Source organism: Eutrigla gurnardus, assembly GCF_963514095.1.
Source record: "Eutrigla gurnardus genome assembly, chromosome: 5".
In the NCBI taxonomy this organism is placed as follows: Eukaryota; Metazoa; Chordata; class Actinopteri; order Perciformes; family Triglidae; genus Eutrigla; species Eutrigla gurnardus.
In genome coordinates, this window is record NC_139919.1 from 25,056,172 (window position 1) to 25,178,067 (window position 121,896).

Consider the following 121,896-nt stretch of genomic DNA (forward strand, 5'->3'; position numbering starts at 1 on the left):
ATAAATCTGAAATTCATTGAAAAGAAATGACATCGCTCAGTATTACCTCAAATTAAGTCATGCTACGTGAGGGCGGATATACCCAAAGTGTAGCCAACCTTGGCTTAAATATATCGTTGGCTTTATAGGGATGAATATTAAGCAAGAACTGACTTTTGTGCCCAGAGACCGGGGGGCTGCTTTAGAGTAAGAGGAAATAAAGTCGCTGACAGACACAGTGAAAGATCTGAGAACACAGAAGCAAATTCCAAGGGACTGTGATATCCAGGGAATGTTAAAAAGGGGGAAACGGTGTTACCATGAAGGACAGTCCACTGATAACAGTATTCTGGGCTGTGCACAGGTTACTTCCGTTATTATTATCATTGCTACTTTTGGTTCTTGCTAAGGGTAGAGGTGGAGGGCGACAGCGGTTAGAGGAGGGTATGAATGGTGTTCTGTCGCTCCGTCTCCAGTTCACCAGGAGAGCAGCTCTCAATCTGAAAAAGGGCCAAAGCAATATCTCCAACAGCTGAACCCGAGTCCATTAACACATATTCTTCCAACATACAGAAGCGTATAGGCCTGCATATATCAGATCAGCCATAGCATGAATTATATACACCATCCATAGTCTCTGTGACGTGTTTGTGTCTGATCGTATTTTCAGGAATACGGACTGCTGACTGGGGGAAATACAAACCTCACAATAAGGCTCACGTTTTAATATGTTGGCATGCTAAAACGCCAAATGTCACCTGTCTGACGTCAGCTATAAAAATGCATACAATGTGTGATGATGGCAGGACATTGTGTTAAAAACCACAATTACAGTAGTCACATTGATATTATACACATCCAGGTATTTTTTGATGATGCTTTTGTCATGAAATCTCCTTCTTTAACGTGAACATGTCTGAAAGCAGGTAATCAAAAGTAGACAATGAAGCGGACGTGCATCACTTAAACCATTATAACTTGAATGTGATAACGGTTCAATCACAGCGATTGAAAGCCATGGAGCTCCAAAGTGATGGTTTTATTTTGTTCAAAGACCGTGCTTTAATTACTTTACGGGTCAGTGCTTGAAGATTGACTTGGCTTTCAGCGTGTTCGAGAGGCTGCACCTGGTAAACTATCGCTGCATAAAGCCGATGCAATTTCAGAACACAATAGTGATGGCCAAGTAATGTTTCACAAGTCCAATTCAAGTCTCAACTTTCTCGAGTCTCTTATAATAATGAGAGTTGGCCGGCAAGGTGATGAGGGGAGATTTGGTGTCAAAGCAAGAAATAAAAGGGTAGCGGGGAGCATCTGGAGGTGACACCTCTAATATACACACGAGGGACGAGACAATATAGGATTTTAATGCGGATCGGGATAAAAAAAAACACACAATAAGCTTATCCTGGTGAATTTCCATTATTGGGATAATCGTAAATATCATCAAGAGTGATTTGAAAAAGCTGTCTAGCTCACTTTCATGGTAGATACGTCAAAAATAGAGCCTGGTTTATAAAATACAGGATAAAAAAACATTTTATTCATCCTTTATTTATGCAGGAAGACTTTGACTTATCATATTAAGATTTAAGAGTATTTGTTTTTCACAAAAAAAGGATGCGTGTCTTCTGTGACACAATAAAGATATTTATTTCTCAACAAAATAAAAAGCGACAGTATGTTTAAGAGCCATTTCTACGGCTCTGCAGAGAGTAAGAGAAGGTTGTGAGCTAATCTTTCGAACGTTCAAACCAAATTCCTCACTGTACAGAAGCTAGACTCTTGAAATGCCGTTTCAGCTCGACTTTAAGTAAGCTCTACTTAAATATTGAAGGTCATCGGCAAATATCTTTTCTTCTAAAAATGTCCGTTGTAAACCGTAATGCTGGTGGGAAAACCCTAACCCTACGTAAAGGTTGTCCTATCAGACCAACAGTCCATAACCCAAAGTTGAAAAGCTTTTTCATGAAAAATTACTAAAATGGTTAATCAATTATCTAGTTGCTGATTATTTTCTAGAGTTCTAGAGTGGAAGTCAATGTGTAGACCCGAGCCCTTCAAAAAGGAACTTGACTCAAACGTGGAAGTCGCTGCAAAAGGAAAATCCATAGTTTAAATCACATATCAAAGTTAGATGCTTATCCCATGCCCTGGGTTGAGTGGCTGTTGTGATAAAGAAGCCAAGTCTTTCAAGTAAAACCCTTCATTCAGCAAACTGCAATTTAAATAAACCCTCCTAGCCACTGTCCAGAGACAAACTTTAATCAGCCGCCTTCATGCTTTTGATTATTACATTGCAACTCTCTCACCACCTACCCATTTCCACACAAACACACACACACACTTTCAGCGAGATTGTAGCCTGTTGATTCACAGAAGATATGATGCAATTTCCTGCACCATGCCTCGACGTGTTTCTAAAGATACAGCTATGAAACTGGGCCTAGCCAGCTCTGCAACTAGTGCCACGGCACCACTCTGTACATGCCTGCCCTGGCATGTTGATAACACTGTAGAAAAACCAGATAAGGCAAAACCCTGGGACCCTAAGTTTTATCACTGGGACCCATTTCAATTTAAATTCAATCAGATTTGCAAAGCATTTTCTGTTTCAAATGAAGGTATTATGAAAAGGCAAGAAAAGCTCCTGCAGGAGGAGCTGATGAATATATATGACTTTTATGCCTGCTAATTCCTAAAAATATAATTGACCACTTTTGCATGGTTTATTTTTGTAAAAGGAGACCGATTCCACTGGGCGGCACACAAGGGCTTGCAGCTGAACACTCCTCCCCCCCCACTGCCAGTCCTCCACCCCACTGAGGCTTAATACTCATTCTTACAGGAACACTGCGGCTCTTAGTGCCCTACCAGCCAGGCCAGGGTGGGGGTGCACTGCAGCACAGAAGGCTCCCTTCAACAATAGTGACTCAGATTTCCCTCTAATATCTTCGAGGAAGGACGAAGGTTTTGTTTCAGGCTTTTTCTCTTTGACATTGGACAGTCTATACAACTCTGTGGTATTGTAACGAAGTGAATAATTCTTTGACAGCTGACTTAAATAATTATTTTTACGATCGATATATCAGATTTTAGAGTATTTCTAGCTTTAAAGACCGTTGGATAGAGTATTTATGCTCTCATTTTAAGAAATATCCAAACATGCATGCTGCTATACGGCCACTATTCCATTCCATAACTACCAGCCTTGTGTGCTTATCCATCTGTGCACGTCAACACAGGTACCTGGATTTACACATTTATCTGTCTGTCTCTGCAATCACAACAAAATCACATTGCCTCTTCTTGGAGACAGAAAGTTGTCCATGCTGTTTGCTGCTGAAAAAGGTCTTCCAGCTTGGAGGTTAATCTGGGATTTGTGCGGCTGTATGAATCAGCATTAAGCCTCTGACATTGACATAATAGTGAGGTTGCGTTCTCAGACACAGTTTAACAGAGTAATGGAGATCTCATTGCTGATGTCCGTGAAGCCAGTCTGGAGGAGGCCAGATTGCTGCAGTGCTCAGTCTACTGTGCTCATCAGTCCTACTATCAGGCTGGGCTGAGCTGACCCCCCCATCCGATATCAACCAGACCTACATCTCCCTCACCCTGACCCTCTACCATCACCTCAATAATGGGGAGAGGAAGGGAGCTCACTTCTCCCTTAAAAGTGAAAAAAGATAGAAAATATATGAGTCATTTTAGGTTTAGGTCACTAATGCCATATTATTTCCTGAAAAAAGAATTAGGAATATTGTAGATCACAATCTCCAGTCACAGCAAATACATTGCAAAGTGATTTACTCAGCAATAAACACCAAACAGACAATTCATCTTTGTATTGCAATGCGTAGAAGTTCTCCTTTCTCCGTTTTTTAATTTACCATCTCCACCGCTGAAAAGACTTCCTGTAGCAAAAGAAATATGTGTTTAATCATAGACGATATAGCCCAACTGTATGTATTTGAAAGAAACTCCACTTAAAATGATTAACAGATGACTGGGAATGTCTCTCTAGGTGAGAGAGCTCAAACTCAGAGTTAATGCTGAGGTGGTCCGGGGGGGTAATGCTACTGTATGTGGGAGGTGCAGCAATTTTCATTTCCAGAATCAATTTAGTCAGCACTGTGGAGGGGATCATGAACTCGTGGACAATTATCCCACTGATGACAAGAAGAGTCCAATCATGGCTCCGTAATGGTGTTCTGTTTTCACTCTCTGTGAAAAGCCTCAAAATAAAAGCTATAATCACTCTCGCACAATTGCAGCCTCGCACCTCGTTTCCCTGAATGGTCTCCTAAATGTACCATGGAGGTTAAACTGGACATCTACCCTCTTTTTGTTTTTATTTGTCATATGCGTGAAAGGAATGTGGATAATTTCCAACGCATTAACAGGCTCGAATCAAACCCTAGACACAAGTGTGTACTCTCTAGAATCCAACTGAACGACGACAGAAACACACGCTCTTTTCATCAACGTAGACAGCATCTTATATAAAAACAGGGTCGATGTCGCAGTGGTATGCCATGTGGGAACCGACATGATGAATTTTCTATTCCCCTCCAACAACATCTTTCATAATTAAGTAGAAAATGTGTACTTATTGCTGTAATGTGTAGGTTTTAAACAAATACTTCATTATTAAGTGTTACATATATAATATGTAATTGCTTTGGAGTGTGTGATAGTCAGGTTATAATGAGGTAAACCAGATCGCTTGCTGATCACTTTGTTAAGACAGTTATGAGCCAACAAATAAAAATGGCCATTACCGCTGGTAGTGTTGTGTTTTATTGCAGCCAAACTGGGTCCATTGTTTGCACGTATCCCACACATATGTCTGTATTTATCTGTTTTGGCTCCTCATTATTCTATGTTTATTACCTGCATTTTGTTGTTATTGGAGAAAAGCTGATGTTTTTGTGATGTTTGATTGTTTTGTGCTGTTCTGTATAAACAATTCAAAGTAATAATTCCTCACAGGTACTCTAATTTGTTTATCTTCATATTAATTCTTCTGTCTTTAGTCTGTTAGCTCTCATGAGTCCCCCTGTCTCAAACACCCACAGCCCATCATAGCACCATCCATAATACCAATAATACCATCATTACGGTGGTGTCGACCATGTGCTGTAATCAAATGTAATTAAGTAACTATGAGGAATGTTTAACTGGTTATGTAACAGTCCCAGTTTAATACTGATGCCTCTTTATGACCCATCATAAAAAGGACCATCATTGAGAAGATTAACGCTCGTCATCGGCGCCACGGGATTTGATTTTGGGCGAAATCAGACAAAAATCATGAAAAGAAACTCTTTATGCTCCGATGTCAGGGAGTGACCAGCGGCCTTCGACCTGCAGTCGGAGCTCCGGCGGGAGGTGGGGAGCCGCTGGGAGCTGACACCAAACTGCTGGAGCTCCAGGTCATATTGGCAGGGAGGTGGGAGGCTACAGGAACTAGAACCAGGGCCACATGGGGGACTGTCGGACCCCGTTGCGGTAAAAATAGATGTTTTCTAAAGGGACTCTGTTGCTCGGAAACACTAGGTTCCACAAGGACCACCAACATCAACAAAAACACAAATTTAATCAAAAGAACATCTACCTTTGACAAAATAATGCTGCTTTCTAATATATTAAAATGCATTCCATCCAAAACCAACCATAAAAATCCAACAACCCTCTCGACCAAGAGATCCAAAAGAGACAGCCAATACGAATGAATCATAAAAGTAAAATCTGATAAAAAAAAAAATGAATTAATAAAAAAAAAACAGAAAAAAAGAGTCACTTTGGAACATTTTGTAGACCAGTGGACATCTGTTATGAAGTTTGTGAAATCCGATAGCCAATGCCCCTAGCTTTAATTAGCTCACAACACTGGGCATGAACATTACACCAATTATCTTTCTTCAGCCATCCACAGGGAGGTAATGTTACCCATTGCAGGTTCTCCATAGGGGACACTTGGGCAGCTGCACATCTAATTACACCTATGGGGAGAATCTCTTGGATACATTATGGTCCAATTTATGCTCATACCAGGCAATTAACAGCCCATATTTGCCAATGGCAATGACTGAGCATTTAGAGTTATTAAAAATATACACAACGTACATGTGTCATGCTTGGAAACGTATTCTGTGGTGAGTTATACCTTCTATAGTGTGCCGTCTGTAGAGAAGTCACTGATGCATACGAGACTTAACCTCCTCTCAACCTTGTACTGCGTTTGTAGTGTTTAATTGCATGAATATTTCAACAGTTACTGCAAGTCCTTTCACATGTTGTATCAGCAAGATCGCAAGTTTTGAGATACACACTTGAATAATTCATTTTAAAATGCACAATTTTGTGTAATCCTGTCGGTTTCACGCAGGGCTTGGATATCGGGAAGCCCGTAAGACAAATCGATGGGAGTTTCCTGTATTAATATCTCCCGTTATCCCAATTCTTTGAATAAAAGTGGATCGCTGTCTTTGTTTTTCTTTGTAAAACGTGAATCAACCCGAGACAAACTACTTCAGTGAGTAGGCCACGCATACATATTCACTCGCAAAAGGTCAGTAGAAGATCCGTCTATTAGACTCGTTTCCAAATTGCCTATTTGGCCCAAACAACAACATGAAAAATATTTCACATTTCCATACCGCACATGTAAAGTTGTGAGTTGAAATGTGAGCTTCAGATTAGACCTATGCACTTATTTCAATATTTTTCCATTCAAAGTAATCAGAGATTAAATTTTCAAAAAGGTCAGATGGAATAACACAGCCAACGGCAAAATCGAGGCACACCGTTTCAGGAGCGTGCACGTTCAATAATGTATGAATGCATGCCGTTTCATTAAAAATCTAGCCCAATTCAGCGATGTCTTTGATGAATATCCCATTACTGAGAAAACCCTTTTATGCAAATAAAATGTCAGTGTTTTTGACGTTTTTTTGGCCAGAATTCAGAGTGAAATGATTCAATGCCCATTTCTTTTTTTTTTCAGCCGGGCAGCTTCGAGTCAGCCAGCTCCAAGAAAAAGAGCTCCGGAGCTGTTTCAGCATTACTGATGATTATTCTATGTTTTGTCATGCAAGATTTGGAGAGTCACTAATTTATGATAAAGCCTATGAATAATATAGGTCTGTTTTTCTTTGATATAATAGATTACTGTCGAACTGCAAATCAGCAAGTGATAGTCTTTGTGCATTCTGGACATTTAATTTGTTTCTTACTTGAGTGTGCTATGAGATATGCCCCTACTACTCCTTCATGAAACATTTCCCAGTGTACTTTAGGTTCGATGGGTTGTCAGTTTATCCATATGGATGAGCCTATATTTTTTTATTTAGCCTTTCAGCTGCCATGTTTGGATGGATGCAAACAACAGCCTCTGGAAACTCAAGAATACAAAATGAGAACGCTTCGACACATGCCTTGTCAAGAGATGATGCTTTTTAATATTTTCCCCAGTTTCCTGGTGACCTCCTACACTTTAGATTACTGACAGGTCCACTTGGTATTTCTAGATTTTGAGCGAGGGCAGGTTTAAAAGGCCTCGACCATAGGTCATCCCTTGGATAGAGGGTCATGGTCTCACCTGCTTCACCCCGCCGCTTGGCAGCTCCCTCTTTCATGAATGTACTGCAGTATTTTTATATCCCTGTCTTGGGCGCATTGTAGATGACAGCGGAGTCACTGGCACTTACATGTTTGTTTCTAAAGCAGGGACACTGAATAAAAAGAAGTAGATGCAGATGCTGTAAATATTAAACGTAAATACAAACATAATACAGCAGATGTTACTGATCAATTTAAATGTAGTATTTTTGCTCAAAAACACAGAGACATTAACCTCAAGTACATCCAAGTAACTTTCTTGATTGTTCACAACATGCAAATGAAAATGCAAGCTATGCAATATACCTGATTGCTTCATGGTCAATTAGGGCTTAGGGGGATGCAGATGAAATCAATGTTGTTCTTCCGGCGGATTTAATGAAGAATTGTTAGGAACTGTCCAACATCTCCCACCATTACAAACTTTAGGGCTTGTGTGGGAGTCTGTGTGTAAATAAAAGAGGGCAATAATAAGCTCCCTAGTCCTGATAATTGCAGTCAATTTAGCTATGAGTAGATGTGAGAGTGAATGGAGCTGGTGTTATCTACATGGGACCAGCCTGTGATAGTAACGCAGAGTCCCAGGGTCCTGGGAGACTAATAACACAGTAGGATTACTGAGCGCTCACTCTGCTTGCACCAAGGACATTTGCCAATAACAACTTTATCTGCCTCCTCCATGCGCCTTGGGTTCTGGCATTTGTAACTGCTGGAAATTAAGAATCTCTTTGTTTTGTCTCCAAGCTGGGGATTGTTGACTGGGGCTGTAATCAAGACAAAAAAAAAAAAAAAAAAAGATTCTTTCAAAAAACGTTTTGATAAAACCTTGAGCAATTTCATCATGTCACTGTCACACTGCCACATCCTTATCAGTTGATTAATCAGGGAGAGTTGTCTGCTAAAGACAACCAATTGAGGGTTTGGAAGGATTTTCTGTGTGTTTTCATAAGAAGACCACAGTCCTCAGCCTTCACCGGGATGACATAATTACACAACCTATTAAGCCATTAATGGGGGCTGACAAAGTTCTACAAATTTTGGATTTGCATATATTTTGCAAAGCTATTTTAACCTACATCATTTCCTTGTTTGTGTCAGTCTCATTACCATTCCACGTCTTCAAAATATTCCCTTATTATCTGTAGTACATGGTTATGATGTGATGTGAATACATTTTATAATTTAATAAATCAACAAAGCCTCAAATTTGAGGTGAAACAATCAGTTGACTACTGGACAGAAAATTCACCAGCTACAATTTTGATCATCTGTTAAATCATTCGAGTCATTTCCCAAGCAAAATCTTACATTTTACATACTAGCCGAGTGTAAGTAAATCTATTATACACATGATATATTTTTGGGGGTTTTGGATGATTGGAATTTGCTGCCATTTTTCACACAACATGCCGTCTCAACCCTCCACTTCCTGCTTCTCAGGATCCATATTGCATACCGCTGCCAAAGAGCTAATGCCATCTCTTTACCTCTCACAACGGAGGTAAAAATGCAGATCGTCCCCCCCTTTAATTTGTGCCATTGCACCACACTGCACGTTAAGAATAATGTTGGCCTTCTTCCCTGAAATGGGCCAGATGCTCCTGACATTGCTGCACCGTAGGGAACACCTGACATTAGCACAGTGCACTTCAGGGCTGTGTTTAATATGGAGAGGAGCCCTTTTCTCTTTCTGCAGACAGACCTCTCGTTGGTGTGTCTCATCGTCGAACTAGCTTGAAGAGATGAATTCAAACACTGACCCCCATCCAGTAGCGAGCGCGCACACGCCTGTGGTGATGAAGTAAAGCACAGACGAAAATGTTTTGAGATGCTGTCAGTTGAGTTTAAATTTGTTTAAACACATTCGTCTCTCGTGTGTCAATTGGTGGTGTAGAGTTCAAACGGTGTACTCAGCCTCGTTCCTCCTGGGCTAGGCAAAGTTCACAACAAAATTACTGCCTAGGGCTCCTCTTCTCGAGCTGGGAGGTATCAAAAGGGATCTCTATGGATAGTTCTCATTTAGTTTCTATAGACAATATAGATGCTGTTGCACCATGTTTGCAACACGCACTAGCCAATCAGAGGCAGAGTAGGGTGGGTCTTCCTGGAATGCAGGTGGGTGGGGGGGTCAGACAACGGCTGTGAAAGAGAGTCATTTGTCATCAAATTTGAGGGCTTTCATGTGTCATTGTTTTAGCTATCACATACCTACGGTGGCATGATTGTCATCCCTGTTCTAGTCCATAGTCTAACCTGTCAAACATTTAGGAATAACAGCAGACAGACAGACACAGACACAGACACACAGACACAGACACACACAGACACACACAGACACACACAGACACACACAGACACACACACAGACACACACACAGACACACAGACACACACACACACACACACACACACAGACACACACACACAGACACAGACACAGACACAGACACACACACACACACGAAATATAGGTCTTTAAAAAAATGAAAAGACTGCACAGCTGCCATGAATGACTGTAAGGCTACCCTAGATGTGAGCTTAGTGCGTGGTTAGGCTGCCTTGTCTGAATAAGATTCTTCCAATTATAGTGACACGCACTGTCTAAAAGATGATACCAACCTGAGTCTATGCCACTGAATAAAGTGTTGGTTCATACAGTAATGTAGCTATTCTTTGTCTCACACTGAACAGAGAGTAGAGGGTTTTTTGTCATGTCGGCTATGAAACTGCTGTGCACAGGTTACATAGTCTAGGGGCATTTATTACACCGCAGGCCACTTCCAGCAGTAAATAAATACCAGTGCATCAAAGTGCATACCACTTCATATGTATAATATAAATGTTTGTACCTGCTTCAAACACAACCTGTCACCTCATAACAGGCTGGTCTACTTAAAGAGGCCAGAATCTATTACTCACTGCAACCTTCCAACTTGCTCAAACATTAGCAATTAAAAACAGACAGCATGTGGGTTCAGACTAGCAGAACAAGTGCAGTTAGCAAAGGGAACAAGGCTGAATGCTAGACGGAGAGGGGCTGCCGTAAAGTGAAAAGCACTGTACAGACGTCTTACATAACAAACATAAAAGCGTTGCATGAAAGAAACATTGTATGAAGGCATGCGATGAAGAAACACAGAGATGTTGGTTGTGAGTGGCTTGCCCAGTCTTGGAGCTGATGAGCGCCTGAATAGTGGAGCTCGGTGGTTATTTCAGTGCTTGTTCCCATCGGGGATGGGTCTTAGCAACATGCCACAGGACATTATTTCATGCATCACTGAGCTGCCTTGAAACTAATGCAGCCAGTTCTTGATTTTTTTTTTTTCTCCGGCTTCTTCAGAGTTTTTATAGAATATTTAGATACTGTGTCGCTCAATCCGTGTAACCTCAATGTACCTTAACCCCCTCATATTAAAAGAAGTTTCTAAACTTATATTGGAGATTTTTGTTATTCGTTCGTGGTAAAAAAAAAACACAGCTCTGGAGACTTATTTTCCACTTGCTGCACAATGTGAATACAAAGACGATATGAATTAGCATTTTACAAGTCCTGGTGAATGCCATTACAACTGTGGAAAACAATAGATCCCTAACAATGGTTTCAGCACAGTAGCTGCACATAAAACTATGTTGAGACCTGCAATTTGCGTTTGCAATTGCATGCTGCCTTGTCCAGTCTTGATTACTCCATATGAGCCTGCCTAAAACGTGGCGCACTGAATAAATACCAGGGCTGCAAATTGTACAGTTATTTATTCTGTGAACTGTGGTCATTATGTTATTGTCACAATGTTCTTTATCTTGACAATACTCATTAGCTCCGTCCTGATCCACAAAGAAAATCAGTGTGCTCTGCTTGTGTGCATCCATCACTGCAACCTTCTAATATGGGAGCAACCAATAAACTGGTAAACCCAGTGTGACATCACAAGACAAACACATTGTGAAGGTTAAATGGTTTTAAAGTTAAAAACGTCACCGAATGTTGCGACGATTCTATCTGTAGTTGTGTAGTTATTTCAGTACAAGTACATGAACAGAATATCTTACCAGAAATGAGATACTGGTATTGGAGCATGCTTCGTTCTAAATGTTTCACTTTTGCTTTGTCAGGGTAATGTATAGTGTTCATTTGCATACAACACAATTTAATGATTAGGAAATGAAAGATAAGCAAAACCTTGGCATTCATAGTTCTAATTATAGTAAAAACTTAACTAATATAGTTCTAATGCTCAGAGGCTGCAGAGGAAGTAAACAGCTCATCATTTCCTCTGTAATATCTATTTAGCAACATTACTTTTGGATGCATCATGCTTTTCCGTGTCATAGTAGCACATAACAGAACTGTGGCTGTAGTATCTGTAATATCAATTAACACGTACCTCCATTTTTTTTTATAACTGGTCTAATTTGACGATCCAGCCTTTGCTGACACATTTCTTCAGCTTTGCAACAGTATAACTTGCATATTCTTCTGTTTTCAAGAGCTAAAAATATACAGGAAGAAATAAAAAAATGCTACGCTTGTAAAAAAAAAAAAAGAAAAAAACTATTTTAGATAGTGTACATTTTGTGCCGTGTTCTTGGAGATGAACCAAGGCTACTGCTTTGCTCCAGGTAATCTAACACTACTTGCATGTAAGTGGGTTTCAAAACAGATATTCAAACAGTTATTCATCACAAACAGAGATACCACATTTATAGGAGAAAAAACTCATATATTTCAGCAGCCCCTTGTGCTCTATTGTGATGCAACTATTGCCCCGAGTGTGGAAGATAGTGTTTCCTTTAAATGTTAATCATTGGGCCAACATAATTAGCCGCTGGTCCAGTGTAACACCCCGTGTCAAATGAAGAGCCGGACTTTCCAGTGGAGAGTGATTGCACTTGAAAGTCTGGAAGATTACCACACATAAGCATGGCCTCAGACGAAATTTCCCGGTTGGGAAAACTTGATATTTGCTATGCAATTGCCTTGAAGGTTTTGAAGATTTAGTAGAGAAAGTTGTGATTGTTGGCCAGAACATCTACAGAGAGGTTTGTGTAAAACTCCACTCGCATACTGTGGACTTATATGAATTCATAACGGCGATTCACAGCCGTGCTATGTGTCTCAACGAGGCTCAGGGAAAAAGAGGTTTGATGAAGTTTTAAATCTCGATGCCCTCACTTGTTTTGTAATTCAGTGGAGTGGAAACATCAGCAGATAATGACATTAAAATGAAATAAGACTGTCCCCATTTCTGTCCTCGTCATTTTCTTCACTAGACATTTGTTCAGACCCTTGAGGTTTCAAATCTCCCAAGGCCTCCTTCGTTAAATTAATTGTTAAGACTCAAGCCTGCTCTCTCTCTCATGATAAAAGGAATTAGACTGTCAAACGGCAATATCCATTTGCAGCATCTCCCTGTATCGATCGCTTTTGAATTTTGTTTCGAGACACCGCGACACATTGTGCCTCAGACTGAAAAAAGCAAACTGTGTCTGGTTCATCTAGGATACATACAGCAACTTCAGACACATTGACATCTCTGCACAATACTTATGTTTCTCTGAGTAAATCAAAGACAGGTAGAAAAGAAATAGATTTTGTTTGACCACGGTAAAGGGCTTTAAACCAATGGGAGGATTAAGGCACACAACTGTGATGTGATCCATGAGTTGCATTCGCAAGCCAGTTGACTGTAAGTAATGCAGAACCTCGTGACCTGGGTCCAAATAGCTGTCTGGCATAAATATTGATAAAAGAGGCTGGCGCTTCCACAGGCTGACAGAGTTTAAAGGCAGGACAAGCCAGACAAAGAGAAGTGGACAGCTATGTGGAGGAATATACAAGTGCCACACACACAAACACACTACACTGCAAGTCCAACAAGATAAAAAGCACTTCAATTAGCACAGGAAATATTGATTGCTATGCTTTACTTCATGTGCACATTGAAAAACAGGGCACGCAGAGCACCAAATACATATAGGGAAGAAGGGCCGGATACCTTCTCTGGCATCTAGATTTCTTCAAAACAACCGTTGATACACAGCATGCATCTTGTTGGTTATATATATATAACCAATAATCCACCAGTTAATTCTTATTAATCTGAAATCTGCTTCTCATGGGTCTGACATTGATCATCACAAGACTATGATTTACATGCATTCCATGTTCACCACATTTCGCCCCGTATGCTTTTTCTGCGACTATTTTTGCAACACAATTATTAATGTGACAGCGGCGTTTACATGTGTCAGCATAAATTATTGACATTTGTACAAGCTCAGCTATAAATAGTGTCGCGAAAGAGGGTTTGCGCCTTTATCCATTTGACAGCCTTTCTATCGTTGTCACCGGCCACTCTTGAGTTTTTACATTACAATAGTAAATGGGCATCCGGACAAGAAAGTGCTTCTCCCATTCTTCGTCTGTTAGGCAGTTCGCCTGTGTTACTTTCATAAATCTCCAGTTAACTGTAGGCAAACAAAACTTAAATTCAACTCATCTTGTACATACTTTTTTACAAAATTAGCATAGCAGTGGGAAAAATAATCGACCTAAAAATGAATGGCCAATGATATGCTTATGAAACATTAAACATTAAAACATTAAATATTCACCTGTGAAGTCTTACATGGCTTATTCCTTTGGCCACAGTTCATTAACACATTTGAAGCGCTTCTTACCAAAATTAGCTACTTTATTTAAATTACCAAATTTAAATTACATTTCTTTTAATCAAAAATGTCTATCTGCCTCAAAACATAGTACTGGTCAGGCTTTACTTGGCATTTTCAAATTAATCACGATAGAAGATATAAAGTGATTGAAATGTGCAAAAGGAAAAATAACCCCACAGGAATTTTGTGTCGGGCACATAATTCTTTAAAAGGCAATAAACACTCAATAGTAACAAAACAACAAAAAAATCTCCTCCCTCTCCTTCATTGGAAAATCTAAATGAATAGAAATGTGATAATGCTTCAAGTTAGTACACTTAATTCTTGACCACATAGGCTTCCAAAGTATCACTATTCAACGTAATAATAATATAAAACAATGAGTATTCAAATGCAAAATAAACAAAAATGATCCTGCGACAAACTCGCCTATCAATGATTATATAATTTGCTTCTCTTCCTTTCTGGTTCACTCTACTTCTTTCCACTGCTTTTGCCTCCCACTCCCTTCTGCAGCCTTGTTGAGTGAAGTCAGTCAAAGCCTGGGGATCTAAGGAAATCCAAACAGATTAGAGGGTAAGAAGGACCTCAGAGATCCTAACTTTTTATCCTCTCCAAGGTGATAAATGTCAGCCTTGGTTTTATCCGCCACAGATATACATTACAAAGGGGGTATTCCATTAGACACGTTTCATCCACTGAGATTCATTTGTAATGGTGAACGTATTTGAGATATTTATCACAACTACTATTGGTTATCAAAACGGATTACGCAGGCTTTCTTCCCAAAAAATGTTAACAAGCTCCATCATTTTCCCTGGAATACAATTACGGATCTACCGGTGAGGATGGATGCTGAATCAGTGGCTGCACTGACGGGCTGTGGGGAAGAGCTGCATGTTGTAATGGTTTACCATTCCTCAGTGTCGCTATGAATGAGAGAGCATGCCATTAGCGCCACAGGCTGCCCCCAAGTCGGTGTCTTCAATAATGATCCAATCAATGCGAACACAGGATTCGGGACTCGAGCACAAAAAAAACAATGAATTGTAAGCATTAATGATGTCCATCCGAGGCTCTCAAGACAACAAGTGGGCTGTACGTTTTCACCCTGTGAATATCTACGGGACCCTTGATCACACAGTATATTTCAGAAGAGTGTGATGCGATGTAAGATGCCTGTCTGCACCCATAAAAATAAGAGCTTGTTTGGGTATTAGTAATACTAAAAAGGAATTCGGCATTGCAGCGTTAATATCGTTGAGCACAACGGTACCATCTTCTATTGAGAGTCCCAAACAGAAGCAGAAATCTAAACACACGTGTCCGTGCACTCCTTTCCCATTAGGTAGAGAAAGAGTTTGAGGATAGGTGTTTGAAACTCCCCCACTTCCAAGAACAGATTCCAATTATAGATCAGGGCTGTGCCCGTCTCAGTCTTCTTTCCTTCAGATCATACTCGGGAGTGCATGCATTTTCTCCCCCAGCAAAACAAACACAAAAAAACCCATTCACATTCTAAACTGCTGGCGGGGAGGACAGCAGCCGCCAGAGCGAGCAGGAGAGCGAAGGACTATTTGAAATCATGTCAGCATGTTCTAGTTGGAAGATAGTCTTACCCAGAGCTCCCTGGCATAGGAAGGAGAGGCCCACTGCAAAGATGCAGCTTCAAAGTGAATAACTGTAAGAAACTACCATCTGTTTACTCCAACGTATGAATTCAGCGCTTCAAAAAGAAAGGAGAAAAAAAAGCTTATTTTAAGAGCAGGATGTTGTACGCTTTGATGTAGATAACATGCTTATAATGCTGAGTTATATATAGATATTTTGCCCTGAATGGACAGGGCTTCACTGCAAACGAACAGAAAATGCAGGATAACAGACTTTTATTATAATTATTATCTGGCTTATTCCTACATACTCCCTGTACAAAATCCACAGGCCATCTTTGTTACACAGCGTTGCTGTATTACTGCAGCAAGCATATTTAATAGGGAATAAAGTGCATGCTGTCTATCTGGGGTAATGAATGGATTCTCACTGGAACAACCTTCTCTTCTCCCTTTTAATTGATCAATCAGTTTGTAAACACATCAGATCTGTGTCACCTCTCACTGGTCGGCACCGGACACCAAATACCACTGTCCTTGCAGGTCACAGGAGAACACAGAATCTAACGTCATCCGCCTGTAAAGCAAAGTTGCAACTAACGATCGTGTCCGTTATGGATTCAGTTAATGAAACGATTCACGTGGGACGGGAAAAAACTGTGAGCGGTGGTAAAAAAATAACCATCTCATGATGCCAAACCTCAAGGTGACATCATTTCACACGCTATCTTCCAGATGAGATGGGACCTATACGCTCGTTTGACAACATACAAATCAGAAAAAGGCAGCCGTGCTCTTGACAAGCTTGACAGACTGTCATAATTGGTGGCGGTACAATTTCTGTCAATAGACCAATCGAATTGACTAATTGTTTCAGCACAAGTGTCAATGGCAGCTTGCCACTGACACTTTGCACCACGATAACACATTAGCCAGGGGTTAAGCGTCAACCTCAGAACAAATCTAATGATGGGGTGGCATTTATGCATCATTAGGGATGCCAAATGCCTTAAAACCTCAAAGAAGAAGAAGAAGAAGAAGAAGAAGAAGAAGAAGAAGAAGAAGAAGGCACCAACTTCTGTTGAACTTAAAGCAGCAACCAAACTTCTACAAGGCAATCAAAAGGGAAGCAACACCAAAATCCCAACAAGCAACTGAATACACATCAAGCACAAAACACACCACATGACGCAGGGCTTCTTACAGTAGCATCATTATGGCAACATAATGCTGAGTCATGCAAAGTGGCGTGGGACAGGAGCACGTGCACGCAGTGTACAAAATAATTTATGGTGCGACATATAGCCAGATGTAGCCTATAAAGATAAAGATGTACTCACCATAAAAATTTATGAGAGGTGGAAAGAGTGTCGATGTTGAGTCGTTCCCGGAGAACATCCTTCCGCTGGCGAATGTTTCTCTCCAAAGTCAGCAGCACTTTCTTGGTTTTTCTCCCCACTTTGAGAAGTTCGGCTCCAGAACATTCTGACGTCTATCCATTAACACGCAGCCGACGTCACCAACACATCCTGCACACTCATTTACCTCAATGTACAGTCTGAGGAGGGGGACCCCGCTGGAGAGAACCGGCTCCAGGAAGGTGCGGAGGAGCGGACGGTGGACCTGACCCGACGCCGGCCGCTAACACGTTAGCTTCGTTCGCATCGGCCTCCTCGGCGCTACACTTCCGCGCGTGTTGCCCTCGCTTCGCCCGCAAACGCCAGTTTCCTCGGCAGCTGCCGCCTTTTAACTCACCACTGTTACAGACCAGTGGTCGCAGGAACTTTTAAAAATGGCGAACTGATGTCTGAGTTTTTATATAAACTAGCATTGCCAATGTGGGCGCGCGGCGAATCCACTTCCTGTTTTAATTAACATACCGCACAATCAGAGGCTCCGCTTTGGCGCCCCCTACCCTCAAATATATTTATTACATTTATCTATACACCTTACACGTGATTTTATGAATTAATTTGAGTGCTATTTTTTCAACATTATTTGGTAGATTAATTACTTTTAGGTGTTTTTGGGTGACTGTGATTTAAGTGCAGAAATGTAGTATGCACAGATTTTTTTATAAAAAGGGGGGGAAAAGGGAAATTCTGAGTGAGATGTTGCTTTTAGGTCCCCTTCAGTGTAGGGAACTGATATAAAACATAATTAATGCTTGGATGAAGGACTTGCTAATAAAGTAAACATGGTGCACTGTCCTGTGCTTCACATATGTTTAAAAGCTAATGTAATATGGCTAAATATTGTCTAAGAGTACATCAAAAGCCATGTTGAGTACAATTGAAAAAGTAGTGTTTTTATAGGTGACAACACGTCAGCTAAGATCCCTAAACAACATGGCGCCACGGGGTGAGCTTCCCACAGGGCACATGTCTGTTTGCATTACTTGATTATTACACTCCACCTTTAAGCATATAACGTGGGAAGTCTTTCATTGGAAATCGATATATTATTCACTCAAGTAATTAACTTTGAAAATAGGAAAAATCAACATTGATAGATAAAGCTGCATGAATTTGAGACTTAAGGGCTTTCGATCGCAAAATATTTCAAGAAGTGTCAAGCAAACAATAATACTAAATACAGCAGTATATTTCATGGGGTGCGAGAAACTCAAACGAAGTACACCGTTCGTCTCTCTGAATTAATAGGCATTAAATTGCGGATCTCCCCTAGTGATGCCAGCAGCTCAGTGCCAGTGCAGCACCTCGGCTATGACTAATGGCTCTTTTCTAGTGGCAACAGCCTAAAGGCTTTGAGCATGTACTAGCAATTCATGGCAACCCTATGGAAAATGTCAAGAAAAGACCACACTGTACTGTATAATGTGGTAGTAGCAAAGATGTTTCTCTGTATCTGGCAAAGAAAAAAAGAATCAAGCTCCCTGCAAAATCACACAAATACAATAAAGTGTCTCACGGTAATATTCACATATGTCCTTGAATTGCCGAGGGTGATTCAACCTCCGCACATTGTGAAACACATTTTCATTATTTCACAGAAGCAGGCTATAGGCTACAGTGTGATGTATAACCTAAAATGTGCTGGGGAATGCTCATAGCTGCTTAATTTATAAATAGTGCAGAAATAGGCCGCAGCAGGGGGGTGACTTGCAATAACTGTGGCCACCTTAGAAATCGAAATAAGTGTCAGTCAGTAGAGGATGGATGTTAAGAGGGTGACGTTATTGAAATGCCAAGGTTTTAAATACAACAACAAAAAAGACAGATAAAATAAACTATTGAATGGAAAATTAATGGTAATATTGAGAGGCTACAATACATCAACAGTCTTTTAATCTGGCGGCCACTGTGAGGCGCTGTTGCACCATCCTATCGGGTACGCACGGTTTCAGGTGGCGGGCTAAATAAAGTACAGGTTTATGAATCAGTGGTGGAAACGGGCTACGGAATCGACATTTTACCATAAGAAGCAAACGATAAAGTGGACAACTACAACAACGCTGACGAGGATGGCGGAGGGAAACTCGGCGTAGCCATGGAAACAGCCTTAGCCGATGCTAGCTAGCAGCTAGCACCGCTACTTCCGGTAGCCCAAGCCGCTAGCTTAACTGCCGCGTCTCGTTTTCCAAGTTTGGGATCATGTAACATGATCCAACATGGGATGAGATGTGTTCTTCTGCACCGAAAGACAAAGAGCCAACACCTGGTTGAAGGTAAGACAACTCACTATGTTACTGTGTGTGTTAATGTGCACTGTTAAATGGGGAGGGCAACAGTTCCTGCTTCAATGCTTTGCTAAATAGCAAGCAGTTGGCAGCACTCTGTGTCAACGTGCCAGCATGATTTGCTGCTTCTAAAATATAACCTGGTTGTTGTTTTGTTTGTTTTTTAATGAAAAAAAACCACATAAATAAATATCTATAAAAATGAACATAAACATAATATACAATGAGTCACACCCCTATTTATTTCTTACCAATAACTATTTTTTTTAAGATAAATTAGTTTAATAATTTGATACATGAAATATATTGTAAATTAATAGTTATACTTGCATTCTCTTCATGTTAGAGTAATAGTGTACTGACTTGTATACTCTATGTTGCGAATGGAGGAATCAGAGCTTCCAATCCTAGATTTGAGTCACGATTCAGTCAACAAACTGTTGTAGAAAAAGTTTACATTTGGAGAAAGGAAACATGGAAAGCAGGCAGTAAAACCATGGTGTTTTCCTGAACCAGGTATGACTAAATTACCATTTCCAATAATATCGTCGGGTCTTATACAGCGAAGTGAAGTTGAATCAAACTTAACTGTTAATCCGAGGCAAAGTAAAGTAGAGTAAAGTGTGACTTGCAGGTGCCAGTTAGTGTAAATCAGGGTGGATTAAGGTGGCAGATTGAGAATACAGAACTTTAAAGGTTTTATCAGAGAACGTTGGCCACATATGGTGACTGATTAGTGTGCATTGAGCAAGTTGTTGTTTATCATCTCTGAGAGATGGAAACTGCAAGATTTAGAGAGTGAAATACATTAGAGAGGCTGTATGTTTTTCTCCAAATGTGTGTCTCACAAATACAGTTGTGTGTGAAAGACGACTTCACATAGACATCACAATTTTACATTGCTGCAGTATTGAATAACAGTTTTATATGTTATTATACAATTATATGGTTTAATACATGTAGTTATTTGGGTTTCAAGGGGTTTTCTACGTACTTGCATTGTTGAGGAAAGCTGTATATAGTCTCAAAGTATTTCTGTGTGCTCAGTATGACCATGATCTTTTCACAATTTGGCCATGGAGCACAAGATGTTAAAGTCAGACATTTTCTAGCTTTTTGCATTCTGCCACAATTCTTTTCAGTGTCAATTATACCTTTTTTTTATTACAACCACCTTAAAGGTCAAGGCTGACGACTATTTGAAGAATGCGCTATTTAGATTTCTCTGTCTGTGACTCGATGACTCACACTGTATGCAGGCGGAGGAAAAGAACCTATAGAAAGCCAATGAAACGCCAGAAGTTGAGACAATGAAGCCCCTTTTAGTTAAGTTTGCAGTACTGAAAGCAGTGAAACTGATCGTATAATAAAATAAACTATCACTTTGGTGGAGTTGTGCTGTCATTATCTGAGGCAGGCGGCTCATGCTACATCTCACTCCTGCTATTGTACTTACAGTAGAAGGCATTGACGTGTGCCAGTTGAAATGCATTGTTTGCTGCTCCAGCCCCTCATCTCTAATTATAAAATGCCAAACTTCATTCTGCCTCGTTCTCTTTCTTGTAGGTCGACAGCTAGGTTGTTCACGCTTCATAGCACTTCCCCCTCTCAAGCTATTTCCCCCTTAGCCTAACCTAATATTGACTGGAATAGGAAATTCAAAGCTGCTGTAAACATTCAAATGTCTGGCAAGCCCACTTCCAATTTCACAGATACAGGCATGGGAGTTATTATGGAAAAACCAACCGCAATCTTGCTGTGCATTTAGGAGAAAAAGACAATGCTGTTTTGCTTTCTGTGCAAGGCCTCTGCAACAAAGGCAACATTTTATGTGGAGAGCTGAATCAAAATATCTCTTCGGTTTGTGTTTTCTCAATAACACACCGTTTTCCAGGTTAATACACTGCCTCTGCGGGAAGTTTGTTGAAAACGATGATAATAATTGGCATTTAAGGAGCCAATGTTTACCTCTAAGGCTTATCTCAGCCGGGGTCAACGCCATGCCTCGCTGCATCTTGAGTGATTCTGTACCAGCAGGCCTTGGAGAGGTCAGGAAAACCATGTCAATGTGTCTCTCAGTTTAATTCTATTAAGCACAGGTTCAAGCTCCAAATTAAAATGCAAATTACCTCCGTAATAAAAGCAAGCGAGGGTACAGGCAGAGATAAGGTACATCCTTCCCTTTCATTGCCGGGCGCTTATGAAGTACAAACCTCTTTTTAATGTAAAACTTAATTTAATTCTGAAGAACAAAGTGTCTCCAAACGCATTGTCTCACAACAGGTTCTGTCCAACTTGTGTCATGTTTGAAAAAGAAAAGGAATGATGGCTTCAAAGCGTGTATTGTTTTTGGAAACTACTTGGACAGTTTCTATGCAATTGTTTTGTTAGAATGGGGATTCAGCTGCTTCTTTGATTCAGAGTGTCTATCTGTCATTAGGAATTATGTAACAACTAGATCCAACTCATTTATTCTAAATATCCTTAAAAAACAAATGACCTAACACTAAGGGTAACCTGATGAGTTTAGCCCAGCTTCGTTGCTGCTTTCTGACAAGCCAGCTCACAATAATGATGCGCAATAGTAGAAGCAATGGTGCTAATGTAAAAAACGGATTAGTCAAACTCTTAAGCGCTGCAGTGGATACGGTCTGTCTATTTGTGAATGCATCCCATGTTTAGTTGTCAAAATGTGAGCAGTCTTCCCTCAGCGGTGTGTTGCCTCTTGGCTCCCTGCAGAGCTCTCAGCGAGAGCACTGTACCTTCTGGACACATGTTACCAAGTATACGAGGTGAATGTCAGCATCAAGGAGATAACAGCTTGACGTCTCGCTGGTCTGTTATCACCGCGCAACGCTCCAGAGCAGCACAGCTGCAGGAGCAGAAGTCTTATCAATCCCAGCGTTAAGGTGAGAGAGCAGCAGAAGGACGAGGCTTGAAAACCTTAGCATGAGCCCTTCAGGCATCCCCCAGCGACACCCTCTGACTCCCCGCACGCACGCAGATAGTCGCATAGCTAATATTCAAAAAGGCCCGACCTTTGCATTCCTATAAGGAGAAAAAAAGAGGGGGGGAAACAGTGTCATAATCCGAGCTCTTTAGTCATCCAAGGACGATTAGCATGGTGCCCTACGACAAAAAAGGTGACGCAGACTCTTTGACGGCTCAGTGCATACAAATTAGGGGCTTTTATGGTGGTAGACCAACTGTACACCGCAATTATAGGTCACCTCGAATCTCTGGGCTGAAAATAAATAAGGTAATTAAAAACAGAGAAGAAACCCTGCCCCGCATTAACAACACAGACAGTGATGCAGACTGAAGTTTTTAATAAATGGCTTTTTGATAGCATCACCTTACGTAAGACAGCATTGTGTATAATTCACAGTCACAGTCGGTTGTTAAAAAAAATATCCAGTATAGGTGCACTGAAACATGCGGGCCATTTAAAATTGATATATTTTGTTTTATGAATGAACATCTGTTAAACACCCTCAGGCCATTCTTCACCTTTCTCGTGGATACATTACTTTGGCTGAGCTGTAAACAATGTGAAATAGATAAGTCCTGTACTCTTTGCCGGCATCAAGGCCATGTGTACTAGCAATGGTTGCCCGCCACACCCTGACATTGAGCAACCAAGTGCTGCAATGCCTCCATAGGGCTCTGTGTGTAATGTAAAGTGATGTAACCGTAAATACCCAGTGTCATTTTCGGGGAAGAGGGAATGCAAACATTACGTGTGAAGGTTTATCTTCCATCAGAGATTTTAGCTTGAAATGCTAGCCTTGAGCAGAAATGAGACTTTTCTAGTAACCTTAACGTATTTCGAATGCCGCGTTCATTTTTTTTTTAAATTTCCATTTTCAAACTCTATATCCTCAGCTCCAACCCATGTGACATCACTTGAAACGGCCTTTCAAGAGCATTTATTCTATCTTATTTTCTAAGTGAAACAGGATAGAACATTATGTTGGCAGGAATTTATTTGATTTAGCTCTGTTCAGAGCTGAAGATTTGAAATTGGTTGGTACCAGCTGATGTAAGCGCGCGTCATATTTGCTAGGAAGAAAAAAATATCTTAGATTTTGATATAAAAATAGGAAGAAATTTAAAAAAAAATTAATTATTTTTGGCACGTATTGTCAAACAGTATGACCGGGGCTGTGATGTCAAAGGGTAGAAAAACGTTATTGATTTAAGCTTTTCAAACTTTAAAGCAGTTCATCAGATTTGACACGACCTCCTCTAGCTACAAAAAGCATTCCCAACACCAGTAAATGTGCTGGTGGGGGGTCCCTTTTAAGTGGTTAGATGATTCCTTTAGTGTCCCGATAATAGTATTTCCCAAATTAACCAGATGGAACAAATATGGTAACTGTAACACGGTAAAAGATTTAATCCTTTTAGCTTCATTAAAATAAGTGGAAAAATTGACTATCATATTAGAAACTTCAGTAATTTCTTATAACAAAAAAAAAAAATAGAACTAGTTTGAAATTGGATTGGAGGGGAAGTAATTTCTCTGATAACATATTTCCCCTTAAGGGATGGTTTGTTGAGAATTCGGATGTTTAAAATGATTAGAGTGATCTAAATTACCTCCACGTTTTTCTGAATGAAATCACGCTCTTTGCCGTGGCGTTAACCTTACCGCCCCACGACCTTTTGTTCATTTCCCAGCATTCATTATGAAAGGCTTGGGGAAGTGCTTGCTCGTGGGGTTCTGGTGTTACATAAGTGACTGTGCAGACATTGAGGCCGAGCCAAAAATTAATCGGCACGATTAATTACGAGAGCCATATGGTCAGCCGTGTCTCTGTGCCATTTCCAGTTAGACTGCTTGGGAGGCACTGAGAGGCCTGCTGACATTTGCACAAAGTCCCTGAATCCAACAGGATCTCTCTCTCTCTCTCTCTCTCTCTCTCTCGCTCTCGCACACACACACACACACACACACACACACATAGATGCACAGTTATGCTCACAAATATAGCATTGTACAGGTCAGGGGAGGTCAGCTACACTTTTTTTAACGCATCACCAATATTGCTATTTTCCATTGTTTTCTAATTTTCAGCAACATTCATTCATCATTCAGCCATGAAAGCATGCAATGTCGAATGCAATATTTAAAACCTCGCTGAGCACCCAGACAGAGACAAGTCATTAGAGACCAGACTTCAAAAGAGGTCACATTTTGTGTTCCTCTCCTCCATCCAGCCACTGTGTTTGGGTATGTATGGGGGGGGGGGATGGAAATTGAAGTCAATAACACCAGAGAAGATTCAAGAGCTTACTTAATCAAAATGACAGGAGATTGTACACCGTTAAAAAACGACAAAGCAGTGGATGGCACCAACACTCTCCTCAGAAATTAGATGGATATTGTCCCACCTGCCAGCGGCTGGATGAGTCACGGCAGACACTGGTTACATGGTGAGTGTACTTTATGCACACAAGCCGTATTAATCATGCATACATAGCCATGGGGAGCGTATGGAGTTTTAAGCTGAACTCGGTATCTTCCTGCTGATAAACACTTTGCTTGGCCAGAGGTGCAACATGTCGGGAATTCAGAATAATCATAAGCTGCCAAGTTGTTCAAGTAGCATCGAGGATGCTTGTGACTGTGCGTTAGTGTTGCATAATGGTTGCAGATTTGATGAATACCAATCAGTAAGAGTATGATGTCTGCGGTGGTGTTTATCCAGAAGCACTTTTTATGATTAACTAAATGAAAGCTTTTTTTAGCACGCAAGGAAGACTTTGTAATAATTAAAAATGTATGCGTTAAGGTTAAATGTGATGATGGCGATGTCAATTTATACTTGGCGATATATCCCATTTTATGGCTGAGGTACACAAATCCACAATAATAATTATAATAAATATAGGTGTCATTATTGTTTTCACAGCCGCTGCTATTTTATTCTAATTGTGAGGAAGCCTGCCAGGCTTCGAGTCAATGAGTGATGACATTGTTGAGTGTTGGCTCTCATTCATCAGCTAGTTATCATGAAGCACTCAACAGTCAAATTCATGAGGCCTACATGGTCAATAACTGTTCACGTGAACCTTAAATCTTCACTGATAACTTTAACATTCATGCTCACACTTTAACTGTTGTTACCTTTAGGTTTTTGCACTTTTAGAAATCATCGTTATTTGGAATACATCAACAAATTCTGACCCATTTTATTTCTGTCATTATGTTTTTGTATCTTCAGTAGGTTTTTATGAAATCTAGCACTGTATAGTATAGCTTTACTTTTTGAACGTGATTTTATTGTGCAAAAGATGGATGCAAATTAGAACCATTTTATATAATGGATAAAACTCAACCAAACATATTTCAACCTAGCTGAACAACTGTTGACGATTTTAGCAGTAAAATGTTAGACGGCGTCCTCCACCACCATCATTCAAACACAAACGGAGAAAGTTTGAGGCAAAGGGAGTTTAATTGCCCCACTAGTGCTGTGGAGACTTGGAGAATCTAGGACGAGGAGCACTGAAGCTTTTCTGGAGGCTTACGGTCGGCACCACGCGAAGATGCTTCATGTTAGTTTTTCCTTTTAATGAACCTTTGTGTGCTTTGGATCGTAACAACGAGCTGAGATCAAATGCTTGAGGGAAGTTTAGGTGTTTTACTGACATACATACATCTATAATATATACCTACACCCTTGGTAGAGGATTTGCCAAAGAGATACTGTCATCATCATGCTGTGGTTGTACTGGGCAGCTTGCAGGTGTGAGTGCTGTCTGACTGCTGGAACAAAAGCAACCCCATCTCCGGCCAGCATGTTTTAGAAGATGCTGCGTCCAATGCAACATTTTGTCCTCACGTATTTCTGCAGTGTCTGCGTATGGTAACCATTATACCACATTTTTCATTGATAGCATATTCAAGTATTAGATTAACTGTTTTCTAGTTGTGATGCCCGTCTTGGGAATGTTTTGAGTGGTTTGATCATCTGAATCGTCTCTAGGCTGATGCCATAAGGAAAAAAAAAAAGAAAGCAGAATCTAACTGAGGTCAAGTCATTAATCTGTTTTTTTAAATCCCAGCATTTCCTCATGAATTCCTTGGATATTCATACCTATATGTCTTACTCATACATACATTACATTAATCACATCTTACATTAATAGTGTATTGCTTATGCTCAAGACATTATTGCACACACACACACACACACACACCCACACCCATGTTTATCTACAATGTGGTTAAATAAATGTTAATTTTCAGTATGGAGCGACCTCCTGCCCCCACAGCTCACAAGGTTAAACAGACGCTGAACCCATGTCATAACTCAATTAGTTGTGAGAGGAAGCGGTGGCTTAATATAAAATCAATGCATGAATGTCACGTATCAAATTAATTCATCACCAAAGATGAAATAATAGAAGGGGGAGGGGGAGGGGGAGGGGGGAGGGGGAGGGGGGTCCCTGTAAATAATCCGGTGTGGTCATTCTGATTGCAGTACTGGTGTGTTGGTCCATACTTGCTACCACTCCTTGTGTCAGCTAGCTGCGGAAAATAGTCAAACCAGATGAGGACTTGTCAGACCAGATCCAAATATGCTTGATTTTCAGTGCAGTGATTGACAACAGCTCCTAATGCCCTAGGCTGCTCTGTGTTCCTACCATTTCCAGAGAGATAGGATTGAATGACGGCTTTTCTCTCTCTTCAACAGCATTTTACTTATTAATCACATTGAGAGTATGAACCGTGAAATGAAAGCCATCCCGCTAAACTACTCTGGCCTTGACTAAATAAATGGTCCTCCAAGGGAAATAACTTTGCACAGGATTGGTTTGGTGGCAATATTTTTCCGAGACTATGTAAAATACCCTAAATATGCTGTAAATCAAACACCGACATAAAAATTAAACAAGCTTCTTCTTTTGCACTGAAAAACTTTAGATTACTGGATATAATTTACAAACTAACTCAAATAATCAAGATGTATTTTTGAACCTGGTGAAAGTGAAAAGGCAGTGCTTCCTGCGTCACCACTGTAGAAGATCAGACTGTAGAGGAAGAGTATTTTCTGTTTAGTCCAAGCTACATTTTATGATAATGATCAATGCAAAAGCAACCGACAGAAGTAACAGTATATGCACAATGTGGAATTCATATCACAGCAGCTTAGCCCAACTACCTTTTGACAACCACATTTTTCACAACAATGTAAATACGGTGTGGCTAATACTGAGCAGTGCTTGGCATCGGCTTCGCCACGCTACATGAAAATGAAGTCAGTTGCATCTTTTGATTCATTTAAATGAGCTCAATGAACTGTGAGAAATGTTAATTTTCTTCACGGGGGCCCTTTGTGTCCCGCCTCCCCGAGGACATGGCGACAATACATTGCCAAAGTTGGACCAACTTGTACTTGGTTCAAATTCAAAAGTGATGTCTCTCTCTAGGCATGCAGCGGAGCTTGTCCTTATTTTAGGTGAGCTTCGCTTCAGTGGTCTTACGTGGTGCTTTGAGTCCGTTGAACACATGGTGATACTCGGGGACTAACAATAGAAATATGTGCTCTTTTATTTAACAATTAGTTACACATGCTGCCTAATTGGGGTGCTTTGAAGTCAAACAGGTTTAAAACATTTCAGATATGTACCTGAAATGCAGCAGTATGTTCTTTAATCACATCTAATAAAATAATGATATTGACTGTAATGGAAAATATATTGTAATACAATGGAAATTGGCTTTATTTAGGCTTTCCTCCCACTCTATACTCATATGCAATATGGTAGTTAAACAGAGGATCAAAGACTTATTTTCTGACATAAGATACAAAGTACCACACTCACCCCCAGTTATTCATAGACATTGTTATGCGCAAAGTGTTTAAGCTGTGATTATAAACTATGCATGTTCTTGATCAACTCTGACATCTATAATTATCATTATATAATCCATCAAAGAAAATGTGACTCTTCTAAGACCTTTCATCATCACTTCAAAGAAATCTTGTCAACCATATTTGATATGTCTTCCACTTTTATCTGATGGCTCCGATTGTAAGAGCCTTTAAAGCTACGCAGAACTCACTTGAGTGATAATGACACTACTCCTCATTTATGCTTCTTCTCTCAGCACAGTCCCCTGTCAAACCTGTTGTTTTAATCAAATAAAACCCAGAATATCACCCTAAAATACAGTGCAGTAGTTCAAGCTGCAAGGTGCGACATAAAAGGGTTGAGGGTGAACACAAGCATTTATTTTACTGATGAATCTTGTTAGTTACAGTGATCGATGGTCATAATTTCTGTGCCATTAATGTTAAAATGATACGATTATAGTCTTATCAGAAAATGTGTTTTGGCCACTAATTTGATTCATTGGACAAAAAGAAGGGACACGTTTAGTATCATGAAGCATTTTCCTGTACTATCCCACCATCGGGGCTGGTGACTAAATGAATATGACCGGTGCTCTTTTCCTACAGGGCATCACATGTCCCACTTGCACACAGGAGAATCTGATGCAAACCAATGCTGCAGCCAGGGGAGGGAGAGAGAGAGAGGAAGAGAGAGGGAGGGAGGGACGGAGAGAAAGATATTTCGGTATTTGAAAATAACCAAACCTGAACTGGACCCGAGCTGAAGCCGCGTGCAACAGAAACCTGATTCTGTGTCAGGGCACATCTGGCTGAGGTCGGGTACCAGATCTCTCTTTATTATTAGTGTTGTGACAATGGCATTAAAGGTCAGCAAGTTTGGCCCTATGTATGCCAAGTATGGCCATGTGGTCGTCTAGCACAATTACCTCAACAGACAAAGCTATATTATAGAACACATCTGGGGGATAACATGTAGTGGCTATCATATTTGTAACATTTTGGACTGCACATATGGCGTCAAGTGACAAATGATATCGTGCTTTTATAATAATAATGGTTTTAAACAGTGTAGTCGTGAAATCGTACATAACTCGTAGAAATCATGAGGTCACTATGCTTATAACTGCGTTGTCTTACATCTTGAACTCTCTAAAAGTGGTCACAATCAATCTGTATTTTCACCACATATTCTCAAAGCAAAACAGCTCTGTGCATCAGCACTTCCACCGCACCAAAACAGCTGGACATAATTGTAAGTCATTAATTTTTGTTGAGGACAGTTTCCTTTTTAATGGAAAAAAGACAAATGACCTCTCTCCGTCTGTGAGAATGGTAATTGAGATTTATACCTTAAGGTAACTTTGAGTGCAGCAGTGTTGATGAATGTACATCAGAAAGCAATTCAGGGGGCCGTTATGAAAGTCTTAGGTTTGTGCTCTTTCACACTCCTGACGCTGGAGATGAGAGCGGGTGCATGCGGTGCGGTCTTTGACAAGGCAGGGCATTGATGAAGGAAACAGCAGGGGCCACACACTCTACGTCCCATCTCCATGGTGCAACATATTAAACTCTCATTTACTGACAAAAGACATTCAGCCCTGCTGTTAGTCACACTGGTGCTACAACAAGTAGTGGCAGAATGAGAGATGGCCTCTCTTTGTCTTAATCACCGTTCAACATATCGGCTCTCCAATTTAAGCTTTTTTTCTGGCTTGAAACCTAAAAATGTATCGGAAACTCCTCCGATACAGCCTACGGTGCTGGATCGGTATCGGCGAGCATGTGTCATTCTCTAACTGATATGTACATTCAGTGTTGTACATGTGTAAACTAGTAGCACACACTCTCGTGCAGCCTCATTTTCCCCCCTGACAATGCTGCATTGTGGACAAAAAAATCTGAGTTGAAATCGGCAGTAGGAGAGTTAGTTAGTTAGCTGTTAGCATCCAGTCTGTGGCTAAATAACGGCACTCACGGCTAACTGAGTTCTCACAGTAATATACACATATCAGAGAGAGAAATGACCCATTTAACTTTCTAAAGCTAGCTCTAAGCAGCGTATGAAGCATAATTAAATCTACTAATGCCAGCAGATGTTTAAATAACAATACGATCATGTACATCCAAATCATTTGAATTGTAATGACAACTGTAGATTACAATAACAAGGTAAAACGATAACATTTTGAACAGTTGAAATCATTTTGTTGGGATGGTGGTGAAAAAAAAATGTCTGTGTATGTTTGATACATGTAGAGGAATCTCCATCAAAAGTGACCAGCAGGATGGTACAGTGTGCTGGATTCGCTCCACGCATTTTGATCCCTCTTGATAGAGGTGCTATTTTCCATTTGAAACAGGAATTAGAGAGAGAATCCTTTTAACAGAGCAGCCTACATTCTTACAGTATGGTAAGTGGTTTAAAAGCTGTGGACAGGAATAATAATAAAAAAAAAAAAAAATCTGTTTGATGGCTGTTTTTTTTTTATTTTTAAACACATATAAACACCCTAATCTGCTGTTACTTCCGCTGTAAACAGAAGTGTTCGAGGCAGCTTTGTCAATGGAAGCATTATCATTTTATGACGCTGCTTCCATCACTGATCAAAATACCATATGGTATTTTCGAAGCTTAGTTTTGTTATCAACGTTGTCAAAAAGACCTATTCTACAGACCTTTTTCCTTCCATATTTTAACAGATGCACATCACATACTGTCGATAGTATTCTTGTCAGAAACCTGCTAGCTTCCGCCGGAGGGCTCCAGGTGTGTTCCTCTTTATTCCACCACAGAGTGAATGTACAATGTAAAGATAAGGAATTGAATAGAAAACTGTGTAAGGATGGTCTGATTTTTTCATCTTTTAAAAATACATTAGCCATCCTTACAATGCATAGATCTAGATCTTTCTATTATTTTAGAAGTTGCTGGTTTGTGCTGTGTATAAAACTGTCTGATTGTTGACTAAGTCGTACAATTACTTAAGCATAATGAATACTATAACTCATACTGTGTACTGTAATGGTTTTTGTTTTACTCAAGGGGCACAATGTCTTTATTTTCCAGACACTCATACGGCGGAGGGGCAGTGCAGGAAAACTACAGGTACTGATTATGCAGCAGAAATAGGCATGTGATGATATGCAACTTTGATATAAGGATTATTAAAATAAGTGTGATTCACGATAAGAAAATTGAATATATTTACTTCATGTGCTGACATGGGATGTAAATGGTTATAAAACTTTTACTTTTGCATTCAGCGACATTATCAAAGTATGTTTCCACAGAATCTCAAGGAAGCTATCGGCTTGTTTTTTCACATTTAATTACATTCTATTTATAACAACGTTAAATAGGCTCATGTAAAACAATATCCACGTCGTCACACCTACCACACATAAGCTCCCATATGTCCAGTTTGTGAGCAGCAAACGCTGAGTTGTTGGATGACGCATTGGTCTCTCTACGTTAATCAAGACTGCAGTTGAAGTGTTGCAATTCTCTCAAGGTTCATAAACTCCAGGAAACCTTTTACTTTCTTTGGGAAATCTTATCTAGCACTACGTGTAACCACTGAAGGGTATTTTAACACAGAACAACAGCATGCAAAAAATATTATGTATAAATAGTTCTGTTATATGGGCTCTGAGATCACAATTGCAGCATAAATGAGGAAAACTAAGAAAACAAAAAGTCACAACAACAAAATGCTGCTTCTTTTGTTGCTTGTTGACCACTCATACACAGCACAGAGGAGACTCTGATCATTCAATCTTATCTGTCTGCGCGCAGGCTGACGTCTGCAAGGTCTCTAATTCTGCAGAATAGTGCGAAAGCAGTATTTTAAGACTGCCTTGATTCAGCTGAGTGCAATATTTTCTACAACACGGACCAGAAACCTTTACAGAAACCTTTTTGTGGAGACATTTGTTTCTGCAAGATAAACACACACAATGGTGAAGTTCAACAATAAGCGGCACCGGTTTCCTCACTATGCCAAATGACTGCTTGTGCCTAATCAGGGAGGAAAGGAGTAGTCAAAGAAGAAAAAAAAAAACATAATGAAAAAAAATACAGACATCGAAGGACAAAGCAGCCAGAAAGTGAAGACAATTTTAACACAGACTTCTCAGCTAATGATAATGGAAAAGTTTGCCCACAGGTCCTTCAAACATCACAAAACATTGATCAAACTGCCCCTTTCCTCACTAAGGCCTAATATATTTATATAGCAGAGCATATTATAACACGAGACGAGTAGGAATAGTGATGAGGTTGTCTTTATTGCAAAAAAATGAAATGTGATTTCAACATTTCCTTGACTCAAAGCCCAGTGTATTCTGTATTCCAGGCCGGACTGCCTCTCCATTATTGCCTTGTCTTTAATCGTGCACCTTGTTCACTGCAGCTTTGGGTGACAAACCCAAACAGAACATTACACACTGAGGAGTGTTGCAGGACGAGGGATGGTGCTCAGGGAGTGAAGGCTGTTCGCCGCAGACACGCTCATGTCAATGAACTGCGATATCTTAAAGACGCGAGGCCCAAACGGACACAGTTTAAAGGGTGTGAAACCTCGGGAGGGAAGCCGGGCCTGATGGTGAGTGTGCTACACTGCCAAACGTCCTTCACAGGTTCATGTAAAATTCATAGACATGGATCTTTGTCATGGAAAGAGCAGAAGTTTAAATTAGCCTGTTTACTCCATGAAAATGCTTGCAATTATGTAAGCAGACAATTCATTTTGACCTGCCCTCAATAAATAAGTAGTACAGCAGATAACTGTCTTATTGAAGATAATATTTATACTGTATATGTTTTCTAATTTGTGGTTATTTAAATAAAAACTGTTGCCTGTGGGATCAATATCAGCTTAGAACTGCAGTTTTGTTTTGGGCTATATAATTTAACAAGAAAAACCTTAGGGAAAAAAATAACAGCTCACTTATAGGAAAAACCTAATTGGCAAAAAGATTAGGAAAATTGCCACCCCTGCAAAACAAGTCTGTCCATTTTTTTTTTTTTTTTTTGTGACAAAGCCCTCTAGTGGCTGTACTTACTGTGACGGGAGCAAAGGAGGAAGACAACGTAGGGTAGATTGTGTAGGCAGGAAGATGCAGACTTTGTGAGTTTTGTGCCGGACGCCATTTAGAAAGAATATAAATAGCCTTTTATATGTGAGATTGCTTGTCAGCAATGAAAGAGTTGTTCACATGGATTTCCTGTTGTGATTGATAATACATATTTGGAATTACAACTGATAAATATTTAAATAAACTGTAAATTGTTAAGAATAGAATTGTGTGTGGGTGGTGAATGAGTCTTAAATTTTAAATCACTTCTTAAAACACACTTTTATAGACTGGCTTTTATGTGATGTTGCCCGTTTTAACTTTTTCATTTCTTAAATTGTATTTATTTGAATTGTATTTGTTTATTTATATTTTATTCTACTGTGTTTTTCTTCTCCTGCTCTGCTGATTTGTTGTATTTGTGTCTAGACCCATATGGCACTTTGTAAACTGCTTTTTTAAAGGTGCTTTATAAATAAAGTTATTATTGTCAATTAATTTGTTTTGGCATTGATAACATGTTGGTTTTGCATTGAACTTATACCTCTTGTCTTTCACATTGAGACAAGTTTTCATAATGAGCTGTCATTTCAAGAAAATAGCATGTTTACATCGTGAACAATTTTTCTTATCGGAGAGAAATGAGCCGTCTTCATTTATAGAAACATAATTGGTGTACTAATTAGTAGGATACAGTAGTTGTAGCATGCCAGTTGTTTCAGCCCACATAGCCGGGTCAATCGAGCTCAGTAGATCACGATTTGTGTCAAACCGACGTTGTTAAAGTGAAGCTGGGTACATCTGTGGATACAACATTTATGATAATGTACCTGAACAAAACAAAACTGGACCGTTCTTCGGATGGCAATATGCTATTCTTAAGTAAGTACAAAGCTCAGAACTGTTTATTTAAAACATGACTAATGAGGGTGTTTAAAAAAGCAACAATTTGTCTTTTTTCCTCACAAACTGTGCACCTACTAAACCTACATACCTTAAATCTGGTAATTATTATATATACTATATTTCCGTGGACGGGCGGCTTTCATCATAGAGTTTGTATTAACTTAGTTCTGTTAAATAATGGCTGTGTTGCAGGCCTGTGTAGAAATAAATAATTTCAGAGTACACTGGCGTGTTGACTCTGACTTTAGAGCTCAGTGGAAATCCCATTACCAATTATTGTAGCTGCCTGACAACTTGCCACATGAGAGCAGAGCCTTTCATTATAATGCGGGTTCATTTTTAAGACAAAACATTCTGAAGCAACAACTAGATGCGGCGCCAACTATTTCTCCAAATTATATTACTCATTAGCTTGGAGAAGCAAGAACCGTGTAAACAGCAGCAACATTTCAACAGCAAATAGAAACACATCTGTGATACTGCGTCGGTTGGGTTTGTTGGGAGTCGTTGCTATGGAGATGATGCAGCCTCTCAACCGCTGACAGCTCTGAAGTAGCTTTTTGTGTAAAAGGGCGAATAAAACACTCAAGCACTTTTCTAGGTAGTTTACTTGACTATACTTTATGTTTATTTGAGAGGAACTCCACATTTGTAAGTCTAGCTTGGATACATTACATACAAAACGCACGATCAGCTTACAAAATGTGATGCAGCGATGTAGTTTAAACTGATATTTGAACTGAGATTAATCATATTGACTGGATGCAAAGACGGCCGAGGTTGACATCGGTGCCCGTGATTTATTTCTGCCCGGACCAAAACCTAGTGAGTCAGAGATCCCCAAAGGACATCTGTGAATCTGTTAAACGAAAGCACATAACATGTTGGTTACTGAGGCGTGAGTCTTCACTGGCCTCAAGGTTTGATTCGATCAACATTCGCCTGTGAACGCGCAGTCATTCTCGATGCATCTCAATCTATCGCAACTTTCAGCGTATTCATCAATTAATACAAGCAGTCGGATCAATGTGGTCGTGCTTTCAAAAATCATTACAAACGTTACAAAAAAACAGAACATGAATCCTTCTGTGGTGCATCAGCTAATATTAGTAGCGAGAGCAACAAGCTAGTGGACCGCCGAGTGCTGCATCTATTGCTTACAGGCTCAGGCTTTCTCCTGATGCATTCATGAATAAAACACTGTAAAAGTGTGTGATCCAGTTATGCCTTTAATAATTTGTAAATACAGATATATTGGCTGTGCCACTTTCTTTCCCGAGCCTTGGTGCAGAAATGACCCTTTTTACAGCAGACATTTTGACTTGTCATAGAAGCTGTTGTGTTGAAAATACCATTAAGAACGGTGTCCCTGTAAGTGGTGACAGAAAGGCAGCACGCACAATACCAGGACCCTGGAACTGAAGCAGCTAATCATTTGGTCATTTACACCTGTGCTTTTCCTACGGTGACATGTCAAGAAAATGTATGGTCGTCTGAAAGGCAGCCATCAGTGGTCTTTGGGTTTGTTTCTTTCAAGTGTAAATTATCATTTAAATTGATATATGTAATCATAATGCATGTTATGTCATACATCTGTCTGAAAGGGATTGTTTTAAAGAGACGCGGTCACGATTCAGTCGTCTGTATTCTTTTATGGCAGCAGTGATCTGATGGATTGTTTTACTGCAGAGTGGGAACAAACCTGAAAAAAACCCCATCTCCATTATGAAGTGGAAAACTTATCATGTAAGGCAAGATAAATATTGAAACGCCGAGGAGGAAAAGACTGCACATTTGGAGCAAATCCTTGTTTATTTCTCCAGAAAAGTTACTGAAACGCGTAAACACGCCTTTCCTGAGCACAGCTACTGTTCACTCAGCCTGCAGGCTTCCCGATGTCTCTCGACAAATTCCGAAGCTGAGCAAGAACCGTCTGCTTTCAGTTTCAGGACATTTTCCGCAGGCAGGTGCCCACTCTGAGGTTGCAGCAGCAGCAGCCTCGATGGTGCTCAGGGCCAATGCATGGGCAGATTATATAACAGTCTCAATACTGTACAGCGAGGCACATGAAGTCTCTCGCTGGTGGTGTCTGTTTACCCGTTGACGTAGATACAGCAGGATGACTAACAAAGCCGGACGAACTAAAACTCGCAACAGTTCAGAAGAAGCACGAATGCCTGCAGCGCATGCAGGAATGTGATGTTAAACATATGTGATTATCGCCAGTCAGAGGCTGAATTTAAAGAATTGTAAAATGACGGACCAATCTCACGTTTGCGATAGACGGCTGCAGGTCAAGGCCATCGCTAAAAGCGTCTCGCACTTTATTACCGATCAGTGCTTCTGCAGAATAGTGTTTTTTTGTCATAGCATCCCTGCCACACACACAAAATACACACAGGTAAACACACATAACCTCTGCTCCAGTGCTCCAAATAGTCAGCCACCAGCAGCGTGCAAGGTGACAAATGAATACTGTCACTTGGCGAAACACCTACTTGCACTTTTATTGCAGTTATGCACTGTTGTGCAGTGTTTTGTTTTTGTTAGTTTTTTTCTTGTTTGAGTGAAATGCTGAACACATCCCACTTTGCTTGTTCTTCCTCACACACAACCCTATCCTTCTTCTGAATCCTCACACAAGAAAAGATAAAAACACAAACTTGGCCTTAAGCCCCCAAGGAATGGCTTTATTTTGGATTACTATTGGATAATAGCAGGATCATGTATCACCGGTTTCTGAGCGTGAACACTACAATAATGGAAGACATTTGACTAGATAGAGCAGTGGTTGAATAAACCTGTAACCCAGTGTCCTTCACGCCACCCAGTTTTGCACGTCTATCTCAGGGCCATTAGGGGAGTCAGCGAGAGAGCGAGTGTCACTCTGCATTAGTCCACCGGTCTCGTACGTCCATTCCATTCTGTCTGATAGGATACAGTCTTATATCATAACCCACTGTGTCAAATCTAGACTCACATAGGCTGCACCGAGCATTATCACCCCCCCTGCACTGATACTAATCACGCTAATGCATTCTTTTATGCAAAGGCTAGGACATAATGTCGTGGTGAAATTATCTACACGATGTCCGTACAGTGTTGCTCATGTCCAGACAGCGACATGAGCCCTGCTTCTGGAAATCACGGTTTATCTGAAATTGAGCGGAAGCTGCACAGGCACAAGAGGTCTAGCGCTCCTCATGATTGCCCAAGAGAGAGGGAGAGAGAGAGAGAGAGCCCCCATGAAAATATACCAATTTGCTGTAATGATTCTGTGTGTCAGTTAGAGTGGAAGCCTCGCAGGTCATGATTAGTGGGGTTTGTTTGTGTCCATGGAGAGGACACAAGGGCACAATGTTACACGTGATGAGATTTTTTTTTTACTCATTTTGTCAAGAACTAACGTTTAATATGAGAGCAATCAGCTGAACACACCTCTTGAACCTGCCACCTCACTGCATCATGGGGGTGTTTTATCAGTGATGTGACTATTATGGAAGATCTTAGCGCTCCGATTAGAGCCTGTGGAGCTGGAGGAGTGATATGCAGTATCTTGAAGCCGGGGATTTAGTGCTACCGATATTAAAAAAGGACACCCAGGTTCAATAGAGGTCAACACAGAGAGACATTTATCGCACAGTACCTGTTTTGTTACGAAAATGCTCTTTATGTGTCTTAGATATGCACTTGATGGCTATTTTTTTTAAAGGGCTTTTAGGTTGAGGACCAACAGAAAGTCAATCAACACAATATCTTTTGACCGAATACCACTATTGATATTGAGGAAACTTACATCTGAACTTTTTATTCCTTTATAACTTTTAAAAAATGCTTATGGAGTATCTACTCTTACGACTACCCCGTGCACACAGCTTCAAAGTGTGTTGAAATCCAAAGCTTGACAGGCCTGCGGTGGCCAGTTACGCTTAATAAGCTATGAACGGACAGTTGCTGCGTCGGGGAGGGCTTCAGTAAGTTATGGACCTCTGCACCTTAGTCACGATCACTTCCAGAAAAAACAGTTTCATCCAATTGAAATTCTAAAAATGATATGTAAATATGTGGCTTATATTACTGTATTCCTCCTTCTACTTTATCTTCAATAGGGCTTGCTATCTCTGTTTCATCTAAAGTGCTTCTATGTGATGATCTAATATTTGTGAGACGTGTCTCTTTCCAGTAATTAGCTGATTTGTGTTTTTTTTCTCTCTCTTTGAGAAGAAATTATTTGATGAGCTTGACCTTTTGAGGGAGCTTAACCTTTTAAAATGTCAGGTGAAAAGGTTTTAAAAATAAGTGTGCCATATTCTCAGAAAAATCCTGTTTTTAGGGAGCTCATGATGACCTATGGAAGAGTGGCAAAAAAGAAGGTCTGACAGTGATGAATCTTACAGCTCGGAGCAATTTGTTATAGTTCAGATATGTTCTTGGAAACCCCTTATAAAGCAGAACTCGCACTGAGCCGGACTGACCTGTCTGTAGGCTTGTGTAGCATCCACCTGTCTGACTTATTAAGAACTAGGGAGTTTTGTCATATCAGAGCTAGGCTCTCTAGGGTGTTTTATTCGTGCATAATAAACAAAAAGGTGGGTGTACTAGATGGGCGATAGAGGACAACGTATAACTATCCCCCTGTGTGACAGGGCCATTTGTTGGCTCTGAGGCAGATCAATCCAACTCTATCTTCTCTGGATTTCCTCTGCCTTTGTTGTCACCACTCAAGCTGTCTTTAATAATCATCAGCTTGCATGTCAAATAAATGAGCTGTTTTATTGCCAGTGTTGCCGCAGCCCCACCGCTGGTCAAAATAAATGGAAATGAATAAGGGTTATTTTGCAAGGACATGCATACATGCCGAGCGAACGTGGCCGAGCAATAAAGGCTCCTGTCAGAGTGAATTGGATCACACGGATGACACATCTGGTGCACTTTACCTCGAGAAGAAAAAGAGAAAATATGTAAAAATTTAATGTGTCTAAGAGGAATACGGTGTTCGGGAGAAGCGACGTGAGATATGCGATAAACTGCAGGATGTCGTCAATGTCCCAGACGCAGGATGTTAAAAATAAAACGGAAATCGTGTCAAAAGTCTTGTTTGAGCACGGTGAATGTTAAGATCATTATTTCAGTTTTTATCAAAGGTCTATTACTAGTTTTTTCATTATTTAATATATTTAATTTTTAATACCAGTTCAATATCGCTCATTTTATTAAAAGGAATCCTGAACCACAGCATGCATGGTAGCAGACCATGACAGCATGGTTAGCAATTATATTTCAAGTCATATCCTTAATCTTTATGAACAGTGGAAGTGACTAAAGTGCTTATAGAATTGACCCCTCCAGCTGTCAGGTGTTTACTGTATGTTGAAGACCTAGAGTAGAGCATCTGCGTCTCCTCTGCTGGCATCGGTAAATAATGCACTCCTGTGCATCTGCAGCGCTGCTAAATATATAATCCGCCCAACACCGTTCACACTACGCTGTTCAAACCTGCCACAATACGTTGCCACTGACTTTTATTCGCTCCTTTTAAAACGCTTTGTGGACAGTTTGTTTTGTGTTTTGTCAATAGGACTATTATCATCAGCATCACCGCTCTTTAATATCACCCTCGGCTGATCTATCTTTACATAAACTCTTAATGCAAAGGATAAAGTGACTTGCACTGTGAAACATTTGCGACGGGTACTAGTGATACGATAATGCACAGCGCGGATGCTTTATGGCTATGTTTGCTGTTTTGCCTGTCACTGTGCATTTTCTTACTTCTTCCACACTGTTATATCTCCTATGACTCACCGCTGATGGAAACCTCTCCGAGATGGCTCTTTCACCACAACATTTTTTTGTTTACAAAGTCACATAAGCGTGCAGAAATGGCGTTGAAGGTCTGCAGGTGATGTTTATAGGGCGGGGGTGGCCTTGCATGTGTCCTAATATAATTATAGCAATAGTTTTCTGCCGAAGTGAGCAAACACCGAAGCGTGTCCGCATCCCAACGCCACCCGCCGCTGCCGCTGACAGCACACTACATGAGAATATGCAAATGTCCATCAAAAGGGGGACAATGTCCAATACACTTCATCCACCAAGGTGATTGGGTGATTTGTATGTGAAAATGCTTCCTTTCCGTGTGTGTGCGGACGGGCTGCGTGGCCTTAGCCTTGTCGAGCACTCGTCGGTATCCTACATGAGAAATGTTTGCCGTTGAAACTTCTGTTCAGTCGGGCAAAAAGGAGAAAGTGGCTTCTTTTCAAATTGCCGTGCTAAACTATTCTGTTGAGAGCATCGCATTAGCTAGATTACGGTTTTATCTGTCAAATGAATGCGCAGAAATAGCTGACATAACATTATGTTGCAAATCCAATTTGGTATTGATTGACAGTGCGAGATTCACCAAGCCCGTGTTATGGCTCCCTGCACTATTAGAGCGTATTGCGGTGTTATTTACATTGGAAAGAGGGGCCATTTGCTGGGAGTAATTAGTTAAGCTCCCCTGACTTTGGAAATTTAATTGCAGGTACAGTAGAACCGGCTAACAATGGGATAACTGAAGCATTACGGTCTGCTAGGGACTAACAAACAGCAGGAGCCTCCCTGCCGACTGACGGCACTGGAACACACATGCAGACCCAAACATAAACATAACAACGAGAACATATACGCTTGCACACACGTACACTTTTTTTTTTTTTTTTTTTGTAAAAGCATCCTGACCTCTTGATGCTTTGATCCATTAATGGCATGCAATATTCATACTCCTATCTACTGAATGTTTCATTATAACTGGAGAGATGTGCAGTGCATTATTAAGAAGTATGGCGCACACTATCTACAGCATGTTTATCATTTATCATGTGCTGTTGGCTCAGTGTGTCGCTACTTTGAAATGCTTGACCTTGAATGCTGCTTTACCGCATCCCTGTATGTTGGAAATCAAAGCATAAGGGACTACCGTTGGCTTAATATCATACACCGAACGCGCCTGAATCCTGTATGTGTGTTATATAAAGATAAATATTTTCCTTGCTTTACTAATATGCCTGTGGTTATATCATTTGTCACACTTTATGAACATGTGCATTCAGTGTTGCCCATCATGTTCGCCGTTCAGCAGCCTACACAAAAACCTTATGTAACGGTGTCGTTAAATCACCTTAAACTGCAGTATTTACTCACAGGGCATATCTTTCATACATTCTCATATGTAAGATTGATTTATTAGCAGGTTTATCTTAGCACCCATAATAGCTGGAACATCAATCACAGGAGCAGTGCTGTTAACGTGACACAGTGGACACTGTTAATTATTTAAAAGGATCACTGACTAATAATGGTATTTTGCCTCACCTTTCCCATTATCTGTAGCAACCAGTTTGTTTTCCTCTCAATTAGGCACGCAGGCACTGAGCAACACCCATCTCCTATTACTGGGACATGGCAACAGAGGCCATGGGGGAAGGGAAAATAACAGGCTGCTGTTGTTGTTATCACTGCTGCTGCTGCTGAGGGATTGTTTTTAGCATTTTCTTGGCTGCATTTCATTTCTTTATTCATTCCACCGTAACGTGCCTCTGCTATTAAACCTTTGTCACTCCCTTTTGCAGGTCTAAAATGACTGGGTCACTGAAACTCAACCTGAGCCGGGGCCATGATGTGGTTGGCTTTTTTTCCCCCCATATACCTCTGTGCTGAGCAGATGACATTAATCTGGGGAGAAAAAAAACAAGCCTGGGATATAATGAAGGCATCTGAAATCCAGCCAGTTTGTAGGCAATTGGAATTGCACATGTTCCTTTGGCCTTAGCTATTAGGCAGCTTGGTGCTATTTGTACTTGGAAAATGGTTGGACATTTACATTATCAGACATGTCTTTTAATAACCGCATGCAGGATATGAGATGCGATCCTGTTAGCTGTTAGACTAATATGCTGCATGGTCCACTGCAGTGGCAACATTAGGGCTGCAAAGAATATGTATTGCATATTTGTTATTGATTAAGCATTCGAAGCAATCAAAATGCCCAGTACGAAATGCTCTCATATAAATATAGATTTTTACCCAAATCCCCAAAGAAGCTATGTTTTCCTTTTTGCTTGACTGAACAGAACCCAACACTCAAATGCAACATTTCTCATGTAATTAATTCAAAATGTTGTCAAAAGGAAATCAGCAATCCCTCCCAGCTGAGAAGCTTAACCTAGCCTCTTATTGTTTTAAAGAAACACAGTTGTTTATTTAACATCAAAGTGCAAGGTTTTGGATGAAACTAACAGCTAAAATAATGCTTCTAGCATCAAAGCTAAGCATTTTTTCCTGTCTAGTTTTTGCATCTGTGACCTCAGCATTCAACAATCTGTCATCGCAATAGTGTCTCTAACTTTTCTGACTTCTCTTCTCATGTAAACATTACTCCACTATAGGGCTGTTCGATTAATCGATTTTAAATCGTAATCGCGATTATGTATTTAGAACGATGTTAAAACGTGAAACTCGTAAAATCGATTTTTCACACACCTCTACCTCCTTCATGGGTTACATTATTATTTAGCATGCAAAGACCCAGTTTAGTTTAATTAGAAAATGTCTTGTTTTATTTAATTGGAAATATAACTTACTGTATGTTTGCAAGTGCTGATTTGCTGATTTTTTTCTTATATTTTTTCAAACTTTATTTATTTTACAAAAAGAGTTTTGCACTTTATTCATTCATTTTTTGTTTAATAAGAGCAAATTGCATTTAAAGCCCAATGGGGGAAATGTTCAATAAAAAAGCAGCATATTTGAAATAATTTCTTTGCCTTTTGTCATTTCACAAAATAATCGTAATCGTAATCGAAAATCGGATTTTGAGAGAACAAAATCGAGATTTTATTTTTAGGCAAAATCGAACAGCCCTACTCCACTATATATTTATATATATATGTAAGTGTCATGTGCTGCTGTTTGAATGCTTTGAATATTGCATTTAGCACCCGTTATCATTTTATATTTTAGTTTGAATATGAAAAACACATACAAATTTAAATCTCCAATCCAATTAATTTGATTCCATCCAAATTGGCAACTTATTTAAAAATCACTTTTTCTTGCATAATCAGGAGATTGTAATTATAAAAACATCAAAACATCTGAGATGAAATCATTAACCCTACCAACCTTGCACCAATGTTGTTCAGCAGCAACGACACACAAATTGTGCGAAGTAGGCATTGAGTACTAGCCAATCAGAGGCAGAGCAGGGCGGGGCTTCTTGGAATGTGTTGTGGGGGGAAAACAATCCAACTACTGTAAATAGCCAACTGCCAATTGGCTGTGAAAGAGGTTATTTGGCATATGTATGAGAAGGCACTTCAATATTCTTAAAACACTCTCTTGCCCACGTATTGCTCGGTGAAGCTAATGGTTGTCTATCCTTCTCTAGACCGTAAAACCTTCTGACCTTCCCACCCAAATGCACCGATGGCACCGATTTCGCTTGTGCACATATCTTGTGTTTAAAGCGCGAGGTACCCTTCTGCGTGCAGACGGCCTTGCTCCATGTAGCCCAAACCTCATGTGGTGAAGATGTCTTCTCGCCACGCTGCGCTGACTGCTGGCCGCGTGGATCCCCCTGCAAAGCCAGAGGCAAGAGAGTGAAATGTGTCAGCCTGTGCAGCTGATAACACCGCCTCTGTCACACTCGGGCCAAAGAGTGTTTGCCGGGGAGCCAAAGCGCATGATGGGTTTGTGACGCAACACGCAGCGGCATTCAAATAGTGAAAACTGGGGTTGATGCTTTTTCCCCCCCTCATCCCTTGAAGTATGTCACGTCATTTGTTGTATGCCACATGATGCGTTTCCATATTTCCTCACGGGGAGTTCACAGATGTTCCTCCCTCACCTTCCTTTTACATCAGTGTTCTGCAACTTGACATACATTGATTTTCCCTCTGGAGATTTTTTTTTTTTTTACACACTTTGTTAACCAAATGTGATTTTCACTGTGTGTTTGCACAGAATGTTTTATTCAACTAGATGTGTTGTTTCTTTACATCTGTGTGACACTATACCACAATGGCAAGTGCTTCGTATCTCCTTAGGCCATTGCTTTCCCAGAGTCTCTTTCATGGGAAAAGAGGCACTGACAGAATAAAGAAGAGCTCCTTGAGAGCAGAGTCTCTTATCAGCCTCCAACATCTGGCCAAGACTGATAGGCTCTTGGAATAGCTCTCCAAATATCATTGAGTTTGAGCTGCATAATGCTTGTTTAACTGCATCCTTCGTACAATACTAATTCACCCGCTCTAAATATGTGTCTTTCACCAGCGCAACCCATTTCTATGATTACTGAATTTAGTTTCTCAGCAGGGTAGGATTGATGTGAGGCAGTGCACTAAATGATTGGAAAAGACGGATTTGGAAGTTGAAGTCGTGTGCGAGCAAAGGAACTGAAATATGTGACGAGTCCTGATCGTACAGATGAATATTGAATTGTCACGCTATTAAGTGTTTAAATGATGAGCAAAAATGTCATACAGGCCCAGTTTTGAACAGTATGACATGCAGGACCAAAATGTTTTGAATAATGACGTTCTTATCTCTACACAACACGCTTTGTTCCCTTGTAATCATGAAATAAAGATAAAAAGATGAGGATTCCGATGTGGTCAACGGCCTCTAATCTCACTTTATTGTGATTGTGACTAGAACTTTTCAGCCGCTTACAGCTGCACATTTCTGTAATAGTGTTATCTGCTGATGTGTTACTTATTTGTTTTCATTCATCATCCCCCCCCCATTTATAAAGGCCAATTCCTTCATGTAGCCCAGAACCTGCTGTGGCAATGCCCACTGCTCTCCGAAGGAGGGTGTAGATGGCCATGTGCTTCCTCCAGATATACATGGAGCCACCAGCTGCTTCTTTTCACCTTTCAGCGAGGAGCTTTGGGAGGATGCAGCACATGCAGAGGTTCGAAGAAATCCCCTGCAGATCTTAATGCAACACCACACTAGACGTCCCACCCAACCAGTAGGAGTCACCAATGTGGCTACGAGGAACGTTGCCAGTCGGGTTTTATGGAGCTGGAAAGACTGGAGCCACGGATTATAGCTGAGCGCTGCAGTGGTGGGCGAATGTTTTTGCGCTCTGCCCACCAATGTTGCATTTAAGCATGGACGTTTTGCTTCCCTTGGATTCACAACACTATTGTTTGATTGACACCTCTGTATCTGGTGACTGGCCAGTTTGCGCTTGAAATATACTTTTGCTGAATTTAATGAAGTCAAAGCTTGTTGTGACTCTTGGACTAGAACTGGGACAAAATATTTTTCTCCATTTTTTGCTTTTTTTAAAATTGAGAAATACTGGATACTTTCACTTTCTTAGGCCACTAAAGATTGTTTTTTTTATATATATTTAACAGTCAGAGAGAGACAGGAAACAAGACGACCTTGCAGTTGTGCGATATGTGCTGTTTACTCTCGTTAATCTCAAATATCTATGTCCATACTGGCCTTGGTATGAGTCACAAGCCATAAAGGTTGGAAACCCCTTGCTGTGGCACAAAGTCCCTTCCACCCACTGAGTATGGATGATAATGCATGTTTTTATCACATGACCACAAGAAGAAGGTTTGTATGACATCATTATTATGTGATCACAAGAAAAATACAGGCTTGTTCTGTCAATATGACATCATATTTATACAGTAAAAATAATTGTTTTTTAAAAATCCATGTTCTAGTTTCTAACTTATTTTCTTGTGTTCCCCCCGAGAAGCAAAGATGATGATTTCACTCTGTTGTTTGGAAGAGAAGGCAGGGAGCAAATGAATAATTCTTCCTGGTGAGGCTTGCAGTACTCAGAGCTATAGCTTGTGTATCATCATCATCACCATCATCATCATCATCATCACCATCATCATCATGAGATAAAAGGCAACATCTTTTCATCTATTTCACATCTTTTCCACATTGCCTTGCTCGAGTAACACTCCTGTGATGGTTTTTCAAACCCAGAAAGGCATGTCATATAATTATTTGTTTTCATATAGATCATATCTGTGAATTTCCACTCATGTGGAAATAAATTGAATTCCTGCTGAGGTTGAGCTGAGGGGATAATGCGGCGTGGCCAAAATGTCCTAATTGCAAATAATTCAGCACAATCATCACCACTTAATATCAATTACATCAAGGTCTTATCTCGAATGCCCCCCCCCCCCCCCCCCCCCCCCCCATGTGGAACAACGCTGCTCCTTTTCGGGATTTGTTTGAAAAACAGCATGATTAACTCGATTCACGCAGAATCAATTTAACGGCTGCTTTGGTATGCCGTCAATGAATCGTGCTATACAAACATCTTAGCAAGCCTACCATCACAAGTGGCCTCTTGTTATTCACTAAAACAACCACCACCGTTGCAGATGCAGGTGTGGCGTGATGAGAGCTCGTGGATATAGCCGCGGGTCACAGTTTGACATTGGTCATTATGACTTCAGCCACTGAGGTCAGGCCACCGACGTCCTGCTACACTGACACCGAGGCTGTGGAGACCAGAGAATCAATGTGATGTCATCCCAGATTCATCCCCTGAGAGCCGGTGAATCAAGATCAACTCTCCTTGGAAACCCCCCTCTCCCCCACACTCTGATGTCTAGGTCATACTATATCATTACTTGATTGAACGATTAACACCACGCTTTCGAACACATGTTCCCAGCTACACTCGTGTTATTCAACTTAATGTGAAAAATGATCCTACGCATCGACTTGAAGACGATGTGTTGTCATGCATTCCTGTATGTTTTGATCATTGAGGCTTGATCATCATTGTAGCAGCATTACCGCTAAAAAGTTTAACACGTGACACATTCTGTCACGTGTTAAAAGGCACTCATTGCATTGCAGTATCAATAGCTGAAGCCTTCTGCAATGCAATTAGAAACTCAATTTTCAAAGCGCTTTGCCGAGGGAGATAAATGGGCCAGTGATCCCTTAATTGTTCTCTCATAGGCAGAATCACAGGAATGGTAGATATTCCAATGGAGGCGATAGAGACTCAAACCTGGAGTAAATAAAAATACAACGTGCAAAGAAGGCTAACACGTTTTTTTCACTCACTTTCTGGCATTTCATGATCCTTTTCAGCACCATAGACAGTTCTGTTGGCTTTATGTCGCCACATCCCTCTGCCCTCACGTGTGTGTGCGCGCGTGCGTGTGCGCGCGTGTGTCCGGGGCATTATGTGTGTTTAACTTTCCCACCTATAATAACTTATTTCTTTACCTCTTCCTAACCCTAAAATGCCATTGCTAAGCCGCACGGATAGAGTGAGATTGCAGAAGTAATGGAAAAAGATACAACATGGGCACAACACCCTCCCTCCCCTCCCGGAGAGAGACATGCAGCAGCTGGACGTGGCCGGGCTATCCGGAATCATTGGCCACCTGAGATTGCAGTGTTTCTATTGATTCGGCGAACATAATATTGACAAGTGCAGATTTTATTCCAAGGCGTCGTAATCTGGTGGGTTGAGGTTTTTTTTTCTTTTCTTAATTTAACGTCAGTTTCAAGTTTGACCAACATTGGCCCGCCGCAACGGGTCCAATCGGAGTTCAGATCAGCTCCCCCCACCCCCCACCAGCCCTCCCCTCCTCTCTCTCTCTCTCTCTCTCTCTCTCTCTCTCTCTCTCTCTCTCTCTCCCCCCTCTCTCTCTCTTAGTTGCAAAAAAATGCTCTGCAGCTGGGCTGCACCTCAATGAACCTAATTGGTGCACTGTGAGCGACCATCATCTATCCACCGGATTTCCATCGCGCCCGGCTCCCATCCAGAACATATGAATTTGCTTAGACAGAGCCTTTTGAGGAGTTGAACAGATAGGTCGGAGAAAATGGCACAGCGAGTGGTTTTCTTTCTACTGTGGCTCTTTGACAGATCGTTCGCAGGATTCCCCAATCAGATTAATATCGGTAAGTGTCTTTGTTGTGTTGTGTTGTGGGGGGAGAGAAATAAGGGGCTGCTGGTTGTGGTTCGTATACCGGAGCAAGGTTGCACATTTTCTATACCGGGGAGAATTGTGCACGGAGCGCGAAGCTCTGCGCAATGAGACGAACTTGATTCTACGTGTACGCTGCGACCTCAAAGGCGCTGATTCTGTAGAAAAAAAACTGTACGTTAAAGCTGGTGTTGTTTGGCTCGTTTTGAATGGTTGGCTACACATGTAGCACGTAATAAAGCAGGAAGACGGTCAGTTCCGTCGCTCGATGGTGAAGAGTTGCAGACAGGCGCGCTGGTCAGAAATGCATGATAGTTATTCCTTCAAATACAAGTCAGACACAATTCTGTCACAGCGGGACGTTCAGAGTGAAATAAACGAGGTCCAACAATGACGAGACTTAAAAAAAATAATAAAAAAGCATTGTGTGATGTTGATTTTCTCCCTGCCCATCTCTTTAAGGGGGACTGTTCATGCGTTCCACGGTGCAGGAGCACAGCGCGTTCAGGTTCGCCGTGCAACTCTACAACACCAACCAAAACACCACTGAAAAGCCTTTCCACCTCAACTACAACGTCGACAACCTGGAGTCGTCCAACAGCTTTTCGGTCACCCATGCGTGTGAGTGTGCTTCTATTTCAGTCATGTCCAGATTCTCAAACCCACTTATGTCCACAGCGGAGAGGAGAGCGGAGTGGAAATCATTTGTGTCAAACTCGTCCATATGGAGCTCTGTATGGGCTACATCTCAATCCAGGGGAAGGCAGTTCAAGTTCATCCCGCCTCACTCTGGGTCATAAAGTCTCAACGGGGATGTGCAAATACAGATTTGCCTTACGTACACAGTGTTCCTCCCCATATGTATCCTACATAATTTTTATCTGGGTTCACAATATGCACACGTCCTTTTTCCCCGTATACTGACAGTATTTGTGGTTGGAAACCTCATTCACAGCATGTGTGTGTGTGGAGTTTTACAGTGGTGATATATTACTTATAATACACTAATTCCACATTGTAATATAAGTTCCTTTTGGCAACATACTGTATACATGCCGGCCTCAAGAATGCAGCCAATTACACGAACCCTGTGTCAAGGACTCAGTGCTGCAGGAGCGCTGGTGTTGTGGAACAAAATTGGATGTGTATTTTATAACGTGACAAGTGTTTTTCATCACATAAATGATTCACTATTCAAGAAGAAAAGGATATAAAGTGAACACTTTATTTTCCCTCTCTGTGGGTTTTATGTGGTTGTCGTCCATCCCATGGTGCAACTGGTGCAGTGGCTGAGTCCTTTTTTTTTCTTCTTTTTTTTCCTACGCCCCCGTCGGCTGTGGTTTCTTGAAATCAGCTGAAACAAGGGTGATATAAGGGGCAGAAATTGAGACGAGAGTGTCATTTTGTGATGTCATTTGACACAATGAGTCGAGTTTGGCTGAACGGGACGAATTTGGAGACACGACTCTGTCTGGCTGGTGCGGTCGAGTCCCCCTAACCCCTGTGTGGCACGGTCATAATGGCCCCTCTGACTCGCCATGTGCCGGAACATCTCCTCCTGCGGCGTCCTCTGACTTCCCCCTGTGTTACAGAGCATCTCCCCCAGCATTGCAGAGTCAGCTCATTAGCACCCAGCCCTCATAGCACCTCACCGTGCTGTCATTGGGTGAAAGGGGGTGGGGGGGAGAGAAAAAAATCCATAGCTCCACAACCAACGCCAGCAAATGAGTTGGGCTCAGACCTGCAGAGGAGGTGGGCCTGAGCAGCCGGGAAGATAAAGCAGAGCATCATATCACAGGCAGCAGGAGCTGCAAGTGCCCTAACGAAGGCATCCATAAGAAACAATAAGCAAATGAGAGTGAATAAATAATAGATAGTGCCGTGCAATTTCACGCATGTTGAAGAGGAAAGGAAGCATGGTAGAAAAAAGGCTTGATATCAGAATCTAATTAAATTCAGGGGCAGACAGAGCTTTAGTGAGAGGAAGGGGCTCCTGTGGGAGCCGTGGCCCCGTTTCTGGTTTTCTTGCTGCCACGTCTTAGCGTCTCTCCGTCAAGAGCTCTGTCTCAGGACTGCCTTGAACTTGAGATGCGAGAGAAAAGCGACGAGCTTTTAATGATGCAATAAAACCGACGCTGACAAAGAAACGTTTCGGTCAGTGTTCGCGAAAATGGCAGTGCGATTGTCAAATTTCATTATCATATTTGGAGCTGTTCTCTTGCTTTGATGTGCGTATTAATAATATGCTCTGCTTGAATTTCCTCTGAAAGTGTTGAATGTTTAGACTGCTACATTATACAAAGGAGATGTTTTATTATTAACACACTAAAAGCCCTCTCCTTACTGTAATTGTTAAATAATCAGCAAACCGAGCAAAGACGGTACTTAAAACGGTCTGATGTGCCATTCTCTTTCTAGTCTGACTCGTGTAAAGTTTGATCTGCTACTTTTTTCAAGGTAGTGCCCCGAGACTCTCGTCAAGCTGAGCTCGCAAACCACCGACAGCTCATGCTGAGCTCACAACAGTCCATAAGCACCTCAGATTGTCTCTACCAATATAGCGAGGAAAATAGAGATGACGGTTATTAGATATCACTTATGTGCTGACTTCCAGGCCTTTGAGGCTTGCCTCTAGTGAGTGAAGACCCTCCGTTTTTTTCCCTGACTTTCATATTCGTCAGCATTCGTTTGTCCTGCATGTTGTCACAATTATTTAGTGGACATTCAGATTTCCTTTGTCATCAATAATCCCCCAGTGGTCGACTCAGACCTTTGTCAGCAGCACATTTATTTTGTGATCAGGCATGCTTTTCTTGTGTTTTTATTATTTTTTTTTTTCAAAAGTGACATTTATGCCGGTTTGGGGAGAAAATCTATTTCGAGGCAAGCTTCATTGCTTTGATCAAGATGAGTTCTGGCTGCCTAAGGCCCTGCAGAGTGGTTGAAATGACAGCATTTGTTTTGTCTTGTCCGGACTCCTTTTTTTCTTGAAGCTGATCTTCTTCCCTCCTTGCTCTGAGACAGATACTGCCATGGCCCTCTTCTCTGACTCATCATGTAGATCACCCCCCCTTCCTCATTTGCTGTACATCCTTTTAAAAGTAATATAATAGAGGCAGGGGAACAAGAGGCTGTGCACACAGTGATTCCAATTAAACTTGCCGGTGTTTATTTTGCTTTTTAGAAACAAAATATGGAAATCCTTAGGTGCGATGAAGGCACAGTCTTGTGTCAGAGCCATTTCTTTCAAGTCAGTTTAAAAACCCTATGCTATTAATTGAATTAGTGGCCGGCAGCAAAACAATGTGTGGCTTCAGTAATCCTTAAGGCTTGGCTTTGTACTGCGGAGGCATGATGTGTGCCTCGGTGGCAACACTGTTGTTGCTTTGAAGTGACATCAGAAATGGTGAAATATGTAATTACCAGTGCCGGGTCCATAATAGCTGTGGAAACTAGGAGTCAGGTGCGCTCACAGAGTAGACAGGGGTAGTTCAAAGCAACGGGTGCCAGTTTGAAGAAAGCAGAGTAGACAGCATTAATGTTCCTGATGGTCACGGCTCGCCAACTTAATGACACCGCCATCCTTTTCTCTACTGTTTACCCTTCTTCTTCCTCCTTTTACCTGAGGCGAAAGAAAACATCAAGCCCCCTCCCGCCTCTCCTCGCCATGCTATTTATTAGATTACTCGCCTTGATTCCTGTTAAAGGCAGATTTTGTAATGCTTGGCTTTTGAATCTCATCTCCCTATTCCCCATTCCTCATTCTGTTAATGGTCTGTGTTCCCTCTGCCAGCCTTTTTTGCATGTGCCTACCCCTCTTTTATCGAATCCACCAGGTCCTTAAACCCTGGCAGTAGCAGATGCTACTCTGGCTGCACAGTTCAGCCACCGTCTCCCACCGCTATTAGCTACTGTAGGCCAAACTGCTTTGTTCCAAGAGCGTGGAGGAAAAACAGATAAATCAAAGAGTCACTGGGATTTGCGTTTGTCATTTCGCAAATGGAAGAGAGAGAAAAGCAGAATGACTATGAAGTGCATCTTAATGTAAATAGAGACGAGATGAGGTTAAAGGTACAGTTTGACATTATGAAAGATATGCTTATTTGCTTTCTTACTGAAGGTTAGTTGAGGTAATTAAGACCACTCATGCCTGTATGGTAAATATGAAGCCAGCATCCTGTTAGCCTAGCGCAACGACTGGGAACGGCTAATCTGGTAGCTTGAAAGGCAACAACATCTGCCTACCATCACATCTAAAACTCACTCATTAATGTTGTATCTCATTTCTTTAATTCATACAGGGGTATAAAAGCTATTTTACAGATTATGTTATGTTATGTATGAGTTGCGGGGGAATCTAAGACTCCAGGAAGTTACAAAAGCAGTGAATTGTTGTTTATACACTTTGGTATTTGGTTAAACAAACAAAGGGGTTTAGAGGTGATGGTGGTAGGTGTATTTTATTATCTTTGACGGAGCCATGCTGTTTCCAGCCTTTATGCTAAGCTAAGCTAACCTGCTGCTGGCTTTAGCTTCATATTTACAGATCTGAGGGAGTGATATCGATCTTGTCTTCTAACTCTTGGCAAGAAAGAGGATAAGTGTATTTTCCAAAATGAACTATTCCTTTAACGGTGGTGCCAGACGTTGCCTTATTGTCAGCATGAAGCAGCGTGCAGAAATAGGAATTATCGTACATAATTAGTGTGCTGCGGCCTGACTGGATGTTTCATTCCACAAGGTGCTGGATGATCAATGGTGAGCAACACCAGGGCAGTTCTAGGATCGGCAAGTGTATGGAGCCTATTGGATTTCATTACACGCTCAGGAGGAAAACTCCAGCTGATGCTTGTACTTGGACATGGGATATCATCAAATCTCACTAACATGGTTGCAGCAGCCTTTTTTTATTGTCCAGACACAACACATTCTCAGAAACATCTTCTCCACTGACCTTTACGTCTACTGAGAGAGTGCTAGCTCCGCACAACCCAGGAACACCAACAGTCTCGAACACCGGCGGGCCACTCTATGACTGAGCACATGTGGCAAACGGCATATGTTGTGAAGCACAGACGAAAGGGCCCTTACTAAATCTTCACCCGTATTGTTCTCTATAGCTTTTGGGGCTGTTGGCGACGGCGGTGGTGGCGGCGGTGGCGTGTGAACGGATGGTAAACAAAGCGACAGGCAGGCATGTTTTTTGCCGCGCATGGCCTGACAGATACAGGCTACGGTCGAGAGAAGCTCCTCAGGTGATTGTGGTAGTGCGACACTTCTTGTCCTTGCAGGCTGTAACTTAGCTTGAAAGGTGTGACCAGGCTAACATGGCCGGAGAAGCTGGGAAAGAGTGAGGAAACGCAGCGGTGGGAGGATAGAGACAAAGATTAAGGCATGTTTTAGATGTTGCTTCTGTGTGTGACTGTGCGTGTGTGTTAGTGTGTGTGTTAGTGTGTGAGAGAGAGAGAGAGAGAGAGAGAGAGAGAGCTTCTCCAGGCTATGGGGGTTGTGCTGGGACATGCCGTCACAGTCCAGCTGTGTAGGAGGCACAGATGGAGGTTTGTTTATGGACACACAGGCATGTGCATATGCATGCGTGTGGATGCACATATGCGCAGAGAGCCACGGACACACATGCATAGACAGACACGTCCCGTCTCCCTCTTCGCATTCCTCGCAGAGTGAATTCCCTGTTCCACACTTCATCATTCATCCAAAGTAAAGGTCACACTTAAAATACTGCTTCCTTTTTTGCAAAGGTAATTTTTTAGAGATTCCGTTTTGGAAATATGTATGTAGGCTAGGATTTATGTGAAATGCGAAAGAATAAACGAGCGTGATTGATCGGCGTCATGACTGTGCAAAAGCCTCCGAGAAAAACGGGAGTCACCGTAGAGGAACATAACGGTGTGCCGGGCGGTCTCGGAGGCTGGGTTAGATGAGTGGAACAGTAACGGCCCCGGATGAGGTTACATGCTCTGGGCAAGTCCTCCGAGAGAGGAGCGGGACATCGGCAGAAGGGGCTGACTGACAGCGTAGCTCAGATTTAAAAGAGAAAAGTGTGAGGCAGAGAAAAGGTGGAGTTTCTGTCAGCTACAGTCATGTATTATGGTCTTACTCGAGCTTAAACATGTCTGGCAGAGTTATTATCATCATTTTTTTCATGATCACTGTGACTAAATGGTCAATTTGATATTACTTGTAACTACTCGTGCTGCAGTAATTGCTTCTACATTCCAGCAAAACACTGTATGTCTTGCTGAAGTTCTCGTTCTTATGATGTACTAATAACTCATCCAACATTGTCTGTTATTTCCTTGAAGTCTTGCTGCCGTGACTACAAACACTGGTACTGACTGTTGCTTTTCTTATACTGCAAACACATAAAAGGCTGTGGGAAAACTCCAAAGGCCAAATGGAACATTAGTTTGACCTAATTTTCTGACCATGAGATGCCCTCCGCTTTCTTATTTATTTATTCATTCTTTCTAAAGGCAGGCGCACGGTTGAAGCTGTTAATGAGATACAGACTCAGAAAACATAGAACACACTCCGAGGCAGATTCAACACAATGAATTTTTAATCGGAATATCAAAAGATCCTCTTAAACCCAACCTGAAGGAGAAGTGTTGCTGTCGGAGTGCTATTTGTCTTGGAATCAATGACGCCGGCAGATGTTGTTTGATAAAACAACAGCTTTCCTCCCTCGCTGCTGCCGCGGTGGCTTCACATTTCCATATACCGCTCACAAACACTGGGCATTTGGCCACTTCGGCAGCTATGGAATGTAAAAAGGAATCTAGTGTAAAGGGAAGATCTCCCGACTTGGAAGATGAGTGAATGGCGTCACAGATTTACATTGGTACTGTTTTCTCCAGCAGTGACAGTTATCAATCCTTTGTGGTGTGTTCAGACCTACTGTGGAGTCTTTGGATATCGTATTGATTTCCTTTATCTATTTCCAGGGGCAAGTGTGATAAATTGCAAGCGAGAAGAGGGATTAAGGTGAAATCATTATGAATGGGCTGTCACGGCGCCCTGAAAATATCATCACCTTACAGCGTGCGGTCGTGTCACACCAACGGCCAACATGGAATTAGTGAATCCGGTGCTATATATAGCAGCATAGTGAATATAGTATTTTAATAATGCATACTACAGTAGTCCTGGGGACAGCTAGAAATCCTTTACATGTGTCGGTGACGTTCCACGATTGCCCATAAAGCTGTTGGACATAAATTTGTTGACTGTAACATTTCCACAACTATAAAAACTATTCACGCCACAGCTGAGCAATAAAAACCCCACTGTTACCATTAACCAACCAACCAAGAATAGCTTTAAGAATCATGTGTGCACCACTGACCCATATGCAAGCTTTATGGCAAACCCACAAAAGTGTGGATCTTTTTTTTTTCATCTGCAGACATGATGTAACACGACAGCCCATCGACTCTCCGCACATCTGTTCACCACTGTTCAAATAATAGGGTGGTTTCGGGTCTATAAGTCAACGATGACAGACGCAAGTCTGTGTTCCCTTATTGAAGATGGTATCAGCGCTGCGTGATGAACAAGAGGAGCCGGGCTGACCGTCTAAAAAGCAAAACGCACAATGAGGGACCGCACAGGGGGGGTGCGCACAAAATCCTAGTGATGCATTAGACGCATTCGCTGCTGTGCTCTGTGTGAGGAAAACTGTTTATGATAAGAAAAGGCGCGCGTGTGTGTGTGGTGCGTTTTAAGTAAAATGAACAGGGGGCACGCTGCCATGTGAACTATTCATCTCAGGTGCATCAGGGATATGTCTGCCAGCCGCTCAGCTCCATGTGATGGCTGCTTTCCATTTTGTTTTCTCAATGAGCAAAACCTCTCAAGGAGAGTGGAACATGTCGTTTGTGGCAGAGATTATTTTTCACTTGGAAATGTCATTTGCCTTTTATGCGGCAGTTGTAAAAAAAGGCAGGGATGAAGTAGAGAAGAAGAAAGGAAGGGCATTTTCCAAACTTGTCTCCTGTAAAGATCTCTTACATTGCAGTCAGCACTTTTTACTCTTACTCCCCCTCTCTGTCACTCTCATTTCTATATTTCTCCCTTAATATGTCTTTAATCTCTCCCACAAAGCTCATTACAGCTATGGTCCTGCAGTCGTTGCAGGCGCACTCGGCTAGCTATTGGCCATTCACTAGACTCCCCGACAATACCCGTAATCACCGAATCAGTAATCCCCTACTTGAGCTGGAATAGCACATCCGCATCATGCCTCATCGGAAGTTGCTGCATTCGCGGGGCTTCGCTGGGTCCAAAAGAAAGTCTGGAGTCCTCCTCAATAGGAGATGCTGACTGCATTGTCCTGTCCAAGGTCAGACAGCCTGTGAAAGGAAAATACGTCGGAGCCTTTTATTATTCCTGAAGAGCCCAGAGAAAAGCATTAATTGGCACCTATTTTCTGTCTAATCTTGTCGGACCACTTGGACCGCGTTATCACCTGTTTATTGTTTGGGTTCTTGCAGGTGCGCACATGCATTCGTGAGTGCGATTTCGTACGGTCAAAAATGTCAGACCGGTGGTGTTGGCGATGAATATAAAACATCAACAAGGGAGTGTCACGATGCACTCTCCCAAGTAGTAAATATTGGATCACCGTGCAACAGGGCTTCCAGCTTCCAGCCCTCCGTCAGCCGACTGAGCAGATTGATCCGCACGTTTCTGGCCCGTTTCGAAAGAGGCAGTCGCTAGCAGAGCCCTGCCAAAGCTGCATGTCTGTGCAGAAACAAGGGCTCCATCATAACTGATTGCTTGTGACAGTTCACAGTCGCCGGGCCACTGGAGCATCATAACCTTGTGAAACTAGTGTATGGGCACTCTAGCATGCAGGCTGAAGGAGAGGAGGAAGAAAAAGGAAGGAAGATATTAGCATATTCCTCAGTGATACAGAGATGCAAATGAGACATGCCGTGCCTCTGTGGTTAATATTAAACACATCTCATGCAATGCGTGGCACAATGCAGACCAACACATCTGGAAACCGGGGGTCGGGATTTCTAGACTATTGCGGCGACTGTGATTGCACTCGCAGATTGAAGACCCCGGCGACGTCGATCTGTTGACGCGTCGGAATAAACTGCTGATGACACCGACGCAGAAATGTCTTCTGGCGGGGCCCCGAGGAGCCAACCCGAGCCTCTCGAAACACTTCATCTCTGTTGTCACATTTTCTGATTGTTCACTGATTCACGTTGAATTTGCGAGTTTAATTGAATCTGCGTGAATGCCGCGAAGAGTGGAGCGAGAGTCAAGCGGCCACGAGTAATGCGCGTGGAGTTATTTGTCGTCTACGAGGCTGCGAGGCGCTCTGAATCATCGGCTGCGAGGTCTTCAGGGAGATGGCTGCTCTTGGTCACTCTTTCCGACTTAGATTAAGGAACCTCTATTTGTAGGTGTGCGCAAGATTAAATTGTGACGCGGTGGGGTTATCTTCCATTACACGCATCTTACGGTGGGTTCTCCTGTCTTTAGTGCTCACTATCCCCATGAGTGAGAATTAAGTGAACATGATGTGCTCGCCCAACCGCGACCCTCCTCTGTTTCTCCCTCCAATGGTTAATTCGGAGAGTGCTGTTGTGTGGCTCTTGCCATTTCACACATGGCTACATAAAACCTGTGGGCGGTTGCTCCCAGGCCGCTGTCCGTGTTTGTGTGTCCATGCATGACCGTGTGGTGAAATATTGAAGTGTTCTATCATCAACCATTGGGTAGCCGCCGGCCGCGATTCCCGTTCCCTTTAATTTTATTTTTTTCCCCCTCCCGTCTTTATCTTGGTGGCGTGGCTTTATCTGCTCCGGCGTGGCGTGCATATCAGGGGGGGGGAAAGGCAAACCTCATCTGGACCCATGACAGAGCTAATCCATCGCAGCTGCAGAATGAAAAGGCCATTTGGAGTGAATCCGTTCCAAAGGCCTCAATGGAAAGCTTCTTTCAGACGCCGGTGACCTTTGCGGCCCTGACCGCGCTAGAATATGATGAAAAAGGACTTCAGTGGCTTAGCTATGTTTATGAGAGGAGGGAATAGTGGAGGAGAGAGGCGCAGCGCCGGAGATCGGGGAGAAATGAAGTGACCAACCACTGTGTTTGTGTTTGCCTGCCTGTGATGTGAACTGGATTGTAAGTACATAGCACAGCAGCGCTTCTTTCATCCCTCCGCCTACCTGTCTTCTATAGTGAGCCGAAGCGAGCTAGATGTCCAGAATTCGCTGTCAGGGGATTTGTGCGCTTTTATCCACGCCTCTGTAGATGAGCTGTAGCAGAGCCACGGTGGCTGTGAAGTGGACAGTGGCCAAGAGTAGCATGCTGTTCAGTTTAAAATTAACTTACCATAAAGGAGTGTAGGATACGTGTGAAATAGCACCTTGCTTTCCCTCGTGTAAACGGCCAGCGAGGCTGAATAACGTACCTTTCTTAAGTGTACCAAGGGCACAGAGAATTCTCTTCTTTCCGTCTCAACACTTTGTTCTATGTATTTTCCTCCTGCCCATTGTGGTGCTGCTGCTGTCGCCACTGTACCAAGTCCCATCCCTGAGCTCTAAGGGGATAGGCTTTGGCTCTTTTATGCACAAAGAAGCTTAAGTTTGGAAATTGCTTTCAAGTGGCCGAAGTTTGCGAAACGTCAGTGAAGAGTTCGCTCCCAATTTCAGGTTTTTGTCTCAGAGTTAAGCTTTTTAGCCCTAGGACTCCCTGTAACTCGATGAAATATTCAGGTGTAATGAAGAGGAATGTCCTATGATTTCACAATAGACCAAAAGAAGGGGATTGGCAAATAATGCAGGTATAATTAAAAAAACACAACTTATCTAACAGGAGTTAACAAGTGTCAGCGTACCCCCGCCCCCCTTACTTTCCACCCGAGGTATCGAGCTGCTCCTGCCTTTAGTGGGGATTGGACAAAGTGCAGCAGACCATGAGACAATCCCCGTCTATGGCATTTTCTGACCACCCAATCAGACCAGCCGGACCAATTGCCACCGAAAGTGGAGTCGACCGCCCCAGGAGGAGAGGGAGGAGAGCCGAGATGGGAGCTCAGATTATCTGGCTAGGACCTAATGCTACTCTGCTACCCTGTGTGCTCCTGGATAATGTCTGGTCACAGGAAAATACCGTGGATGAAATAGGACTTCAGGCTAAACCAGCAAACGGGAGGTCGGTGACCGTTGTGCCCACATCTTTACAGAGACCTGACCTCCCGGATCAAGCTGCAGAGGCGGACCGTGTGACAGAGCGAAGGACTCCGGTGGGACAAGAAGAGGCGGAATATCAGTGTTTTCATCAATGATGCTTGTTGCTCGAACAAAGTCAAATTTGATGGACAATGTTTCCCTTGATGTTGAAGTGAATGTTATGGTGGCCATTTCATCTTCTCCAGAGATTGTTTTTGTACTTTTTTGTTTGTAATAAGGGATTATTAATGAAATGACAGGTGATAATTTGACCATTTCCAGCAACTAGCTTCTAAGGGAAGCCTTTTTTTTGCCTTTGCTGTGCTGATCCCCTCCATATCAGCATGTTTTGATCACAAGACTGATACCTGTAAACCTGGGACTTATGCCGACTTCACTACATTGCAGAAAATGCACCATAACAGATCATATATCAGTCAGGCGTCTCATTAGGCTGATTGTATTCCTTGTTGGCATTAATGCGCAGCACATATCCCGACAATGAAAGGTCTGCTGAGCATATCTTTTCATTTAATATGAGAAAATGACTTGCATTCCTCCCTCCAAGTGGCTAGATGAAATGGTTCTAAAATCCCTCGCTGAGACTCTTTATTGGTTTTTGTGGGGACATTTGCTTGAGAAAAGTAAGGTGAGTGAGGCATATTCAAGGGTTTATCTGTCAGAGCTCTGGCATATATATGATGGCGGCTCGCTCATTGTCACAGCTCTTTGTTTTCCATCTCTCTCCCTCTCTCTCTACCACCTCCAGCATTATCATTCAGTGACAGCGCGCCATCTCAGCAAGGGCACTAATAAGATGAAAAGTGGTGCTGGACTCCACATACTTAACCAAGCTTGGATTGAGGCTGAGAAGGAGAGGGAATTCTTTAAGTGATGTCTTCAAGGTTAAACAACTGGTCCCATCTCCCCGTCTTCATTGCCTTTCGAAGAATAATAATAGAATAAGTCAAAGAGCTGGTAGAGACCGGTCCTGGAGAGGTATTAATGAAGGCCTCACAATGCAAATCCCTCAATGGCACGGCTTGGTTTGTTTCATCGACGTCGGATATGAAATGTGACATGTAATTTGATTAGCGACACCAGGGGCCAAAGGCTTAGTTTACAGGCGCAGGAAGTGCACCTCGTGAGAGTGGCAGATTGCCATCCCCTCTTGGTGGCCACTGCGCAGCGCACTCTTGGCTTCGCTTGTGCATACAAACCACGCACGAGGCGACACAGATCAGAAATCTCCCTAAAGCACCGAAACAACCAGTCAGGAAGCATTAAACTCATGCGGTTTTGCACTCTTACTGGAATATAGATATTTCCAGACTCCTTGCTGCCCTGTCTTGACACACAGAAAACTAGTTTAGCAAGCAGGGACGCAAAATAGATAGAATTGATGTAGGGCAGGAAAGACAATCCAGCGTTTTGACGTTGATGGAAAAATATATGTGCCTGCCAGATATCCAAGTTCACTCTGCTTGTTTTTTTTCTTCTTAATCATCCAAAATCTCAACAGGAACCAGAGGTATTTCTCCTGCTGTGTTCTACTACTACCATACCTGAAATATTGGCTCAAATCGTTATCCAGGCGGGCCCAGCTCTGCTGTAGTCAAATCCTTTAGAGGCATCTTCTTTAATCTTTTTGATGGATTCCTAAAGTGAACTGTTTCCTGTGATTCAGCAGAGCTAATCTTCCCTGTTTGTTGTTGAGGCGGGGCCCCTGACCACTTCTCACAGCAACAGTTTGAATGTTCGCTGCGACATGTTGAAGCCCCTCTCACGTCTCCCGCCCTTTTTTTCCCCCGCATTGATCCCCGGCGCCCCGCGTCCTCTAACTCGCCTCACTCCCAACACGGACACGCTGATTAGACCGTGCGTTGGGACATGTCGGCACACCTTCAGAGGTGCAGTCCAGGCGCCGCTTCAGCCGCCGTCCCCCACGTTCTCGCTTCACGCTCTCTCCCCCTGCCCCTTCCTCCATATTCATCTGCGAAGAAGAACGAGCTTTAGGCCCACAGTGCTGATTGGGAGGATTAGTGGTGTGTGAGGGACTTTGTCACCAGCTTTCTTGGAAATCCAATTACAGAATATCATAAGCCTTACATGTTTCATACTCCGCCGGATCCTCCTTAAAGAATGCACACAAGACGCGCTAAAGGGTCAGCGTTTAGCGGCCGTCCTCGCTGTGCACCGCGGCGACTCGTTCCTGAAGGTGAGAGGAGTGATCATCTTTGAAACGGATAAGACGAGTCCTCTAGCACTCCTCTCGCCTCTGCATTGCAGCAAATGGTGGACTGCAAGAGCCTGTCGGAGGAAAGGATTGTTATTTGTTCAGCGTGATGGGTCCGGGGAATGCCGGCGCGCGGCTCTCGAGGTGAAGCGAGGGCCAAGGGTTTCGGTTTGTTATCTGCTTGCATAGATAGTCCTTAATTGCAAGTGTCAAGGAAATGGCATGCAGCGGACGAGGGCAAAGTGAGATTTCTGCATTTAGCCGTCGAGTCCTATGAAGCGGAGTGATAACGGCTCGCGTATTGAGCTGTGTAGGTCGGTCTGACCCGCGGAGTGCTATCAGCCCCCGTGTGTCGCTGTGTGTTCAAACAAAAGCATGATGACCTTGAGGGTGAAAATATCTGTCGGAGAGGAGATGCAGTTGAGAGTCATTGAGTCCCTTGGGCATTGCTCACCGGCCCACTCTCACAAGTACAGGACTGTATCATCAAGATGGCAGGTGGAGAGGAGAAAGCTGCTGGTTGAAGGGCCGCAGAGGAAAAAAACAGAGGGAAGTGAATAGCTGATGAATCCCCCGATGGGGAGGTACATGCTTGTGGGCCCTATCTGACCTCGGTGACTCAGGTCTCCAGATCGGTTTCTAATCTTAGGGACGCTCTATGCATAGTAATGTCTTCAGTGTGTCAGACATCATTAATGAAGGGGAAAAGGTTTTGAATGCAGACCAGGAACAATCCTATGGTTTTTAACTATTTATATAGAAAGAAAATATGTGCATTTTAACTTTCTATGACACTCATGACCATAATGCATAATAAACATATGTAGAATGCATTAACATCTCCTTATAGCATTGAAATGATCATAATGTGTTATTATTCCCATAGTTGTTATAATTTTATTTTTATAATTCATTATAATCAGTTATTATCCATTATGTGATTATTAATTACTCTAAGTTGTTATTGTTGCTTAGAGTTGAGACTAAACTATGTTTATGCATAATAAAAATATTACAATTTATGACAGTGTTCAGCAGTTATGAAATATTAAAATGCTTATACGTCATTATAAAATGCTTTATAATGTGTTTTGATTATTAAGTGCTTTTAACTGTAATTACATGCTGCTATAAACAGATGACAATGCCTTATAAGTATGTTTATGATGCACTATAGACATGGGCATGAGGACATATAAAGTGTCACCAAAAATTCTATTGGCCAGATTAATTACATCAGATGAAACATGAGATCAGATGTTCCACAGAGCCATCTGGAGTCCATCTATATTGGAAGTAAAAGTGTTGTCAAAGCATAAATACAATGCTCTTTAGCAGTACTTATTCTAGTATTAAAGCGTAAAAAACAATAGTATGAATATCCAATCAATCCGTCACTCAAGGAGTCATTTATCTGCCTTCACCTGTCAAAGAGACCTGGCTGCTTTTATTAGTATTTCAATTTTAGCCATCCTATTAAGTCACATCTCAAAATGGTTCAATAATGTTTATAAAGCAGCTTCGGCTTATTGTGGCAAAGATTTGACGGACAGAATGATATCACATCATTCAGATGTCATTTCTCAGTCCTCTCGACGTCCACTCACATCTCATTAGGACTGGCTCGGGTTGGAGGTTGTGTATGAGCCTTCCAGGCGCAGCATGATACGTTTTTTTTTTTTTTTTTCTATGGATGCCTTTTAGGCCCAATCCTTGAAGCTTCAAAGAGAATGTAAATCATGCTAACCAGAGTTTGAATTTTATGCTTTCACACAGATTTCCATAATGTCCTTCTCAGTTGGATTCACCACTCTGCAATGAGCCCAGAGTGGAAAAAAACGGAAAGTTTAATTTGATACTTTCACACAAATTTCCATTAATTCCTTCTGCCAGGATGTTTGACTAGTTACCTGGTAACTAAACAGCTCTGTGAACATGTTTTCTGTTGGACTGCTGTGATCAGTTTTACACAAACCAAAGTTAAATATTCCTGAATAAAATTAAAACTCAATCATTGTGCCATGCAAATTCATGTCTAACCCATGCAGATTTGCTCACAGGATATCATTTCTGTTTACTTATATCATATTTGTAAATCCTCTATCCTGTAGTGTGGTGGGTTTCATGTGTTATACTTAATTTATGAGCAGCTTGAGTGTCAAAAATACTTCTATATTTTAATAAAACTGTATTTTAACACGTTGCGTTCGGATCTAAATTGTAGCTGTGCGCAAGAAACTCGACACTTTCTTCTAATAGCTGACCTGTTCTCCATGCATCCAGGCCGTGGAGAAACAGAACATTTATATCTGTCTCCTTTGTGTAGAGCATGCCAGAATTACAGGCTGCCATCTTTGATAGAAACACACTAATTTGAGCCATTAATGTTATTGGCTAGTAACCTTTTTTTGTGACTTTTACCAAAGTATCTAGCAGAGAAGTACATTTAACACCGCAGTTGTATACATCAAATAGATACAATAAAACCTAAATTTCCCATTATTAAGTCCATGCATGCCTTGTAGCTGCTTTATATGGCTGCAGCATATCTTAATATACGTGTATTCAGTTACCAGAAAAAATCAAAGCTTAAAATAATAGATAAAATATAAGATGGGAGTAAAATCGGCTGCAGGAGCAGAGGAAGATAGAAACCTGTCCTCAGTATGCGGCGATACTTTCTATCTTGTAGTGGGTGAGCTGCAGGCTAACCAACCCAAGTGACAGAGCGTCCCCAGACCAGGCTCCTTAGGGCCCCCCCTATCATCCATCATACACTGTGACAAACACTACATGCATGAAGACACACACACAGTTGCACCAGTGGATCTCTTGTGCTTTGAGTTTTTCAAACTCAAACTGCAGATGAGGGATAAGAAGTCTATGAGAAAGTGACCCGGCTTCCCACCTGATTTATTATCTCAGTAAACATTGTAAACATGAGTTATGGTCTCAATCGCTACTTTCAAATCTTCCTCAATACAGCGTGATGTTCATTTAGTAAGTTATGGCCCCATTTAGAGTCAAACAGATGATAAAGAAGGGTATGCTTTAGGACGGGGCTACGCTGTGACTGACAGGCTGCTGTCACAGTGTTGTCCGGTCCGGGAGTCGTCCTTGTTTTCCTAGAACCCTTTCTCAGTGTTTCGGAAGGAAATATCTCACTCAGCATTCGGTTGTAATTAGCTCCACCCTCTCGTCTCATTCGACAGGTGACGTCACGGAGAGAAGTGGAACGTTTTCATGACTTGCTTGCTAATAGCCTTCTTCCTACCTGCACCTGCCTGTGCATGGCTGTTTCTCAGCCCAGTACTGCCACCAGTAATTAGCATGAAACCATTGGCAGGACTGTACTCACATGCACATGGAAGACTGCTCCATAGTGCTACCTCTTTTGCAAATTGTAGGAAAGTGTGCTGTCAGTGAGGAACCTATTTTGTGTCATAGACAGTCTGAAATCCTGGTATTAAAGGGCACTCTATGGTTAAGAAGCTGACCATGAACCACACCTTCCCCAGGTGTAGCTCTCTCCCTTACTTCCTGTCTCTCTCCATTACTTCCTGTCGTACTATCACTATCTAATAAAGGCATAGAACGACCCAAAATCACAATAATATTAAAATATTAATGAGAATACTTTTCCACTAAGAATATATACTTCCGTTGTACTTCATAAAAACATGTATTGTTTAAAAACATTTTTTAAACACGATCATGACACTGAACATTGATTAACAACACATTCGATGCATAAATGTACGGCGGTCCTTCTCTAATGTCAACCAACTGGATAAATTTACTGTATGCTGTAAAAGTGTGTATCTGTGTGCGGTCTCACCACAACGTGCGTATCGCTGTCATTTAACCCAGCAGGTAATTTAAAGTGGATGTTGATGGAGCGGGACTAGTAACAGCTTCCTTTCATCGTTTCACGGCGCCATTGCAGTCGAGTCGTTCTTGAATCTAGGTCTGCCATGTGAGTTAACAGTTTGAAGCACTTCACATCTCTATATGACAAGAGCTGATGCAATCCCCCAGGGCACTTACAAGCTATCTGCCAGTGACAGCATCCCTTCTTCAGAGCAGGACAGGCTGGTCCTGATGTAGGCTGGTGAACACTGGGAACAGGGAGGGAGGGAGGGAGGGAGACCAGCACGAGGAGCTACGAGGACATGGAGGAAAACGGAGACCAAGACACAGGAAAATGCAGGACATGTGGCTTAGAGCAGAAACGGCGCAGCCAAAAAGAGAAAAGAGAGAATGTGGGTTTTGTGGGAAAAACAGAGATACAATCATCGTTGACATTTACTGTTCCCAGCCCGTCTCCCAAGGCTGTGCAAAGCTCTGGCTCATGGGCCGCGAAGGAGCATGGGATTCCAAATACATTGAGTCCATGAAAAGGCTTTTTCATTTATTTATTTATTTTATGAATTAGCTCGACGTGCCTGCAGGACACCACATATCCCTCTGAACTAGCATTCCAGGCCAGCCATCTCAAGTGATGCATCAGAAATGTAACATCCCCATAGCGCTGCCGAGTGTCCTGATTATAGAAGGGAATGAGAGCGGCACACTGTGTGTGTTTGACCAGTGAACTGGAGATGGGATGCATGGTCCCCTACAGCAGTAAGGGGAGGAGGAGGAGGAGGAGGAGGAGGAGGAGGAGGAGGCGCAGTTAGCTGCAGAGGAAGGAGAGAGAAAAGAATGGAAAATGAAACAGGGGAGAAGGAAATGAGAAGGGAGCAGATGAGAAAGAATTATCTTTGTGTTGTTTACCACTCAGTCCCCGAGCAAGCTCTAATGGCTCTGTGTATGTGCACATGGTTGTCTGAGGACTGGTGAGTAAATTAGCATTATTGAAATTCAAGGTGACACTCGCAGAATCATTGATTATATTAACTGATGTGTTATTTCTTCAGCGTTGGAGGCGGGTTCGGTCATCTTATTTTCCACCTGCAGGATGACATTTATTTCATTTTTATTAAATTACTGAGAGGGATGAGGATAATGCATTTCTCTCCACTGCATCTCCTGATTGTGTCTTTTTTTTTTCTTTTTTTTTTCTTCTAACCAAAGTCCATCACCAATCCCTGCTCCACCGATGGAGCGGGGCGATATTATGGGGGAAACAATGTGAGAGGGGGAAGAAAGAGCCACTCAGGTGGAGAGAGATACCGCCACGCTTGAAGAGGGTGTATGCTTTGGGGGATGACCAGATGGCTGAAGCGAAAGGAGAGGTCAAATAGAGTAGTGAGGCTAGAGGAGAGTGGAAAGAGACAGTGAGGCGTTGAAGGAGGGGGTGGGGGGTGGGGGGGGGGGGGGATCAGTACTGCATGGAGAGACATCTCTGGGAGAGGGAGTGAAGTGTAGGAATACATACATATACAGAGTTTGGGTCTTTTAAGCTGCAAGAGGGTAATCCAGAACTTTCTATACAGTCTGTGGAACCTTTCTAAACAGTGCCTGAAAAAATGATAAGAATTGCAAATAAAAGGAAACTCAATATTTAAAGGTTACGTAATGAAGATACAACCAGTCCCTTTGTGTTTTAAGTATAAACATTGTTTCTTTTATTTAAATTATTAAGCTGGAATCTTGGTGCAATTGCCTTTCCTTTTCACGGCGAAGAAACATTAAATTACTCTTGGTCAATATGTTGCTACTGATTGCTTTTTTTTTGTTTGCTTTCTCCTATTAATAAACCTCCAGAGTATATGGTCTGCTCATTTTTTTCTGCCGTCTTGTTCTTCACCCTTGACTGAAATAATGAGTTTATTAAAATTTAAAAGAGTTAAGAAATTTACAAATCAGTTCACAAATTAGTGAGGTAGGAAATTGCCGCAGCTTGTTCCCAAAAAAATGGAGATTGATTAGGAAGTTTGCAGTGTGATTTTGAAAAACACTAACTCATTCCTCACAGGTCTCTTGGTGATAAAACCCAACACTTCTGTTGTGTTTTCTTCACCAGCAGTCGGTGACACAGCAAATTGTTTTCCTCTGTTTTCTCACAGCAGTTTGTTAGAAATGATGGTGCTAGCCGCCCTAAAGAAGGGTCATTTTTACTGATGTGGCGACATGTTTGCTTAATCAATCAAGATCAGCGGCGCTGCACTTGAAGGTTCCCAGAGCTCAGAGTTACTATCACCAACATGCTACATTATATAGCATGTAGGAAGCCATGGATGTGTGGTTTGTTAGCCTCTGACCGTGGAGCCAGTAGTGATTAAGTAGTGAGAAAACAAGGGTTTTCTGCACAGCAAAGCTTATGGCTCCCCATTAAAAATAATTGACGCTGCTTCCATTGATTGTATGTAGCGTAACACTAACTGTGGCGGGGTCTTTTCACGGCAGCTGTGAACGCCGGTCCTGCAGAGCCACAAATGCCCGTGAGGGCAGACTCTGGAGAAGGTGGAGATGCAGGTGTGCGGTTCTTGCTGCAGGGCGCCTTGTGTCTGATGGGGCTGGCAGATCAGGTGCAGTGACTGGCTGGTCTTTGCCCCCGAAACACATCCCTGTAAACCTCACCGCCATGGGAGAACGAGAGCTAAGATCACCTGATGGCGTGGCTCATGGGATCCCAGCATCACACGAACCTTTCCACAGCAAAAAGGTCGGCGACCCAGAAACGAGCGCCGCATAAAGACACTGTGTAGCTAACGGGAGCGAGAGGGAGGTCACGGGGGGCGAGATGTGGACATATCTGTTATTGAAGCTCGGGCTTGCTCAAAGCTCAACCTAATAAGCAGAGGACAGCTGAGCAGAAAGAAAGAGGCTGCCAGATCTGGTCCCCTAGGATAGGTTCTGTGTCAGTACTGGCCCAAATTAAGAGGGAGTGCAGAGGAAACTGGGCCTCGGCAAGTCTGCGGCTCCTACTGGCTCCCATTCAGTGTGGGAGATTGCAGCACTCACCCTGCAGCACTTACCCACAATGCTGCTGTCCATCTGTTGATTCACTTATCAAGAAGCGGTGTTGTGTGTGTGTGTGTGGTTGCATGTCTGCACTCGTGTGCACTTGCCTGTGTGTGCATGTGTGTGTGTGTTGCTGAGAATGGATGCTTATACCTTGGGAGAGGTGTCTGTACCAGGACAGATAGGGAGGGAATAGAATTAAAAAAGGAAGGAGGCAAATCCCACCTGTGACTAGATCTCTCATTCACTCTGCAATTGAGAGTCGAATATGTGAGCCCCGTCGTGTAGTATCTGAGAGGTGTGTACGTACTGTAGCACACAAAAATACAACAAAGACCAGAAACAAACACGGTTATTGTTCGTGCATGTGTGTGTGATTCCATGTCTGATGCATCACTGTCAATGGGAAACAAATATTTAACAAAGCCATTAAGTAAGATCGGAAAGCGTCATCCATCCATTGTGCCCGGAATATTCAAAGTGTTTGCGGATGTTAAGAATACTTGATTACCCAGTGGGAGCACTTAAGAGTCAATCAGAGTAAGTGAGCAGCCGTTTCACGATAGGTTGGAAAGGGAAAACACACCTGTAGCCCTGAATGTTAGTTTACACATTAATGGCTTCCGACTGAATGGAAGTCGCCGCTGCCTGACGATTTGCGCTGTCCCACCAGAGCGACTAACGAACGCACAAACAAATGAAAACGTTGCCTCTCGAGAAATGGCATCAGAAGCATGCGCTGATAGAGGGGAAAAAATGCTGTTTTACAGAAAACTTCACTCCCTGAAGTGGTTGTTATGTTTGGATTATATTTGTTCAAATGACAAACATTCAAGTGATGTGTGTAAATGTTTCCTTTTCGCCTCGGATACTAATTTTTCAAGTGGGGTCAATCTGTATTCCTTGTAACTATGCAAAGGCACCGAGCACGTCGCTGTTCCCGACAGTTCACAGAACAAACGTGGCGGGTTTAAGGTCGAGGAAAGCGAAAACTGCATTCCTTTTTTTTCCGCCGGAGGCAGAAGGAGCTCGTCTTCTTCAGCTCCTTCGTAGGAGGCAACAGAAGCGGTGACAGGCAGCAGAGGCGCTCACAGCTGCTGCGAATGCTGCAGTGAGTCCTTCACTGTGGATGAGGGAACAGAGGGATAACTGGTGGGAGCTGGAGACCACTTTTCCATTCATTGGCTGCCACTTTCCCACCAAAGCAAACGCACCCAGTATCGCTTAGATTCACAGCAATGTAACAGTGGGATCCACTATTAGAAGATCTGCTGACTTTATGATGCAATGCACGCCGTATCGTTGTGCGTCATGTGGTAAAATGCATTTCTCTATTTTAGATATATTATCTGTCTGCAGATAACGAATGTTAATACCAAGTGTAAATTGGATTTTATATTGTGATCACTAGGTAAGGGTATCATTTCAGGCTGCAAAAGAAACCAAAAAGCACTGAATATTTTCTCAATTAAACCGGCACATATTGATGTTATATTGCTCTTCCACAAAGGCGAGGGACTCAAAATAGACAGATTAAAAATAAATATATTGATGTTATGTTTTTTTAGTCTTTTTATACATATATTTTGATATTTGATATTTTTAATAAAAGGTCAAAAACATCACCTCGGGCTGTGAGTAAATAATGCAGTCGTATTCCAGTTAATAAACAATATAATTGATGTATATTTATGTTTGTCAGATTTATCAATAGTGAAAATGAGAAACGGACTACCAGTCTGACTAGACTATTTAATTGAGTTTATATACTGTTATTATTGCTCTTATATACAGCATTCATGTTACTATTAATATTTTTACATGACGTGCAGTTTTTTAAATGCTTCGTCAAATGCCTTGAGGGTCCTTTAGACTCACATAAACCCTTAATTGGCTATTAGCGGCGGGTCAAACAACCCGATTGATCGATAACTGCCTTTAGTGATGATGCACACGTTTGTGAACGTGCATATTTTGACCGAATGACGTCTTTTAACACCCGTGTCTCCTTGTCTCCTGCAGTTTGCTCCCAGTTCTCCCGCGGAGTCTACGCCATCTTCGGATTCTACGACAAGAAGTCCATGAACACCTTGACTTCGTTCTGCGGCGCCCTGCACACCTCCTTCGTCACGCCCAGTTACCCCACCGACAACGAGGTGCAGTTTGTCATCCAGATGCGCCCCGCCCTCCGGGGCGCCGTCCTCAGCCTGCTCTCTCACTACAAGTGGCAGAAGTTCGTCTACCTCTACGACACCGACCGAGGTAGGCCACGCCGCGGGTTTGCGTCGGGACTGTGAGCTTGAATTACAGTGTGGAACCACAGGGAACATTACAGTGACTCAGACTAGCAGCTGCACACCAGGGTTAGCAGAGGAGAAATGCACTTTGTAATACTTTCTGAAAGCCCTGTAACTGTTAACACTGCACTATTTTCCCCAGTAGTTTGCTGTTATGCAAATGTGAAATATACTGTATTCACCAGCAACTCGTAACTCTTGTAATAACACATTACACTTTAAGGAACGACGTATATTATGAGCTATAACCTTTGGATTGGACCTTTTTCTTTTACGAGTGGGCTGGTTGGAGTCAGTTAATCTTCTGTTTAATCATGTTGTTGATATTGACTCGTCTTTCATCCGAAATGAGGAATGTCACAGCTGCTACTAAAATGTTCTCCACAGAAATCAAGAGTCTCCGCCTGCCTGTGGGGGCTGCTCATTGTGTTGCGTCAATGAGGCTTTTTGTGTAGTTCCCAGATTGCATTGCCTTCCTCGACAATAGACACCGGTTTAATGCGGCGGCGGCGCCGTGTCTATGGCGACCTGTAAACATGGCGAGGTGTTCATCTGTGGGCGCTCTAGTGTCGAACGGGAAAATGAGCTCATTATCTCTCAATGGAATAATGATCCCCTCCTCCGACAGAAACTTCAATTTGTTCCGACAGCACCTGGACAGGAGGGATGGATGTGTTCTGGATGTAACAGACAATATGTCTTCATCTTTGTCAAGGTGCCAGAAAAGTGTGGCTACATATCCCCCCCTGCACTGTACATAGCAGTTTGGATGTCTGTTTTTTATTTGCTCATTATAGAAAGGTCCAGCTATGCTCCCAGCCATGCTTCTGCCTCTCTATGGTTCCTTTTTTTTTATTCTGGTGCCAGACTCATGCCTCCACCTCTCCGTGTCTTGCTTTGAGGCGGAGTATAAAGTGTGCTTTAGCGCAGAGTCCTCTGTCTTTGGGTCTCCAGGTCTGTAGGGCCCAGAGCTGAGGGCCTTAATCCTCCACACAGCCTGCAGATAATATGTGGTTAATTAGGGTCACTCTGACGAGAACACTCATTGGATCTTCCCTGCGGATGCCGGCAACCCACACGTCCTTCAGCACAACCAATACTACCCAGCTACCGGTTGCCCGTCCCTCTGCTTCTCCCCTCCTGTCTGGAGAGTGAGACTGTCTGGAGCAGGGTTGGAAAAAGAGGCTGAAATACAAAAACAGAAGAGGTGACAGACATCCGTTGACTTTGAAGAGGAAATGGAGGGACGGAGGGCAAAAGAGGGAGGGAAAGTGAGAAGGAGGAGGGAACCAAACACCTATTCAATCCGGCAATTAAGGCAACAGAAGGCGTGTGTGATTTACAGGCTGTTACCTGTGTACAGACAATTCCCCCCGTACTGTACATCCCTATGCCGAGGCCCATGCCAAGCCACTTTTACCTCTCTCCTCACTGCCAGTGGTGTAAGACGATCCCTTATTAGTGGGAGGACATTGGCCCCAGGAGGGGATTAAAGTCGTTTATTGATGCACTCCATCCAGCACTTTGGGGGGTTTTGACACTTGGCTCATCAAGCAGACAGATGTGTCAGGGAGCCTCTACCTTCGCTTATCAGGTAGTGCAGCTCCCCAGGCAATATGGACACCGACTGCTGGCTAAACCCGGAGGAGTGACAACGGAAAATAGTCTTCAAGGGTGGAGGGGATTTTTTACCCTCTGGCTCTGGTGCAAAAGGAAAATTGACAACTGCTTTTGACTGTTTTATTTGAGTTATTCATTACTTTCTTTGTCCGATGTACCCCTTCGCTGACCTCACCATACACTGTATGTGTTGTAGTCGAAGTGTTGATGTTACTGTCTCTTTAATCACTTATCCATCACCTTCACCTCACTGTTTCAACTGTTATTCCAGTTCATTATTTCAGCTATTACTTTTAGCGAATCATTTCAACAATATATCCATTACATTCAGCTTATTATTTCAGCTATTGGTTCATTGCTTTTAGCTAATTATTACAACTGTCTATTCATTTTATCTAATCATGTCAGCTGTTTATCCATTACTTTTTATCGAATGATTTCAACTGTTCATCCATTACTTTTATCTTCCTAGTTTGACTTCTTTCTTTGCTTGCTTGCAAATAATATTTTCATACAGTCTCAACGCGTTATTGCTGAATCGTTGGTCGGTGCTTTTAGCCAATATTAGCTTACGCCTGATTTTCTTTAGCTGAGCTCCTCCACAATCTTACAACGGCTGCAGAAGTATCCCCTGGGTTCATGTACCTGGTTGGGTAGCACTGATATCTGTAATTCATTGATCACTCTCGCTGAGCCAAATTGGGAGTCGATAATAGGTCATTGTCTTGCAACCCATTGTATTATTGCTTTGCTGTGATTTTTGGCATCGTCTGAAATGGAGGGCCGACATGCTGCTGAGTGATCTCTGACCTTTAAATGTAAACAATCTTTATAGAAATAAAATAAATCAATAGCATGCAACAATACACCCCTGCTGGTTCTGACAGATTTCTAATTCTGCTGCAGATAAACAGGGATCAAACACGTAAACCCACATGACTCATGATGTGCGACATGAAGCACGTGTTGTGAAACTACAGGATTTTTTATTGAGCGTCTTTTTTTATCCTTTTAATAATGTTTGATAAAAACATCGCTCATCCTAATACCGGAAGCAACTTTGCAATTATCCTCCAAACTCTCGTCTCGGGGGGGAAAAACGCAGCGCATCAACTTGCTGAGTTCCACCAGGAGATTTTATTCAGTCAATAGAAAAGATTAATTACAACCACACTATTCATTTGGCTCTTACATTGGTCTGGCAAAAATGCTTTTAGTTCTTAGTGCGGTGCTTTCAGCCGGAGAGTGATGGTCCATATGCTTCAGACTCAGATGTATCGGAGGGGAAATGAAGGTAAATTTGTACGGTAAATGGCAATGCCATTATGAGACAGCTGTATAAAAGCAGACGTTACGATGAAGGAACTGCACTGGAAGCAAATGGAGCTTCCGTAGGCAGTGATATTAATGATTGGCTCCTCGTCTTTTATCTGACGTAATATATTGAGGGTACTGTAGTGTGTGTGTGTGTGTGTGTAACACATGTGTGGGTGGAGTGAGATCAGAGGTTCAAACAGATATCGCCACTCATTCTTTTTAGTCACCCCCAAACATCACATATGGCTCACCGGGGAAAAACTGCCGGCCCCCTCTCAGTTTGCATTAACAGCTGAGGATGTGGAGCCGTGCGGGGTAAAGGTAGCTGGACCTTGCCCTTTCTGTTCCGCCGGTCAGGTATGGCCAAATAATTGCCGGGTCTGTGTAGCAGAGACAGATGATTACAGGCTTTATTGTCTCTCCCAGGCACAATCAACCCTGATTCAGCAATCTCACCTCTACTTGATTTATGACTCACTCACTCTCTCTCTCTCTCTCTCTCTCTCTCTCTCTCTCTCTCTCTGTCTGTCTTACCCCTCTATAGCGTGTACTTATATGCTTTTAGCTTTCTCTTATGCCTCTTATGGCTGAAGTCGTCTCGTCCTAAAACGCTGCTGAGTGGTCAAGAAAAGTGGTGTGCAGTTTACAATGACAGAAGTGGGAGATTTACTGCTCAAAGTTAATGCAAATGTAAAAAAAAAAGGAAGACAAAAGGATGCGTCACATATCTACACGGCAGATTTGATCAGCCGTATCTAGCTAGCTGATTAAGCTATTTGTCTCCAGCTGACGACTGGATTTTTCCATCCGACTCGTTTTAAAATGAGAATCCTGTAAAGGAAGAGGGGCATAAATACACACATGGTGGCTACATACATACATACGTGACATTGTGCTCCTCTTTTTATAATAATAATACCATTTTAGGGAGCAATATTAACTTGCTCTAGCACTAGCTAGCTTGAATTCTTTGCTATAAGGTTGTGTAAGATTTATGCTGCAGTTAAAGTAAGAATGTCAAAAAATTAAAAGAAGACCAGGTTAATAAAACCAGGTTTGTGTCGAACAAAATTACTTTGTGTCCCGTGTGGAAGCAAACCTGCTTATTTTATGTAACAGATATTCTTATTTTAACCCAAACCACCATCTTTCCCTAAGCCTAACCAAGTAGGCTACTTCGGTTGCTTAAAACTAACCAAGTTAACCTTAAAACTATGTTATTCTAGATTGGAACATTATTTAAAGGACACTGTATGCATATAATGAATGGAAACTGTATGTTTCCTGTTAACAAGGAAGTTTATTTTGAAAAGACACTTTGAAAAGACGAATTGCTCTTTTGGTTTTGGTTTTGGAAATGCTACTAAGGACACTTTACATGCAGCGTATTGCTCTATATCTAAAGCTTGACATGCCTGCTGTGCCTAGTTACGGTTGCTAAACCATGATTGGTCCATTGCTGTGTGGGGGAGGGGCCTGAGTGCCTACATTGCTCCTCTATCTCACTATTATTTTTTATTTTCTCAGTCTTGAGAAAACCTTGACCTGAGTAGCAATATGGAAAAAATAAAACAATGTGAATGAAGATGTAAATATGACTGATGGAGTCCTGAAGGTGGGAACGCACTTAGTTTCCATTGACATTTAGTGAATACCGACCCGCAAAGAGCAATGCCAGTGATATGTTGTTGTAAGACCCGAAGCTGCCACCTCTTTATGTCCGTGATGGTGTTGTGAGACGCGGGATTTTAGCCGCCACAATAATATCCATGGCCGCACCATTGATGACATATGAATAACGATGCCGGGGCCTTGTTGTCGCTTCCCACCATTTTACTCTCCAATCAATATTCTGAATGTGATACATTCGGGAGGAAAGCGATCCAACACGTAGCTGCTGCACTGAAAGCGCCGAGCTATTTACTTTTATCATTTAACTGCTGACAGTTGAACCAGTGTTCGATGTCATAGCCTCATTATAACGCCAGGAAGTCAAATGCTCTTTGAACAAAAACCTGCCAGGTGAAAGCTGTATTCCAGCATTCGGTCCAAAATACCTCCAGGGCGCTTCTTTCATTCACTCCGTCAATATTTCCAATGACCCCCCCAACCGCTGCCGAGTCAATTCAGCGAAGTTATCTGGAAAAATAAGGCGCGTGCCGTGCACAGTATTGATCATGAGGGAAAGGGATTGGATTATTATAAAGCATGCAAATATGTGCAGATTCTGACCTACTATACGCTCTCCAAAGTGTATGCAGGTGTTAATACAGTATTTATCAGAGTCTCTTGTCCAACGCGTTGATTGTTAAAGGTCCTCTAAATGCCAGCATTGAATTAGAATCTTACTGTTTTATAGCAGAACACAAGCAAGCCCTTACAGTGCAGGAAGAAGTACACCGAATCTGTCTTCAAGGGAAATACAATAATGACTTGCTTAAACAAAAAGAAGTGACTTGCTCCTTCCTTATCGCTCAGCTGTCAACCAGACAGCAGCCTTAAAGCCAAATCAAACAAGCAGACTTCTCACAGTGGGAGCTATGATATCATTCTGGGGGTTTTAAACACAAATAAAATGCAAAATATGAGATCCATTCTTTTTAGAGTGAAATATTTGGTTGTGGTACTTCCTTTTTTTTTCCAACTTAAAATTATCATTCAAGTAATTATAGAATAAGTATTAAAATCAAAGACGAATGTTATTGATTTACCCAGCCCAAACAACTAGGGAGTGAATATAAAATACTGGTTTAGCCGTAAAGCGACTGGTTGATGATAAAATGGATGACAAAGTCAAACAGATATTATGACACGGAACAACTTGGATGGAAGGCTGTCGCAATAATGCGTGTTTGTTTACATATATCACCAACATTTTAGCAGCATCCATGACGGGATCGTGTTATCCTTGTAAAATGAGTTTTGGGTAAAAGTATTAAATGATATGGATGCTGGATGGGAATCCTGAAACGCCTGCTCATGTCAGTGGAAGGGTAATTATGCTATTATTTGCAAGCATGCTTAAAACATAAAACAAATCAGATTAATGATATCTCGGTCGCATCAATCAGGACCTCTTGGCTCTGAATTAAACCCTCATAACTCACCACTGAGCCTGTTGATCAGCTGCTAAGCAGGCAGACGAGATAAATCCAGCCTGGCACAATTGGAAGAGGGATGTGCCAACAGGGCCAAGAGGCTTGTGGATGGGAAGATTGGATGACCGCACTAGTTACCCTCATTTCTTCTACTTCCTGCCAAGCTACTGTAGATAGAAAGATAGAAGGACAGCTATGAGGGGGAGCGAGGGGGGGGGGGGGGGGGGGGCAATCAAGCAGAGTCGACAAGCAAACCTTGCTCCCCATTCTTCGGCAATCCCTCTAATTGGCCATCCAGAGACAGTTGCCTTTGTTCACTAAAAGAGTCAAATAATTAATGTCTCCCGCTGCTCTCCTGGATGCCTTTGATGGCAAACCGAATCAAGGCTGTCCTTTCATTTGATTGTAGTCGTTTGGCATTACTCTTACCGCTGTAAACAATGCATCAAATCAAGCGGCGTGTACACAAGGATAGTCCAAACTCCCGTGATTAAACACATGAAGACAGGCGTGAAATGGCCATTCCTTTTCTTTTTACACAATCGGTTAAGAAGGTGACATGTTTTCATGTGCGCCGCCATTAGTTTGCACTCGTCGTGACAAGACAAAGCAATATTTTTCTATGGGACCACAAGCCATCAGCTGCCTTTTCCCCTTTCAATTTGTTAGAGAAGTCATTTTTTATGCCACTTTATGACACATTTCACACAAATAATGTCTAGTCAAGTGCAATATTGTCACCCACAATCGCTGATTTATACCCTCGGCTCACAATGTGAGATAATAAGTGTGAACGCCGGCTCCCCGCTGCAACCATGTCTATATCATAGACCGCGGCCCGTTTCCGTGGCTTTGTGCTCTCATCACTATAATGGCACATCAGCTGCACCCAGCTGAGACTTTGCACACGCACACACGTACGCCTCTTGTGCTTTAGTGGCCCCTCTCCTTTACGCCGGCTTCATAACAACTAAATTATGCATGCATCAGGAGAATAAATCAGCTTGGACCAGCTGACAAGAAAGGGCACATCAGAGAAGCCATGAAATGCACACGAAAAATAATACTAAAGAAACATGGATGCAGCTGTGCATTTATTTTCCTCTCTGTTTTTATTTATTTTGCACACATAAGCAGGTCTCACTGCCAAAGTGACGTCCCAATATCGAGATAGTCCAACCTGCAGTAGCAACCTCTGTGATTCAGTAACCCCTTTGAAAAACAACAAGTCAAAAGAAGAGCTATGAGAGCCATCGCCTGTCACAATGAGCACACAATAAACCTCCATGCTCTCTCGGTTGTCCCCCCTTTTAACTGAACCTGGAATAAAGCCATTTTACCTCCTACCCACTGCTAGCTTCAGCAGCCATGAAATTACTGCTGGAAGCTTCTTTTTTCATTATCACTAAATGTCCTGGCCGCTGCTTCAAGCAGCCGTCGTTGAGGTTTGATTACTTTGATGTGACACAATGTCACGCGGCAAATTTGTTCGTAGGGACAACAAATAAAAACCCATACGCCATTCTCAGGAGTAAACACGAGAGTCAAATAATATTGGACCTTTTTTTATTATTAAAGTTAAGAGGCTCATTTTTGGTCATATTTTATTTTCCTCCTTCACTTTTCAGCTGATCAGCCGGAGAGTTTTGGTCAGCACTTGATCAATCCCTTTCAGACGCACACGGACGACTCTGCGCGGCGTGTTAGCGCACATGCCCGTCGGCGTTCGTGTGCCGATACGCCGCAGTGTGCGCTGCGAGCCGGGGAACAAAGACGGGCAGAGATGGAGGAGCTCTGTGGGTGGATTCTCACAGTGGAAAAGCGCTTCTCTCCTCCCTCCTGCATGTATGCACTTCTGAAGATACAGGCATCACACTGCTTCTGTTTGATTTGACATGTGCTGTCTTTTTGATTAGGACAACACTTGGCAGTGAAGCTGCTTTTTGGTTGTCGGCCTACTGTAAACACCAGCATCAAAGCCTCGGCTGCACACTTTGGGGCTACTTTGGCATTCGCGTCACGCCGATTGCTACGTTTCCACCGCGGGGGTGAAGCGTCCTCCTACAGGGGGAAGTGCAGGAACTCGTACTGTAGCTGCGGCCATGACATTTATTTCCTCCTCTAAATTACATAAGTTAAATAGGCCTGTTTCTGCGTCTGTACTTTCTTCCCCTTTTAATTGTCGGTACTTAAACACTTCCCTCAAAGGCACCTCAATTACCACGTCTTTACAGCTGCTCGGAGATTCTCACCTCATTCTTCATCAGCCGTGTGACGCTGATTGCCTGTTTGCTGCTTCTGTAGGAGTCAAGAGAACGGGTCCTACAATCCCAGCCATCCACAGCCTATTTCATATCAACTATGAGCCTGTGTGACTAATGAGAGGAAATATAACGCAGTCTTCCAGCCCGAGAGTTTGATCTCCACTGCACAAACACTGGAGGGATCCTCAGAGCCCTGTGAGCATACTTGGCCCAGAGGCAAACACTCACCAGGCCCTAAATACTGTAAGTATTTATTTTGGCTTCCGCAAAAGACAACGGAGACGAAGCAGCTCGGGGAATATTTAGAAATTAGAACATACGTAGCGATGTAGTTAATGAAGAGTGAGAGTTTGACAGCTGAATAATTGAATGTAGACATTTCTGCGAAGGAAGCTGTCAACTGTTCTTTTATGACTTCCATACTTGTCATATTCCAACTTCCAAGGCCCCTAGGATTTCCAGTATTATTGACACTTTTCGTCCACTTCAATCAAACAACTAAGTGTCAAAAAAGTGTAGATTTGCCTGTTTTAAATTTAATAGTCTATACAATTTCTGCCTCCACTCCTGTACAGTGGAGGTGATGGGAATTTCTCCTGGGAAATTTCAGAGATGGATATCAATAAAATGTCCCAAAAAATAACTAAACTAAAAATGATCTGCATTGCTCTATATATAGTCAAATAGTGATACTTAAAAATGAAATATTAGGAAAACTGTCGGTATATAAATAAATTACTGTATACTTAAAATCTGTCATCTATATCAAAAAATATATCATCATCATACTCGAGTCAACAGAAACTTTAAATAAATATTTCATATAACAGCATCCAGCAGCAGGAGCATCGCTGTGTGTGTGTGTGTGTGTGTGTGTGTGTGTGTGTGTGTGTGTGTGTGTGTGTGTGTGTGTGTGTGTGTGTGTGTGTGTGTGTGTGTGTGTGTGTGTGTGTGTGTGTGTGTGTGTGTGTGTGTGTGTGTGTGTGTGTTTTCTGAAAGCGAGTTCGGTCCTGAACTCACCATCAAGCCAAACCCCACAATTATGACTCAAAGCCATTATCACTGTAGCTTCAATTCAGTTGTTTCTGATGCCCTGTGAGACCCTGGATAATGCTCAGCGGGGCGTTTCACCCAGCCAGACACCCTCATTAACCAGAGGAATGACAACTTAGAGGGGAGAAGAGCCACAATTCACTGTCGGCTCAGCGACCGCGGCCTCGTTTTCATGTGTGTGCTCGAGACTTGGGTCCTTCAGAATCTCCCCTCTGGATGATGTTAGTCATCCGCTTGTGTGCTGTAGTGTGGTTGATGGTGATTTATTTACTTACATTTCGTTATTTGATTAGATTAACAGATTAGATTTGGGATTTGATGTGGATTAGTGTAATGCCAACAATGACAAAGTGTGATGATGCAGCGTCACGTAAGGCGAGCGGTGCAGTCGTGGCTCTGACGCCGACAGTCGGTTAACGGCGTGCCGGATGCTCTGAGAAATGTTCAATATGGCTTCTCTGATTCACCTAGTTATCCCGGATCAGCTGTGAGATATGAAAGGGAGGTCGTCAGTGAGAGAGAGAGAGAGAGAGATAGAGAGAGGGAGATGGAGGCCTGTGACACTCTGCACCATACCCTAATGAGAGGCAGGGAACCAAAAGAGCTGGGCAATGAGATTAGATGCAACTCAATTCAATTACCGCTGAGCCGCCACGGGTGACGCTTCAAAACTCATCCTGTTAAGATCCGGTTCACAGACGAAGAAGAGGACTGCAGCTCTCACTCAGCCGCTGTATATGCTACACTGCCACAACATCTCATTCGCAACAGCCCTGATTTATAAGCACGCGGGGCGTCATTAGGCTCCGTCGGGATTTGCTCGCAGACTCTGCAATGTTCTGATATAGATTTAAAGGAAAAAGGCAGAAAAAATAATTGAGTTTCTACCCGTCGCTGCCGTTTATTCACTGCTTCACAAACTACGGAGTTGTTTCAAGTGTGCGTTTGAGATTAAAGAGAAACTTGTAACACTCTGTATGTTTGAAAAAATGTGTTCAGACACACACACACACACACACACACACACACACACATGCAAAGGCCTGGCCCGCCCCTACTCTGGTTTACCCTGGTGTTCTTAAACTTACATTGACCAATCTCACTCAAACCCAACCAAGATACACAAACATCTCTTCAGACTGAATGCAGATAAATGTGTTGTGAGTAGGAAAAGGTCACAATGCTCTAAACAAAAAGAATATAAATATTGTGGTCTGTACAAGTATATAAAAAAATAATACAATGGCTCCAATGGCCTTGGTGCACTTCCACCTACAGTACATGCAGCCCAGACGTATTCCAGACTTTACTAATTCAAGCGTGTATTTTCTGTTTCAGTGCACTCTTCGTTGGGCAGACAGTTCTGAGTTTTGAGTTCACCCTTGTTCACCTCAGATCTGCGTCCTGTCAATGCTGCCCAACAGAAACACTGATGCACTGTTTGGAAATGGAGAAGTCTTTATTTCACCGTGCAATCACCAGCAGACTAAACTGCAGCGTTGTTCTCATGCAGCTTTTACAGTCCGTGGTGGATATTGCCTTGTAGTTTCGGTTCTGGTCCACATGGCATCATTACTTCTCTTCCGTTTATTTTCTCTGAAAAAAAAAAAAAAAATAGTTTTGCAATGAACAGTATAGACTGGGATGAGAAACAGTTGTATAATAAAGTAGGTGTGCATGTAACTTACTGACTCTGAACATTTAGTGTTGAGTTACTTTATAAACATTATGCAACCCACTGCTGTCCCCTGTGGTCGATTTGGGAAAAACGCCCGTTGCTTCTGCAATTATGCAATTATAAGCCCAGCACAGTCACTACTTACTTTCACACAATTATCAGCCCAGCTGTCTTTACCATGAACTGCAATTTATAGCTTTTATTGCCTAATTGACTCTAGATATTTGAAGGTATATTTGCTGCATGCAAAAACATCGAGGGGCAGTAAACATGGTGACATTTCAGTGGATGGAGACTATGTGGAGGTGGAATAATTATCTGGATACATTCTTGAATGCAAAAGTAACTCGCCTAGAATCACAGTATTGACTAAGTATATGTATATCAACACACACAGATATACTTAATATATATATCTATATACCTTAAGCTAACATCCCAAATGCTAACAAATATGCAGCTTGTACTATTCTTTAAAGTTGGCAGTACATCCTGGTGGCAGTGAGCATGACACCACGTTGAAGCTCTCCCCGTCTCGATGGTATGATTATCTCTGAGGAGCGTGATCAGCAGAAGCCGTCGCACGCTGCTGCAGCATCTGTACAGCGGGGATTTATAGCTGGTGATAAGGAAAGCTTGTTGTTGTCTTCCATAATTTATGTATTTGACTGTATTACATTTTCAGATGCAACACAGCTGTGGTGCTCCTCAAGGCGAAGCGGTGAAAGGGATTTATGGCCTTTTTTCCTTGTTAGAAATAAATATTACTAGCTAAGGATCCATGGGAGGTCTCCGATGCTGGGGGAGGTTGAGTCCATTGATTGGGTGAAGCTGAAACGGACTGGCCTGAGTAAGGTGACAGTGTATATTTATTTATTTATACAGAGAAGCATAGAACAAGATAATCAGTTGTTATTTTACTTGCTGGTGGCGATGAAAAAGGAGCCGTGAGTCTTGTTGCTGCTGTCAGATTAGGTCCGACTCAAAGGATTTTGTTCATTTTCGATTTTCCGAAGTCTAAATCACTCAACTTTTCTGCTGACATTAGAAGAAAAAAACAGGAGTAAAAAGTAATCCATTTCTGAAGAGACTATTTACCACTACCAGATTCCATCTCTTAATTTCCATACAAATGTAAAACTAGGCAGGCATGGAATCTTCCGTGAATCTTAAATGAATCCAATTGTTTCAACACAGTTCAGGGTTTGCTGAAGGAAGGCGGAGATGAGTGCCGAACAAATGAGCAATTTCAAAATAAAAGCCCCTCAGTGATTGTAATCTGATTGACAGGACATTGTTTCCTTCATTCATGTGAGAGTTGGCATAATTCCATTTTTTTTTCTTGCCCCTCAGACCTTGGGAACGGAAATTGGAAATGCACAGATTCTATGTAGGAAGATCACAGCAGATACTCAAATATATGAAGCCCAAATCCCCACTGTGTTGCCTTGAAGGCATTTGGATTTACTTTTGACATGTTATTGTCTTCCAAGCACAGAAATCAGTGATTTTACTGATACCGACAGCCCCGGAACACAAACCCACCCATACATTTAAATGTGCGTAGAATGTCGTACGCAGGCGTTAAATGATTCATTGGCGTTTTTACCTTTACCAGCCGTATTCCTGCCACTTTCTAAACCAATAGAGACCACTTTGACCCAGTTAATCTGTGTGACATCTTTTAATATAAGAAGCTTTTATTGCTGTGGAGACTGCCATGCCTTCCTGCTGGCTTGGGGTTGTGGTTCTGAACATATGCCTGAGGAAAATAAATAATGCATCCGTGTTATTCAAACCTTCTTTCTGTTACTTTTGCTTTAGGTAGGGGAAGATGTGAAGAGGTATGCTACACGGGAGACTGCTGCTGCTGCGCTCATGTAAAAATGATGATACTTCAGAAAAACTTCAGATGTTTTCCCTCCAATTTGAGTTTCTTATTTTCTCTGAGGAAACTGTGGCTTTTGTCCAGGTTTTATGCCTTCAGGCTGCGCTACCTTCCTCTCCTTATTGTCCCGTAGCGTTTCACGTCAGATGTGCAAGTGTTGCTACATTAAAGCAGCCACGCAGAAGCCACAAAGAGACTGTATGTGTGCTCGCAACATATCTGAACGCGGTGTTCTACAAGGTCCATCCCGTGAACTATAGGCTGAACTCCTCGGAGATGTGACCAGATAACCTTGAGGTCTGGCAGGCTGATGTCTCCAGGCAGTATGCCATTGCTCCTCTAGACACATGACCCGCGGTGCCGCTCGCCAAAAGATCATCTGGTGGCGATGTGGCGGTGTGCTACAGAGGCGGCCGCACGCCGAGAGCGCGGACACATGCGGCGCAGCAGTCTCAGAGCATTAACGAGTCAAGGAAGAAGAAAAAAAAAAACGGTCCGCTTGACCATTCAGACGGAATGAAAAAGAAGGGAAATTGTGAAGCAGAAAATGAAGGGAGTCACAAAGTGGTTTTCTTGCGTTAGCTGTTGTTGTCTCTTTGTACTCCGCGCTGGCTTTGTTGACTGTCTGCAGCCGGTTCATAGAGATAAGTTTGTACGGAGAAATGAGCACGCAGTAAAAAATAATATGACAAATACTGACTTTGCTGCTCAGACTGTGTCAGACATATTTGCATAATACTCAATCACATATGTCATATTAATAGTCATAAGATCTGTACATGCCTGAATGTGTGCCAGTATTTGCTCTTGCTGCAAGTTTTTTTTTCTCACCGTTTGCTGAATCGGCCAATCACATGACGACGATAGGAAACGAGCCGAGAGATGGAAAAGAAGATTATTGTACATGCAGTTTGCAGTGGCATTGTCTGTGGCTTAATGAAACACCAGCAGTGTGCTTAATTTTCATTAATAACCTTCATGTTCGTTCTCGTACGTGGAACACTGGCGAAGAAGTTAAGCTCTTTCTTTCTTTTTTTTCCCAGCTCGTGCTATGTGCAATCTACCCCTCCAGAAATAGGGCTACATTATTCATTTTGTGGTATGTGATTTGACCAGAGTGTTTCTGAGCGCTCTGTTAAATGAAAATATTTCACGTGTGAATTAATCATTAGAAGGGCTCGTTTTCCATTCTTCTCGTGGCGTAATGATCTCTTTTCCAGCACCGGGCCGGTTGAATCTTTCATTGTCTTTATCTTTAAATGAGTTGGCACAATCCTCCGAGGAGACGTTGTGTTTCACCACACTGTCAAAGTCAACATGCGGCTGAGTTAAGTGCCGTAATTTAATTGATGCCAAGCGCAATAACATCACCCGCTGATCTTTTAATAATATGGAGATACGGCTCCTGTCCTTTCACTTCATAATGATATTGCCTTCTCAATATGCAAATGCACAATCACAACGGCTCACTCACTCAAACACAAAGTCTAGACTCTGGACAATATTTGAGGGGGGCCTGCCGACTTTGGATTGCTATTTTAGAGTGTAATGAGGTGACCTTTAACCTTTTTGGTTTCAAGCAACAAAAAAAATCCTCTCTAGAATAAATTAGCAGCCTCTCAGTTCTTGCATAACTGTAACCGTGTGTCTCTTTTGTGTCTAATCCTCTGTGTCTCTCTCTCTCCCTCTCAAGGTTTCTCTATACTGCAGGCCATCATGGAGGCAGCGGTGGCTAACAACTGGCAGGTGACCGCTCGCTCCGTTGGCAGCACAACAGACGCGTCAGAGTTCAAGCGCATCATCGAGGAGATGGACAGGAGGCAGGAAAAGCGCTTTGTGATCGACTGCGAGGTTGGCAGGATCAACACCATATTAGAGCAGGTGAGCCTCGCACATGTGGCAACAGCTGCATCTTATATAACCAAACACCTACGCTTCAGTCACGTAATTACCAAGCACGTTTAATGGAACCAAATATTAAAGGTACACTACACCATTCTTGCCGGGTGTGCGTGGAGCATGAAACACATTAACTCCCTGTGCAAGCTGGATCGTTTTCCCAGAAAACGAAAGAATCTCTAAATCCGCCCGGCTCCAGTTAGCATGCTGACAAGGTTAGGGACTAGCTGCTGAATGTATTGGAGCGTTCAACAACTAAAGAGCCACATGCGTCCCTCGGGAGTGTGTGGAGACAAAACAGATCTACGGGAAGAGTAAATATTGGACTCAGGTTGACTGAAACATGCCTCAGAATAAATGCTACTGTGGCACCAAGCTACTGTAGAGGCGATCATTCCGAGTGAGAGAAGGAGAGAAAAAGAGGTTTCTCTTAATCAAAAACATTTTTTTTTATACTATACTGTATATAAAAATTTTTAGCAGCAATAACAGCAAGATTACAAACTTCCCTTTGAGGACAGTCACCATAGATTGAAGTTGCCTAATGCACAAAGGTGTGGAGAGGGGGTTAGTTTCATTTCTAAGATGAATTAACTGAACATATTTCCACCCAAAAAGAGATAAATTCATAACAAGACCACAGCATATGCAGAAAGGACCCCTGTTGTCTCGTGTCTCCAACACACAAAGGACATTTCTGGATGCATAGCAGGCAGTTTTGCTGGAATATAGTACGTCATATGCAGAATCTAATTGTAAAACCTGTAACAGTGTAGAGTGAGTAAGTCTGTGTCTCCTCCACATCACTGTTTCCCTCAAGATCAACTTCCCAGTTACACTTGGTAGAAAGAAAAAATCCTCTATCAAACCTCCATAAAGTCCATGCATGTTGTTCTAATGTGAGTTTCCTTACTTTATGGAAGTGTTTATGGAGTGGTTCTTTAATTTGGGGAATCATTCGGTCCATTATAGGAACCTTTCACAGCAGACGTTTTCAGTCAAATGTAATTGTTACTAATAACACCAACGTTGGCCTTGTTGTATTCAGGTGTTCCAGTGAGAGTGACAGTGAACATGCACAACACCAGGACCCTGAAATCAAAGCAGCTAAATGGAACTCATTCATCTATTATTATTTCATTATTTATGCCAGTGCTTTTCCTACTGTGACGAGTCAAAATGTCCTCCCTGAAATGGTCCATCCAGTATCTTAGATCTTACTACATTTTTGTAGCTGATCTATTTCTGTGGAGCTTGTAGTCATCTCATCCGTTTGAGGAGCTCAGTTTGCTGTTGTTTGGCGGCTTGATTGAGAACCCCGAACATGTCGTTGGAGCCCGACAGCCTCAGGTGGAGAGGTCCGAGCGTGAGCAGCCATTTGGAGAGCCCGCTGGATGATGCATCCCTTTTAATCCTCTTCTAACAACCCCAAAACCCCTCCTTTTCCTCCATCACGTCCATTGCCTTAGGAGGAAATGAAAGGTCCACCAGTCCTTGTAGTAGGGGAAACACAATTACCATGAATAGATGAGTGGCTATTATGCCAGGCATCTCCTCTGTTCGGCCGCCCCGCCCCACCCGACTCTCCCCTGCTCGCCGCCGCCTGCTCGCAAGGCAATCAGCCCCAGCTTTGGATTCTGCTCGTTACCATTCATTTAGATATTGGCTTCTCTCTGCCTCACAATATCCCCTCAACGAGTGTTCGTTTCACTTGTTTTTTATGAATGTAATTTGATCCCAGAGTCATAGTTTAAAGCAGAATGGCTTTCAGTATTAATTTACTGTGTCTAATTTAATTCTCGTGCTGCAAATTCCCTCCTTTTTCCTATTCAAGGGACTACACTGCAATCTATTTCCTTTTTGTGTTAAGACTTAAAGACTGTGCATCAGCTTTTAAGAAAAGCTTAGAATATTCATCATAAGTCGCACGTGAGGCTTATTAATACGTCTTTAATTGCTTCACCCCCCTTTTGCAAACAATAATAAGGATGCACGGCAATAATCTGTTTGATGTTTTCTGTCTTTTTTCCCATAAATGAATTATTTCTTTTTCTCCTAGGGGGAGCTCTTCCCCTTCCTCCACCTCCAACTTTCACCATTAAACATGTTTTCTGCCTAAACTTAGCTCAGAAGGGTGAAATAAAGCTTTTTACTGCGGTCTCACCTTCAAAGCAGCAGTGTGCTCAATTTTGCCCCCTTGTTTCAGTGACAACCTCAGCGTGGGATTTTTTTTTTCTTCTTCTTCTTGTTGTTTGGAGCTAATTGAAATGATCTGGCTAGCTTTGCCAAAATGGATGAGTCACAAGCATTCAGCTGCTGGACTTCGCCCTGCAGCCTCCCCCCTATTGGGCCATACCATTATGAATTGAAACGGGGAGGGATTGTCCCCCATGAGGGCAATCACACCAAAAAATGGCACCTGCTGTCGGCTTTGTGGAAACCCGCTGCTTCTACTTGCCGCTGTGGCTCTGTTAGCCAAAGATTGACGGCTAGAGCTTCATTTCTGGACAGGGAGCGAGAGTTCGTACAGAACCCGTGTGCCGAGGCCAGTGTCAGCGTGTCGCTTCAATCTGTCAAGGTCACTGCTGTTGAGAGAGGATCATGAGACGGGACAGATTCAGCCAGCTGATTGTTAGGGGAAATGGGAGTCGGCTCAGTGGCTTAGTTTATATGATTTCTGTCGGAGTAATCCCACCGCAGAATGAACGTCTTTATACCAGGCGATGAAGTTCATGGACCGTAGAGCTTTCTTGAATAGATAAGTGTCGAGCTTCCACCATTTGGTGCAATTGTTGCACACAAAGAAAACCCCACAGTGCTGCTCTTCATTAGCACCACTTTTGATCCGGTCTGCTAATGCTTTGATCCTGCCGGGCCTTTGTTGCTCTACTGTAGTGTTTCAACATTTCAATATTTTTCCTCAATATTTGAAGGAACAACCAGTGGTAGTAGTGTCTAAAGCTACTCGTTTATACGTACATATGTACAGTTTATATACAGTATATATATGCATTTTCTCTAGTACTTAATGTTAATTATCTCAGTATTTATTGTACCACTGCATGTATTCCAACTAGGGGTTCAATTAACAATGTATTTACTGCACTCTGTTCATATGGCAGTTACAGCTGATAATCCTGACTGCCGCTGAGGCATAGCATCCCCCCTCAGATACCGTTTCCGCTGTTTAGCTTCTAGACTCAACTGACTCCATGTTGTATCAATCATAGATAGACTGAAGGCTCTTTAAAGTTTTTTTTTTAACCCTTTCAGATCACATCTGTGGTCATATTGTGCAGATATTATATATATATATATATATATATATGCCGATAAAAAAAACAAAATCGATTTCTTCAGATTTTTTATATAAAAATCCAACGTTTTTTTGTCTTCCTGGAAAACAAAAAAAAATCCGTCTATCAATCAATCTGCAACCACGGCTCTGCACAGAGCTGGAGAGGGTGAGCTAATCTCTTGACTGACCAGACGTTATTCCCGCCTGCTTATCCTGAAACCTCACCATACGGACTATAGATACTCTTGAAATGCAGCTAATATTTGCTAGTTTTGTTTCATTAAAAGACATATTTTATTGCCCATTTATTGTAGTTGTACAATCAATGAATTAACGGTATCAGCTTTAGTTCCAGCCCGTGCTGAGGTCTGACACTGCAGTTCCTGTAAATAGAGGGCTCACCGTACTGTAAACACAAACAAACACGCCGGATGTACCTGCTCCTCAGTCGTAAGCACACTCAGCTGAATGTCACTTTTATTAGCTCCGTTTATCACTTGACATGATGTCGAAACACGCCGCGGAAGGTATTTGCATACTGCTGCATCAGGCGCCGTTTTGTTTGCTCGTATAAGAGCAGAGTGAGACTCCCAACAAGTTAGTTTTGGGATGCCGAGCAGAATGCTACACCCAGGCTATTATCATTTTATGCTATAACAACCGCTCAGGATTTATCACCCATAGGACTTTTCCATCAATATACTGCACTGCAGATAAATTAACCCAATGGCTTCCAATCTCTCCCTTACGACAAAAACGCCGGAGCTTCTGCCAGCTCTGCTCGCTGAATCATATCCAAGGAACGCGTTTCATTGAACCGTCCAGCTTTATGATATTATATGCTGGGAAAGAAATGTTTAGGGGGCAGTATAAACAAGAACTACGGTCGAATGTAACATAATAATCTTTGCGTTATTACCGCTTGTAGTAATGATGATTTTTCAGAGGGGGTGTGTGTATGCCGGTCTCAGGAGTCCCTGCCTGTGTGTGTTCGACCGTACATATGTTCATTCCTAATCTGATCCATCTACGAGATTGCACATATAGCATCGTTTCTGCCTTTATGCTCCTTCCTGGCCCACTTTCCTCCCGGGATTTCTGTGCTGGAGTCTGCTCAGAGGCAACAACCTGCTCATCACTAGTGTAAAGAGAGGCAGGGAAGAAGAAGAAGAAAAAAAGAGAGAGCCGGCGTCTGGGACAGGCCCAGGGCATGCAAGCTGTTCAAAGACAGACAGGCAGTGAACCCTCTGCCAGCCGCAAAGCTGCATTTTCATGCAGGAAAAAAAAAAAATTCAATAAGAAGTGAAAAAGGAATCTCAGAGAAGGGGGTGCATTTGGGAATTTGTTAGGACAACATTCTGCCGCCTGTAGAAGCATGAAGGGTGACCATGTTGCCTCCCTCCAGATTTGGAGATCCTCCATATCCCCTCTTTTCTGCTCCTGAGTGAAGAATCAGGAGGGAAAAAAATCCACAATTGAATGTATTATAGAATATGAAGTCTTTGTGGTGTATCAAATTTAAGAAAAGGGGAAGAAATGGGACCATGGCAGATAAGAAGTCATGGGAGAGGGAGAGAATGGATGAAAGATTGCCAGCAGCTGATAGAAAAATGTCAGCAATAAAAAGAGAAGATGCTCAATCAGTGTTGCGGATGACACAGTGAGGAAGAAAAGGGAGCGATGTCAACATTCTGTTCGCCAGGGGATGACATTTGTATGCTCATGTAACATATTGGCAAACAGAGATGTAACTAGAGGTATGACAAAGTGAAATCAAATCGGAATAAATGCACGGTCAAATTTGCCACGTGGATCCCTCACCGACATTCAAACCTCTTTTGAGTACATCGGCAATTTTCTGGCTCATTTTTGTTCCGTGAGCTTCCGTCGCGGGCTGATATGAAAAGGCGCTCCCGATCTCGACATCAGCTTATCGTCCCCGAGCTGCTGAGAGGAGGGGCTGATGGGAAATATAGCCCGCCCTTCTCCCCGCTCGATGTCAAACCAAGAATACGTAGCGCTTTAAATCCCTGGCACCAACCTGTGCTGTTGAGGGCCATTTACTCCGCTACGATTATAGAATTAAACGGGATTATAGGGTTATCATTAAACCGAACGTGACCTGCTGACTCCACAACCGAATGAGAGGCTGAGAGTTTGCTGAGGCGTGCCCTGATGATTTGCACGTGTAGTTATGACTACATTAAACGAAGAATTTTTTCCTTTAATCAATGAAGCAAAAATCCCCCCTGATTATTTTCAGTGAAAACAGAGTAGGACATCTTGCTGTTTCGGAGCCAGGTTTTTCCACAATAAAAGCGTTGCAGCTGCAGCGTCAGTGATCCCATCGTAGATATCAAGTATCCCAGAGCAACGATAGATAAAGTGATCTGAATATGAGTCAGGTGGTGCTAAAATGTGTTGCGCTTTAGGGGGGGGGGGGGGGGGGGGGGCAACGCTATTTGCCCCGGCTGTCTTCAGCCCCACACAATGTGACTGCCAAGAAAAGCATCTCAGCCTCAGCCACTGCTGGCTGTTAATTAGAGAGTGCTCCACCAAGAGCACTTCTACCCGGAGCCTCCAAGCAGAACTGGAGACTGAAGACGAGGAAAGTCCTTTTGTGTCAAAGCGTATAGCTCTAATTCACCCTTCTGCCCCATCGGGACTCGTGTGTGAAGTGGACCACGACGAGATCTCCGCAGCCGCTAAATGATATGCAACAGCTCGTGCAGCTCGTTATAAACACTCCAATTAATAATGAAAGTATGAATTGCGATGTTGTGTAGTGTTGGAGCCAGAAACATGAAATGCCTCGTCGCTACAACCATGACACTGCGTCCAGTTATCCATGAGAGAAAAAAAATCATTTTTACATTTAGTAATTAATGAGTTTTAATATGGATTTTGTGCGTTACACTTGATCAGAGATGGTTTGTAGGAGAGAAAACCAGCTATCTTAAGCTTTCCGCACAAATCTTTGTCTAATATGTTGTAGCCAGACTGCAGTCTGACAGCTAACACTAGCGGCTAATCTATATGAAATACTATGGAATCTGTCATTTTGTCATTAACCTTGATAAAGGCAGGGAAACAAAGATAACTTCCATTGTAACCTTTCACAATAAAAGCATTTACATTTACATTTAGGGCATTTAGCAGACATTTTTGTCCATTTGTCAGGTCTCAAGCACTCCTAATTGCTAGGTTGGTATAAAACAAAGATAGCTAAAGCAAAAAAAAAGCTAAAAAGCCCTTGAAGTATAAAGATCGCAGGAAAGTCTGGCGTGCAAAGGTCCTCATTTAGACGATATCGTCGGATATAATCGTCAGCTGCGACCCAGCAGCAGTTTGTTATAATTACCAGCAGTAGACAACTGCATAGCAGTCGCCATTAATAATGTAATAACCTCTTTTGAAGGTAATGATCAGGATAATGAAAAACGTAATTTGAGATATCTGTTGTCACTAAATGCGAGCCCCGGTTTAGATCTGGCTTTCTGGATACGGATTTGTTCTTTGAGGTTGACTTCAAGCAAAACACTGATAAAAAAGAAAATACTTGTCAGTGACGAAACAAAGAGTCATATCTGATCACGTTTCATCCGAATGCCACAAGGTTAGTAATTAGAAATGGAAGTCGTGTCTAATATATATTATTTGTACTGTACACAGTTTGTAGAGTTTTCAGAGTTGTTTATTGACCCCCATGGATGAGCAGTGACCCCCCTACAGGACTACTACTGGACCAGTGATCCCCTCCTAGGCAATCATGGCTTAAACACTGATTATCTTTCTAATTACACCGTGCCATTTAGTGCCAAAGTGACTATTTGACTAATGGATTACTCAATCTACATGAAATTATCATCAACAATGTTCATAATTGACGAATAATTTGGGTCATTTATCAAAGACAAATGCTCACCTTCTTCACTGTGAGGACGGTTGTCTTCTGTTTTTTATCATTGTTGAATGGAGGCTTTAAAAAGAGTGTGACAGTCATTGATTTTTTATTTTTTTTATTGATATTCTAAATGGATTAATTGCAAAAAAATAATCAACCATTTCATTGAAATATATTCGTGAGACACACAGCCTTAATGCCAGTTTGGTTGGGATTCTGGTGTTTGAGTATTCAGAGCTCAGGAAGAGGCTTAAAGTGATTTCATCATTATTTGCTCATCTGGCTTATGCCTAAGTGAATGGTATGATAATGACAAACTCAAGGGAGGCGATCATTTTCCATCTGCGTCTCACTGTGTTGTGGCAAAATCCACAGTGGAAAGGTCAAACCGGGAGGAAAACAGTCCGCCGTCTGCTGAGAACGTGAGCTGTAGTTTTTCATTTGGGACTCTATCTCTCTCTGGTGGGGAAGGAGGGACGCTGAGTCTGGATGAGGGTGAAGTCAAGGTCATCCCGGTTGTCTGTCCCCATCAGACTTTAAAGAAAACTCGGGGCTGCAAAAACGCTGGCTCTCCTTCAGCAGCAGAACAAAAAGCTGCTTAATCGATGTGCAAGAGGGTACACTGTATGGAATAAAAAAGAGGAATCGCATTGTTGGAGCACACTAAACACATTTCTTCTTGTCAGTGTCACTGGGAAACACAATAATTGGTTAGTTGTCTGGTGTTTGTATGTATGCGCTCTAAAGGCGATTAACAGCAGCAGAAATCGATTGGAGGCGGGCGGGGAGGCAGACAAGTCACCAGAGTCCTGCTTTAGGTGGACATCCGTTTAAAGCTGAAGCCTCAGTAGCAAAGTTAGTGAATAGTTTCACATTATCACCCTCATGTGATTAGCCTAGCTTAGCTTAGAGGCAGGGGACACATCTAAACACACAAACCAATACCTCAACGTCTCACTAATGAAGACATAATGAAGTGTGTGTGTGTGTGTGTGTGTGTGTGTGTGTGTGACGTGATGTGGTGGTTTTAGCTTGGCTTAGCTGTTCACCCTGCTTTGAGCCAGCTAATCTAAGCTAATCAAGTCCGGTCTTCAGCTACACGTAGCATCGTTAGCATGTCGTGTTTAATCACAATCTGGCAGTCGGACTACGTTGCTGTTGTTGTTAACGTCCTTCACAAATGAACAGCATTTTCACCACCTTTGGACGGCAGCCATCTTTTCGTTCCACTGGAGGGAAAAATTAGCCTTGATGATTTCTTTTTTGTTTGTTTGTTTTTTTCTGTTTGTGTGCAGATGAAAAAAAAAAAAAAAAAAACGAGGCTGCCATGAATTATGAAGAGAACCAGCTGTCTCCCCATATTTCCAAAACTGTCTGGACTCCGGCTCCGTAGACATGAGATTAGCATCGGTGTTCTCATCTCACTGTCGGGGAAAAAAACAAAGCAAACAAGTGTATTTTCCAAAAAACTTACCTCACCATTTGTTAACGAAACAGCACTTTGCACTGCTGCTCATTTACATACCCCACGTATTATTTTTTAAAGCCTCATCTGAGTAAATATTGTTTGTAGATAATAGTATGTCATTGCTCCGAATAATATTGGACTTTAAAGGAAATAGAAAGAGAATGGCATCTTATCAACACCATTAAAAGATAGTAATCTGCGCTAGCGGAGGGATTTAGGGATGGGGCGATCAGCGGTGCATTGCAACAAGCAAGAGAGAAATCTGTCCGTCTCCACTGGAGCCGTCTGCCTAATTAAGGAGGCTGAGGGGAGAGGTCGGTGCGATCTGGCCGGAGGTTGTGTGTATCTCTGTGTCATCAGTGTCTCGCTGTGCTTCTTCCTACGTTTGCTGCTTGGAGCTGTTGCCAGGCCGGCTGTGAGCCGCGGGGCAGCAGGTGGGGTGTGAGGCCCTTTCTCTTGCCCGGGTCCGGGGGCAGGTGCTAGGAGGCTCACGGAGTCAAGGTTAGCCGCACACGGTGGAAGGAGTGTGGGGGTTGTGGGGTTTGTCCAAGAAAATGAGGCAAAAGTGTGAAAGTTAGACGTGTGAATCATTCCAGTGGAATCTGTGCAGCTCTGATATCACCGCGGTGGAACATTTCTTCTCACAGAGCTGTCTGTCATTTTCTCATTAGATGCAGATTGATGGATTCTAAAAGCCAGCTCCTGCTATTTCTGAATTCACAATCAGTTCACTTCCTCCTTGTTTCTATTTCGCCTCCTTGTTTGTTCCTCTCCGTCTGACTTCCTGTGGCGTTGGAGGTTTAAGCTCCTGATGAACAGGAAGCCGTCCCACCCGAGCAGCTTGATCGCGTGAGAGAAAGGTTTTGTGTGTTCCCCCCCCCCCCCCCCCCCGTGTGTCATTCTTTCTGAAAAACCAACTTCCATCCAGTTTCATAGACGGTCGTCATATTTCCACGAGAGCCTGAGAGAAGTGGTTTATTTACTGTCCATGCAAAGATGATTGTTTGGCGCTACTGTATAGAGTACCAGCGCACCCAGGTCAGTATAAGTTCACCAGCTAAATTAAAAATGTAATTGTAGTAGAAACGGGTAAAAACATCCTTCATGGATTTTTCTCTTTTTTTTTTTGCGTCCCTTCGGATGTGAAGATACACGTTTTGCATTTCATCGCTCTCAGCAGGAATGTCGTAAACGATCCACAGTAACAAATATCCGACGTCCGCGGCCCGACACGCACACAAACAGATGATAAACTGACAGTTTGTTTTCGTGACGGAGCCAGAACATGTGCAAACATGCTGATTTTGCTGTAAACTTGTGTTGCTGTGTTTGTAGAACGCAGATGAAAACCCGAGACGTGGTTGACAGGTTCCTGCATGGCAGCCACTCAGAAGTCGATCCACAGCAGACTGCGAAACTCATAAATAACAGACCTCACGAAAGCCCAGTTGAAAACCCCGTCCAGCATGTAATGGAGAAAAAAAAAGACAGGACAATTTAGAGTCTCACTATTTGATTTATCTTCAGGCCAAGAACAAAAGGAAAAAAAGCAAATCCTGAATAAATGGCAGCATATGGTTAGTTCTCCGGTGATGGAATGGCTTAGAACACCACTTACTATTTTCAGACAGGCTGCGTGGGTTGAAACATGCTGTTATGCTCCAAAGGTGTGATATTTTCAAAGCAGAGCGAGATCTACATCTTACTGTCTCACTGTAAATTCCTTTGAAATGTTTTTTTTCCCCCTCTACCTTCTGTCCAACCGCATCTCCGCATCGTGAATTACTTCAAAGCCAGCTGAATATTTAAGGTTGCTTCCAACGTTGTTTCTCCTCATCAGCCCCTTAATGAACACTTCCACTGACCGCTTCCCTTTTTCTCGTTATTCCCCGCCGTCAACTTTGCTTCGTCTCAACTTCAGTGGCGTCCCGCGTGCTCGCCGGGATCGTCGTAGCCACTTATACAAGCCACTTATACGTGGGTTCTTAGCTCTCATCTCATGGGTGGTTTACTGTATCGATGTTTTTTTTCTCCCACAGGTTGTGACCCTGGGGAAGAACAGCCGTGGTTACCACTACATACTGGCCAATCTAGTGAGTAATAACCGAGCCGCTCCCCTGGGAGGGAGTGCAACCAGCTTCTTCTTTTTTTATTTTTTTTGCTGCATGTGATGGGACTTAGCCATGAGCACAATATGCATCCGCAATAAGTGGATTATAGGCTTTTGTATGAAATCAGGAAAAAAAACAGGCTTGTATATATTTTGCTTTTTTTTTCTCTCTCTGTATAAATAAGGCTTGTTATGTTTGCTGCTCATGTCTAATCAATCACAATCTGGAATACATTACATATTTACCCCGATAAATATATCCATATTTAAGCATAGCTGAATGAGGTGATAAATAAACAGCATGTAACCTTTTTAACCATTTTTGGAGGGCAGCCATCCCCCCACACTCTCCGGAGGGAAATGTTCATTTAGCCTTGATATTAGCATGAGAGTTTGAACATGGAGGCCAGCCTCGCTCTTCCCCTCCGCCGCTAGTTCCCGACTTTAGAAGACATGATTATGCAGCAGTCAAACAAATGTCCTCGCTCGCCATGACACAATGCTGCACTTAAAAAATCTGCAATTTGACCGTAAAAAAAGAAAGAACTCCATGTCGTAGCTCTAGGTCGGAGAAGGAAATTTAAAGGCAGCAGGAGCAGCGGAGGCTTTTCAAATGCATTACAACGTTTCTTTTATGTTGTTGTTGTTTCTTTTCACAGCAAAGCGATCTGAATAAAAGTAGGCCAGCTGGTTCAAGTGAAATATTTTGTCTTCTACATGATCTGACACAAACTCGCAAAGTATCCGCTGGCAGGTTTCTGTAAATAAATTCAGGTTAGGCCGCACCGCGACGCGCGAAAGATGTCGGCGCGGAGGCAAACACGTCGCTTTCTCATACAACAGCGAGTTTATGATCAAAATGCACCACAGCTGCTAATATTTTGTGGCGCTCCACCCGAGGTTAGACCTCAAAGAAAAACACGTGACACGTGTCCCTCTCCTCGCCTTTTTTTCCCTTTTTGTCTCGTCTCAGGGATTTACCAATGTGAGCTTGGACAAAGTCTTTGCCGGTGGAGCCAACATTTCAGGGTTTCAGATAGTCAACCCTGAGAACCCCATTGTGCAGCAGTTTATGCAGCGCTGGGAGCGGCTGGATGAAAGAGAATTCCCAGAAGCCCGAAACACTCCTCTGAAGGTACTTTCCTTGCAAGCCCTTTCATTGTGCATGCAGAATACAACGATCGTCCCTTCTGAAGTACTCTCTGTCTGTTCTTCTCCTCCCCTCATCCTCTGTTTGCCTTTGTCATTCTGCCCCCCCCACCCACCACCACCACCCCTCAGCTTCCTCCTCTCTGCTTTGCATCCCTCCCAGCAATCAATATATTGATACGCTGTGCGAGGCAAGGTTATATCGCAGCCTCAATTTACATCTAATTAAACAATGATCAAGGAAGAAATGGATTTTGAATGGCATTTAATTAGATTTTGTCATGGTGCAGTGGTCAACACACAAGTGGCTCAGACCGTCGGTGGTGAAAAGGTCACGCCAAGTTGGAGGGGAAGTGCGTGGGAGATAAACTCACGCATTAATGCTCTGTTTACTTCCCCACTCTGCACTAAAAGTTTTAAAAGAGGTCCTGACTGTCGGCCGAGTCTCGGCTTTTCTAATCACGTCTGTGTAATAAAGCTATTTTTATCACAAGTGAGGCATCGGAGCTTCCACCAACCCCACCCACGCTGACCTGAGCGGAGGTCACTGAACGCAGCCGCAGCACATGGACTGGGATTAATTTGACCTCAAGCTAAATCTTAATTGTCATTGTATAAAAGAGGATTTCAACTATTCATGTTTACAGAATCTTTGCACGGTATAAAGTTTCATATATATATATATATATATATATATAGGCTTTACTACAGAAACGGTAATCCTCTTTGGTCTCCTGCCTCTCGACGTGTTTCTGTCTCACAGCGTGCACTGCCTTTTGTTTGATGTTCTACAGTACACTTCAGCTCTGACCCATGATGCCATCCTGGTGATAGCGGAGGCCTTCAGGTACCTGCGGCGCCAACGCGTGGACGTCTCTCGCCGAGGCAGCGCCGGAGACTGCCTGGCCAATCCCGCCGTCCCTTGGAGCCAAGGCATCGACATCGAGAGGGCTCTCAAAACGGTAGGGGGGGGGTTGGAAGAGAGCGGGAGGGAGGGAGGGAGGCTGATAACTAAAGAAGAGGCGCGAAGAAGTGAAGCAGAGATAGGCCGGGAGAGTGTGATAAAGATGGAAAGTGACAGAGAGAAGGGAAGAGAGCACGGAGCTGTTCTCCTCCCTCTGCCCCCAGATATCTCTGCAAAGAGCTCACTCAAATCCAGGCCCTCATTACCATAAAACTACATCTTTTATTAAAGCGTATCCAGTTCATCATTTGATTAACAGACTGTGTGCACTCTAGCAGCTTCATGGACACAAGCACCTCAACAGCAGCTAGATATGCAAAGTGATGGATATTTCACATTCCCCTGTGTCTTTCTGTGTCCGTCCGTCACGTCAGGTCCAAGTGCTCGGTATGACCGGCAACATCCAGTTTGACAACTACGGCCGCAGGACCAACTACACCATCGATGTGTATGAGATGAAAACAGGTGGACCGAGGAAGGTGAGTCGGAGCGGTGACCTCCCTCAACTCTCATCCATCAATTGTCAGATCCAGACTTGGATCGAAAAAAGCCTGTCGCAAAAAAAGCTAACAGCTGCCACGCGTCATTTTACTTGTCAGAAATCGTGGCAATTGTAATTTGAAATGCTTTATTGATCCGCTGCGCTGGGGAAGTCAGTGAATGTCGGCCACATGTTTAGGCATGCCAGAACTTTGTCCCTCGACTGTTTTTGGGAGAAATTATCGAGCATGGTTGTGTGAAAATAGAAAGAAAAATCCAATCCAGCGAGCCTCTACCTCCGTTCATTAAAGTGCTGAGGGCTTTTCCAGTCATGTGGGACCAGCAGGGCTGACAGGACAGTGCAGAGTAATGCTAATTGCCTTTCTCTACCTCTGTTAGGTAGCAGCACTGATGAGCTTTCCCAAGCATCACAAGCCACACAAATCACACACAGCCTGCGATCTGATAGCTCAAACTGCCCTATCAAAAGAATGATAGAAGAGCATTCCTGTGCTGTGTGTGATAGTGCACATATACATTTTTTGGTCCTCTCCTGACAGTAATTACCATTCAGATAACCAATTACTATAAAAGGGATCCAAGAATTCCTCTGGCTCCTCTTCAAAATGGTAATTCCCGGCGGTACATTCACATTATAACTGGAACCATATGATGACCTCTGGTTTTATTTCATAACCTCGCCGAGTTCCAAGCGACAGATGGAAATTTCTCGTTAGCGGGATAAGCGTGGGCTCAGTCTGATAATGCCGCCACGGTCTCCGAAGCCCACACTTCAGTTAGCATCACACCGCCGTTACAGCCAAACAGAGCGGACGGAGAGAGAGGGAGGGAGGGAGGGAGATTGGGAGAAAGGAGGTCAGCAGGAGAGAGAGTGAGGGAAGATGAGACAAGTGGGGCAGCAGTTTGTCAGGACCCGGAGCCCCAGTCACCCCGCTGACAGTTAGAGGATGAAGGTTCTTAGCTGTGACTGTCGCGAGTGATGTATGGGCTGATATCTGTCCCAGCTGCTCAGGGTGAGATCAGGGCTTTGCTTCTGGAGCATCACGCCATGACACGGCTCCACCGCGGCCTCGTCCCCATCTCAGATATCGCTGGTGGACGAGAGCAAGGGGGATAAACATTTAGAGCATCCCCCCCCCCCCCCCCCGACTCTGCTCTAACTACGTTTATAACTGTAACCACAGTTTGGAGCCCACAGTCGAGAAGTTTGCTGCTTACTAGCGCCTCCACTTGTTGTTTAAAAACCCTGCGCTGTCGTACACCTGTCTGGCCTGAATGTTTAAAGATCTGAGGCAAAAAAAAAACCGCCAAAAAGTGGACCAGATGTGACAAGGAAAATCCCAGCCAGCAACAGTTAGACTTTTGGCAGCAACACATGCAACACGTTTCATCATGAGCCAGAGCAGCCATTATTTCAGATGAGCAAACAAACACTTGACATTGGTTTGACTTAAGCATCTGTACAGCAGAATGCAGAGAAACTGCAACGGCAGGACTGTGCAGAAGAAACTGTGGAGCCACTGGAATATTATCCTAAATTATTAAACGTGTATGCAGTTCACAGGCCTGAATATCAATTATTTACCATAAAACCTGGGGATCTGAAGGGGGGGGGAGAGGATTGAAGTTGTCTACCGTATGCTCATGCGGTTCAGCTCCTGCACATTTGGCTATTTGAACGGATGTAGAGCATTAAAAACCGCTAGTATATTTTCACAATATCTTTGATCATGACACTAACTGCATGTGGAATGTAGAAAAAAATTCATCTTCTGCCATTTTAGGATTCTGCTCATTTGCCGATGTCGTGTTGAAACTTTAGGACAGAAGCAACAGGCCTCCGGGAAATGCAGTGTTTTTTAATGAGCCCCGCATCTTGACAGTTCCCAGTATTGCTCAGAAGTGTCCCTGCTACATGTGTTACACACCGCCAGCGTGTCGGAACGCGCCACTAACCACGGCTTTCTCCTTGCAGATCGGGTACTGGAACGAGTACACGCGATTTGTAAATATTATGGACCCGCAGGTCTCCAACGACTCCTCAGTGGAAAACCGAACGATTGTGGTCACTACTATTATGGTACACTTTCCATGCAGTTTTAAATGTTTCACGTATTCTGCCACTCAAGGTCATGGTGTTGATTCCAATGAGTGATACATTCTGTCCTGGGCGGGTAGAACCACATCTTTTTTGTGTTGCTTTCCATCCACTCACTACATGTTGAAACAGTCGGTCCGACGCCGGGGGAGTGTTTCAACTGTATCCGTGTGGGTGTCAAAGCATTTTGAGTTTCCATACTTCAGTGGCCTGTCGTAGCAGTGACATCACAATAATGGTATAAATGATAATGGTTGACTCCATCAATTACAAAAAAAAAAAAAAAAAAAGCATACAAACATACGTAAGTAGACCTGTCTGTCCTCATCAAGTAAATGTTCAATGACACTTGGGATAGACTGGCCGAAGAATGACTAGAGGATGATACTGCAATGGTTTCTCCAGCCGGGCAAAGCAAAATCCACAGCGTTGGAGGAGGGATAAGCGGGTCATCGTTATCGCCTCTCCAATCTATTTTGTATTGCTCCTGTATGTGTTCTGTGTTGAAGTATAACTTCCAGGGATTCAGGACGAATCCGTTTCGAGTGAGACAAACAAACATCATATGTTAGATGTGTTTATTTTCAGCTGTATTTACTCAACTAAATGTTTCAGGCTCCATTGTATAGCGACCATTGCAAATGTATTTATTGAATGCGTAATGGCGTTATAATCACCTGACGCAGCACTTAATCCGCTGCGAACAAACATTTTAAAATGGTAGAGAAAGAAATGTTTGGAGAGTGATAACGATCTCAGGTATTTATGCACGATTAGATCTGTATTCTGAGGCTTAAGGAAACATTTAACTTCATCGTGAGAAATACAGTCAGGAGTTAACATGTGTTAACTCTGGAGGGGGGGGAGGGGAGGAGCACTCGATGGATCCAAGGTGAGGGGATACGTTCAGCACAGAACAAACAAACCATTGCTCTCCTACTTGCACTCTAATTGTGTGTGGCTGTAATGACAATGCCTGCTCTCCTGAGCGGTCCTATTGTTTGATAATGAGGATGTGCTCAAAAGACGAGCTGCACCAGCGTTTTGAAAAGGAGAGGAAAACTAGCACGCTCCTGCTCTCCTGATGTAATTATTTTATTTATGGAGGATTTTTTTGCATTTTCCTGGAAAGCAAATAACGGCTCTCTTTTATTTTATTTTATTTTTTTATTTTTTTTGGAATGAAACAGCCTTTAACTGCGCATTGGTGCAATGTGCTTGACTATGTTGAGATACTATGGGCACTCTCTGATCCCTCTCCTGTCACTGGCATTTACTTATGAAACCCATCCCCATTCCCATCCCCACCCACCTCTGAGCTGACCCACACCTTGCCTACCAATGACTCCCAGCCCTATTAAAAAAACATTCCGGCCTCCTTGTCTTCTCATGCAATAAACGAAAAAAGAAAGAAAACTTCCTTCCCTTAACTCACCTTTATTATGCCACAGAGTTGCACCCTTGGGCTCCAAAAGGGGAGGGAGGGGGGGGGCATTGGGCTTGGTGTCTGCTGGCTGCCACGGCTTGATGAAAGCAGTGTGACCACATGATCACGCTGCTGTTATCAGAGTCTAGGTGTGCATTCGCAGGGCATCATCTGTATATGCATGCCTGCATGGATGTGGTTATAGCAGCTTATACTATTTTGAATCTCTCTGTGAGTGTGTGTGTGTGTGTGTGTGTGTGTGTGTGTGTGTGTGTGTGTGTGTGTGTGTGTGAGTGTGTGTGTGTGAGAAAGAGAGTGTGTGTGTGTGCGTGCATGTGTGCATATTTCTGTATAACTGAATGTGTGCCAGGGCATGGGTGTGAATAAACCAGCGTGTGTTTGAACCAACAGGAAGCTCCTTATGTGATGTACAAGAAAAATCATATGCATCTGGATGGGAATGACAGATATGAAGGCTACTGTGTCGATTTAGCATCTGAGATTGCCAAACATGTTGGAATTAAGTACAAACTGTCTATAGTAATGGATGGGAAGTACGGAGCCCGAGACCCCGAGACCAAGACGTGGAACGGGATGGTTGGCGAACTGGTCTATGGGGTGAGTACTGGGAGCCTGGATTTCGCTGATTACATGACAGTTTGCAAGGAACTTCAACATGAGAGGAGATCTCATTTTTCTGTCTTAAGGTTATCACCAACCCGTTGTGGACTCATCAGCTCTTGCCCAGTTCAAAGTGTAAATCCTGTGTCAGGAAGCTCAGCTGTTGAGTGAATTTGTCAAATGCAGCCCCAAGCGTTGGGGGAGTTGGTGATCATCTTGAGACGGAGAAAATGAAATCATTTCTCAGTGCTGTTCACTGCCATTAATCCCCCCTTGCTTAGCCTAGAAAGCACTCTCTGTCTTACAGTCGCAAACAGAGGTAGGTACATGAAAACAATGAGTCCATATGGCAAACACACTGTGATCACTTTGATGAATGAAAGATCGTATGCCTTTGAAGTGATTGTGTAATTATGTTTGAATGTTTGATGTGTATGATGAATATGCCACATTGTAAATTCACAGCTGAGAAAATCTGCTTCAGAATCAACAGCTAAATGGTGGTTTGCGGTCGGCGACAACAAGATCCATATGTGTTGTGCTCCATAAAGGTTGAGCCGCTCACATTAGGGAAGGGTCACGCCGTGTTTTACATCTGACGGAGCGCTCAGGCTCTGGCAACACCTCGGGCACTCCAAAAATTACAGCCCCTCCTTTCTTCCCCCCACCCCACCCTCGCCTTCCTCGGAGGCCACGGTAGTTGAACGGGGGCCAAATCCAAAATGCATGAGGTTGAGGCTTCCTCATCTGTTCAATTTCCCCAACTATCAGCCGGAGAGATTGCTCAGTTTGATGTGCTATCGCCACCAAATTATCTTTCAAATGGGAAAAGTCCACTCCATGCAGATGGAGGCTGAACACACACAAAAAAAAAATATCCCACTCACATCGCTGTCAGGCCTGTAATCTTAACGCAGGTGGGCCGGGACTAATAGTTTTGTACATTTTGACCTTTTGACCAGTAAATTAATTTGATTTTAGTTGTCTTTTAAAGGTTAGCCTCGAGGCTGCTCTTTATTGCTTTGTTTCCCACAACATTGATTGAGTGCTGCTTACGCCTGCACGAGGATTAAATGGTTATAGCCCCTTCACAGTGTTGTGTTGACAGGGTAAAGAAATCAGCCATGTTTATTGGCTCTATTTGCGCTGCTCCTAGTTTGACCTTGTAAAAAAAAAAAAAAAACACTTTCTCCCTCGCACTGCTTCAATCCAATGTTTTCTCAATTTGGACATAGAGAGACAATACGGCACGATACAAAGAAGTGTCCCCCTTTGAAGAGGAGCAGTTATTTAATTAATCACATACACGCGGGCTGCAGTAACACTGTCTAATGTGATTAATTATTTTCCCGGGCTTTTACAAAGAAACCCATTGTGACTTCTAAAAAGGCAGCACCACCTCCGTGGATGTGTTTTGATAACATAACGTGATTGAAGCAGCAGAGCAAAGGAGGGAGATAAAGAGAAACAGCTTGGGAAAATTAAAAAATAAAGCTAATGCCAGAATAAGCCGTGTTTGGGAAATCCAGCCTACTGAATGGCATGTGATGAAGTTTAAACAGCCAGAGCTTGCTGATTGTTTGGGGGGTTTTTTTCGTAGACAGCAGCCTCTTTACTGTATTCTGCTGTTTTAATTCCTGCCATAGAATTATTGAAATATCAAGGCTCATAGCAAAGTGTAGTATAAAAATCCCCCCCTCCCCTAGTATGTTCTTTGGTGCTGATTAAGGAAGCATTTGGACAAACATGACTCCAACACCCATCTGCCTCGGAGGATTCTTTCCAAGCTGTCTCTCCCAGAGTCTCGCAGGGCCCTCATGAGCTTTTTCTCTGTCGTACCTCCCAATGTGGCGTCATGTCAGTGAAATATCTGATTGATTTTACAGTTTGAGTCTCGGATGTATTAGCTAACATCCCAGGTCATAACCCTATGTAAACGCAACGCTTCTTTTCCTGTGTGTGTGTGTGTGTGTGTGTGTGTGTGTGTGTGTGTGTGTGTGTGTGTGTGTGTGTGTGTTTTCCAGCGTGTCGGTGGCTCATTTCGTATAATCCTGTGTAAAAATGTGATAGCCTAAATTGTTTTATGCTTCTTCTCCAGCTCATGCATTTGAAAATGACCCTGTTTCTTTATGCAGGCCTTGACTAATGCTTGCTGTGCATGTCCCTGTTTCCAGAGAGCAGATATAGCTGTTGCACCTCTCACCATTACTCTGGTTCGAGAGGAGGTGATAGACTTTTCCAAGCCCTTTATGAGCTTGGGCATCTCCATTATGATAAAGAAGCCGCAAAAGTCCAAGCCCGGCGTTTTCTCCTTCCTGGACCCGCTGGCCTATGAGATCTGGATGTGTATAGTGTTTGCCTATATTGGGGTGAGCGTGGTCCTGTTTCTGGTCAGTCGGTTCAGTCCGTACGAGTGGAACCTCGAGGACCAGGACGAGACCAAAGACCCCCAGACACCCCCCGATCCTCCCAATGACTTTGGCATCTTCAACTCCCTCTGGTTCTCACTGGGCGCCTTCATGCAGCAGGGCTGTGACATCTCGCCCAGGTGGGTCAGCTTCACGGCACACACAGGAAGTGGACAGCAGAGGACAGTAGAAACCAATTACTACCTGAAAATTCTTAATTTCTACACAGAGTCACTCGAGCATCGAAGCTTATTGTCTTCTTCCTTCAGGTTATTTGAAGCTAAAGTCATTTCCTGTTTATTGCAGTTTTATGTATCATTGAGTCAGCTAGTATACTGACATTATCTTGGATGGTTTCATCAATACTTTCTTTCGGCTATGAAAGGAACTTTGACCCCCGATAGTTTCGCAGCTACAGCAACTTGGATAAGAGTAGGTTTTAAAGAGCGTGTGCTACTTTCCTTGGAAATGTGCCCTTTTAGGGTGCTGATGCAGCACCTGGTTGATTTCCCAGGAAAAATTCTGATTACCGGCGCAATTAGGTCCATTAAACACGACGCTAGCATCTTAGCAGGTTGATTGCGCCACATGTACCTGTGTAATTACACCCTGTGTTTTCCCCCTGTCATCAACCCGTATCCCTCTCGCAGGTCTCTGTCAGGCCGCATTGTCGGTGGTGTGTGGTGGTTCTTCACCCTCATCATCATCTCCTCCTACACAGCCAACCTGGCTGCCTTCCTGACAGTGGAGAGGATGGTCTCTCCTATAGAAAGTGCCGAGGATTTAGCCAAGCAAACAGAGATAGCATACGGCACTCTGGACTCAGGCTCCACAAAGGAGTTTTTTAGGGTGAGTATGAACCAGAAAACACACACACACACACACACTTATAAAATATTCCAACACATGCAGAGACCAAAACATTTTGCGCTTGGGTATGTTGCATCATAAAGATGATGTCCTTGATAAACTCCTCCTCGCAGCCCCTTTTTTTTTTCCATTTTGTACCTTGAGCGCTCCACTTTTGACCCACACAAGATTGCTTCAAATGAGGCATGTTGACAGAGAAGCAGTTCTTGAACTCTTATGACACGAATGTTGAAATTTATGCGGCAGAACTGCGGCGTGCAACCTTGAGGCACTGGGGCTGTCAGCAGAAAGTGTGATAACAACGTGGAAGACTCAGAGGTGATAAAAACAGGAGGCTAATCAAAGCATCCACATAAGGCTCCAACTCAGAAGGGTCAGCTCATGAAATATAATTAGCTAGCTGGCCGCGGCTGGCAAATTGGACGTGATGAAGAAGAGCTCTGTAGGTCAAACAGAGCAGTCGGAAAGACGGTTCAGATGGAATGGGCAATATGTCCGCCGGCATGAGGGACTGGCTTTGGAAATTCAATCATAAATTAAGTAAAATCTGAAGCAAAAGTGTGTTAGGCTCTGAAAGGCAGGCTCACTATGCAGGAGTTAATCGGCGCCGCGTATCTTTAAGGCGATCAACCCTCTGCTGTGAAAGCCGCGGACGCCTTAGCTCGTGGCGTCGCTGCAATCCTCGGCGTTCGCCGCTAAGTTGAAGAAGAATTAATGAAACAGCACTCTGCCTGTGATGACGAGAAGGCAATATGACAGTCTTTTATCCTACGCTGCCTCATCACTCATCAGCAGGAGAGAAACGATTCATATGTTTCACAGCTGCACAGCTGTTGGCAGAGAGAGCAATTCATTTGTATTACCCCTGGGTTGAATCGCAGAAGAACGACGAAATGCAAAATCAATTCCACGTCCTTTTTTTTTCGGACAGAGAGAGGACAAGATGGTGTCTTGCAGAGTTTGATATTTTATGAGAGGTTTGTTTCTTCGAAGCTGGTTGTAAAAGGCTGTGTAGTGAGCAGATACTGCTGAGGATCCTGGGAAATATGGCACGTTCCATCCATGAAGCACGTTCCCCCTCATCACAGATGCAGCGCAGGTGTATGTACAGTATGTGTTTATGTCACAGACATGATGGATGCCTGTTTCCAGCCTGACACCACGGCTCTGCTGGCAGAACAATCCGAGAGGTGGTCGTGGCTTTCCTGCATTGTTGTATAATGAGTTCTCAAATAGGAAACGACTTGTGTGAACTGTGACTCCGAGGGACTTTTAATTAAAGCTGCAGAGGGCTGACGAGGAAAAAAACACACACTGATTAATAGGAGTTAAAGTTTCTATTTCAGATCTGTTTTTCAGGAAATACATACAGGTTTAATTAGACCCATACGGCATCAGCCAGCTGGATCTCTTAAATCAAGTCGAATGTTTCAAACACGACATATGTCATCTCTGATCACCCCCACCCCTCCTCGCCGTTAATTTTTGATGATTTCACCTGGTTTATTTAATAAAACTGCCTGAAAGGTGGTACAACAAACACAGTTGTGTCTGTAAGAAAAAAGACTTTGCTCCCTTTCCAAGCAGAAACCCCAAAACTCTTATTTTTGAATCTGTTAAATTATCTTATCGCTTTCTGTTCAAGATCTTCTTTTCTTTGACAGTTTGGACATGTGGCTCATTACCTAATAGTGACGTTTTCCCCGTTTGTGGCTTCATTTGAGTGTGGGAATGAGGAGAAGCTGCAGAGGAATTTTCCGAGAGAGAGGTGTTAGAGAAGAGCCCCTAGAAAGCCCCTGATTCCGCTGCTCACAACCAACTAGGACAGCTGGTCTGGGAGCGTTGACGTGCCCAGTGGAAGCCCGAATGGCTCCAGGCGCTTGGCAGAGCGTCTCTACCCGCACTTGGCTCCCCTTCCCCAGACTGCCGCGCTTGTTTGCGCACCCTCTTCTCCTCCGTCTCCGGCCTGTCTGCCGCTTTACCTTGAGACAATGAGGAAGAGCTCCGAGCCTCGCTCTTCCTCAACGCAGCAGCTGTCGTGCGCCGCTGCACCACCGCGATCTGCCTCATCATTTTTAATTCCTGCCATGGATCTTTTCATGCAGTCAGTTGAATATTTGTGTTTTGGATGATGGGGAAATGATGAGCGGTACCAACGAGGGCCATGTTTATCCTCTTGATGAGGGTTTCATCCCATCAAAAGGTTTGACTCGGTTACATTTTGAGCTGTTTGAAGGTTGAAGGAGAAGCCGGATGGTAATAATGACTGGGATGATACAAAAATGGGCTGATGTGGCTGCTTAATTACGTGTAAAGACCAGGGTGAGAGCATCAAAGACAACCACACTGCTGTCCCATCATGCACCTCATTTAACAGCGTAACAATGAAAGAATGATAATTGCTCAGAGAAATGAGACCGCGGCATTGTTTTTTTTTCTGTTCCCCCTCGAAAGATTATACATCACCCAAAGCCTCGGAACGCAAACATCATGCATCTTACTGATGTGCAGGTGTAGCGGAGATGGAAAACACCAGCTTGAGTGCAGACACCAATGCTTTTTACTAAGCATGAAAATCAATTTCACGTCTCAGCTATTGTGGTGCAGTCGCTGTAGCTTCTGCATGGTCCAACACCACGTTTAATCATTTTGCTTTAATTCCGAGCAGACCTGCGTTAGGCCGCGGCTGCACGAAGAGGAGCCGGCGGGGAGATTCACACAAGAAATTCTCAGGTTTGCCCTGAGATCATACGCAGCACAAACCCCCGAGCTCTTGTCACTTTGTGTTTCAGAGTGAATGGGAGGCTCCTATAAAGATTAGAGGCTGTTTGCATGAAAGAGAAAGCTGACAAATGTGATGATAGACTAGTGCAGGATAGGCGTAACCTCGGGGACGCGCTGTCCTCAAGGGGAGGGGGGCTTTTTCTCAACTTTAGATGAGCAGCAACAGCAGGCGCAAGAGGAGCTATTGGAGTCCAGCAACGAGCATCAAAGAGGAGCACTTGGTATTCAGGGCGTAGCGCGTGGCACTTCAATGACAGAGTACAACCCGAGAGCCTCAACTTTCATTTCTGCATACTTGAGATACAGGTAGTCCAGGCAAACGGGGTTTTCGGAGGGGGGGAAGTGGCGATGCTCACAAACAAAATGAAAAGGAAGTAAAGTAGAAGGGAATGCAGCGGTGGGAGCAGCTATAATGAAAGCAGCGTGCGACGCCAAAGGAAGAATAAAAAACAGGCTGCAGTTTGAAAGCAAGTGGACGGAGGTCTGGAAACGCAGCGAAACTAAGGATCGATACAGATTAAGTGGTTGTTTAGAATGGAGAGGGCAATTGCTTTGACTTTGGACTTTAATCACTTGTCTCCGGCATTGTAATCACATTTTAAGGGATTTCTGGAAAAACAGAATCTCTAAATCTGTAGATTTACTAATGATCTCTCAACAACAAAAAAATTACAGAAAAGCAAATCTCTGTTGTGTTTCTATCTTCATTTTGGCTTTCTTCTGTTATTCAGTGTATCATGGAAGACTTTAAAGATTTAAATTGGCTGTTTGAGAGAAAGATACTCCACCAGTATCCTCTAAGGCAGTAGTAGGCAAATAGTGGACCAAATGTGGTCTGCAGCAAAAGTATTTGAGTTGAATATGAAGTCTTTGCCTCAAAATATTTAACTGTACCGTAGATAGCATTGTAAACACATGCATCCGAGTGCCTGTGCTTTCATATCTGTGTGATTTGGACGCGCTGATTTGAAAGACTTTCCCCCAGAAGAATAATAAGCACCCACCAGTTTTCCCTCCGGCTTCCCTCTTACATTGTCTCGCTAAAGGCAAGTCCTGTTCTCTTGATTCCTCGTCTTAGGTCAGGCTGGAATAACAGACCCGACTATGTCTTTATGACTACTGCAACACACAGCAGGAGACTCGCTGCATCAAATAGATTTGCAGGCGGAACACCTACACAGATGATGTAACCGTGTCTCCTAGGTAGGAGGTTTTGCCTGAGATCGACTCATTATGAACGGAGCAGCATTATGATTGCTTTGGTATAATTTGAAGACATAAAGGGCTTTTTTTCATGATGTTCAGAGCATTAACAAGGCAGCAAACGACTGTTTGCTAAGTAAATCTAGTGCAGTAATGTCTACCTGAGCAGAGAATGAAGCAGCCCTCCCTCTGCGTGAGTTGTACTTAGAGTTTCTCTGTGCTTTGTTGACATAGCCGGACCAGCTATGCTTGCCTCTTGGGACATGCTAGTGCATGTGAGCGTGCCCCGTTGGCTCGCTCCTGGCCGGCATTCTGTGCCGGGCTGGTTACAGCTCAGCTGGTTGCAGATGCGCAGCGCCAACCATCCGGTTTCCCCTCCAGATGAATTCATTCTGCACTGTTAGCACCGTTGGCTGCAAGCCGCCGGCTCAGCCGTCGCCCCTGTGGAGAGCCACAAGCCAAGAACTAGAACAAGGGGCATGACTATTCAGTTTGCAAGTTACCAAACCTGAGTGTCTTTTACACAATGGCTATGAGATGTAACCACTCCCAGTTAATCGTCTGGAGGCTCATTTAAAATACAGCAGCGTGATCTAACAGAGCCATTACGCGATGGGAAGGACAGCCACATGTATAAAGCTGTATTTATGGCAGTCTATAATTGCTCAACAAATCGTCTGTTCATTGATGATGAACTTTTGCAGTCATTATTCCCTAATTGAATTTTAAATGACCACCGTAGACCGTAGTGTGAGTGATTACATTTAAAAGGAGATGAGAGGAGACTTTCAATGCATTACGTTAATGTGTGTAACTGTGTGTGTGTGTGTGTGTGTGTGTGTGTGTGTGTGTGTGTGTGTGTGTGTGTGTGTGTGTGTGTGTGTGTTTGCATGTTTGTGTCCCAGCATTCAATAATCAAATGTCTCTCCTTCCCTCCGGGCCTCTCTCACTGTATCTCGTTTTGTCTCCCTCTGCTTTAAGCATCTCACTGGCGACTTTAGTCGCGGTTGGAATCGGCCTATTTAGGTTTTGGTTGCACTTCGTCCACGCTCTGATATTGATGAATTGACTTCATAAAGCACTGAGGCAGCACACTCTGTCGTCCGTAATCAATGCCCAGATCCATTCTTTTCTCTTCATTGGAGGAGGCGTATGCCGCTTTCCCACAGAGCCTGGGCCTTTGGGGAAATTGCCCTCTAAACTAGTGTCCTTTCCATGATGTCTGACACATGCAAATTGAACACATTCAACAAGATTGTCAACAAAAACACCCACCCCACCCCACCCTACCCGTTTCATTAAAATAGAATGGCCATCACCCCCAACTTCAAGGCTTTTTCATCCGAGCAGAGGACATTCATCACACAGACTTTTTAATTTGTGTTATGTTGCTGTCTCATCTCATCCTCACCCTTTGGCCTGATGCTACATGACAGATGCCTACAAATTGTACACGAGTACATAAAGCCACTAAAGCACTTTCGCTGGGTCAAGGTTAATGCTTTTGTTTATTAATAGGAATGCATCAGAGATGGATATGCTCTTGTTAAAGGGGCTTTTACCCACTGATGACAGTGATGAGTCTGTGTGGCTTATTGATCTTTTTGTTTGGACAGCACTGTATCTGTTCTAAAAATACATGAGCTTTATTGTTTCTAGCATTCCTAATTTAATTGTTATCATTTTATAGACGTGACTAAATAACTTATGTTAGTAAGAGTCCCACATAGAACAAAACAACAAACATAAGAACAAGAATGACAGTCTTCAAAGGCCAAGTAACGTTTTCAAGCTGCTTATTTTGTCGTAAAATTCAACAAAAACATTTAAGAAGCTGAAACCAGTTAACGTTTGGCATGTTTAGCCACGCTAGCTGGCCACGCTAGCTGGCTAAACATGCTAGAGGCTTGACTAGAACAAGTGCCATCATCAGGTCAATTTGTATTTTGTCAAGTACTGTGGTTTTGTGAAGAAACACCTGCAGAACTAATGCCGTTCAGATGATGGACTCGCATCAGCGTGTTAGCCTCGTCCTTGTAAGCGTGTTAGTGTGCTGATGTTAGCATTTAGCTCCAAGCTGTTTGTCACACAGAGCTGCGAGTGTGGCTTTGGAATTCATCGACTAATCATTTCACATTTTATTTGACTTGTGGCCTTGTGATGTAAAAAAAAAAAAGAAGAAGAAGAAGAAGAAAGAAAACACAAACACGAGGGAAGCATCTCCCGCAGATGCTGGTATATCAACAGCTTGTGCATCTTCCATCCACAAACCCTTCGGTTGACAGTAGATCTTTTGATTCAGCCAGTTCTTGAAAAACATCCCCCCCTCCTCCCTCCCTCCATTTTTCTCTGGCCTTTACTAAAAGGAAGTATATTTTTTTGATGCGGGATCCAGTCTGCAGCTCACACAGTGCCACTCGGGAACTGGCTCATCACTGCTTGGACCAGGATCTGTTCAAAGTGTGAAATGCCTATGCCAAAATAAATCCAGCGGCATTGAATAATTTAATTGATGCTTATTATAGATAGCGCTCGACTCCCACAGATTTTTACAGGCTCGCTAAGCCTGACCCCAGGCGCTGGGGGGAAAAAAAAGGCTCATCTGTGTCACTTTGTGATGGGTTGCCTTGTGTCTGCGTAACCCGCTTTCTTGTTCACTTCTTCTGCACGTCGCCTCTGACTCACAGTTGAGATGTTACATGAAGGACAGTGCTGTGGAATCGGACGACCTGTACAACAAGTTTGAATTAAGACGATCAACCGAGGCTCAAATTCACTCAAATTGCAACTTTTGATAGAAATCATTATTTTCCACATTTGCTGTAAGTTTAATCACTGATGATATTTTTGCACAAATACCCAATGTGGGTGACTTTACTCTACAGGTGATGTACGCCCCTCATTCACACTGAATCTGAGCCTCAAGTTGCAACAGAATATTTGAACCGATGAGCAGAAATGTATTTTGTACATTTTTGTACTTCATGATCTTGTTAATGTCCGCCAGTTATTATTTGGAGGTATTTAAAGATATCACCCTACCGCTTTTCCCAAGATGTCTATAAATACTTCACGATGCCAGTTTGAAACGAAGCGATCATTAAGCACAAAAATCCTACAGGAGACATTAAATGTGATGTTTTTTTTGTTCATTTCCCCTAAACTACTTCTCCCTTTCTCTCCCCCTGCACAGCGATCCAAAATAGCAGTATATGAGAAGATGTGGTCATACATGAAATCCGCTGAGCCCTCAGTGTTTGTTAAGACCACGCCCGACGGCGTGGCCAGGGTACGAAAGTCAAAGGGCAAGTTCGCCTTTCTCCTCGAGTCCACCATGAACGAGTACATCGAGCAGCGGAAGCCCTGCGACACCATGAAAGTAGGCGGGAACCTCGACTCCAAAGGATACGGCGTGGCGACGCCCAAAGGCTCAGCATTAAGGTGGGTGGGATAATATAACAATATCCTCCATGTTGTTATAGTATTCCACCTACCCTGATGTCCCCATGTTGTCATTCTCTTCCTCTTTGTTTTTATGGACACAGAGGTAACGGTAGTATGCCTTTCAATGCACTTGGATACAACGGTTTAATGATAAGCAATGATGTGTTTTTAACTGTACATGATAAGAGCTAATTTCTAGTCGAAGGATGAAATCCCGATGATAAGGCTAAAGCTAATAACCATTCCATATGTGTGTGTCTCTCTTGCTCTTGCCTTTTCTCTCTCCTTCGATCTCTCCTTCTGTCCTGTGTGCTTCTGTCCTACCTGACTGTTGTGTTGTCACTTTTAATTTAACAGTTCAATGGTTTTTCAATTTAGCCGTTAAAAGCTGCGCTGTCACTTGTGACGAATGTTAATTGCATGATGTTTTGTTGTTGTTACTTTTTCTTCTCAATGACAAGTGTCCCCATCCCGCACACTTCAGTTCTAAACTACGTAACCCTTCATGCCACCTTTTTTCCAAGATTTAACACTGTCTTTTACCTTGATATGAGCCTTTCTTATCTCTCCACATTTTCCTTCAATTCTGAAACAAACCTTTTCCTAGACCATTCTGATTAACAGATTCTGTGCATAAGCCCCTGCTTTGACAGCGGTAGTCTCACTACCATTATACTTATGATGCTTAGTACAATTATTACTTTGCATTAGATTTCTCACGGACCTGTGCATTTTCTTACAAGTTATGTTTTATCGTTTCAAGAAATGCTGTTAACCTGGCAGTTTTAAAACTGAATGAGCAAGGCCTCTTGGACAAATTGAAAAACAAATGGTGGTACGACAAGGGAGAGTGCGGCAGCGGGGGAGGTGACTCCAAGGTCAGCCTCGATGTCACCACAATCGGGTACCATAGTGCAGAGTAATCGGCAAGGCTGTTACGAGAACCCAACCATAACCAAACCAACTGTCCATCCCCGCCCCCGACCCAAAAAAAACAACCTGCTGCTGCCCCGCGGCAGATCACCGAGTTTACCGCTAGTCTGACCGGACGCTGTAGCAGCTCAGATCCACACGAGGAGCCGTTTCTTAGCCGACAGGAAAACTAGTAGTCGTGGTTGTCGAGAGTGTGTTCGCAGGGGAAGAATCCAGACAGAAGTGGAAGTTATTCTCAAAGAAAGGGAGACTTTTAGGTGAATGTGGCTGCCCTGCAGTTGTGAAAGGTTGAGCTGTATTTATTCACCCTTGCACATGTGTAGGACTTTGTCTACGTAGATGTGACGATTTGAGTAAAACCAGTTGATGAGGTCGCGTGATTCAAGAAGAGGTCTTTAAATTTGCCAGTATTTTCCCAGGATTAGTGTGCTAATCCTGTAAAAAGAAATCAGGACTTTACGTTACTCCAGCGCCCAGATGCTGTCACATCCATGACACCGACCCGACACTGAAGCCTCAAAATGGCTGCTCAGCCGAGGGCGTCAGGAAAGGCAAGGGGAACAGCGGCGTCTTGAGGGGACTAAGCATTGCAGGCAAACGTGAGAATTCTAATTAAACAATAGGACCTATGATTTCTTTTTCAATTAGCGATCTAATAAACCACCTGTGGTTTGATTCCACTACACGCAGTTCCTTCCCCCAACTCATTACCAACACAGCTGTGACCCCGTTGACCAGATTTCTCCCTCTTCTGTGGTTAAGTGATGAATAATTATTTTTTCCCCCCATTGTGGAAGCTAATGGTGCAATATGTGAACCCCTCCCCCCTCACTCAACCATGAAATATAATGTTTAGATTATGTGCCATGAAGAATTGTGCTATCCTCACTAGATTACATATATAAGACAGAAGCATTATATTCTTTACATTGCAGGTCTATTTAGTGACAAATGATGCTATCAGCACAACGCCATGATATGGATCAGGTAATTGGATAGATTACAGGAAAGCTGCAAGCTCCCGTGGACCGCAGATTGTGTCATTACACTCAAGCTGCAGCCATTTTTTAAACTCTTAACATGACGTCACCTTTTCCAATGTTTGCATCGCTAACATGTTCTGTAGCCGCCGACCTCAGGTGCTACTGAGAGCCGTTTGAAAGCGTCCATCTCTTGTGCCTCCATCGATCTTGTATCACGCACAGGTATGTACCGTCTGTCTCCTGGCTTGTTGTGGCTCCCCGGGATTCAGTGGAAGGGGCCCGATTAGGTGGACCAAAGCGGCCCCGGAGCGCTCTGCTCCGAGAAACAGCGCGGCGCTTGGCCTCCGTCCTGCTCACAGCGCCGTGTTCCAACAGACATCAGGAGATGCACATAACCACGTGCACACAGCGGCGTGCACGCCCTCTCACACACAGTTAACACGTCCCTCTCTCCCCCTCCCTCCCTCGCCCCCGGGCACAACGCGGTGCGGCCCAGATTGAGTTTCAGACACAGAGCGTGTTACTGGGTAATTGCATTGTTAATCAATGTCTCTCCAAGCCAAGACAATGGTCTGGTCTTCACAGTCCGTTTCTTCAGATTGGCTATGAGGGATTTACAGTGGCGTAATCTTCTCCCGGTGCATTATACATCGCACCAGTCCCCTTGGGGGACATTGTTCTCAGGGAGTAGTCAGGTCACTCCTTTATCGATGCACTGTTTGTCTTTGCTTTTACACAGAGAGATCGACGTGAAGACTTTCACTGTTAGATTATGACTTCAAATGGGATCTTTTTCCTTTCTGTTTTTGTTTTAGGTGCAATAAAAGCTGATAATGTATGGTTACATGCAGATGTTTAGATAGCATGGAAAAGCTACGTCAGATGAAATATGAGTTGTTCTCCCGGTGCTTCTGAGCTCAGACTTGCAGCTTTGTGCAGTTTGGGTTGGGACAAACTCATCTCACACTAATCTGGCGTAATTGGAAGATAAGGTCTACTCAGCGATATGTCGGGATAGAACACGCAGGAATTAATTAAGCGTTTCACTTTTGGGCATAGCCGCTTGGATATGAAATTGGTTGTAATATCTCCGGAATTGAACGTTGTCACGGCGGTGCCGCCGCGGGATTAAGCTAACATCGTGGGAATGGAAAGGTCGCATCCATCACTTTAGATTTTTCTGTTTGTTGAGACAAAGCTCCTGTCGGACTGAGCTCATCCACTGCTGTTCAGAAAGCCCCTGTGATCCGTCAGACACCCCCCCACCACCCCCTACACACACCAAGGTGCCTTTTTTTGGACATTCTGGACTTGCAGATGGTACATTGAGTACCTGCTCGTCGCCCCGTTAACAGCGTCTGCCGATTACTCAAAGCGATATGGGCAGGTCCTGGCTTTAGACTAGGGGTTATGAAGGTAATAGGTAGAATGCCTGCTCTCTGTGATGTTGATAGCCAGGAGCCCTGCTTTATCGCTTTGTAAAGTATGTAGTAGTTTAAAAGTTGAATAACATAAAATAACATAATATAATGTTATTTATGTTATTTCCCACGTGAAGAACTCCTGTAAACCTTGCAGTATTGAAACTCAGTGAACAAGGCATCTTAGACAAGCTGAAAAACAAATGGTGGTACGATAAGGGTGAATGTGGAACCAAGGACTCTGGAAGTAAGGTCAGTCGCTGCAGGTCTTTTGTACTGATTCCAAATTGCATTTTGACGTACTGTTCATATGCAAGACAAGACTTCTCTGACATCTATAGTGTACATTTTGTTTTATTTGCTACACATGATTTTTTTTCTTCTTTTTTTTTCCCGCCACAAACTGTAACCCAGTCGATATGTGGCTTTAACACAAGGCGCTGCTTCCCCAGATTTTTTTCTTTCTTTTATTAAATTAGACTTTTTTTTTTGATACATTAGAAAAATGTAGAAACACTTCTTTTTGTGTGTGACAATTGTAAGCATAATAATGTGGGGGAATTGCCTTCTAGATACACTTTTTCAATCGAATCACAGCAGTTAAACAGTTGTTGATAAATGCTATTTTTTTGCTCATTTTCACTCTTGACATTCATGATACGCTGACCATTATGCTGCTGTTCCTATTTACCAAACTGTTAATGAAAATTTGATTTATTTGTGTTGTTACTAGTTTGCTTCGAGATGCGTCTATTAGATTCCTTGGCCTCCCGTGGTGTGACGAACAAGCAAAGCCTCTTATTGTGATGAGTTACCCAAATTCAACACCTCTAAGCGGCGAGCGCGCCGTCGGGTGTCCTCTAAATCTTGCGGCTGCTTGGAGTTGAGGTCGGAGGCTCTGTTTGTGCATCACGAGAAGTCTGGGGATGTAATAAACCCAATATTTAACCCTCTGAGACACAAAGCAGATTATATTTCAGGCTTCCTAGTCACGATATCTCCACGCTCATAGGGTTAAACTGCAAATAGTAAAACTCTAATGAACAAATTTTGAATGAATATGTTTGGTAGGTAAGCAGCAGCAAAATGGTTTGATCTTTAGTGTTTTTTATTGTTTTTTTTTTTAAACTTTAATGGAACTATCATTCATCTTTTATGAATTTGACTGTACTGTATGACAATGTTGCCATGAGAGTTATACGTACATGTCACCAAGAGAATAAAAAAAAAAAAAAGATAGGGAATTTCAGAGCTGTCGACCTATGCGATACTGACCAGCTTCCTTACATGGTCAAGAGCAGAAGCCATTTGACACACATGTAGCGTAGGGAAGGGAAACGCTCTACATTCACCAGCAGATTAGCATTAGTGGAGAACCATCTGACTATGGCGGTCTGAAGCGCCTTATAACTTTATTTTGTGACAAGCGTAGGAGAATCAGTTCAGTCGAGACACCAGCCGTAGCACCTCATTGCATCTTCAATTTTTGGTTGCTTGTAGCTGTTAGTGTCCATAATGTGCCATACGAGGAAGACAGAGTATGATGACGTGCTAGAGCAGTTTAAGTCGAGGCTCAGTGTGAAGGATGCAGGCTGTGTATTGTTCTGCTGCCCTTGCAAAACTCTTAACTATGTTATTCACTTCCCCCCAGGACAAGACAAGTGCTCTCAGCCTAAGCAATGTGGCTGGTGTCTTCTATATTCTGGTCGGAGGGCTGGGGCTGGCCATGATGGTGGCTCTGATAGAGTTCTGTTATAAATCAAGGCAAGAAACCAAACGGCTGAAATTGGCCAAGAATGCCCAGAATTTTAAGCCGGCTCCCCCGACCAACACCCAGAACTTTGCCACATACAGAGAAGGCTACAACGTGTACGGAACCGAGAGCGTTAAGATCTAGAGGTACGTCGTCGCCGCCGCCGCCGCCTACTGTCCGCTGCTCCCCCGCGCACCGCGGCGGATGAATCATTTAGCTTCCTGTCGTAGCAGCGAGGGTGAATAATTCATTTGCATGTGTTGCCGGGTGGCTGCTGCTTGTGAAATTGTTTATGGTTGTCATGTTGGGGCGCAACAGAACACACATGCTCAGTCAAAAAACAAAACTCTGAGATGTTCTTCGTGCCTCGGAACGTACAGCTGGACGGATAGCGCCGCAGGCTACACGGACGCTACGGCACGCAACCGCAGCAAGTTACCACACAGACAACCTTTGGTTTTCTGCACTTATTTATCATGCATTTAAAATGTTTAAATACAAATTTAAATATATATTTAAAATATCAAATATATTTTTGGTTTTACATGCACAAGTTTGGATATTTCAGCCTCCGTCTCAATGCAATAGATGGGAAGGGAACTCATAGTTTGCCCTTCCTGCAGACATGAGCAACATTCATCTGACTCTTTAGCTGCTAAACACAACCACCATATTCACCAGGTAGTGATTTGGTGCCGGGAAGTCGGTGCACGGTTGTCTCTTTAAGCTCGAGAAGCACAGCTGCCTGCTGAATCTGAAAACGTTAAGGAGAGCAGGGAGCCTGAATCAAGACAGGAAAGCTGCAAAACAATGAGCTAAAAGAGGCCAAACTGCTCTGTAGAGCTGAGAGAACTCCTGTGACTCCTGTCACAACACATAAAATCATATAAACAGTCATATAGCGGAGATTTCTTGTACAAACATATTGATTCGTGCAGCTTTTAAAAGTTCATCAGCAGTGAAACGGCTGTGTTTAATCCACAGAGAACACTTTCGTGTGAACTATTTCCTCTGTGGAAATTTAACAGGCACTTCCACTGAAAGCTCACATGCACTTAACTACCACTAGAAGTAAGTGGGAATTAAAAACATGCATCTCCATACAGCACTTCCACCACATAGGGAACCAAACAAAGGGGGTTCCTGATAATTACACTCTTAAATACACTGTTAGTTTTAGATTTGATTGGATTGATCACATGTGTGTTCTGTTGCTTCTCGTTAAACACCGAAGTGTGAGGTGCAGCTGTACACCAGAGGCGTATCAAAAAGACTGCAATCTGATCAAACCACACCAGTGCAGTTCTGTGGAAGCAGAGTTCCACTGTTAAATTCTTGAGTTTGGTTTTATTGAGAAAAACACACGATTTTGAAATCCCATTTTCAGGGGCTTTAATAGAGCGAAGAGAATCGTTTTTAAAAATAGCTCAGTGCATCAAATGAAATCAAACAAAATCTCCACATTCACTCATTTTTGTAATGCAATATTTCGTTTTGAAGTTGACATTCTCAATTCACAGTCATAATTGCACCCAACATGACTCATATGCAGATGTAAGTTTTCTCCCCCCTAATAATTATATATAGGGTCGCCCAATAATGTTGGAATACTTTGAAAATGTCTTGTATTATATTGCGCCAATCAAATGTTGTGCATGTGCAATTGTGACACATAATGAAATCATTGCACCTGGTCAAGTTATTATAGGAATAATAATAATAATAATAATGAATATATTCCAACTTTATGGGCAACAGTGTATATGTACAGTGCCTTGAAAAAGTATTCATACCCCTTGAACTTTTTCACATTTTGTCACTCTACAACCACAAACTTATTAACTAATTAGGTGACTTCTGAAGGCAACTGATTGCACTGCATTTTATTTGGGGGTATCAGAGTAGAGGGAGCTGAATACAAATGCATACCACAATTTTCAGATTTTTATTTGCTTAAATTTTTGTAAACCATGTATCATTTTCGTTCCACTTCACAATTATGTGTTACTTTGTGTTGGTCTATCACATAAAATCTCAATAAAATACATTTAAGTTTGTGGTTGTAGAGTGACAAAATGTGAAAAAGTTCAAGGGGTATGAATACTTTTTCAAGACACTGTATATAAATACATATACTGTATGTACCTCAACTCTTCCCCTGTGTGCTTCCCTCTGTCATCGCAGGTTTTAGGAAACATTTCCATTTGCCCCTCACAACTGTGACTGAACATCGAGGAAAGGACGGGACCACGGGGGATTGAGCTCCAAGCCAAATCCTCTCGGGCGGACAACGGCACGATAATCTGCAATGATGACACGACTGGACTGGTCACGGGAAGAGCCGATGCGGTTCCCTCCTCTCAGTGCCTTATGGAACTCCGAGTCCAATAAATGCAACTCATTCACAATGATATTACTTTTTTTGCTTGAAACTCATACAATATAGAAGAATGGTGCAGTGATTGGTATATATATATATCTATCCATCTATATATAGATATCTATATAGATATATATATATAAATATATATTTGACATGTTACAATGAGAGAACTAAAGCCATCCTTTGCAACCCTAAGCACACTTTGAAGTGCCAGAGAGACGACGAATCTTATTTGACAAGTGTCTAATTGGTTTCTTGTAATCAATATGATCAGATTAC

The 121,896-nt window shown here is 42.8% G+C and overlaps 1 protein-coding gene across 4 annotated transcripts; it reads left to right on the top strand.

Moving 5' to 3' along the window:
• Positions 1 to 48,233: 48,233 nt before the first annotated feature.
• gria3b (glutamate receptor, ionotropic, AMPA 3b) lies at positions 48,234 to 121,675 on the top strand. 4 transcript variants are annotated; one of them, XR_014597225.1, is made up of 16 exons: positions 48,234 to 48,398; positions 48,887 to 49,045; positions 70,805 to 71,044; positions 85,691 to 85,878; positions 96,606 to 96,659; positions 97,650 to 97,811; positions 98,620 to 98,787; positions 99,164 to 99,268; positions 101,266 to 101,370; positions 103,226 to 103,432; positions 105,610 to 105,983; positions 106,494 to 106,692; positions 113,894 to 114,141; positions 114,908 to 115,022; positions 117,619 to 117,733; positions 119,133 to 119,271. XR_014597225.1 is itself a non-coding variant. In XM_084010476.1 (16 exons), exons 1-15 carry the CDS (start codon positions 48,320 to 48,322, stop codon positions 119,376 to 119,378), a joined length of 2,649 nt encoding a protein of 882 aa, XP_083866602.1. In that variant the 5' UTR covers positions 48,235 to 48,319; the 3' UTR covers positions 119,379 to 119,380; positions 121,419 to 121,675. The 4 variants fall into 4 exon arrangements, 3 of the variants coding, with proteins under 3 accessions (XP_083866604.1, XP_083866602.1, XP_083866603.1); XM_084010476.1 differs by lacking the exon at positions 117,619 to 117,733 and adding an exon at positions 121,419 to 121,675 and having other exon boundaries at positions 48,235 to 48,398; positions 119,133 to 119,380; XM_084010477.1 differs by lacking the exon at positions 114,908 to 115,022 and adding an exon at positions 121,419 to 121,675 and having other exon boundaries at positions 48,235 to 48,398; positions 119,133 to 119,380.
• Positions 121,676 to 121,896: the final 221 nt, after the last annotated feature.

Coding starts and splice junctions, on each gene's coding strand:
- gria3b (XM_084010476.1), top strand. CDS start 48,320: ATGGCACAGCGAGTGGTTTTCTTTCTACTGTGGCTCTTTGACAGATCG. Junction 101,371..103,225: donor TTGTGGTCACTACTATTATG/GTACACTTTCCA, acceptor TTGAACCAACAG/GAAGCTCCTTATGTGATGTA. Junction 114,142..114,907: donor CCCAAAGGCTCAGCATTAAG/GTGGGTGGGATA, acceptor TATCGTTTCAAG/AAATGCTGTTAACCTGGCAG.